The sequence below is a fragment of the Pinus tabuliformis genome, chromosome 9 (genome assembly GCF_031772625.1).
Source record: "Pinus tabuliformis cultivar Carrire ecotype Pingquan chromosome 9, CPIR1, whole genome shotgun sequence".
NCBI lineage: Eukaryota > Viridiplantae > Streptophyta > Pinopsida > Pinales > Pinaceae > Pinus > Pinus tabuliformis.
This window is the reverse complement of record NC_142307.1, coordinates 1996976250-1997120428: the sequence shown is the minus strand read 5'-3', so window position 1 is coordinate 1997120428 and position 144179 is coordinate 1996976250.

The window sequence follows — 144179 nt, the reverse complement described above, 5'->3', positions numbered from 1 at the left end:
CAAAAGGAAGGAAGACCGCTTTATCGGGCAGTTAATCCCTGATCTATTGTTCTATCTGAAATCTTCAATGACCATCGGATTTCGTATATCTAGATCAACGGTCATTGAGGGTTGATGTGTTGACTTTTGGCATATGGTAAGCACGCCAATCCAAAAAGGTAAAAATCAATGTTTTGTGTGGCTTTTCAGTTTATTTCAATTAAAAGGGAAAACAATTGGTTATAGTTAAAAAGGGGATCCGCGGGGTGATTTTGGGGTTTTTGTGAATCCCACTACTGCGCTATGTCATTTGTGGTATCAGAGTAGAAGAAAGGGTTGTTTGTAGCGAAAATGCTGCCAAGGAGAGGCATTGGTCGAGGAAGACCTGACCCAAAGGAAATTCTACTAGAAGAGGTATGGGTTCTACGTACGTGAATGGAGTCAATTGAGACTACCGAAAGAAGAGCACCTGATGAAGGAGATGAAATTTCTTCAGAAGAATCTCCTGAGGAGGTAGTAGAAGAATACAATGAAACTGCCAAAGTCCTCAAGATGTTGGCGAAAGTATGGGGAAAAGCCAAGGTGGAAATCCCTATGTATGAAGGGAGTCTGAATACAGAAGAGCTAATAGATTGGATCAGATCCTTAGACCAGTACTTTGATTATGAAGAGGTTAATGAGGGGAAGAGAGTGAAGTTTGCAGTCATTAGATTGAAGGGTCATGTAGCCATTTGGTGGGATGAGTTACAGACATCAAGAACGAGGAAAGGGAAGTCCAAGATCAAGCTATGGGACACAATGGTAAGTAAAATGAAAGCCAATTTTTTGCCTAAAGACTATCATTTGAATCTTTTTAAGAAATTGCAAAATTTAAGGCAAAAAGGAATGTCTATTAAAGAATATACAAAAGAATTTTATAGATTGAATATTAGAGCAGGGCATGTAGAGGATGATATGGAAAAGGTAGCTAGATGTATCAATAGCTTAAGGTATGACATACAAGATGAGATTAGATTGTTAAGTTTGAAAACTGTTGAAGATGCCTATCAAGCAAGTTTGAAGGCAGAAGAGAAGATATTGAGGAAACAGAATTAGAGGAATAGAGGGAAAAGATCAGCAAGAGGTAGGGGAACTACCAAACCAAGGGGACAATAGCATCAGCATGAAGCAGGAAGCTCAAGTAGCAGACTACCACAAGGGGGGAATCTAACAGAGGAAGATTTGTTCCCAGAGGAAGAGTGCGAGGAAGAGACATTCAATGTTATACATGTGGAGAATGGGGACATATGTCATGGGAGTGTCCTCATAATAAACCAGCAAGTTAGAGGAATGCGAATGTGGCTGAGGCGAAGCCAAAACCACCTCAACTTGTGGAAAAGGAAGAACCCCCTGAAGAAGGTGAATCACTATTATTGAGCAGGACTTTGTTTAGGGCAGAGCTGGAGATTGGAGAACCAGCACAGAGGAAGAATTTCTTTAGAACTACCTGTAAATCCAAAGGTAAGTGTTTCAAAGTAATAATTGACAGTGGAAGCACTGGCAATCTTGTTTCTACAGAGATGGTGGACAAGCTCAGACTGGCAAAGACCATGCACCCTAATCCTTACAAGGTACCATGGTTATAGAAGGGACATCAGATTATTATGACTGAACAATGCAAGGTGTAGATACAAATTGGTATGTATAAAGATGTGATATTATGTGATGTAATGCCTATGGATGTATGCCATGTATTGTTGGGAAGACCATGGCAATTTGATCGAAAAGCTATTCATGATGGAAGGCGAAACACCTATACTCTGGAAAAGGATGGAACTAAACCCACATTGCTGCCATTGAAGGATGATGCTAACAAAGGAACACTTGGAAGTAGTATTAGGCTAATAAGTGGAAAGGAGCTGCTACAGGAAGTAGTGAAAAATGAGGAGTTGCATTTTGCTATTGTGGGAAGACCAAAGGTAATTTTGACTTCCACAAACTTAGATGATTTTCTTGAAGAAGTTAAAATGTTGTTAGATTATTTTGCTAATTTTATTATGGATGAGTTTCCGAATGCATTGCCACCGATCAGGAGTATTAGTCATCATATTGACCTAATACCAGGAGCAAGTTTTCCAAATAAAGCAGCATATAGGTTAACTCTTCAAAGGAATGTAGAAGTTGGAAGACAAGTGCATGAGCTGATGGATAAGGGGCTAATCAGAGAAATTCTTAGTCCATGTGTTGTACCAACAATACTCAGTCCAAAGAAAGGAGGAGAATGGTGCATGTGCACAGATTCGAGAGCCATCAATAAGATCACAATCAGGTATAAATTTCCTTTGCCATGCATGGATGATTTAATGGACTGTTTGAGTGGATCAAAATACTTTACTAAAATAGATTTGAAGAGTGGATATCATCAAATAAGAATTCAAGAAGGCAATGAGTGGAAGACTACGTTTAAAACAAATAGTGGGTTGTATGAGTGGTTAGTGATTCCTTTTGGACTCATTAATGCACCTAGTACATTAATGAGATTAATGAATGAAGTCTTGAAGGAGTATGCAGGCAAGTTTGTTATTGTTTATCTTGATGATATTCTAGTTTTTAGTAAAAGTAAGGAAGAAAATTTAGAGCATCTTAAGTTGGTTCTAAGAACTATGCAGAAAGAGAAACTACTAATAAATCTGAAGAAGTGTAGTTTCATGAAGGAAGAACTGGTTTACTTGGGATTTGTAGTTTCTAAAGAAGGCTTGAAGATGGATCTAGAGAAATTCCAAGCAATTTGGAACTAGCCTACGCTTAGAAATATATTTGATGTAAGAAGCTTCCATGATCTTGCAAGTTTTTACAGAAAGTTTATCAAAGGTTTTAGTCAGATTTGTGCACCAATCCTTGAGACAATCAAGGAGATCAATTAGCCATTCAAGTGGACAGAGGCAACAAAGAGGAATTTCAATTGGTTGAAGAAGAAGATCACAGAGGAACCAATTTTGGCTTTACCTGATTTTGAGAAATTCTTTCAAGTAGAAACAGATGCTAGTGGAGTTGCAGTTGGAGCAGTTCTGAGTCAGGAGCAAATACCAATAGCATCCTTCAGTGAGAAATTGAATGATGCAAAAAAAGAAGTATTCTTCTTGTGATAAAGAGTTTTATGCTATTGTGCATGCCTTAAAGAAAGGGAGACATTATTTTCTTCCAAAAGAATTCATATTGTATTCAGACAATCATGCCTTACAATTCATCAATAACCAATCGAAGTTGAATTAGAAACATGCCAAGTGGGTAGACTTTCTACAAAGCTTTACTTTTGTAATAAAGCACAAGAGTGGTAAGTGAAATAAAGTAGCAGATGCATTGAGAAGGATAAGTTTTATTGTACAAGAATTCAAAGTGGGTGTTTCAAGACTTGAGGAAATGATTGAAATGTACAAGGATTATGCAGATTTTAAAGATATCTACACAATAGTTCAGAATCCAATGAGTCATAACAGAAGTCACTAGTTGGACTATCTCATTAAAGGAGGCCTATTGTTTAAAAGCAACAAATTATGTATTCCCAAATGTTCCATGAGGGAAAATATAATAAAGGAGAAACATAGTGGAGGATTATTTGGTCACTTTGGACAAGATAAAACCTTTGCTCAGGTGAATTCTTTTTATTATTGGCCAAAAATATAGAATGATGTTAAGAAATTTGTTGAGAAATGCAAGATATGCTAGCATGCAAAAGGAAGGAGTCAGAATATAGGATTGTATCAGCCATTGCCAGTACTAGATCGACCATGAGATGCAGTTAGCATGGATTTTGATCTAGGATTACCAGAAACCCAGAGAGGGAATGATTCTATTTATGTTGTAGTAGATAGATTTTCCAAAATGGCCAATCTCATTGCATGTAGGAAAACTAGTGATGCAACACACATAGCTAATTTATTCTTTTCAGAAATTGTAAGATTGCATGGATTTCCTGTAATTATTGTGTCTGATCAAGATACCATGTTTGTAGGGCATTTTTGGAGAACTCTTTGGAAGAAACTCGGAGCTAACCTCAGTTTTAGTTCAGCATACCATCCTCAAATAGATGGACAGACCGAAATAGTAAACAAGAGCTTGGGGAATATATTGAGGAGTTTAGTGTATCAAAATCCTAAGCAATGGGATTTAGCATTAGCTCAAGCTGATTTTGCTTATAATGATACTCCAAACCGAAGTACTGGAATGAGTCCATTTCAGATTGTTTTTGGAATGAACCCAAGAGGTGTGTATGAGCTTAGAGATTTGGGAAAGCAGGAGACCAAAAGTGCAAAAGCTGAAGAGTTTACAGAACAGATGCAAAGACTACAAGAAGAAGTCAAAGGCAGATTGTAGGAAAGCAGCAACAAATACAAACAGAGGGTAGATCTGAAAAGAAGAGAGAAGGAATTCCAAGTGGGAGATTTAGTGATGGTGCATTTAAGAAAAGAAATATTTCCTACTAAAACTTACAATAAACTGAAAATGAAAAAGATAGGACCATGTAAAATTGTAAGAAAATTTTTAGCCAATGCATATGAAATTGAGTTGCCAGAAGGGATTGGAATATCCCCCATCTTTAATGTTGTAGATTTGTATCCATACAAAGAGGCAAAGATAGAGCTACAGGAGGAAACTACAGGAGATGAAGTTCAAACTATGAAATGGTAAGAACAGATGCCAAAGATAGCTAAGAAGGAAGTGGAAGCTGTTTTGGAGAAAAGAGTATCCAAAAGAACTAGAGGACAGACTTATTTACAATATATAGTCAAATGAAAAGGACAACTAGTGGAGGATGCTAGCTGGTTGAAAACAACAAAATTACAGAAGTATGGAGTAAGTCCTAAAAGTTTGAAGGACGGTTCTTCTCTTCCTCAGGAGTCTGATGCAAGAGCATCTAGACTTAGCTAGCAATGTGAAAGATTTTTCACATGTTGTGGCTAAACAAATTGAAATTCATTGACCTGATGAGTCAAAAGGCAGTTTTACTGAGAGGGTTTGATCCCTCAAGAAACTAGTTGTATTTCATTATAGTAATAAGTTATAAATTGTTTTATTTTAGGCTAAAAGATGAGTTGTTAGCATAGGTGTGAGATAGAGCTAGGGATTAGAAGATTTACTGTTAGATTTATTAAAAATAGGGACTGATTTGTTAGACATAGTTAGAGAGATATTCGATCGATAAAAGGAAGGAAAAATGTAATGAAACAGGAGAGGATGAAGGAGTGGATTTAGTAGAGCAAGAGCAAGATAGTGTGTGGATTTTATTTTTGAGGCATAGGTCTTTATTTGTGTAATCTGGCCCAAGGTCGAGACTCTGTAACTCCTTTATTTTGAATGAATTGATGCTGTGTGCATAATTATATATATGCAGCCATGGAGGTGCTCGAATGCTTGTTTCCTCTATAATCGAATGTTATTGATGCTTGCTTTGTTTTCTACACTTTACAATAGATAATACTAAGTTAAAAGAGTAATTGGCGAGTCTTTTTATATTGTTTGGTTCCACAAGAGAAAAACCAAAAATACACTAAGGATCAGCACAAAACACATTCGGATTAGAATCCAGACTTCAAAAATTTATAGACGGAGACTTTTAAGATTATCGGGTCCGTAGGCCCAAATTGCATCACTTAAGTGGGAGGAACCGGCTTGTTGAATCACCGATTTCTGACATTGCGATAATATCAGATCCGAAATATTATACAAAAGGGTTGATAGTCTATCGGGTCCGTGAAGTGCTATCGCATCGGTGCTTTGAAGTGGAGGAAGTTTAGATAGTGGCACTGTGATTAGCGATTGGCCAAATAGATCATGGTCGTTAGATCATGATCTATTGTGATCATTGTATTGCTGAAGCAGTTTGACTACAGTGGACAGTATTTTGGGTGCATCAAAGTTGGTAAGTTGTTTGGAAGGCCTGGCCCCGATTCCATTGAAAGGTTGACACGTAGCAAGTGCGGAAGGAAGGAAGACTGCTTTATCGGGCGGTTAACCCTCGATCTATTCTTCTATTTGAAATCTCCAACAACCGTTGGATCTTACAGATCTATATCAATGGTTGTTATCAAGAAATCTAGTGTCTATGCAGAGCTGCTAGTCCCACTAAGATGGGTAGCTATCTTAGAAACAAACAGATTAAAGTTACTTTCGTTTTCCTTTATGAGAAGTAGATAGGAGAGGATCAAAGAATACCAACCTCGATATTTTGCTTGGTTCTTTTCTTGTTCCTTCTCCTCATCGACAGGTCTTTTCCGCTTCTCCCTTGACCACTCCGCTTCAAAGAGTACCTGTAAAGTCAAAGCATAATAATACCTTCAAAGTGCAGAGATCTACAATCATAAGAAATATAGGACCAGATATATATTGACCACACAAAGGCATATACTATCAGCCATACTAGAATGTGGAGGAAAACTTGAATAGCTTTATTGATGTAAAGATTAGAAGAGAGGATTACAACCCATTGATCTGACCCAGCATCATCCTCCCAGCATGAAAGCCCTTCTTCACCTCATGAAAAGCTTAGATCACCCAACACTATGATGTTCCACCAGGAAACCAACACTTCCTTACAAGATACAAAATTCCAGCCTTTGGATCTCTGGGATGAGGGATCCATATATAGATGATTGTAGGGAGGTGAGTCAGCTTCTGGGATTTTGATTAGTGTCTTCTCTTTGATAGTTCTTGATTCCACTTGGAGATTGATGATCTATTACTCATCCCTGGGCGAATTCAGAGAGGCAAGTGTCACAGGAGAAGTTTCTAGAAGATTCCATGATCATCCACCTCGCAATTTATCTCATTAGGTAGGTGAGATGCATCACACCCTTAGCACTGAGCAACCTATATGGTCCAGTTTTGACCAGTTCTGAGCAGTTTTCTATGGAGAACTTCTGGGAGATGATGTAATCAGCTGACCTTGTTCCTTTAGGGCATGAAACAACACTTTTAGGGACTCAGAAGCCCTTGGTTTATGGACATATATGATTGTGGTTGCAGTGCCCAAAAATGTCTATAATAGTTGCCCCCTAAAGCATGAGGTCGATAATCTTTTGCTGCCGGGTGAAATGCTTTATGATGAGGATCCGAGGTTTTTCGAACTAGAAGGTGACTTGTAATAAGATACAATACAATACATTATCTTCATAAAAGTTTCATGATCTAGCTGAGGCGAGCATTCCCATTCTCAGCTTTATAAACTCATTTTCATGTACATAGGACAGACAACCGTTTGTGTGGCAGATTGATGATTCTGATAGAGCCATCATCCTTTGATTCGGATGATCATCTATGCAGCAATGATGTACATTCGATGTCTTTATTTTCCTAAATATATCATAGCCTAGATGGATGAAACTAGATCCGGGGTTTTCAAACTCGTCCAATCTTCGCCTGAAGTACAAGTCGATCCATGTGAAAAATGCTCCGGAGTCGAACATGGAAAGACATCACCTGATTACCATCCAATGATGTAAGCTATTAACAGGGCAAGAGGAATCACCGATAATGATGATGACCCTCAAGGTACGACAGTACAATTCGCGTGGTGTGAAAAAGGAACTTGGCGTCGAACACCACACAAAATCTCTCGGTCGAAGGCCATTGATGTAAACCTGTCGCCGAAAGTGAGAAACTTGCCATTGAGGCATGCAAGCTTCAAAGTACTGAAAGGGTTGTTCCTAGGCCGACTTCTTGGATAATGAGCTGATGTCGACAAGAAGTGAGCCGTCATAGGAGGGCCTTAATGAATCCCACATCTATGACACGGAACGAAGGAAATGACTTTTGGAGGTGAAAACGATCTGATGATACAGGGTTCATGGTGGCAGTCATGAAAGAATGAAGCATAAAGGTATTGTAGTGCATGAGACACAAGATGGGTTGGCAACTTCTCTGATCGACTTCTCTTGAACATATCGGCGACACTGAAATGGATTGGTAGCGTTAACCCCAAAGATGGATGGTACGGTGGACCAATGGTAATATTACCTATGAATGGAATAACCCAACCTGACTCAATCATGGTGATGGAGTGAAAGTGTCATGTTCAAGAGCGACTCGCTACCAATAAAGTTTCTTCAAGTTTTCTTCCCAATTTTTCCCCAGTCATTGCTGACCAGTACCTCTTTATTTTTATCAAGCTTGAGGAGGATAACATATGCTTATTCTATAATTTTCCCTTCAGGAAAACCCATCGCTATGTTTTAACGAGCCTAGCGACAGTGAAACTCGTTCTTGTCTGCATGGACAAGTTTGTCGCTATTGGTTTTAACGAGTTTAATGACAAAGACAACTCGGTCCTTTTCCAATTTTAGAGAGTCTGAAAAGGGACGGAAAGGAAACTCCAGTGATCCTTTTTCTTCATGTAATCCCTTAAGTCCGAAAAAGTATAAAATAATACGAAAGGGATGAATTTTCGATAGTTTTAACGAGCTGAACAAGACAAGCGCTCGATATTTTTGTGTAATAATCCCTCAGGTCCAAAAAGATTAAAATCTAGAGGAGGGATAGCACTCTCGGTAGCTTTAACGAGCTAGAGAGGCCAACTGCTCGGCAATATTTTCATATTTTACGAGTCAGATGAAAAGAGCTTAAAGGAGACTCGCTTCTTGAGGAACGAGTGATATTTCTAGGTAGCAGCTGATTCCAGGTAAGGTTTAGAATTTTCCAATCATGGCAGTGTCACAAGGATGGCTAACAGAATCACTCTTCGCAGTTGTTCCTCAAAAGGGGTAAACAATCAAATGGAGGCATATGATCAGCTAAAACAGAGTGGAGGTGATGATGAGAACACGACCAAGGCTCAAAAGCTGATGATAATGCATTCACAATGATTATTTACCGAAGATTGGTTCATTTTTTAATGAGATTAAACTCTGGTGGAACATTTGCCCATTGCTAGGTTTAATTTTTAACGAGCTTGACCTTCACATAAAAACTGCTTGTGGTGGGTTTATTTTTTAACGAGCTTGAACCCTGCGGTAACACTACTCGTGGTGGGTTTATTTTTTAACAAGCTTGAACCCTATGGTAACACTGCTCATGATAAGTTTGCATGCCCCCAGCATAATAACGCAAATCGAGATGCATGCCCCCCAAGCTTCATTGCATTCAACACGGTGGTTGGAATGAAGGTTTACCTTCGAGATATTTGAAAGAATCAACTTGGATTTTACAGGATCGTAATCAAAGATTCAATTTGGAAAGGGATATGTTTCATCTTTTAATGAGGTTGACATAGTAAAAGAACTATCCTCATGACTCCTTGTTTCATTTTTTAACGAGGTCGACACAAGATAAGAACCGTCGTCGGAATCCACCGTATTTACAGTATTTTATAGAAAATCAAAAACTAAAGGATGATTAAGGTCATTGGAATAATCTTCGTTGTAATCCGGAAGATGTGAACAATGGTGGTAATCTTCCCATGGTGCCTTTCCTATCATCATTGATTGAATGATTCCTTCATCTGTAGAGTGTACATGCGACCAAGGATCTGAAGAGGTGCCATATTCCTTAGACCTATTTATCCAAACACTCGATGAGTGTTGATTTGATTTTGCTCCCCAGGCCAATAAAATTGATTTCTACAATATTTCTGTTAGGGTGATGATCCATGTTGACAAAATGTTTAGGGATCTTTTGAATCTAGAAGATATCATGTTGCATGTTCCCACCGTGGCCACTTCCACCAGATTGTTTGGAGGCAGTAGGGCAAAAGTACCCATCAATGTAGGGTCTTTTAGTAGGCCTAATCTGATATTTTGAAGCGAATGAGAGCTTCCATGGATCATTGGAATGCTTCCCGTAACTTGTGAACTGTTGGGGAGAAATATTTGTTGGTCAACGATTGTAATTCCTCCTTGGAAGGGAAATGCAATCTTTCTGAAGTATGTCGACACAACAACAACCATAGCATATATCTAGGGCCTTCCCAGTAGGATGTTGTAATTGAGGTTTCCATCGATCACTTCAACATCAATTTCTACTATTTTACCCCCCAGTTCGACTTGCAAGTTACTTAAAATCCCGTATGGGGTGTATTTTCGTCCATCAAATGCTTTGAGTGTCGTCGACAATCGTGATGAGGGTGGAGATCCTAAATTTTTCCAGCAACTCATCGACATAATACATGTAGATGCCCGCTCATCAATAATTGTTCGATGAACAGTTTTGTTGAGGGTTTTCAATTGAATAAGGAAAGATAGTTGCGCTGGTAACTGAGGGTCATATCTTTTGTGATTAAAGGACACAAGATTAGAATCCGTTGGGTCAATCCAACCTATCGCTGATAATAAAGCTTGCTTTTGGGAGGGGCAATTTTGCAGTACCTCAAGTGTCGAGATAGCGGACGGCAATTGGGCCAAGTCCTCTACTATATTATAATGTTGTGTTGCTGTGACACTAGGATTAAATGTCAATTTGTGTACTACTCCCTTTGGCGGCTTTATCGTTAGCTCAGGACTGATGGGTGGCACAACTTCAGTCGAAGTTGTTGTCGAACTACTAGGTTGTTCATTAGCCTTGTTATTTGACAGCTCTAGATTCTCGTAATCTTTATTCCTTGTCGATATCAAAGCATCATTTTGCTACTTTGAGATAGACAACATAAGCACCTGGGATCGGGAAGCATTGTCACTAGCAACCAGATTGGTTCTCGGGTCTGGAAACAGATCAGTCAATACTGCTGAGGTTTTTGAACTCTTAAAGAGTTTCTTAACTTCAGGGTTATGTGGACAATCTCTTGTCCAATGATCCTCGTCACATATCTGACACCTCGAAGGGGGTTTCCTTTGCCCAAAAGGGTTTGGAGAAGATTTTTTAGGAGATGACTCCTCCTGTTTCTTATTTTCACTTTCTTTTTCTTCTTGCCCCCTGGTTGCTTCAATTCTTTGCCTTTGTCAGTCGACATGGAATTTACCTCTGAGGCGAGAAGTTCTTCATTTTCATTTTGACATGAAACTGTATGGGCCTTCTTTGATGTAGCCTTTATGGTTTTTGTGCTAGTCATACCTATCATGCCATTGCCGGCATGAGAGTCTTTGTTTGATTTAGGAGGGGGAGGAATGAAAAATTATGGTCTAGGAGCATCAGTTATTTTATCGTAGAGAGTGCCAGATTGAGTATAGATCAAGTCTAGATATTGTGCACAAGCAATAAATTGCTCTTTAGTGATGACTCCTCCCTTTGCGACATCTTCTGTAATAGAAGGTAAAAATGACTTAACAAACCATTCAACTAACAACTGATGAGGAACATATGTTTTTACCATTCTACAACGACATCACCACTCATGAATATGATCAGATATGTAAGTGGCAATCGTTTGTTTGAAATTCGTAAGAAGTTTTGTTCTTGTTTTGTACCTTATAGGTAACTGAAAATGGGTTAAAAAGGTTGTGGCTAAGGCACTGAAGTTATCAAACGAAGCTCTAGGCAATTCAATATACCACTTTGCTGCCGGACCAATTAACGTTCGCTGAGAAAGGCAGAGCCTGGTCGAATCGTCGTTGAGAGTGTTGGATGAACACCACAGATGAAAGGTCATCACATGATTCGACGGGTCTTCACCTAGATTTCCATTAAATTTAGGAATATTTGACGGAAGTTTATGCAGAATCGCCAGCCACCAAGGGGTGTAAGCAATTGGATTGTTCGTTAGTCGATTTAGATCTGGTAACTCTAAAGTCACCACGAAAGGCAACTGTTGATTCAGGTTCGGCGAAGCATACCTAGGATAAGATGGGATCGCTTGAGCAATTGGTCTTTGCATACCAACATAATGAATTTGATGCTGGTAACTTTGGTAAGGTTGATGGGCATGACCATTATGATATGATTGATGTTGATCGCTTTGAATATACGGCTACCCATTACTTGTAAGGACTTTTTGCTCAGATCCTTGGCAAGCTTGTTGGAATTGCAGTTGTTGGTATTGTACCAACCATGCTTGTGAAGCAATGAGTTGTTGTCCAGTACTGATTGTTTGACCAAGATGAGGGGTAGTGGTCCCCATTTGAACCTGGGTCATTCCACTAGTCGGTGATTGCGGTTGCGTCGCCGTGACAAGGGGTTGTTGTATTACGACCTGAGAAACCTGAGGTTGGCGTACAACAGGCAACGCTTGTACTTGCGACACTGTCACTATAGCCGGTGTAGTGGCGATATTTGACACAGGTAGACTTTGTTGCATTGAGTATACAACTCTTGGTTGTTGAGGCAGTATCGGCACCCAACCGCTAGATGTAATTCCAGTATAACCTAAATTCTGTTGTGAACTCTCGTATGCTTTTTCTCTTGGAGGAGACAATGAAAGGGTATATTGCCCCCCATACAATGGTAATCCAGTGCTCAAAGGAATTATTTGCCTTTGAGGACCGGACTGCCCAAATTGACACTGCGAAGGATCAATTTACTGAGACTCAACATAAGAGTTTCCAGATATTATTCTGGACGAACAAATGGGAACAAACCATACTATCGAAACAGCCCCTGGATGGATTCCATCCAACGATTGAGAGCTAGTTGGGACAGACAGTATGCCGACGAACATTGTTGGAGTAATAGCAGGAAGTTCTACTACTACTGTGTTAGATGACACAGTCTTAGATGTTGACAGTTGTTCAGACATATCTAGTCTATCCAAAAGATTTCCTAGCGATTCTACAGGAAATTCTGATGACGGGAGACTAATTTTTGATGAAGAAGGATATAGGGTGATCCCAACTCCAAAATGTGATGGAGTACTAGATGGAGGATCCTCCACAATCTCTTCTATAGCAATCAATCCAGGTGGAAGAGGTAGACCATTAGGTCCGTAAAATATTTCTGGTGTCGAAGAAGGTATAGATTTTGCAGCGACAGATGTTTGGGGAATAACACCTTCCGAATTAGTTTTACTATCCTCTTGTGGCTGAACAACTTCTTCTGTAGAGGCAGGGATACCAGAAATGTTTGGAGTAACCGGAGTCTCTGAGGGTGTCGAAACACTTGTTCCAACCAAACCAGGGGACTTTGATCCGGTTAAACGAGTTTGCATTGTCCGGAATAGTTTTGTTTTCGGAGACAAAGATGGTTGACTCGTAAGTCTCTACGAACGACAGGGTTTCGATTGACTTTCCTCCACGATTGTGGATTACTTGATCAACTAAAAATAAAGGGGAAAATGATTCTCAATTAAATGAATTTTAGACGCTTTGACGCAACTTGCTTTTTCAATTTTTAAGAGTTGTGAAAAAACAAAATATGACTCTAGTCGCCTTCGATTTTTAATGAGCCTGAAGTGACAAGTGCTCAGATGGACCTTTTCCTTTAAGGAGTCTGAAAAGGAATGAAAGAGACTACTCTGGAAATATAGATAGAGGGATTACCAAACCAATCGCAAAACTGCAGAATAATTTTTATGGTACGTTAGTCAATCTTCCAGAATGTTATGTTCAGCGCATTGCGATCGATAGGGCGGTAGACACGGCTTCCTAAGGATAAAGGATATAACCTATTGTGGTCTCCCAATATATACTTGACGGTACGTGGGAGCACAAGTCCATACTGGCACTTGTTGTCTCAAAGAGGAGGAATCACCAAACCAACAATGAAAGTGATAGTTACCAGGCTTTACGACGCCAGAATATGTCTCTAGCCTAGACTTCTAAATGTTGTGCGTTAGGTTCCAAAGCGTTTTTATGTTCATTGAATTTATTTTACAGTTGATCTTTCTTAAGAAATTTGCCTTTCAGTTTCACCGCATGATTAGATATATAATTCCTAAAATGAAATCTAAGATGATAAACAATCATTTAATCTTCTTTTTGCAATGAAAATCCTAGCTACTAAAGAAAGAGAGATGATATTCTTTCAACATAGAGCAGAGAGCACACACTAGATGCACTGTCCTAAATCAAACCAACAAGCAGTCTAAATGCAAATGCACATGCATGTATTTGTTTTCAGCCTTCTTCATGTGTGAATGACATAAAGAATGTTGAGTACAAATCTGAATTATCTTTTCAAAGCAACAGTACTAACAAATTTCTCTTCAAAAACGAAAGGAAGATAATGATGACACTTTGCGACTTTGAATTGAAAACTGCTTTCGACACTTGAAAAACTACTAATTCAAATCAAATACAAGAGTAACTGTATAATCAACCATCAAGAATGATAGGATTATTTTCTTTGAACTAAAACAACACTTGCGACACTTCCAAATCAAAAGATGATAGTTTGATTACGCTACTTTTTGTAAAAGAGAACTGTAAATGGCACACAATACAGAAAGACATTCACAATTATTTGTACTATGGAGGTGGAATCATGCAAAGGAAGGGACTTTCCACAGTGGTATACTGATCATAGACAGCAAAACTCTTGAATAAAGCTGAAGAGAGTGAATAAAGAAACCAAAATCTGGAAGCAGAAGAGGTCTTATCTGAACAGTGCACCTGCAACACAGGGAAAGTGTGATGCAGTGCATCTACTGCACATGGGAGGTGCAATTCATCCAAATTCCCAAGAGGAGAAAGTGTGATGGTCTAGGGATGAGACTTCAACTTGGTTCTTGGTCACAGTTTGCAGCTTAGTTTAGGGATTTAGGCCGAGCAAATGATAGTCAGTAAATAGAAATCACAGGGGCTGATCTAATGAGGTTACTAGAGCCACCACCAGGGCAATTAGGATGTTTGCAAATCGAATGTTCAGTTTATAAAAAAAAACCCGAAGATAGACTGAAGTAGCATTGATCTACTTTGCACTTGCATAGAAAATGCAGTTCGCAGGCTAGCTGGCTTGACTTCAGGCTCTGTCTGTAAGTTTATAAAACAAACAAATATAGACAAGTAAACAATCTATTCGCTCCCCAGTGGAGTCGCCATTTTGTTATCGGGAAATCTAGTGTCTATGTAGAGCTGCTAGTCCCACTAAGACAGGTAGCTATCTTAGAAACAAATAGATTAAAGTTACTTTCGTTTTCCTTTATGAGAAGTATATAGGAGAGGATCAAAGAATACCAACCTCGATCTTTCGCTCGGTTCTTTTCTTATTTCTTCTCCTCACTGATAGGTCTTTACCGCTTCTCCCTTGACCACTCCACTTCAAAGAGTACCTATAAATTCAAAGCAACATAATACCTTCAAAGTGCAAATATCTATAATCATAAACAATATAGGACAAAATATATATTGACCACACAAATGCATATACTATCAGACATACAAGAATGTGGAGGAAAACTTGAATAGCTTTATTGATGTAAAGATTAGAAGAGAAGATTACAACCCATTGATCTAACCCAGTGTCATCCTCCCAGCATGAAAGCCCTTCTTCACCTCATGAAAAGCTGAGATCACCCAACACTATGATGTTCCACCAAGAAACCAACAACACTTCCTTACAAGATACAAAATTCCAGCCTCTGGATATCTAGGATGAGGGATCCATATATAAATGATTGCAAGGAGGTGAGTTAGCTTCTGGATTTTGATTAGTGTCTTCTCTCTGATAGTTCTTGATTCCACTTGGAGATTGATTATCTCTTACTCATCCCTAGGCAAATTCAGAGAGGCAAGTGTCACAGGAGAAGTTTATGGAAGATTCCATGATCATCCACCTCGCAAACTATCTCTGCCATTTGTCCATTCTTGCCCATTGCACCCTACAGAAGGGCTTTCCAGTATGCATCACAAATTTTACACTAGGCAGGTGAGATGCATCGCACCCTTAGCACTGAGCAACCTGTATGGTCCAGTTTTGACCAGTTCTGAGCAGTTTTCTATGGAGAACTTCTGGGAGATGATGTAATCAGATGACCTTGTTCCTTTAGGGCATGAAACAACACTTTTAGGGACTCAGAAGCCCTTGGTTTATGGACATATATGATTGGGGTTGCAGTGCCCAAAAATGTCTATAGCAATGGTCACCGAGGGTTGATGTGTTGACTTTTGGTGTATGGTAAGCGCAACGATACAAAAAGGTAAAAATCAAGGTTTTGTGTGTTTTTTCAATGTATTTTGATTAAAAGGAAAAACATTTGGTTATAGTTAAAAAGGGGATCTGCAGGGTGATTTTGAGGTTTTTGTGAATCCCCCTTCCGCGCTACATCATCCTCCCACATTTACCCATTTCTACAATCTCGCAAATGTACAGATGAGATGACTATCACTATGATATGACCCAACCTCTAAGATCTAGTTATGGAAATGGGGCTGACACACCAAAAACTTATAGACATCCATCAAGGACTACAAACCACTCAAGAGCCTGCAAACCATCCCAGATGGCCATTCCTTGAGCTTGAGGTCTTTTCAGAGGGGAAACTCCCCAACAACACGCACACCACAACATCAATGTGGTTATGACGTACCAACCACATGCAAAACACAACTTTATTTTTGTTGTGAGGTCCCAAGTTCAAGCATAGGCCTGCCTCCATACGGTTATGATCGAAATTCCTGAGTTCAGTGACCGCGGTCTCGATATCTGAGCCACTTTTCTAGGCTGGCATCTATACCACTGCCCAAAACTACCTATATATTTCCATAGTCATGAATGAGATGCCAATGATGCTAGCCATTCCAAACTTGAACAAGATCTTAACCTATACATTCTTGGTAGACAACATGCATTTCGTCAAAACTATGGTAAACATATAAGTTACAGTTCATAAATGCATATCTGATAATAAAATTTTGAACTTCATTTTTAGAATCACAAAGAATGTCTAATGCCCTCTCAAGTAGCCGCAACAACACTTGTTAGGCCATGTATTCATCAACCAATCAATATACTATCAATTCATGAACAAGGGCCATAGCTAGAGCACATCATAAAACCATGCTTATGACCAGCATATAACCATAATAGAAACCATGAAAAATTGACCATAAGATCACGTAAAAACCAATACATATGCTCATAATCAGAATGAGGAAAATAAATTGTATTAGCATATGCAAAATCCAACCAAGTAAGGGACTTCCATGTACCACCCAACTATAGATTAGGCTGAACTAAATATTTCTTTTAGCCAATCACCCCTATGCCATATTCCAAGTATGAATGTGGTATCTTATGGGATAAAACAAGACATAAGTGTTACACAGTAATTTGTCACTGTCTCCCTGTCAGTCTCCCTACTGTGTCATGAATTCAAAATAACCATGCTCATGCTCTCTGAACTGGCCAAATGACCCACTTTGCCAAAGTTTATTTCATCAGCACGACTGTTATTAAAATAACCGCGCTGACTGGCGGTTGATAGTGCAACTGATGCGTTGCCAGCGCGAAAGCACATGGGTTTTCCGCACTGGTCGAATTTCATAAGCCAGCGCATCCTATGTTTGTATTAAGTCGTGCTGACACAGCCTGCTCCATTATTACGATGCGATGTCAGCGCTCCAGTCCAGTTATGCACCCGTGCTGATCCTGTTTGGGCAAGTTTGTTCTAACAGCCAGCCTTCCAGATGACTCCAGACCTGGTTGTTGGCCTTGTGAATGTCGCCCTACCTTCTATGGCATGTTTGTTCGTCATTTGAGCCACCATCCTTGGAGATAAGCTCATCCTCCCACCATTCATGGAGACTCCTTCTCCTATTTAAACCTCTACCATTGCCATGAGCAGCTAGTTTTGGATAGTGTGGAATTCATAGTGCTTAGAGTGCTGCTACTAGTAGGTAGTTGGTGTGACAAGTGTGGATTTGCTAGAGAGCTTAAGGAAGGTTGTGAGTATTGCTTGTGTGAGAGAGAGTTTTTGTCTTGGGAGAATCTACCTCCAAGGGTGAATGCTTAAGAGATTTGCTGGCTGGACCCTCTAGAGAAGGACTCAGCGTCAGAACTTTGGTTGTACCTTTCTCTGTTATTGATTAATAATAGATGACTACTGTTATGGTTCCATTCTCATTTGTCTTTGTAATGGTTAATGTGAATTACATCCTTTCTGACTGATGTATAATTTCATTTATTAGATTTCACGTTTGTGTTTGTGTTTCTCTTCGTGTGTGCAGGTATCTATCTACGGGGATCGTGGAAGATCGTGACCGGCCAAAGCGAAGGAGCGAGAACGACATCTCTTCATCAAACAATAGCGTTGGAATCCAAGTAGGTGTTCATTGCCTATCTTTCATCTGCGATTAGGAACTTGCATAGTAGCATTGACTGATTGTTGCTAGACCCATTCTGGGCCAGTAGGGATCGCCTCTATCCGTAGAGGGGATTTACCTCTAAAACAATAAGCAAACAAAGAATCTATAGCTTAAACAACATCCACCCTCAAGCTACTATGATCTTACATAAACTGGTCCCAAGATCATAAAATCAAACCAAGCTTGGATGCCTCAAAATTCCTCCACAATACCTTGAGGGATTTTCTTGTCTCCACATACCTATCGAAGGCTTCCTAGAGAAGACTATCTCCACCCCCAACTCTTGGAAGTTTCCTGAGACCACCTCACCTAGTTCCAAAACCTTCTAGAAATCCAAAGCTCAACCAAGAATGAATCCCATCACACCATGATTATCTAGGAAATTGCCTGGCAAGGATGAAATCACTGTCAACGAGGAAAAACCCATGCCAGTGACAAAAAATGAACCAAATAAATAAATGCATGTACCGTTCATTCATATCCTAGCAAGGAAATCACACATGCAACTTGTTACATGCAATATCTTCCTGCTAAAACTCTTGATCCAATGTTATGAAACCAGCTCAAGAAAAAGATAGAAAAGATAGATCAACGCCTTAAAATTCAGCCTCTTCGAGGGGGAAACCTCCTTTACATTACATAAATGAACAATTCTTGGATGATTCAAATGAAAAAACCTCCTTTCTATATATAGGAGTCTAAGGAGTCACAATATAACCCATCCGACCTAACAATAATAATATAAAGCCACAAAAATAACAATAGAGGGATTCTATGGGGCACAATAATAAGAATATGGGGATAATAGGGGCACAACAATATTAATAAGGAGTACAACTACAATAGTAATGGGGTAATCACTAGTATTATAGGGACCCAACATGCCCCTCTCCTTCAAAAAAGTGTTGTCCTCAACGCTTGAGAAGTTATGGATGCTTCTGTATAAAATTCTCATCCTCCCATGTGGAATCTTTAGTGGATAAGTTCTTCCACTTGATAAGATACTCTGAAATTGATCAATTTCGTAGCTATCGAGTTCTTGTTTCTGTGACTGCTTCCGGTTCCAATATAATTTTTCCTTCCTCGTCAAGTTCTGGCAATATTGTTTGAACTGGGAGCTTGTCACCTATAACCTTCTTTAAACATGAAACATGGAAAACTAGGTGCAATCGAGAAGCTGCAGGAAGCTCCAATTTGTATGCCATAGTACCAATCTTTTGCAACACCTTGTATGGACCATAATACTTTGGTGATAATTTATTATCCTTCTTAGCTTGCTTGAGGGACATTTGCTTATATGGTTGTAGCCGTAGGAATACCCAATCACCTACATCAAAACTTCTTTCACTACGATGTTGATCTATTTGTTGTTTCATTCTATTCTGTGCCAACACGAGGTTATCCTTTAAGAGTTGGAGGACTTGTTGTTGATGTTCAATGTGATTTTCCACTGCTTGAACCTTGGAATTTTCTCTTAAATATGATGTGATGGATGGTGGATGATACCCATAAAGTGCCATAAATGGGGTCATTTTTGTTGTTGTATGGAAGGAAGTGTTATACCACCATTCAGCCAGAGGAAACCATTTGACCCATTGTGTCTGTTTATCAAATACAAAGCAACAAAGATATCCTTCCAAACATTTTTTTACTATCTCAGTTTGCCCATCAGATTGAGGATGATAAGATGAGCTATGAGCTAACTGAGTACCAAGACAAGAAAATAATTCTGTCCAAAAATTTCCAGTGAAAATGGGATCTCTGTCACTTACAATAATCTTTGGGTTTCCATGTAGATTTTGAACTGTTTCCATAAATGCAGTAGAAACTGTACTGGATTTAAATGGATGTGATAATGCACAAAAGTGTGCATACTTGGTAAGTCTGTCAACTACCACCATGATGACACTCTTTCCCTCAGACTTGGGTAAACCTGTGATAAAATCCATTGAAACATCCTCCCAACGTTGGCTTGGAATGGATAAAGGTTGTAATAGACCTGGTGTCTTAATTGTTTCAACTTTATTTTGTTGGCAAACCAAACATTCCGCCACAAATTTTTGAATATCTGATTTAAGGCCATCCCAAAAAAATTCCTTCTTAACCCTGTGGTAAGTTTTTAAAAATCCTGAGTGCCCTCCTAAGGGAGAAGTGTGCAATTCCATGAGAATCTTTTGTTTTAGCCGGGAATTCTTACAGAGGTATAAGCGATCTTTGTACCATAACGAATCATTTTTCCAGCTAAATGTATTAGACATACTGGAATCTTGTTGTAACTTTTGAATAAGTGCCCACACTTCTTCGTCATTCTTACATTCCTCCCTTGCTTCGTTTATCCAATCTGGTTGGATAATAGAAATGGCGCACAACAATGCTTCCACATCCTCATCCTTTCTTGAGAGTGCATCTACCACCACATTTTGCTTCCCTTTTTTGTAGATGATTTCAAAGTCATAACCCAACATCTTTGTGACCCACTTTTGTTGCTCTTCAGAGGATAATCTTTGTTCTAAAAATTATTTAAGGCTATCATGATCCGTTTTTACCTTGAAGTGTCTTCCCGCTAGGTAGGGTCGCCATTTCTTAAGTGCATGGAGTATTGCGAACATTTCCTTCTCATAAATAGGTTTGTGTAAAAACTTTCCCTTGATTGGACGACTTTCAAAAGCAATGGGTCTTTCATCTTGCATTAAAACAACACCAATTCCATTTCCTGAAGCATCACGTTCCACAATAAATGTTTTTGTGAAGTCCAGTGTAGCTAAGACCAGTGCTTGGCACATTGCCTCTTTAAGATGTTCGAATGCCTTTGTTGCTTCTGGAGTCCATGAAAATGCATCTTTCTTCAATAATGTTGTTAGAGGTGCTGCTATTCTCCCATAATTCTTAACAAACTTGCGATAATACCCTGTCAACCCGAGAAATCCTCCCAGATGCTTTATGGATGTGGGAATTTTCCATTCCTTAATGGCTTTAATTTTGCTAGGGTCTACCTTAACTCCTTCATGAGATACAATATGACCCAGATATTCCACCTCGTGTACTCCAATGAAACATTTGGATCTTTTTGCATATAATTGTTTCTCCTCCAATAGTTGTAGCACCCTGTCAACATGTTCAACATGATCCTTCCAAGACTTGTTGTAGATTAGTATATCATCAAAAAATACTAACACAAATTTTCTAAGGAATGGTTTGAAAATTGAATTCATCAAACCTTGAAATGTTGAAGGTGCATTGGTAAGGCCAAAAGGCATGACCAAAAATTCATAATGACCCTCATGACTTCTAAATGCTGTTTTTGGAATGTCTTCAATCTTCATTTTGATTTGATGATATCCTGAGCGAAGATCCAACTTGGTGAAGTAAATTGATCCATGCAATTCATCAATGACAGGAATGGGAAACTTATCTTTAATAATGAGCTTATTGAGCTCCCTATAATCTGGACACATGCACCATGATCCATCCTTCTTGTGCACCAGTACGAATGGAGCAGAGAAAGAACTTTGACTTGGTTCAATTATACCGGCCTCTAGCATTTCTGCAACCATACGTTCAATTTCACTCTTTTGGGCATAAGGATATCTGTACGGCCTGATGTTTGGAGGAACACTTCCTGGAATCAGATGAATAGCATGATCATGATCACGAATAGGTGGGAGACCTTTGGGAGTCTCAAATACCTTGGAATGATTGTCCAAGACTTTTTGGAGATCTGGAGAAATAGATGATTCCACTGTGGACACATCTAGTGAACATAATTCTGCAATTACACCTCTTTGTTCCTTTTTTAGAAGCTTTGTCATACCGTTAGAGCTTATTATCTTTCCCGGTTTCCCTGCAATACCCCTTAATTCAACTTCCTTTCCTTCCACAGAAAATTTCATGAAAAGTTCTTGAAAATTAAAAGCTATTGTACCCAAGGATTGTAGCCATTGGACTCCTAGTACAACATCAGCACCTCCCATTGGAATGGAAAGCATTGGGCTAGTCAATACATATTCTCCCATGGATAGCTTGATATTATGGCACTTTCCTGAGCAATTTATTGTTCCTCCGTTTGCAACCATCACTTGACACTCTGGTGTTGGATATAAGAAGCAATTCAATTCTATTGCTACCTTACAATGAATAAAATTGTGGGTACTTCCTGAATCAATCAACACTATTATCTATTTCTTCTTGATTTGTCCTTCTATCTTGATGGTTTGAGGAGTGGTAATTCCTGCCAATGCATCACAAGATATGGTCGGATTCATTTCTTCTTTATCTAGACTTTGTTCCTGGAGTATATCCTCTTCTTTTGACCTTTCTTGCTCCTTTTCTTCTTCCTCTTCACAATCTATGTAGAATAATTTCTTCTGAGCACACTTATGACCTTTAGTGTACTTGCTATCACAACTGTAACAAAGCCCTTTTTCTCTTTTTTCTTCCAATTTTTGTGGTTTCAACCTTATAGGTTGTGGAAGACTAGCGGAAAAAACACTTCCGTCTTTATAGTTGTGAGTGGTATGCTTCCTGGTTGCCATAATTTTGCTTTCCATTTTTCTTGCTAACCTGAATGCCTTCTCTAATGAATCAGGTTCCCAAAGGCAAACATAATGTTGGATATTATCCTTTAAATACCCTATGAACACATCAATCCTATGCTCCTCTAGAATATCTTTTACCCTTATGTTCAATTTTTGGAACTCCTCAATGTGCTCCATTATTGAACCCTTTTGTTTGAGACTTATCAATTGGCTAAAAAAAGTGTTGCTTTTTGTATCCCCATAATGTGCTATCAATTCTTCTGTAAAAATTGCCCAAGTGATAAATTGTTTACGAGAGCAAAGCCATTGATACCATACAAACTGATTTGGTCCCAAATATAAAGTTGCAATACGTACCTTTTGTGTGTTTTGCACATTATTGAGATCGAAAAATTGTTCCATCTGTAATATCCATATTGCGGGATCCTTGCCATCAAACTTCTTCATATCGATTTTTGGAATATGGTGGGTCTTTGATCCAACATTAGAGTCTATGGAATCATGATTAACATTTCTTTTTTTCTCATCATGAGTTTCCTTTACTACCCTTTCTTGTAGCAACTTATTCATATTTATCTTCAATTCTTCCATGTCTGTCTTCAAATCTATCTTCAAATCATCCATCTTAGCTTCCACGTCATTCATCTTAGCTTCTACACATTTCTTTAAACAATCCATCTTAGCTGCTACGCCTTTCTTTAAACCATCCATCTTAGATTCTGTTCCTTTTTGTGCAAGGGACAGTTGTTGCACTTGGTCTTGTAATTTTGATATATCATGTTGCATTTCTTCCTCTTCTTCATGAGTCATGCTAGAGCTTTCAGGTTCCTTACGAGGTGTTTACATTTTCTTTCCTCGAGGAATCAATTACCAATAATAATTCTCTACTATGCCCTTTGAATTCCTTCAAAATAAATTTTCAAACCAAGCTTAAGCAAAAATTTAAGAAAATCTACACACCTTTTTTCACTTTGTAGGAGTTTGATATTTCCTCTGATGTACCTCTGTACTTTCCAATCATCTAGATCTGAATTTGTGACCTGCAGTAGGCCTCTATGTCCTCTTTCCAATGCCACAAGTCTGACCCAAATTGGATTCTCCAAGAAAGAGTTATGTGAAATCTCTCACAGTGACTTGATTATAGACTAGTTCAGTAGAGCAAACTTGTACGACGTGCCACGAGTCACTGTTTCGACCTTTGGATCTGAAAAATGCATACAAGAAACTACAGTCTGTCCTCTTTTCTTACCTTCTGATGAAATTTCAATCCGATCCCTAGAGAGAAAGTTATGACGCTTTTCCCCAGGTCACCTGTTTGGAATGTAATTCAAGAGTCTGCAAAAAGACCAACTTCCTCAGATCATATCTCCGCCAATATAGTGCGAACAGCTCTAAAATTCGGATCTGAGGTTCAGCGTGATTTCTTCTCAAATGGGTTTTTTTTTCAACTTCTCAAACATCACAGAAAAAACTGTATAGTGAAAATTCCACGATGACCTGTTTGGAGCAGTGAAACCTTAGAATCCAAAGCTCTGATACCAAATGTTATGAAACCAACTCAAGAAAAAGATAGAAAAGATAGATCAACGCCTTAGAATTCAGCCTCTTAGAGGGGGCAACCTCCTTTACATTACATAAATGAACAATTCTTGGATGATTCAAATGACAAAACCTCCTTTCTATATATAGGAGTCTAAGGAGTCACAATATAACCCAGCCGACCTAACAATAATAATTTAAAGCCACAAAAATAACAATAGAGGGATTCTATGGGGCACAGGGATAATAGGGGCACAACATTATTAATAAGGGGTACAACTACAATAGTAATGGGGTAATCACTAGTATTATAGGGACCCAACATCCAACCTTTCTCCTTGATTTCCTTCACTTTCCTTTGCTTGTCCTTTTTCCTTCCTTTGCTTGTTTGGTTTCCTTTCTCCAAATCCAAGTGAATTCTAAAGTGTTCCAATAATTATCTAAGTGTGAAAGAGGGTATGAAAGAGAGACAATGAAAGGAGAGAGCCAAAACTGAAATAGCAAAAAGCTGTGAGCTATTTCCCTGATGCCTTTTGATCATTGATGTCTCGTTTTCCTTCATTTTCCTCTGATTTTCCTTGCATGCATATTTGTGTCTCTTCATCATCTTTTTATCCTATTTTCCTTATTTCTAATAATTAAATGCGAATTATTGTCTCTTTTCCTTTTCCAATTTCCATAGCCGTTATTCAAGCACAAGTGATGCCCACTAAAGTGTTTTCCTAACATTCAACTTGGAATACATATCCCATGACCTTGGTTTTGTTTTTCCGTTATTATCCTCTATTACATGAAACATTAACCTCGGGTTGTTATAAACCCTTTCCCCTTGGGAAAACACCATCCTCGATGTTCTTTGACACCTATGACCAACAAACCACTGAAAACAAAACATACTACCTATGGACCTTTATAACATAGCTCGGTGTAGTATTTACAATGACATCCTACTCAAAAGAAAAACAAAAATACCACTTATTAGAGCTTTATAAGACAACTCATTACAATATTTACAATTATATATATACCAAAAGCTCATTTTCTTAAAACAACAAATAATGAAGGATACAAACATCACATTTTATCAGCCATCTTCGATGTAACTTCTTCATGCCAAAAGTGCTTCCACTGCACTTTAACTTGCTCTAGTGCTTTGTTCCAGAGCATGGGTTGTCTCCACTGTAGGATGCATTGAGGTTCTAGCTACAACTCTCCCACTCGTTCCACCTATAATACAGACTAATGAAACACATGATCAACATCTTACACATATCTTTTAAGTAATGAAACATGAAAAACATCATGGACTTTCACTATTAGTGGTAGTGCAATTCTGTAGGCCACTAGTCCAATCCTCTCAAGGATCTTAAAAGTCTGATAGTATTGAGGTGCCAACTTGGCACATGACCCAATCCTTAAGTATATCCTCTTGGGCTTGATGTGAAAGTACACATGCTCCCCAACCTGAAACTCCTTGAATGCTCTATGATGATCCTCATATATATTCTTTTTGTCCCATGCTACCTTTAAATTTCTCTTAATAACTTGCATCTCATGTTCCATCTCAGCCAACATGTCCAGTCCAATCAACACCATGTTCACTGTATCACTCCAACTGATGGGAGTATTAAATCTCCACCCATAAAGAGCCTAAAATAGACTCATCTTTAAGGATTCCTAAGTATTATATGAAAAATCCACCACTGGAAGATACTCCTCCCACTTCTTATGTTAATGCATGACATACATCCTCAACATGTCCTCCAGAATACTGATAACCCTCTATGTTTTCCCATCTTTCTATAGATGATAAGTTGTACTAAAGGATAACTTTTTCCCCAAACTTGCAAACAACTCCATCTGAAACTTAGAAGTGAACTTGGAATTTCTATTTGATATGATCTTCTTGGGAACACATGTAACCTCACTATCTTCCTAATGAAGATCTGAGCTACCTCACTAGATGAATTCATAGAGTTCACCTCAATGAAGCTACCTTGATTAACCTATCAACCACAACCATGATGAAATCATGCTGTCTAGATTTCCTCAGCAAACCTGTAATGAAGTTCATGGAAGTGACCTCCCATTTCCATTCTAGAATTGCAATAGGCTACAAAAATTCAGTCGGATGCTTACACTCTTCTTTCATGTGCTAATAGTCCAAACATTTCGCAAAACTCGTGCACTTATTTCTTCAGTCAATGATAGAAATTCTTGATTGCTATTAAAGTATATTGATATCCTGGGTGACTTAAATATGGCTTGACATGAATCTCCCTCAAGTTAAGCTTATTGAGATCACTGTTATCCAACACATAAATGTTATTCTTGAATCTAACCAAACCATCTGCTCTGATGTGATACCCTTCATCCCTATCACCTTCACCCTGCTGTTGCAACCTCTGCTTTAGCTCTTGGTACCTATCATCATGTTTTCCTCCTTGCAAGATTCACTCCTCCAATTTTTTCCTAATAAGAGCACACAAATGAAATGTGATTTACTTGCACTCTCCTACTAAGAGCATATGCAACCCTATTATCTTTTCCTTAATGTGCCTAATCTCAAAGTCAAACTCATTGATGGTAGCCAACCATCTAGCTTGCCTTGCATTCAAATTGGGTTGGTCAAGCAGATACCTCAGTCCACTATGATCACTCATTTGAATAAACCTCCTTCCCAGAAGATAATGCCTCCACATCTTCAAGGCATGAATGGTAGCTTCCAACTCAAGATCACAAGTCACATAGTGTTGCTCATTCTCATTCAAATTCCTAGACTCATAGCATATGATCTATTCTTCTTGCATCAATATTCTACCAAGTCCTTTCTTACAAGCATCTGTACAAACTACAAACTCCTTACTAGGATCTGCAATCTTCAAAACCAAAGCATTTGTAAGAAATTGCTTCAACTGCTCAAAACTAGTTGCACACTCCTCAATCCATTCAAAATTCTTTCCTTTTATCTGCAAAGATGTAATAGGATTGGAAATCCTTGAGAAGTTCTTGATGAACCTCCTATAATAGCCCGCTAGTCCCATGAATGATCTGACCTCATCCACATTCCTAGGAGTTGGCCACTCCATGATAGCTTTAATATTTTCCAGGTCCACTGTTATACCTTCCTTGGAATGAACATGCCCTGAGTAATGAACTTTACTCTGAAAGACACTACACTTGCTAAGCTTGACATACAATTGAAACTATCTCAACAAAATCAATAATGCTTCTAGGTGCTCTGCACATTCTTCCTCATTCTTAGAATATATCAATATATCATCAATGAAAACTATCACAAAATTTTCTACATAAGGATGCAACACACTATTCATCAAGCACATAAAGGTTGTTGGAGTGTTATTAAGACTAAAAGGAACCACTACAAACTCACAATGCCCATACCTAGTACGAAATGAAGTCTTGTAAATATCTTCTTCTTTTATGTGCACCTCATGATATCATGATCTCAGATCAATCTTTGAGAACATTGTTGATCCCTTCAGCTGATCAAAAAAATCATCAATCCGTGGTAATGGATACATGTTCTTGATGATCAACTTCTTTAACTACCTGTAATCAATGCTAAACCTGAGAGCACCATCCTTCTTCTTTACGAACAACACTGATGCACCCCAAAGTGATACACTTGGCCTGATGTATCCATTTTCAAGCATTTCCTTTAGCTTCAACTTCAATTCCAACAAATCCAGAGTGCTCATCTTGTAAGGTACCTTTGATGTTGGTGTTTCTCCTCGTACCAACTCAATAGAGAATTCGACTTCTCTATGAGGAGGTAACTTTCAAATATTTGCAGGAAACACATCCTAAAACTGTTGCAAAACATGATACCTCTTGAGGACTTCATCATCTTCAACATCCTTTCCTTTGTCAGTATAAATATGCATTACAAACAGTGCACACCCCTTCCTTCAACTGCACTTAGCTTGCATGGATTTAACCATTCTTACTGATGTAGGCTTCTTCTTTCCCTGCAAGATTCTCTTTTCCCCATCATCATCTAGGCACTCATTAGCCTTATCATAATAATCTACCTTGGTCCTGTGAATAAAAAACCAATCCGTGCACGACATTATATAATATGATCCCAATGGAGTCACATTTAGATGTGTTGATGTAGGCATACCATTAAGCTCAAATGCACAAGCTCTAACCCAATGATGAACTCTTTTATTGGTCCCTTTAGCCAACTACATCATCCAAGACTCTGCATGCACTTATTTATTCAAGCCACACTTCTCCACTAGGTTAGACCTAACCTAGCTATAATTGGATCCTAGATCAATCAAAATGGAAACAACTCGATCACAAGCCTTACCTTCTATCTCAATAATGGATGCTTGATGATCTGCCTACCTATTATCAAGTGCTACAGAGATCCAAGGAATGCTCTAACGAACATCCCCAAATGTTCACACCTCCTGAGAACTATAAATATGTGGCCTTCCACCCTAGTACAATAGACAATCCTTCTTACGATGATCCTTGCCATAAATCCAACACTACTACCTTTCTCTCCCACTACATTTATTTTGTTGCTCTCTACGCTGAGGTCCATGTCCCTTCTTAGTTGTATTAAAATTCTTGTAAGGTGCTAGATTTTCTTTCTCACCTACATCCTGAGGTCTTCCTCACTACTGAGGCCATTTTCCTTTAGCCTTTTCATTACCTTTCTAATCATTCTTAGGCTCAAACTTGGCTTCGACTGCTCATAACAATGCTTCAATTTCCTAATGAATTCCTCCAATGATCTAGGCTCATGATACTCAATTTGATCCTTGAATGTTAATGGTAGTCCACCAATGAATCTTTGTACCTTTCTCTTCTCATTCCTTGAGGTCAGGGTCATACCTTAATAGCTCCATAAACTTGATCATGTACTCTTCATCTATCATGGAACCCATATTCCACTCATAGAACTCCTTGACGTTTCCATCATAATATCTCTCAAACAAGTACTTATTCCTGAAGAGTCTTTTAAACTCATGCCAAGTCAACTCTTCTATCTTGATGCCTCTAACACACTTCACATCTTCCCACTAGATGTCTACTTTTTCTTTGAGACTAAAGATCGCTATCTTAACTTTCATATTCTTTCCATAATCATACAATCCAAATAACTTCTTGAACCCAAGTAGCCATCCTTCTGCATCATTTGATTTCTTCATATCTGCATCAAATGTAGGAGGCTTGACTTTATTAAACTCCTATGGAAAATAACTCTTCTCACTACTCCTATGAGGATGATGGTGGTGATGATGATGATGTTTCCCTAAACTAGAATTGGAATAGAACCCATAAGCACTACCTTTCCCGTTAGGTGTATCCAACCATTTGTCACCTTTGACTATATCATCTCCACCCAACTTTTATATTTATTGAGACCTGCTACCATATGCCCTATTAGTCCTCCCCTTCTATCCATGACTAATCCTTGGCTTTCCCTATCTCTCCAAATCTGATAGGTTATGAAGGATCACTGCATTAACCTAAACTTTCTTTTCTTCAGTTCTGGTAAGCCTTCCTGTGTCTCAATCAACCTATTAGTATGTTCCTTTCAACTTTTTATTTCTTCCTTCAAGCTTCTTGAGGTACTTACTATATTAGGGGAATGATCATCTCCTTGTTGCTCAGCTGATCTATAAGTAGAGTCACATGAACTGTAATCCACCACTTTTCACATCATCTCTAATATTATTCCTGCATACATACCATTTTACAAAAAACTGAATAGAAAACATTATCAAACCATACCTTAATGAAGTTCAGGGGAGGCTATCTCGTCTGCACAATTCACTCTAGATTAGCACGACACACGCACACACACACATAACATCAACATATCAACATCTCAACATCTCAACATCATACATAAGAGCATAAAACTACATTAATAACCACATGCATGATAATTGTAACCTTCTCAAATTCATGCATATTAGGCACATATACAATCGGCATGCAAGCATAACTATATACATTTACCCCAAGTTTGAGTGTTGTAACCTCACTGTGATACCACCCTCTAACCTGCTCCTCGTACATTTACCCATTTCAACAAGTTCGCTAGGGTAAACATGAGACAAGTGTCACTATGATATGATTTGACCTCCAAGATCTAGTTATGGAAGTCGGGATGACACACGTACAACTTGCAAACATGCCTCAGGGACTACAGACCACTCAGGAGTTTGCAAACCACCCCAAATAGTCATTCCTTGAGATGGAGGTGTTTTCATTGGGAAAACTACCCCTTTGCATGTGAAATATAGCACTAGTGTGGTTATGAGGTCCCAACCTCATTCATACGCCTACCTTGTTGAAAATAGCAACACGAAATGATAAAAATAGAATCCAGGATATTCCAATTTAAATTTGTCCTTGAATTAAAATTGTGAATTAAAGTCAAATTTAGTCTCATCGGCTGCTTGTAAATAATTAATTAATTCATTATGGATTAATTAATTGGATAAATTCAAGTTAGAAGTCTTTCTGAAGTCATACAAGAGTTATCCCTTAAATTAAGGAGATAAGCCTTGAATTAAGGAGATAAGTGTTGGTCACTTTAATTGCTTATTGAATTAAACAACAAAGTGCGACATTAATTGTCAACCCAGGGAAGTCTTGTTATTTCAAAGGCAACTGTGTACTGTATGTACTTTGATTTTAAAAGTAACAGAAGTTATAGTATAAGCAAATCACGTCTTAAGTCAACAAACTGAAGGTCCACTTTGTATTACAACAATTATACTCTGTTGCAAATGGTTATCAGAAAAGTGCTTAATTCAAATAGAGAAATCAAGGAAATTAATTTGCAAAAGGAAATAGTGACTACGCTGTAATAGATGGTCAAGACCCTATTCCCTAGAGCGGGAATCTCCAGCACCTGCCTCTGATTAATTCAGCCTTGCCAATTCACTCTGTAACAAATCACCGGTGAAACACTCATATAACAATAATCAGAAACAGAGTTTCAGAAAAGGTATTATAAATAATGTTCAGCAAGCAGTATTGTTTAACAAGACAAAAAGGCACACTTAACACACTACGGAAATGTAATGGGTGAATCTTGTGATGAAGGTGGGCCCTGTCCTTCTCACAAGATTCCCCAGGAAACAAGAACTAGAAGAAGATTCTCAGAACAAAACTTTATTCATCCGTCAATTTATCATATTACAGAAAAGAGTTCCAGTCCTGTTCCTTTTCAATTAAGCCTCTCTCTACCATCCCCTCTCCTCTCTAATGTAGATGTCTCCTCTTTATAGAGGAGACATCTATTACAAAAGATTTTCATTGTTCTAACTTATTAGACAAAAATAGGGAAGTCGATTCCCTGTCAATAAGATGCGGTTACAGTAATGTTGTCTTTAGATATAAGCGTTACATCCCGTGTAATAGCTTCCTTGGTGATCAATCCCGATTCTTTGTTGTTGTTGTATTTAGAATGCAGATCTCAATTGTTTCAGCATCGTGATCCGCATGCTGTTCCCACTGTTTCAACAACTACAAAAATAGTCTTCCAGTTGTTTCAGCATCACAAACTACACATCATCCTTTAACTGTTTAGCACTTAATAATTCAAAGATTAACTATGAAGATGTCATGATTTATATGCTAAATAATTAAACATAGTGATGAGAATAATTGTTTCGTACCTTAGAGATAATTGGGTCAAACTCTTAAAAAAGGCTTTTAAATATAAGTTTGAAAGGGGTAGTATCGTAGGAAAATATATGGTCAAAAAGGGACAATATGAGGTCCTAACATCCCCCCCAACTGAAGCAGTTGCATGTCCCCATGCAACATCTACTCTAAATCTGAATCGGAATACTGGGATGTACAGTGAAAATTACTTATACAGTAAGTATAAAAGGTGCTATCAATCGGAAGTCTGAAACCCTGGACACTCTGTAATCTCTGCCATGCTGCAAGCTCCTCCTTTTTGGATACCTTAAAGTCGGCCTTATATTGCTGTATTGGCAACCAAATAAGGGGAAAGTGAAAGTGATAACCTAACCATTTGTTACCACACTGTTGAACACATTTAACATAATTAGGCACACGTGAAATTGCTGCATGAAGGTTGAGAGGGTTGAAAGGATGATATTCCCTCCTCTCCTTAGGGCAGTGTTCCCAGAACAAATTGTTTACCTACATGGCAAGAGATCCTTTCTTCTTCATGTAATTCTGACATTCTTCTAAGACTGTTCCCTGTAATTCCTTGATATACTCAGCCATTCTTGGTTCTTTTATAATCCTATGATGTTCAACAATGAAAATAGCAGCGTTCTGTGGTTCAGCTCGAATCCAGAGAAGGCGATTTTCTTCATTATGTTTTGCTGAAAGAAAAGTGTTTTTCCATCTGAGATGATTAGCCATAAAAGAAACCAAGGGTCTAATCTGAATATCACCATCTACAGGGATCGAATTAAACTTTCTATCTTCAGGCATGGCCTCATTATGAAGATAAAGTTCACATAACAAGTTTTGTTCACTGATTGAGGCTACTGCAAAGGTTTCCATAAACTGTTGTTGTGTGGTGACTTCATGTGGTCGTCCATTTCTGACTGCTTTTATCTGAAGGAATGCTAGGCGTTCTGCTCGGAACACGGAATAATTGAAAGATGGTTTCCTCGTGGCCGGAAGTTTTTGAACTAATTCAAAGATAAGGGATAGTCTGGTTTTTAACTTTTTGTTTTCCTTCTGCTGCGCATGGAACTGTTCCAAGACTTCCCAATTCCTATATGCATGGTCCTGCCATGATGATTTTTGCGCCTGAAATTCCCGTTCTTGCGATAAGGCATACTCTTCCTTCCATATGGCACTGAGTTCTTGAATGCTTAAAGTTTGAGTAAACACAGTCTCGACACGAAGAGGCTCAATCTGCGTAAATACTATCTTTGCAGACTTTAGTGCAGGATTCTCAACTTTGATAACTGGGGTAGGCCGGTGTACTTGCGGTTTTTCTTCTTTTTCAGAGATCTTTGAAGGCCCTGCTGGTTCTTGTGTGACAACAGGGCATTCCTTTTTGACTACAACAGGAGTGATTGGAGGAGTAGGTCTAGACAATGGAACTTCCACTACCTTATAACCAGCTCGAGAATAAATATCACCACATTGGCTGCACATATATTCCTCATATCGGTCCTTATCCACACTTCTCTCAGCTGCAGATGCTACCTAGGCCAAAGTATACAAATTAAGTTCTTTTTCATAAGCTTCCCTTGCTATTATTAACTCCTGCTTATAGGCCTCAATCTCGGGTTTCAGAAACTCATTCTCCTGTTGCAGGGAAGCTATCATGACTGGGTCTTCTGTAACAATTGTAGTCTCCGTGGTTAGTTCAGGTGGAAGGGAGGAAGGTTGTTTGGTAGCCGCTTCATCATTAATTTCTCCAACAGGTGGTTCTTGTGTGACAACTCTTGGGCCTTCGGTTGGTATTTCCTTCTGAACATGAAAATTTTTCATACTGAGCAACTGAGTGACTAGCTCTTCTGTAGCAACAGTATCCTGGGTATCAATTCTTTGCTCATTGGCAGGTGGTTCTTGTGTAACACCTGCTTGAGTAGTAGCTGGTTCTTGTGTATCAGCTATTGAGTCAGTAACAGCTATGTCTTGTTCAGTTTCTTGTTCCTGGTCATCAGCAAGTGGTTCTTGTGTGACACTTGCTGAGACAGTGCCTGATTCAGCTGTATGTTGATTACCCATTTCCTGTTTGTCAGCAGGTGGTTCTTGTGTGGCACCTGCTGAGACAGTGGCTGCTAAGTCCTGATGTGTTTTCAGATCATGGTCGTTAGCAAGTGGTTCTTGTGTGACACTTGCTAGTCTGGTAGCTGGTTCTTGTGTAACAGCTATATGCCATACATCGTCCTGGGTATCTACTTTTGATAAGTTAGCAGCTGGTTCTTGTGGAGCAGCTGCGTCTTCTAAGATGAATTATGTCACAAAATCTTGAGCGTTTTGCATTTCGGTACCCGAGGGTGAGGAAGGTAGGGATTCGGGCGGGGTATTGGGTTTTAGAATGATGGGTGGGGTATCTAGGATAGGGATCTCTATTGCTGCTGCAAGAGACGTCCTCCTTCATCTTCGAGGTAAGGAGGCAGAGAAGACAAAGGTTTTTCTTTTATGGATTTCCTTTTCTGGGGTAGGGGGAACACTCGAAATACTAGCTTGTTTTACTGAGACCCTTGTTCATCTTTTTATTGAAGAAGTAGCCGTTTCTTGAGCTTTTCTTTTCCTTCTCAGCCTAGCCAAAGGAATGTCATCGTCTAAATCACCACTGGGAATATGGATAGTGGGAATGGATGATTTAGGTGAATTATGGGACGGGGTTGATACACTCACTGGGTCAATTGGTCTGGCTGTTGTAGATGGCTGAGGAATTTCATCCTGTACTTGAGAAGTCTCAACTGCTGCTTGAGAAGTTTCAGCGATTTCTTTCGGAATTGTAGCAGCTTCCTGGGGTGGGTTATTAAGGGGGATAGGGTTCTGCAGGGCAAAGCATCTAAGGATTAAGAGTTGAACCAGTCGATGGTGAGTGATGGAGAGGAGTAGGTACCTTGCATCCTTAGAATAATGCGACATATTCTTTAGACACCCAATCAGATAATATGACATATTCAATAAACGACCATGTCTTAAGTGATTCAATAATACAAAGTCATGTTGGTACACTACCTGGTAACGTCCTTCGCAGGTAAAATAATGCTTGACAAACTCCGCAACCTTTGGCCATGGAGGTGGTAAGGAACGTAGTGCAACTCCTCTGCCTTTAGGTTCGACATGCTCCCTAGGTAGAAGAAAATCTTGCTGAGCATTCAGAATTAAGTGTTTTTGGCTGAACTAGTGGATACCATTGGCAGGTAATCCTGAAACCTGTGCTATATCCTCCTCTGTTATGAGAATTCACATACCCCGAACAATAGAATGGTCTTCTTTTAAATTAAGTGCGAATTCCAGGACTTGCTGAGAGTCAAATTCCTGGAGCCTTCGGAAGTAATCCACCCAACCCACTTGCAGAAAAATTTGATATACTTATGGGTAAAGTTCCCGTAAGGTCGTTGAACTAGGTTCATTCCAGACAGCGTTCCCTCCCATAGTTGCTGGTTCAGTAAGATGCACAATACAGAGCCAATTACTGCAGCAGAGACAGAGTAAGATATTGCAAAATGGGGCGTGACTGAATAAAACCGAGATGAGATGATGAGACTCAATCGTGTTAGAAAAACAACGGTGATTGACATTTCAGGTAATTATTGTGAAACTTTGATATTCCCCCCCAACTACGGCTAAAAGGTGTACTCGGCAATCATATCGTGATCTTCTCCTTAACTATTGTTTAATATTTACACATAAACACGCATACCTCACGTTTTACCTTTGATTGTCGTGTTGAAAGTCTATTTTTGTCATTTAGTGGATCACCAATGATTATTAGAACACGTTATAAGATGTGAGGGTATAAAAGGCTTTCTTTATACATAGGAGGTGACGGCGAAGGAGCTTTAATTATCAGGATAAATGGCTGATTCTCTGAGAATGGATAATATTAATTATTTTGAAGGGAAATTGATGGTTCAATTATGGGAAAGATGGGAAAAATTGACACTTTTTCTGAAAAATGAGAAAAAGTCGGTGTTTCCATAATGGAGAAGAATGAGGAAAAATTGATGTTTTAGTGACGGGAGAAGTGTGGGAAGATTGGTGTTTCAACCACGGGAAAAAGATGGGGGAAAGTTGGTGTTTCAGCAACGGCCAAAACTGGTATTTAAGCAACTGCTGAAACTGGTGTTTCAGCAACGGAGAAAAGAAGGAAATGTTGCTGATGGATAATGAATTGAGATGAAATGGCCATGCTTCCCAAACTAAAACCTGATCTTGCTTGTAATGCAATTACTCCTTCAACCAGCCTCTGGATTAAGACCTGAAAAATAAATTGTAATATGGCAACCCTTGACAGGGATTATTAGTAATCTAATCTAATACTAATACAAAAATAAATGCAGAAATTAGGTGCAATGAGGGGCGAGAGACTCCCCTAAGAAAATGTAGTGTGATTCTACCATGCAAGTGGCTTTAAAATCCTCCTTAGAAATTGGTTGCTGGTACAGACGAAGTCGATACCCATTTACTAGTAATGGAGTTCTAGAACCATCAATTGTTAAGAGCTTTACTGTTCCATTGGGAAAAACAGTGTCTATTTCATAAGGTCCGAGCCACCTTGTTCATAACTTTCCTTGAAAATTTTCAAACCTGGAATCATATAGTAAAGCCCAATTACCTTTTAGGAACTGCTTGTGTTTAATAGCTTTGTCATGCCACCTGGTTCTTTGCTGCTGAGTCATAGTTGTTTGATGGATGGCATCCAACCTTTTTTCATCCAATTCTTGCAGCTGCTGCAACCTAGCTGTCTGTGCATCTGTTAAATCAAGGTTAACAGCTAAAGCAGTTCTTAAAGTTTTAATTTCAAATTCCACTGCGAAAACAACATTTTTACTGTAAACCAATTCATAGGGTGAAAAACCTGTAGTGTTTCTCCAAGTAGTTCTATAAGCCCATAATGCCTCAGGCAGTCTTTGAGACCAATATTTCCTATTCTCTTTCACAGTTTTTGTTAAAATAGCTTTTATGAATTTACTTGTGCTTTCCACCTGACCATTAGCTTGGGGGTGGTAAGGTGTAGTCATTTTATGGTTGATATGATATTTTTAAAGCATATCTTTGAAACTATGTGAATTGGAAGGAGGTCCTCCATCCGTAACTAATTCTCTAGGCACCCCAAATCTAACGAAGATTTCTTCAAATAAAAAGGTTAAAACAGAGTCTTCATTAGCTTTGATTAGTGCCTTAGCTTCCACCCATTTAGTCATGTAGTCTGTACAAACCAATATATAAACTCTTTGGTTGGATGGGGGGTTCATGGGCCCTACAAAATCTAGAGCCAATCTTTCAAAGGGTTCAAGTATTACCTGAGGGTTCAGCGGCATTTCATCCCTATGGTTGGGTTGGCCCATTCTCTGACAGTTGTCACAAGCCCTGACATATTTCTTTGCATCCTTGAAAAGTGAGGGCCAATAATATCCCATCCTGAGAATTTTATGTGCTATTCTCTTATCAGCGAAATGCCCACCACAAGGGCCATCATGACAAGCCTTCAATATGTCATAAGCTTCATCTTCTCTAATGCATCTTCGGATCTCCTGGTCAAGTCCTGTATGAAAAAGACACCCATTTATCCAGCTGTACCTATCACTTTGTTAAATGATCCTTCTTTTCTCCCTATGTGATAGGTGTGATGGTAACTTCCTTGCAACCAAGTAATTAGCAATGTCTGCATACCATGGTGAGTGAGTAGATACTGCAAACAAATATTCATCAGGAAAGGAATCGTCTACTGGAGTATTATCATTAGTTTTTATCCGAGAAAGGAAATCAGCAACCACATTCTCTTTACCTGGTCGATCCAAAATTGTAATATCAAATTCTTGTAGTAATAATAACCACCTGGTAACTCGAGCATTTGTAACAGATTTATTCATTAAATACTTAATAGCTGAGTGGTCAGTGTGAGAAAAAGTAGGATAACCAGTAATATAATGCCGAAATTTATTTATAGCATAAATGACTGCTAAGAATTCTTTCTCGGTAACTATGTAATTAAGTTCAGCAGGTGTCATATTCTTACTGATGAAGTAGATAGCATAAGGAAGATTGTTTTCTTCTTGACCGAAGACAGCTCCAATTGCAGTGTCCGAAGCATCAGAGGGTATGTGAAAGGGAAGTGCCCAATCAGGTCCCCTCAGAATAGGAGTTGTTGACAACTGATGCTTAAGTTCATCAAATGCTTTCTGACAGGCATCAGTCCACTTAAATTCAACATTTTTCATAAGTAACACAAACAAAGGGGAAGCTATTTTAGAGACATTTTTAATAAATCTTCTATAATATCCAGCATGTCCTAAAAAGCTTCTTACATCAGTTTGTGTTTTAGGAATAGGAAGGGTCTGAATTACCTGTATTTTGGATGGATCCACCTGAATCCCAAGAAATGAAATGAAGTGTCCTAATACAATTCCTTCGTTCATCATCATATGACATTTTTCAGTACTCAAGGAAAGGTTAGCTTGTATACATCGTTTGAGTACTTTCTCAAGGTTTTGCAGCGCAACTTCAAAAGTCACACCATAGGGAGTGAAATCATCCATAAATATTTCCAAAGAATCATTAAACATATCAGAAAAAATTCCTATAACTGCTCTTTGAAATGTTGCTGGAGCATTACATAGTCCAAATGGGAGAACTCTATAGGCAAAGGTTCCCCAAGGACTAGTAAAGGTGGTCTTGTCCTGATCTTGGGGTGCAATTATGATTTGGTTATATCCACTAAAACCATCTAAAAATGAAAACAATTTCTTCCCTGACAAACTATCCAACACCTGATCAATAAAGGGCAAGGGGAAATGATCTTTTTTGGTGGTTTTGTTTAATGCTCTATAATCCACACACACTCTCCATTTCCCGTTTTTCTTAGGTACTATCACCAATGGTGAAACCCATTCACTGTCAGATATAGGATATATAAATCCGGTGTCAAGCAATTTTTGAAGCTCTTCCTTAACAATTTCCCTTAGGTTGGGATTCATTCATCGCTGAGGTTAACAGACTGGTCAGGCTCCTTCCTTAATATAAATACGATGAGTACATAATTCAGGAGAGATCCCCTTCATGTCCGTGTAATCCCAGGCGAATGCTTCTTTGTTTTCACGAAGCAATCTCATTAGTTGTTGTGTTTCAGCATCTGATAAATTGGGTTTTATGTTTAATGTTTTGCCAGGTTCAATTTCTATTGTTATACTTTTAGAGGAGATAGCAGTTGATGTCTAAGGTAAATCTTCAGATTTAAGCTTTTGCTGTATTTCAGGATCCAGAATTGCAGTTAACTGATTATGTGCTTCAGAAGTAACTGAGGAAGGTTCAGAAATGAAAATACTAATTAATTCATCTTCTGCAGTATCTTTAAGAGTTAAGGCCTGTCCAATGGTCAAGATGGGCTGGCTATCATTATCCTCATAGTCTAACCATACAAAATCGTCATTATTAATCATAGGTGTAGCATGAGGGTACACCGTAAGCTGCTTAGTTTCACAGCCATTAGAAATTGTCATTGAGCCTGATCGACAGCTGATAAAAGCATCTACCGTAGCCAGCTAGGGTCTCCCCAAAATCAGAGGATTCCCCCCCCACTTTGCTTTAGTCTGTAAGACCACAAAGTGAGCTGGATAATTCCAGGATTCAACTGAAATAATCAGATCTTCAATAACCCCCTCTGGTTTGATTATGTAACGATCAACTAATTCTAGGATTGTTGGCGTTTCTCTAATTACATTTTTCAATTGTAACAGTTGTGCAATTTCAAGGGTCATGATATTTATAGCAACACCTAGGTCTACCAGAACTCGTGAAACAATAGTTTTTCCGACCTTTACTTTGACCGTAGGGTGACCAGGGTCACCATATTTGATAGGATGGGCTTTTCCTGTCATTAAAGCAGCTAGATCCCCCATCACATGAACTGTAAGGGGATCTTTAGCCTTCCTTCCAGGTTTCTTAATGCAATTTTCTCTAACATTTTTGGCATAGATTGGTACGTCTCTGAGTGCTTGTAAGAGTGGGATTTTAACATACAGATTCTTTAATTTCCCTAAAAGGTTAAAAGCAGGTGGCTCAGTTTTATAGACATTTTTGTGCCTAACAGCATGAAGCATGAAATGTCAATAATTTGAGGGATCCAAAGTCCCTAAACATGTTGTTCCTACCCCTAGAGGAACAAGGTCAGCAAACCACAGCACTAAATATCAGTTCTCCACCTGAAAACACTCAAAAACAAGCTAATTCTGGATCATGTCAACTGCTCCACTGAGCATCTGCGCTGAATGTCAACTGCTCCACTCTGTACCTGTGCTGAATGTCAACTCTAATGAAGGCTACCTGCGCTGGGCGAGATTGGCCAAGTGGCACAGTCATTCTGCAAGGTGTCAAATGCCCAGGAAGCTTCCAAAATGACACTTGGATCAGGGAATTCGCCTTGTGATGAGTAAGAGGATCTAGATCTCCAAGTGGAAGCAAGAACCTCCAAGTGGACTCAAGAACTGAAGAATAACTGAAGTGGGAGAGGACACTAGTCAGCTTCATGCCAGCCTCAAGCTGACTCATCCTTTCTCCAAAACTCCTATATATAGAGCTCTCTCATGAGGTCTAGGGAGGCTGGAATCTTGTGAATGTAAGGAAGTGCTGTTGGTTTGAGTATAGAACTATTGGGTGATTGCTTTGAAGGAGGTGAAGAGGAGATTTCTTTCTGCTGGGAGGTGTTGCTGGATTGGGCCTCTTATGGTTGTAACACTCTTAGAACTTTACTTCTTCCATTAATAAAGCATTTGAGGTTCTTCTATATGCATGTGTCTATGTGGCGTATTGATGCTTGTATATTTGATTTATTCTAATCCTTGAATCAATTATGGATGTATGCTTCTTGTAGTTTCCCTTCTTGCGCTTTTGCAGGATCTTTGTGTAGCTGGGCCAGTGAAAGAGCAAGGAGCCGGGAGCAAGCAGCAAAGAGGGAAGATTGGATCAACCATTAGCGGAAGATAACGGTTAGTGGATCCCTTTCTCCTCTCTCTTACATCTCATAAAGAAGTAATCTTGAATAGCTTTGCATTCGGTTGTTGCTGAGGTACTAACACCCTTAGAGTGGGATAGGGTCATTCCGTATTGGATACTTTTCATCTGGATTATCATCTGGTATTTCTTATGTTGAAACTCAAAAAATTGATCCAATGTGTCTTCAAAGGCCAATTTACCCTTTAAGTACTGGATTTCCACCATATGGAGGGCAGTATGCTCTTTCATTGTTCCCTCCCAGAGAACAACCATATGGGAGTTTACAACAAAGTTCAGGTCAAACTGGAATTACATCCAGCGGTTGGGTACCAATACTGCCTCAACAACCAGGGGTTGTATATTCAATGCAACCAGTACACCCTGTGTCGAATATTCCCACCATACCTGCTATAGTGAATGTGTCGCAAGTACAAGCTCCACCTGTTGTATGTCAACCCCAAGTTTCTCAGGTTGCAATACAACAACCTCTTGTCTCAACGACTCAATCACAATCTCAGGGTAGTGCCTCCTTATCTGGGGCGGCTCAGGCTCAAACACGTACTGTGACTCCTCATCCCGGTCAATCATCCAGTATTGGTCAACAACAAATGGTCCAACAACCAGAGCTGGTTCAATCTCAACAACCGCCATTCCAGCAATCATATCAAGGACCTGAGCAACAAGTCTTTGTAAGTAATGGGCAACCATACTATAATGGTTATGCCCATCAACCTTGTCAAAGTTGCCAGCATTATGCTGGTTTGCAAAGACCCATTGCTCAGGTGATCCCATCTTATCCTGGGTATGCTTCACCTAACCTGAATCAACAGTTGCCCTTTGTAGCAACTCTAGAATTACCAAATCTAAACTGGCTGATGAATGATCCAATTGCTTATGCTCCTTGGTGGCCAGCGATTCCGCATAAACTTCCGTCAGATATTCCTAAATTTAATGGAAATCCGGGTGAAGATCCGTCGAATCATGTGATGGCATTCCATCTATGGTGTTCATCGAACACCCTGAATGATGATTCGATAAGACTTCGCCTCTTTCAGAGGACGTTAACGGGTCCAGCGGCAAAATGGTACATTGAATTGTCTAGAGCTTCGTTCGACAACTTCAATACCTTAGCCACAACCTTTTTAACCCATTTTCAATTACCGATAAGGTATGAAACGGGAACAGAACTCCTTACCAACTTCAAACAGACAACTGCCACCCACATATCTGATCACATACATGAGTGGCGTCGTCGTCGTAGGATGGTGAAAACATATGTTCCCGATCAGCTGTTAGCTGAATGGTTTATAAAGTCGTTACTTCCTGCTATAACGGAAGATGTGGCCAAGGGGGGAGTCGTAACAGAGGAGCAAGTTATCGCTCGTGCACAGTATTTGGACTTAGTTTATACTCAGTCCGGCACGCTCTACGACAAAATACCCGACGCTCCTAGACCGGAATTTTCAATTCCTCCTCCTCCTAAATCAAACAATGACTCTCACGCCAGCGATGGCGTGATTGGCAAGCACAAAATTTATAGTCAAAATGCAAATGAAGAACTTCTTGCCTCAGAAGTAAATGCCATGTCGACCGACAAGGGCAAACAACTGAAGCAACCATGGGGCAAGAAGAAAAAGAAAGGGAGAAAAAGGAAACCCCCAGCAGGTTGTCATATATGCGATGAGGATCATTGGACGAAAGATTGTCCACATATAGCTGAAGTTAAGAAACTCTTTAAGAGTTCAAAAACCCCAACAGTATTGACTGATCCGTTTCCTAATCCAGGTCAAAATCTGGTTGCTAATCAAAATGCTTCCCGATCCCAAGTGCTTATGTTGTCTACCTCAAAGCAGCAAACTAATGCTTTGACGAGGAATAAGGATTACAGGAATCCAAAACTGTCGAACAACAAGGCTAATGAACAACCTAGTAGTTCGACAACAACTTTGACCGAAGTTGTGCCACCCATCGTCCCTGAGCCAATAATAAAGTCGCAAAAGGGAGCAGTACACAAATCGACATCTAATCCTTGTGCGAAAATAGCACAGATAGAGGACCTGGCCCAATCGCCGTCCATTATGTCGACACTTGAGGTACCGCAAAATTGCTTCTCCCAAGAACAAGCTTTATTATCAGCAATAGGTGGAATTTACCCAATGGATTCCAATCTTGTCGCCTTTGATCATAAAGGATATGACCCTCAGTTACCAGCTCAACTAGCTTTCCTTATTCAAGTGAAAGCCCTCAACAAAATTTTTCATCGAACAATTATTGATGAGGGGGCATCTACATGTCTTATGTCGATGAGTTGCTGGAAAGATTTAAGCTCACCACCCCTGTCGAAATCGTCAACGACGTTAAAAGCATTTGATGGACGATCATACACTCCATACGGGATTTTAAGTAACTTGCAAGTTGAACTGGGGGGCAAAACAGTAGGAATTGATGTTGAAGTAATTGATGGAAACCTCGATTACAACATCCTACTCGGAAGACCATGGATCTATGCCATGGCCGCAGTTGTGTCGACCTACTTCAGGAAGATTGCATTTCCCTTCCAAGGAGGAATTACAATCGTCGACCAACAAACTTTTCTCCACAACAGTTCACAAGTTACAGGAAGCATTCCAATGATCCATGGAAGGAATCATTCGCTCCAAAATATCGGAGTAGGTCTCCTAAAAGACCCTGCCTTAATGGGTACTTTTTCCCTACCGCCCCCAAGTAATCTGGCGGAAGTGGCCACAGTGGAATATGAAACCTTCTATGTCTGATGGATTTGGACTCCGAGGACAGTTCTAATCTTGTGTCAACCTCATTAAAAAATGAAACAAATCCCCGAGGAAAACCTTCATTCCAACCACTGAGTTGAATGCAATGAAGCTTGGGGAGCGTGCACCTCGATTTGCATTATTATGCTGGGGGCATGCAAACTTATCTTCGAGCAGTTTTAGCACATAGTTCATGCTCGTTAAAAAATAAACGCAAGATACGAGCAGTTTTAACGCGGAATTCATGCTCGTTAAAAAATAAACATAAGCTGTGAGCAAGCTTCCCCCAGAGTTCAAGCTCATCCAGAAAAAATGAACCGGTAAATAACCATTTGAGTATGTAACCTGATCAACCATAAAAGCCTTGGTCGTGTTTGTGCACTGTCACCTCCACTTTTCATTTGGCCGATCGTTTAACTCCATATGATTGTTTACCCATTTTGAGGAACAGCTGCGAAGAGTGATTTCACCTAGCCATCCTTGTGACACTGCCGTGATTGGAAAATTCCAACCTGTACCTGGAGTCTGCTGCTATCCCTGTTTATCACTCGTTCCTCAAAAGACGAGTCTTCTTTGAGCTCTTTTCATCTGACTCGTAAAATATGAAAAGTTTGCCGAGTTTTGGCCTTCCAGCTCGTTAAACGACCGGAAGAGCTATCCCTCCTCTAGATTTTAATCTTTTTGGACCTGAGGGATTATTGCACAAAAAGATCGAGCGCTTGTTTTGTTCGGCTCGTTAAAAGTACCGAAAACTCATCCCTTCTGTATTGTTTTATACTTTTTCGGACTTAAGGGATTAGATGACGAAAAAGGAATTTTGGAGTTAACTTTCTGTACCTTTTCAGACTCTCTAAAAATGAAAAGGATCGAGTTTTCCTTGTCGTTAGACTCGTTGAAATGATTAAATAGCAACAAACTTGTCTTTAGACGAGAACGAGTTTCCCTATCGCTAGGCTCGTTAAAACATAGCGATGGGCTTGCCCGAAGGGCAGGTTATAGAACAAGCATATGTTATCCTCTTCAAGCTTGACAAAAATAAAGAGGTACTGGTCAGAAATGACTGGGGAAAAATTGGGAGAACCTCAAAGCTTTAATGGTAGCAAGTCGCTCTTGAACATGACACTTTTCCTCCGTATCACATCGGGTTGGGTTGTTTCATTCACTGGTCTCATCACCATGGTCTTCGCCAAACCATCCACATTTGGGGTAATGCTACCGATCCATCGCATCAGTGTCGTTATATGTTCAAGAGATGTTGTTCAGAAAGAGTCAACCGTGTCCCATCCACTGCCATACATTATCCTTCATCCACCCATGATCGCCACCCTGAATCATATCTCACAGATTGTTTTCACCTCCACTAAAATCATTAGCTCCGTTCCGTGTCACTGATGTGGGATTCATTAAGGCCCTCCTTTGACGGATCACTTCTTGTCGACTTCAGCTCATTATCCAAGAAGTTGATCTAGGAACAAACCCCCCAGTACTTTGAAGCTTGCATGCCTCAATGACAAGTTTCTCACTTCCGGCGACAGGTATACATTAATGACCTTCGACCAGAAGATTTTGCGTGGTGTTCGACGCCAAGTCCTTTATTCACACCACGTGAATTGTACTGCAGTACCTTGAGGGTCATTGTCATTATTGGTGATTCCTCTCGCGCTTGTGAACGGTTTACATTATTGACCGGTAATCAAGCGATGTCTTTCCATGTTCGACTTCAGCGCAATTCTCACATGGATCAACTTGTACTTAGAGTGAAGATCGAACGAGTTTTGAAGACCCCGGATCTAGTTTCATCCATCCGGGCTGCGATATATATTCAGGAAATATAAAGACATTTGATATGTACATCATTGCAGCAGATGATCATCCTACTCAAAGGATGATAATTTCAGCAGAGAATTATCAGTCTACCATCAGACGATCGTCTGTTCTATGTACCAAAATGAATTTATAAAGCTCAGCATGGGAATGCCCGCCTCAGCTAGATCATGAAAGCAGAATGAAAAATAATGTATTGTATTGTATTTTATTACAGGGCACCTCTCAGCGATTGAATGAACTTCGGATCCTCCTGATAAAGCATTTCACCCGATAAATGACCTCATACTTTAGGGGGCAACTGTTATAGACATTTTTGTGCCTAACAGCATGAAGCATGAAATGTCAATAATTTGAGGGATCCAAAGTCCCTAAACATGTTGTTCCTACCCCTAGAGGAACAAGGTCAGCAAACCACAGCACTAAATATCAGTTCTCCACCTGAAAACACTCAAAAACAAGCTAATTCTGGATCATGTCAACTGCTCCACTGAGCATCTGCACTAAATGTCAACTGCTCCACTTTGTACCTGCGCTGAATGTCAACTCTAATGAAGGCTACTTGCACTGGGCGAGATTGGCCAAGTGGCACAGTCATTTTGCAAGGTGTCAAATGCCCAGGAAGCTTCCAAAATGACACTTGGATCAGGGAATTCGCCTTGTGATGAGTAAGAGGATCTAGATCTCCAAGTGGAAGCAAGAACCTCCAAGTGGACTCAAGAACTGAAGAATAACTGAAGTGGGAGAGGACACTAGTCAGCTTCATGCCAGCCTCAAGCTGACTCATCCTTTCTCCAAAACTCCTATATATAGAGCTCTCTCATGAGGTCTAGGGAGGCTGGAATCTTGTGAATGTAAGGAAGTGCTGTTGGTTTCAGTATAGAACTATTGGGTGATTGCTTTGAAGGAGGTGAAGAGGAGATTTCTTTCTGCTGGGAGGTGTTGCTGGATTGGGCCTCTTATGGTTGTAGCACTCTCAGAACTTTACTTCTTCCATTAATAAAGCATTTGAGGTTCTTCTATATGCATGTGTCTATGTGGCGTATTGATGCTTGTATATTTGATTTATTCTAATCCTTGAATCAATTATGGATGTATGATTCTTGTAGTTTCCCTTCTTGCGCTTTTGCAGGATCTTTGTGTAGCTGGGCCGGTGAAAGAGCAAGGAGCTGGGAGCAAGCAGCAAAGAGGGAAGATTTGATCAACCATTAACAGAAGATAACGGTTAGTGGATCCCTTTCTCCTCTCTCTTACATCTCATAAAGAAGTAATCTTGAATAGCTTTGCATTCGGTTGTTGCTGAGGTACTATCACCCTTAGAGTGGGATAGGGTCATTCCGTATTGGATACTTTTCCCAACAACACTCAGGTGTCTTAGTGATAGCCAAGCGCTCAGGGAATGGTGGTTCTGCTATATCAGTAGTTCCATTAGAGGATGGATTGACTGTCTCAGCAGTTTTATTAGATGATTTATTTTGTTCTGCTTCTTCTTTCTCAGAGTCGGAAGAGGTAATATCATCTATAATTGGCTCGACTACTCTCCCGGATCGTAAATGAATATCATTGCATTGCATAGGAGATGTAGGCAGGTTTTGCACGTTAATAACTTGCACAGCTTTATTGCTATTTGGGTTAGGGTTTGGTTGTACAGGCAGCTGAGGCTTCATGGTCTGATTATTTGATAGGGTACCTGCCGAGAGAGAAAGTTGTTACTGGAGTTGAGGAAATTGATTTGGAAATGGAGTCTATTGAGCTCTCCAGTTTGGCTTCCATTGGTTAAAATAGGATTGTTGTAGAAGCCAGGGATTCCACATTGTAGGGTCTACAAAGGGAGGGTTTGTTTGCTGCATGGGTGTGAAATTAAAGGGTGGGTATTGCATTTGGTTAAAGGGAGGGTAATTTGCTTGATTAAACGAAGGATAATTATTCCAACGATTAAATGGCATACTAGAATTCGTACCTTGTCCTCGTGGTTGCCATTGCCTCCTTTGTGTCAACAGATAAACTGCTTCAACTTCTTCCTCCATTGGTTGTAGCGCTGCTTTTATCCTTGGTAAAGACGGGCATTGTTGAGTTTCATGGTCCTTTTCACAAATGGTACAGATCGGCACCTTGTCCAGTGGGCATTCCCTCAACGGATGTTTTTCCCTGCATTTAGGGCAGAAGATGGCCAAGGCAGCTTCTGCCTCTATCTGCTTCTTTTTAATCTGCAAGGTACCAATCTGTGAAGTAAAAGAACTTAACATTTCAGTTTTAAATTATTCAAGTAAATTACCTATTTCAGCTCTTGTTGCTCCACTACTAGCTGATTTCTGGACCCTTGAATAAGTACTATCCCTGCTCTTTGATTTATTTGCAGCTCCTCTTGAACACCTCTTGCAGAGGTTAACAATTTCGTCAAACGATTCTTTGGATATATCTCCTTTACCAAGCATATTTAGGATATCTAAACAATCATCTCTTACTCCTTTCAACAATATTGTTTTGAGAATATCCTTACTTACATCGGGGTGTTCAGATCTCTACAGATTATACTGGAGTCTTTCCACGAAGTCTTCCAGATTTTCATCCTCCTTCTGAACCATCTTGAATAATTCCTCCCTTTTTTCCCTTGTCCTGCAATAACGTTGGTATTTGGCTAGAAATTTCTCCTTCATCTGGTCCCATGTCGTAATCACATGAGCTCCCAAGCTCATAAACCATCTTAGTGCATTCCCTTTTAATGTAGCTGGAAACAACTTCAATTTTTGAGCAACATTAACATAGTCATAGCTTCTACACAATATATCAAATTTAAAAAGAAACTCATCAGGATCTTCTAAGGATAAACCATGGAAATTGGGTAATGCTGAAAGTGGGATATTCTTCATAGGAGTTGCTCCTTTGGGGAGTTCCCCAATAGGGAATTCCAGGGTGGAGAGAGAATTCTCTCCCCTTCCTTCTCCTCTGCAACCTCCACCAAAAAGTCCTTCATTTTTATCCTCCATTGGTTGTTTCCCTGACGCGCTTGCCCGATCTTCGGTGTTTTCTGTTGGACTTTCAATGTCCTGCACTGGTTCCTCCACTTTAGTCTCCTCTATTGGCTCCTCAATATTTTCTACTGGTCCTTCGACTTCTTCCACCGGTTCCTCAGTATATTCTGATGGTTCTATAACCCTCTCTGGTCCCACTACTTCCTCTGTTTGATAGTCTGTTTGGAAAGAGTGTTGGGTCTGTGGCCTTCGAGAGCTTAACCTCTGGGATGTCTCAGCTTTTGAAATAATATCGTCAATGAAAGTTTTTCTTCCTCCTGTTTTGCCCTTGCCGCCTGTAGGATTAGTTTTCTTACGTCCTCTCATGCATGATGCATACCTACAGAAAAATCACCAGTACTTCTAAAATCTATAATTTCCTTCCCCGGCAATGGCGCCAAAATGTTGGTCACTTTAATTGCTTATTGAATTAAACAACAAAGTGCGACATTAATTGTCAACCCAGGGAAGTCTTGTTATTTCAAAGGCAACTGCGTACTGTATGTACTTTGATTTTAAAAGTAACAGAAGTTATAGTATAAGTAAATCACGTTTTAAGTCAACAAACTGAAGCTCCACTTCGTATTACAGCAATTATACTCTGTTGCAGATGGTTATCAGAAAAGTGCTTAATTCAAATAAAGAAATGAAGGAAATTAATCTGCAAAAGGAAACAATGACTATGCTGTAACAGATGGTCAGGACCATATTCCCCAGAGTGGGAATCTCCAACACCTGCCTCTGATTAATTCAGCCTTGCCAATTCACTCTGTAACAAATCACCGGTGAAACACTCATATAACAATAATCAGAAACAGAGTTTCAGCAAAGGTATTATAAATAATGTTCAGCAAGCAGTATTGTTTAACAAGACAAAAAGGCACACTTAACACACTACGGAAATGTAATGGGTGAATCTTGTGATGAAGGTGGGCCCTGTCCTTCTCACAAGATTCCCCAGGAAACAAGAACTAGAAGAAGATGCTCAGAACAAAACTTTATTCATCCGTCAATTTATCATATTACAGAAAAGAGTTCCAGTCCTGTTCCTTTTCAATTAAGCCTCTCTCTACCATCCCCTCTCCTCTCTAATGTAGATGTCTCCTCTTTATAGAGGAGACATCTATTACAAAATATTTTCATTGTTCTAACTTATTACACAAAAATAGGGAAGTCAATTCCCTATTAATAAGATGCGGTTACAGTAATGCTGTCTTTAGATATAAGCGTTACATCCCGTGTAACAACTTCCTTGGTGATCAATCCCGATTCTTTTCTGTTGTTGTATTTAGAATGTGGATCTCAACTGTTTCAGCATCGTGATCCGCATGATGTTCCTGCTATTTCAGCAACTACAAAAATAGTCTTCCAGCTGTTTCAGCATCACAAACTGCACATCATCCTTTAACTGTTTAGCACTTAATAATTCAAAGATTAACTATGAAGATGTCGTGACTTATATACTAAATAATTAAACATAGTGATGAGAAGAATCGTTTCGTGCCTTAGAGATAATTGGGTCAAACTCTTAACAAAGGCTTTTAAATATAAGTTTGAAAAGGGTAGTATCGTAGCAAAATATATGGTCAAAAAGGGAAAATATGAGGTCCTAACAATAAGATTGAGTTATATTTGAGTTGTAATTAGTTAACTCAGTTTACTGAGTTAAGTCTAGCTAAATTAGTTCCAAATTATTTGAGGAACTAATTGTGAGTTATCAGTCAGTTGATGCATGCATGCACTCAACCAATGTACTCGAGATAACTGGAGATTCCCTCATCGGTAACTCATGCATGTTTATTCTGATAAAGACCCAATTGAGAGTAAAGACAAAGACAATGTACTATCAGTTGCATGTGTTTTCCCATAAAGAAAACGCATGCATGAAGAAGCAAAAATTCCTTGAAGGATTGTGTAGTTCTGATAGTCTGTTAGAGCAGTGTTCTTCTTGGTGACGTGAGAATCATCCACTAGGAGCAACACAAGGAAATAGGAGCTTGGAGGGCAAAGGAGTAGGCTTGTGAGAAGCCAAGATTGCTTGTGAGCATCTGTGAGGATTGTACTGAGAGTTGGCTAGCTGTGAGAGCTAAGGATTTGTATAATTCTTATGTATTTCGACCTTGTATGAGAATACAAATAATGGGGTTTTTAGCTGAGGCTTTGCCCGAAGTATTTTCATGTGTATTGTGCATTGATTCTTCTTCTTCTAGTGATATGTGTTCAGCTTGATCTTGCTCTATCCTTAAGCTTCCGCAAATTGATAGTAGAAATAGGTTATAGTATTTTTCTTTGGTTATATTACATTATCGGGTTAATCTACAGTCAGATTTCTACATAGTCTTAGAGCGAGATTTGTAGAGAATTTGCAAAATTTCTACATGGTATCAGAGCCAAGTTTATCGGAGTTGTGAACAGTATACGGAGAAGATAATTCAAAGTTTGAAGTTCAGGGTTGCAGGTGCAAATCGAATTCTTATCATACTTCAAGCTTGGCCAATGGCATTCTATGGCTTGAGACTCGATTATGCCTTGGAAGGTAGCTCGAATTACATAGCATGGAAAGATCGCATGGAGGATGTATTAGAAGACAATGGCTTCAAGGAATTCATTGATCAAGAAATCCAAAAGCCACCTTCAACTAATGTACAAGAGTTGGCTGAGTAGAAGAAGTGTGTGGTGAAGGTGAGATGAATCATCCTTGAGGGAGATCAAGACCATATTGTCTCGAGCCTCCATGGGAAGGATACTCCATTTTCAATGTGGAAGACATTGAAGGACCTCTACCAGAGTAGTAGTGACCAGAGGAAATTGGCGCTCAAGGATAATCTTCGAAGAATCAAGATGGAGAAGGGCGATACTATTTCCACATATCTGAACAAGCTCACCACCTATAGAGATGAGCTTAGCAGTGTGGGAATAACTACTGCCGACAATGATATGGTGAGCCTCGCTCTCCTTGGCCTTCCAAAGAGCTAGAATAGCTACCAGGACTCTATGAATGGAATGGAGAAACTGCTAGATTGGGAACAACTGTGGTCAGATTTGATGCAGGAGGAGATTAGGAGGAGCACTCATGATGGTTCTTCATCCAAGGATGATGATGAAGAAAATATGGCCTTAGCAAGTAAGGCAAGGAAAGGGAAGGGGAAAGCTTCCCATTCCAAATTGGATTCTTCTCATGGAGGGAAGAAAGGTGACAAGTCTAAAGTTATATGATTTAATTTTCACGAGATGGGACATTATGCGACTAATTTCCCATCGAATAAGTCCAATAAGGATCCTCGGAAGGATTGGAAGGTGAGGCATTAGCCTCTTAGTTCGAAATGGAATTTACCCTCATCGCATGCATGGTGTCATCAATGATGGGTTGTGTTTGGTATCTTGACAGTGGAGCCTCATTCCACATGACTAGTGATAAAAGTTTATTCAGTACCTTGGAGGAGAAAGACCTCAAGATGTACATAGAGATGGGTGACGACGAAAGGTATAGTGTTTCAGGAGTAGGCACAGTTTCTTTTTAGAGGGAGAATGGAGCTCCTATCACCCTGACAGATGTGAAGTATGTGCCTGGATTGAAGAAGAACTTGGTATATGTTATAGCTCCAAATCTCACTCTTGATGTTTGTGATGCTACACTCATGGCCTAGGGCAACCCCTCCTTCCATACCTGGTCCAAATTCTTTAAAAATAGTGTTTTACTCCCTATATGCGACATTGCCCTGACCTAAATGTGTGTGTATGCGGGTTTGTGTATACCCAATCCGCGTATATGTCTTAAAACACTTTAAAAAATTAAATCTCCTTAATTTCAAGCGGAGATCATGGGTTTTACCTGTTGATTACCTATTAGTGCTTGTGGCCCAACTATTCCCAATGAATTCCCAACTAAAAAACTACTTTGGGAGTCGTATAAAAATGCTTCAATGGGAAGGCCTAAGGAAGGAGAGAAGAGAGAGAAAAATAACTATGTTGAGATTATCCCTGATCAAGTCTGAAGATCCTTGTGCTTCTAGCACTTCCCCCATTACAGGAAACCCTTGTTTCCTTGAGTTATGATGTCTTTCCATTTTTTGAGATATCCTTGAGTGAGTTGTGGAAGGAGCTTGTTGAAGGCTTGAGATTGGACGAATCTAGAGGACGGTTCCGCTTGGAGCCTGCCAAAGGAAGACTCAGGTGAAATCATTCCTTTATGTACTTTAGTTATCTATAATAAAAGAAACACTTGTCTTGTTCCTGTTATGACTCTTCTTCATGTTTATGATATTGATGTTATGATTTACAAATGAATGATTATTTCAATTGCATAACTAACTTTCAATGTGCTATGAAGTTTATTTCTCTATGATGTTTAGTCCATATATTGTTGTGCTTTCTTGAATTGATTGTTTTGCAGGTTGAAGGATCGAAAGGAACTCCAAGAGGGTTTGGACGCTGGTTGGATCTTCCCAAATGAAGGACCCCCAGGTGCACCTCTCTTTGCGTAGTTTGTTTATATTAGCATCATGGCTGTGTGGAATGCTTGTTTTTCTTCATAGATAACCCCCGCTTTGCTAGGGTATTGACCCAAGACCCTAGGGGACTTTGTCCCTCAACAGTATTGGTCGTGATGTTGGAGGACATAGGCTATGATGTTGTCTTCAGTAAGGGAAATGTTTTCCTTAGACACATCACCACAAGACAGGTGAAACAGATCAGTTCACAAGTTAAGAACCTGTATGCTCTTAAGGTTCAAGATGCATGCAAAGCCTTGAGGAGCAAGGCAAATGTTAAAGACTTGGTGGTTTATAGGGAGAGTAAATTACCTCTCAACATGCAGTCCTAGAAAAAGTCTCAGACAATTTTGGAGGAGCCACAATTGGAGAAGCAGAGAGGAGACCGAGGGAAGAGATCCACTCATGCAGATACCTCCATTAGGGGGGAATTTTGATCCAAGTGAGAAAAGGGATCACATATATCCATACCTCCAGGTGTGGGGAGGGGCGATGTGAAGTGATAGTCTCAAGAAGGCTGAAATTGGGTAGGGTCCATTGAGAGGTTTTATCTCATGGATCGTACCTTGCTACGGGAGCCCAAAGTACATAGTAGCGGGAGGAATCAGTGGGATTGATGCAGTTAGAGATCAAAGTGACAGAGGCTAGAGCAGTCAGATACGAAAGAGCATAGAGAAGGATTGAGAATAGTGTAGAAAGGTAGAGTCAGTAGAAGTGCAAAGTTTTCAGTTGACAGAGGAGATAGCAGTCAGAGACTTTGATGACAGACGCATCGAACTGATTCAGGTTGGATGTTTTTTTTGTTTCTGGAGTTGCTGGAGCAACAACACTAGAGAGAAGTTTTGCATGCATACCATTCCAAAGGTTCACAAATGGGATCGAGTTGAATTTCTTTCTTTTTGAGAGGGAGTGTTGAAATTAGCAACAAGAAATAATAAAAATAGAATCCAGAATATTCCAATTTTAATTTGTCCTTGAATTAAAATTGAATTTAGTCTCACCAATTGCTTGTAAATAATTAATTAATTCATTATGGATTAATTAGTTGGAGAAATTCAAGTTAGAAGTCTTTCTGAAGTCATGTAAGAGTTATCTCTTAAATTAAGGAGATAAGCCTTGAATTAAGGAGATAAGATTGAGTTATATTTGAGTTCTAATTAGTTAACTCAGTTTACTAAGTTAAGTCAAGTTAAATTAGTTCCAAAATATTTGAGTAACTAATTGTGAGTTATCAATCAGTTGATGCATGCATGCACTCGACCAGTGTACTCCAGATAACTGAAGATTCCCTCATCAGTAACTCATGCATGTCTATTCTATGAAAGACCCAGTTGAGAGTAAAGACAAGGACAATGTACTATCAATTGCATGTGTTTTCCTATAAAGAAAACTCATGCATGTAGAAGGAAAATTTCCTTGGAGGATTGTGTAGTTCTGATAGTGTGTTAGAGCAGTGTTCCACTTGGTGAGGTGAGAATCATCCATTAGGAACAACGCAAGGAGATAGGAGCTTGGAGGGCAAAGGAGAAGGCTTGTGAGAAGCCAGGATTGTTGGTGAACATCTGTGAGGATTGTACTGAGAGCTGGATAGCTATGAGAGCTAAGGCTTTGTATAATTCTTATGTATTTCCACCTTGTATGATAATACAGATAGTGGGGTTTTTAGCCGAGGCTTTCCCTGTAGTATTTTCATGTGTATTATGCATTGATTCTTCTTCTTCTGGTTATATGTGTTCAGCTCGATCTTGCTCTATCTTTAAGCTTCCGCAAATTGATAGTAGGAGTAGGTTATAGTATTTTACTTTGGTTATATTGCATTATCGGGTTAATCTACAGTCATATTTTCTACATGGTCTTAGAGCGATATTTGTAGAGAATTTTCAGAATTTCTACATTCCTTTGTGTAATTATGACCGAAATTGTTGATTTCAGTGCCAGTGATCTCGATATTTGAGAGACCTGTTCAGGATAGCCTCCATACCACTACCTAGAGCTCCCTGTAGCTTTCCTAAATCATGAATAATATGCTAATGATGCTAACCATTAAAAAGTTGAACAATATCTTGACCTAGACATGCCTAGTACACAACATAGATTTTTCCAAACATATGGTAAACATATAAGTTACAGGTCATGAATGCCTATTTGATCATAAACTTTTGAATTTCATCTGAGAATCACCAAGAAGGTCTAATTCCCTCTCAAGTAGCTGAAACAACACTTTTTAGCCCATGCACTTATCAACCATTCAATATACTATCAAATCATGAACAATGGCCATATCTAGATCACATCATAGAACCATGCTTATTACTAGCATATAACCAGAATAGAAACCATGAAAAATCAGCCATGAGATCACTTAATAACCAAGAAATGTGATCATAATCACAATGAATAAAATAACTCAAAATAACATATGAAAAATCCAACCAAGTCAGGGACTTCCACATACCACTCGACCATAGATTAGGTTGAACCAAATCTTTCTTTCAGCCAATCACCATTGTGCCATATTCCAAGCATGAATATTGAATATCATGGGGTAAGGCAAGACATAACCAAACATGGAATCCAAAGGTTAAACTTCCTCCACCCTCAAGCGATTGTGATCTCACGTAAACTAGTCCCAAGATCATAAAACCAAACCAAGTTTGGAGTCCTGATAATTCCTTGACCATACCTTGAGGAATTTTCTTGTCTCCACCCACTTGTCATGGTCTTCCCTGAGAATACCCTCTCCACTGCCAACCCTTGATATTTTCTTGAGACCACCTCACCCAGTTCTAAAACCTTTTGGCAATCCAAATCGAACCAAGAATGAATCCCATCACACCATGACTATGTAGGAAATGGAAAGGAAAGGATGAAACCACTGTTAACCAGGAAAAACCCATGCCAATGACAACAAATGAACAAAATAAATAAATGCATGTACCATGCATTCACATCCTAGCAAGGAAATCACACATGCAAAATGTTACTTGCAAGATATTCCTATTGAAACAGTTGATCCAACCTTTCTCCTTGCATTCCTTCATTTTCCTTTTCTTGTCATTCTTCCTTCATTGTCCTTCCTTTCTCCAAATCCAAGTGAATGATAAAGTGCTTTAAGAATTCTCTAAGTGTGCAAGAGTGTATGAGAGAGAGAGAATGGAAGGATAAATGCAAAATTGTATTGACAAAAAGTTGTGAATTGTTTCTCTGATGCCTTTTTATCATTAATGTCTCATTTTTCTTCATTTTCCTCTAATTTCCATTGAATGCACATTTGTGTCTCTTCATATTACTTTTCTCCTATTTTCCTTATTTCTTGTAACTAAATGCTAATTATTGCTGCTTTGCCTTTTCAAATGCCTTTTCCAATTTCCATAGCCATTATTAAAGCAAAAGTGATTCCCACTAAAGTTTTTTCCCAACATTTAGCTTGGAATACATGTCTCATGACCTTGGTCTTGTTTTGCCTTTATTATCCTCTATTACATTAAACTTTAACTTGAGAGTGTTACAAAATAAGATGAATAACATTGATCCAGATCAATGATGAGCATTAAGAAAACCAGAGGAAATAATAACCTTTTACCACCAAAGATAACACCACGACCAACCTCAACTAAGAAACTAGCAAACTCTCCCACATGAGCGCAACACACTCCATCGAAATACCAAGAGCAGCAGGGTGAGGATGGCACCTCACTGCCACTGCGTATAACAATTTACCTCTGCCACCCTGAACTGACCCCCATGCATTTATAATATGGGGATGTGAGTTTATTACCCCAAGCCTACCAACAGACTTCATGAAACACCATTACGAGGAATGGATAGGTGTAATCCTAACATGCCATTTCAAAAACCATCTTTTCATGGATCACGGCCCCATTGATGACATAATTAAATAAAATTGCAAGTGAATAGAAAATAACATTTTATCTAAAGGAAGAAATTTTACTGATCCTATACTATAATCTCATTGAAGTACGAATGTGAAGTCAAAACAACCTCAATTGGAAGCATCATTCACTATTTCAAGTTAAGTGTGACATTCTCACTCCCTACAATGATGATGCATTATGTCTTATGTGGAGTCTATATTACATATTTTCCTCTCCCATTCCTCCAGAGTGGGATTTACATGGCCTTGGCTATGGTTTTAATATTAGGAAGATGATTAGCTAGGAATGGTGGTTGTTTGATATGTTATAGTACAATGTGGAGAAAGATAACATAGAGTGCAATTTTAGTTAATTTGGCTTGGTTGTCTATCACAGGTGAAGATATGGATTTTGAGGAGTCGTGGCCTACACATATCTCCCTTCATCAATATAAACTAACACTATAAGATATTCATTTTGAGCTAGACATCCTCACAGATAGAACACTGGAGAGCCCTCCTCTAAGGTGCAAGATATTTTCATGACTATTATATTCCACCTAAAGTGAAGGGTCAACTCCCTAGTGTATAGGATTAACATGATTGAAATTCTAAGTGCCCTCCCTCATAGTCAACTTAGGAACCTAACAACATTCCCCCAAGTGACGATGGAAGAATCGTTTCTTAACCCTCCCTCAATAGTTACAACTCTTCTCTCTCCAAAACTTAGGTTCTATTTTGGTAATTATGTGTAACAATACATAATTTGATAGTGTTATGTGATGTTTAGTCAATATACATTTTGTATTGAAGGCTACACCATTTATTCATACTCTCATAAGAGTCAGACATTTTTTCTAATCATTGTAATAATTTTCATCTCTATCTATTTAAAAGGTGTATAGGGGCACAATTAATATATTCATAAATTTAGAAAAAAAAAAATCTATAAAGCTCTACTATAGATTTTTACTAATACAAATATTTTCTAATATTAAAAAAAAACCAAATAATCTCTACATGTAATTTTATTTAATTAGAATTTTATATCAATTTAAATATTATATATTATATATTTTTTAAATTATGTATCATTGTCTTTTTTATATTTAGCTATAAAATATTTAATAAATCTAACACAATCAAATTGCATAAACTTAAAAAATAATAAATAATACTTTTAATATTCAAACAATAAAATTAAATAGTTTTAAGCCCCAAGGGATAGCTCTGTTGGTTAAGTTCCCATTGCTAAGTACCTTTCCAATTAGGAGGTCATGGGGTCAAATATCCTTGAAGCCCTTGGGGTTAGGCCTAAAATATTAGACCGGTGGGTAGATCCCTTCTGGTGGATTTGCCCAGATTATTTTCCATGGATGTAGGAGCCACTTAGTGACCCTGAAACACAGCTGAAAAATAAAATCAAATACTTTTCAATATTGTTCATAAAACCAATTGGCCTCTACCTAACTCTATTTAGTTAGGGTAATGGTCCACGTATTTAACTCTATTTAGGTAATTCCCTACCAAGAAACTTGCACTTCTTTAGTTTCTTCTTCTTCTTCTTCTTCTTCTCTCTCTCTCTCTCTCTCTCTCTCTCTCTCTCTCTCTCTCTCTCTTAAATCGTGACGAGAATATTGTATTAATTCAAAATCTATGCCGAGATCACAACTTGTATAGTAGGTGAATATAATGAATATCCTTCGAAGTCATCTATACTTGCAACCTCATGATGGTCTTTATTCTCAATATATATTAGCCATCCTACTATCCCAAATGACATAAGGTCGTTGGAGGTGTATATTCTCCAAAATACCTATAGATAGAAACACAATTATAATGCATAAGAGACCCATTGTTAAAGAATAACTATGAAGGATGGGATATCAATTTTCATTAGGACTCCTATGTCTAAGTTTACACCTTTATTAGTGAGAACATTTACAACAAAATTGCTTATTCTCAACACATGAAAGAAGATACTAGTAGAGAAGGTTAATTCCATATTCTTGATTCGATTAATAATGCTTCACAATTTGCAGTCGTTAGGAAAAAATCCATGAACATGATGATGGATAATATGCTATGAATCTCCCAACACCACAAAATATTTGATGTTTTCTTCTTTGGCCAGAACGAGCCCTTGCAGTAATCCATATGATTCTTTCACATTATTCACAAAATTGAGTAACCCCGAACTGTACTCAATCTCAATTTTTCCATTGAGGATGACAATAACCCCTCTCGCTCTTTCCACCTCTAGATTATGCTTTGAAGCACCATTAAAAATAAGTGAAAAGGATTTATAATATTCCTCCATTCCTTCATTTAATCTTAATATAGCCTCAACTTCCACCATTTTGTATGTCTTGAGTGAGTTTTCTCGCTCCTTGGCAAGCTAGGAAGGAGGTTCAAAAGCCATTCTTTTTCTTGGGAACCCACATTTCCCATATCATTAGGGAGGGATTTTTTTTAGAATATCCAACCCATAAAATTTGAGCTCTTAAGGCTATAGAGTGATGGTGATACCAGTTGTCACTAAAAATGATGTCATTCTAAACTATTTAAACGTTCCAATAAACAAATTTTTGAAATACCAACCAGAGTTGTTTAAAAGAGTTTTTTCCTTTTAATTTTCCAAGGTAGAGACCATCCCTAGAATAGAAGAGGAAGGTGGGCTGGCTAGGTGATCAAATTCTAGAGATGGGAGGAGTAAGGGAAAACTCCTAGACTTCATGAAGAAAGCAACAAATGAGAAGAGAAATTAGTTCTTCCTATTTCAAGAATAAAGGAAATTGTGAGTGAGTCATTCCTCTTTTTCCAAAGATTCTCTATTGTTAGGATTTTATAATGTGGTAACAACCAACAAAAGGAGTTGAGTTTCAGTGGACAGTTGGGATTCCAAACTCCTGACCAAACACAAGACTTTAGAAGAAGTCATGCTTGAAATAATAAAATAGAGTAGCCTTCTTGAGACATAAATTTTGAGTTCCTCCAAACCTAGTAATCAATAGAGGCCTCATTAATAAGAGCACAACTAACGAAAAATGACATCAACGGGCTAAATAGAGCCATGGTGTGGAATGTAGTATGGGTCCTAGAAAATCCACAAATCATAGCTATCCAATTTTGAAATATACGATAGCGTGAATTTTATTTCAGATATCAGCTAATCTCCCAATGGGATTAGCTCTTCATGACTTTCCAAATCCTTCTTATTAAGGATTTGTTTTGACCATATATCTATTCACTTCCTATTCCTCAAATATTTGGAAATATGTTCTTTAATCAGGTCCATAGATGAATAAAATAACTTACAGATAGACGAGCCCGCTTTTGTAGCTAGGGGAGCTTCGAGGTTGAATTTTTCACCATAAAAATTCTTTCCACCGTGAAGAAAGATTTAAAAGGTATCTCTACACAAATTTAGCACCTAATACAATATCTGTAAAGGGAGGGATCCTAGATCCCTAGGCCATCATGATACTTTGGAGATTTTACCATAGCCCGATGAGATGAAACTTTATATGGCTCTACTTACCACACTCCCATAAAAAAATCCTCATAATATTAGCTAGTTTGCAAAGATTCTTAGTTGGCGCTAAGAGAACTGTGAATTGGTAAAGTATAAAAGCTGATAAAACCTCTTTAATAAGAACTTAACACCCAACTAAGTTCAACTAAATTTCTCCCCACTACTAAAGTTGGGACATGAATTTCATTAATAATTCCCGGCCAGATTTGGGAAGAACGAGATTTTAAACAATTAAGAATCCGCAAATATCTAAAATATTTCCAAGAAGTTATAAGAAGAAACCCAAAAAGGTGACCCCACTGTTTCTGAATAAAGGGGCTAATGTTCCAAGAATATATATTTGATTTTTTTTAATTAATAAGATCTCCAAATGCTACTAGATGCTGACCTATAACCGTTTTGAAGTTTTTTGCAATAATTAATGAGGCTTCTCCAAATAAAAAGGTATCATCCGCAAATTAAAAATAATGTATACTCTTGATGTGTGAGATATATCTTCTACTTGAAAGACTTCTCTTTAATTTACCTATCAAATTATAATGATATAAATATGTTCCATAAGTTAAAATGTTTACTATATTTTTTTTTATGATTTTTTTCCCTAATATAAATAAATATAGAAGCTATAAAATTTTAAAATTATCTATATATATATATATTTTACTTTTAAAATTATATATATAATTTTTTTTTTTTTTTTTATTTCAGTGTTATTATTATTAAATATTTTTATAATCCTTCAAAAAAATATTTCTTTTTATATAGATTTTTCTTGTAAATATTTTTATATAAAAATAATTATATAGCTGAACTAATTATAAGTTTATTTAATTAATAATGATATTTATTTTTATTTTTTAAATAGATTTTATTAAATTTTATATTAATAATAATGATAATGATGATGATAAACATTTACTAGGATTTAAAATGGCATTAGACCTATAAAGTAAGAGTTTAATTGAAATTCTCTAGAATTTTATTTTTATGCTTGAAAAGCATTAAAGAAACATTATTGTTAAGTTAACAAGTAAAGAAGGTTGGTAATGTGATGAAATATCAATTTAATGTGAGTATAAGTTGTACAATTTAAGAAAAAAATACTTTTCATCTTCAACCCTTCTAGTGTCACAAGGAGACTAAGTCTTAGGGCCTTTTAACCCATGGTGTTTAGGAATTGACCAACCCCTAGTTTTAGTGTGGATCTCATGAGTATTTGTTCTTATTTTAACAATTCTATTTTTTACACTAGTAGGAAAAGAGTTACTTTTTATTTTCTAAATTTAAGTTGATCACATATTTATTAGATGGATACATGTGTCTATTTTGGAATAGAACTTCTAGAATTTTCATTTAATTATCAATAATTATTAAGTGGATATTAGGGATTTAACCTCCACATAATAATCTACAATATTTAAGGTCGTAGCCATGTCTATTTTGGAATAGAGGTTCCCAAATTTTATTTAATTATTAGGTGGATGATAGAGATTTAACCTCCATAAAATATTCTAGAATATTCATAATAGTAGTCACATATCAAAGGTTGAGATTTATCTCAAAAGTAGTTATGCTCATTTTACTCTTTTAATTAAATTAATTAATTAAAACAAGTGTCATATGAAATGAATTATGGTAATTATGTACTAATATAATATTATATTAATACATAGAATAGTATTAATATAATAAGCATAAATATATAAATATACAATGATATGGTTGTTGTCATTTATATAGTTATTAATAATTTAAAATAGTTAGCCTTTAAGAAGATATACCTAATAATTATTAATGTGGTGGGTGGTGGATATACCTATCAACATATATCAACCACATTGGTAAATGTGGTTGTGCTAGTCATAGTAGTAGTCACATATCAAAGGTTGAGATTTATCTCAAAAGTAGTTATGCTAAGTTATCCTTTTAATTAAATTGATACATTAAAATACATGTTATATGAAATGAATTATGGTATTTTGGAAATGTTATATTGATAAGTCATTGTATCGCAATAGTATAACAAAATACTTCCAAGGATATGTTCAAAATCTTTCCACATAGGTTAAGATGCCTTCAGAGTTCAAATTTTTTCCACCTAGGCTAACATGTCTTCAGAGAGTAAAACCACATGGAGGAGGGTTGTTTTGGGTAAGACCATCTTTCAACATGTTCAATATTTTTCCATATAGGGTAACACGTCTTTAGATAATATGTTAGCACTTCATAGTTCATTTGATAATGTGATCTTAAACAATTATTAAGGTATTACAGACTCATGTGCATGGATTTGCCTATGTTACTTTATGCAATGGATTGATAAGATTGCAAAATACATAGACAATGAAACAATTAAAGAAACATAATAGACACACATAACACAACAAAATAATCAAGGAGTTCACCCAACACTCTTGGACTACATCTCCTGGTCCAGCCTTCAGTGGTGACCTTTTTATTATGTCTTTGAAAACATAGTTTTACAACAGTGAGCTCAATTTGAGCCTCACATAACAGATACAAAACAACAACGCCTTACTTGGATCCCCCAAGTCTTTCTGAGTACACAGACTCTCCTCATTGACTCTTTGTCTCTGTTTTCTCTCTGTCTCAGCATTGCTTGCCTCTGTCTTCTATTATTCTGTGGCTTTAAAGCCAATCAGCGCTATCTGTTCATTTCCCCTTCTCAAACTCTTTAGCTCTTGGCCTCTGTCCCATCAAATCCCCCTTTGAGCGTTAGCAATCTTGCTAAATGCCTTCAGGGATGGTGGCCACCTGTTCTGTAATGGAAGGGACCATCGGGCCTTTGAAATCCCTGAAAATAGCGTTCTCTGTTCACACCGAGAAATACACTAAAAAAACAGGAAAATTCACCAAACTGTCATTTATCAGACTTCAAATCTCCATAAATATGATCTATACTCCTATTGGGTCCACCTGTAGATCGCCATCGAATCTCCACCATTGATTTGAGAGATCTAGATCCAACCGCTAAGGTTCATTTCAGGCGGCTCATGCGTATGGGGGTTAACCGCCTGAAAAGGGTGGTTTTCTCTCTCTGGGGCCTGGCCACATGGCAACGAGTGTATGGGCTTGGGCGAAGCCCACCCAAAACTACTTACAGCCTACGGCCCGCCTGAAATCCTACTTGTTTTGTGATTTCCCTTTGTATTTAAATACATTAAAACATTGAAAATCCTGCAAAATGGCTCATATCGGACTTGAAATAATATACAACTACCTTAATAAACTCTTTTAGGTCTATTTTCATCGCATTGGAGCATTTCCTTTGTATTTCATTCATTTTAGTGGAAATTTGAAATACACAGGAAAAAGTTGTTTTTTGGATCTCAAAATATATCAAATCTCATTCATAATTTTATCAAGTCTAGCTATCACAGTCACAGTTGTTATCGGCTCCGCTCCTATACATAGCTTCGATGCGATATTGCGATATCGCAATTGCATATCGTTGATCCTTTAAGCTCTTTGTAAGTGCTCCTCTGTAATCGCCCATTGCGATATCGCGAGTTAATCTGGATCGTTGATCTGCGTGCATAGATCAAATGCTCTCGTTTAATCGTGCTGATCGCTATCGCATTTCCCATAGAGCCACCTCCGAGAGACCCGCCCGCCATCGCCGATTGTGATATGCCGTTCAGATTTGGACCATTGATCGCCCAGATCCGATGGCTACGATGCACTGTTCCTTTGACCTGCAATATCTCTGTTTTGGGTCATTTCTACGTGTTTTTCACTCCCAATAGTGTTATCCGCTATTTCTAAGAGTCCTACTTTTGTGACAATTTTTATCTTTAGAAGACTTAGAGGGTTTTCTAGGATCCATTTGGATCATGCCTTCCCACTAAAAAGGCTTTTGGACCACCAAAAGTTGGTTTTTAAGCATCAATCAAGCGAGGATATAGTTTCCTCACCTGTCCAATCTCTATCCATCTTGCATTGCTTGGTTTTGAACCTTTGATTCTGATTCTATGGTACTCAACATCCCCTTTGCGTGTAGTTCTCACCTTCCTGTCCAGAACTATATCTTGCTACAACTCATTGAGATATTCAGGCAACAGATCATCAATAGAAGGCAACTGGCTTTACTCTTCGGGATCTTCAATCAATGAAGGTTAAAATAGTATCAAGTTCTATGCATTAACTATTGAATAGATGTGCATGTAAGCTGGAAAATCAAGGCGAAAAGCATTCTCACCAATTTTCTCAAGTATCTTGAAAGGCCCATACCTTATTGGCTTCATCTTCCTACCTTCACCTTGCATTCTGTCTTTGCTGATGTACATTCAGACATGATCACCAACCTGGAAGCTATGCTTAATTCGATGCTTATCATGCCTTGCCTTGTACTTGGCCTGGCTCTTTTCCAGTTGTTCCTGCACTGCCTAGTGAATTTCTTAGATCTGTTTAATGAACTTGGTTGCTTTGTCCACATCACTGTGTCCATCAACTGCTATGTCTTTACTAAAGACAAAATCCAAGGGAGACCTTGGTGTAAAACCAAAACAAGTCTCAAAAGAAGATCTATGTGTAGAAGAGTGCTTAGCATGGTTGTAAGGATGTTGCACATAACACAAATGTTCATCCCAAAGCTTGGGTTGCTTGCTAAAATAGCCTCTGAGCAACTAGATCACTATCCTATTGACCACCTCTGTTTGGCCATCTGTTTGTGGATGAAATGTTGTGCTCTTTTTCAATCTGGTGTCCATCAACTCCCATAGACTAGAACAAAACTTCCCAACAAATCGGGAATCTCAATTAGATACAATAGAAGTGGGTAACCCAAAATGAACCCATACATGTTGAAAGAACAACTTTGTTGTTTGTTCAGCTGTAATCTGATTGTTACAAGGTATCAAAATACACATTTTGCTGAACCTGTCCACAATAACATATAAATAATCATGACCTTTTCTAGACTTGGCAATCCCCCAACAAAGTCCACGGAAACACTTTCCCATGGATGAGAAGGAACTGGAAGTGGAGCGCACAAGCCTAGTTTTCTATTGCTAGGCTTGCTTTTAGCACACATGGTACACCCTTTAATATATCTAGAAACTGTTTCATGCATTCTTGGCCAATAACAGAATCTTTACAGCTGTGCAACTGTTTTACTTACCCCAAAATGACCTGCTATTAGAGATGTGCTTCTCGGATTATGTTAACTCTTTCATTTTGAGGAATGCATAAATTTCCCAAATGATACAAGAGTTGGTCCTTAACATGATAATCCAATTCTTCTACTTGTCTTCCATGACTTAAAGTTGCAAATACATCTTTAAAATCTACATTTTGAGCATATTGTTCAATGTAGCTTTCATGCAATACTGAGTTATGCTCAAGTATCGTAGATGCATTTAAGATTGGTCTAGATAACATATCTACAACCTTATTGTGTATGCCTTTCTTATATCTGATGACAAGATGAAACTGTTGTAGAAAACCCATCCACCTATATTGTCTTGATTGCTGCAATTTAGTTTGTGAGTGTAAATTTTGAAGTGGTTGATGATCAGTATGTATAACTATTTCTTTGCCCATTAGGTAATGTTTCCACTTTTTCACACTCTGTACTAATGCATACAATTCTTTATCATATGTGGGATAATTAACTACTGCATAATTAAATGTCTTAGAATGATAACATATGGGTTTACCATGTTGCATCAACACTGCTCCCATGGTATAGTCACTGGCATTTGTTTCAATCTCAAATGGTCTTTGAAGATTTGGCAATGCTTGTACTGGTGTTGTACTAATATTGTCTTTCAAGGTGTCGAAGGCTTTATACTGTTTGCCTTCCGACTGAAACACCTTGCTCAATCCTGTTAAAGCATATAAGGGAGCTACAATCTAGGAAAAGTTAGCAATAAACTTTCTCCAATATTGTGCTGCTCCTAGGAAGCTCCTAACTTCTGTAGCAGATTTGGGTTTAGGCCAGTTCATAATGACTTCAACCTTATAGAGATCTATCTTCAATTCACCACCCCCTACAATATGACACAAATAATTCAAATATTTTTGCCAAATTCACATTTTGATAACTTAACATAGAGATTTTCTCTTTTCAAAACATCTAGAGTCTGCTTTACATGCTTTAAATGTTCTTCCCATGTTTTACTGAAAGCAAGAATGTCATCTAAATATACAATTACAAAATCATCAATAAAAGGCCTGAGTACATCATTCATAACTCTCATGAAAGTGGCAGGAGCATTAGTTAAGCCAAAAGGCATAACCAACCATTCATACAGCCCTTGTTTCATTTTGAAAGCAGTCTTCCATGCATCTTGTTCCGCTACTCTAACCTAATGATAGCTACTATGCAAGTCCAACTTGGAAAAGTAAACGGCTTCTTTCAGCTGATCTAATAGATCATCTATGTGACAAAGAAGATAATGATTCTTGATCGTTATTTTATTTAGTGCTCTGTAATCAATGCACATCCTCCACGAACCATCTTTCTTTCTCACCAACACAATTGGAGATCCACATGGTGATGTGCTTGGCCTTATGAACCCTTTATTGAGCAGCTCTTGTACCTACTTCTTGATCTCTTCATTCTCTAAAGTGGATAACCTGTACATTCCGATGTTAGGCAATGGAGCATATTGCTGCAAATGAATATCATGTACTATTTCCCTTTTGGGTGGCAGACCTTTAGGTTCTTGAAATAGGATATCATATTCTAAAACAATTTTTTCTAAATCCACTTTCTGTTTAGCATCATAGCCTCGAAATGCATTGGTTTTATCAGGGGTATTTTCCTTTACAACCATTAGTAAAAATTTCTTGCATGAATTTACAATTCTTTTCATCTACCCTAAGTTTATGAGAGTGTAGTTATTTCTGAGCTAATGAACTCTTACAATATATTCTGTTCCATCTTTTCTTAGTTGATACTTATTTTCAGTTCTATAGAAAATGGCCTTTCTATCATACAAGTAAGGACTTCCTAAAACAATACCACATATATCCAAGGGAGCTATATCTAACTCAACCTCATCTACAAAAGTTGACCCAATAGAAAGCCTAAGTTTACATTGTCTAGTCACTTGTAGCTTTGCTTTATCACAAACCTAACCTAATGGATATGGCTTCTTGTGAGTTGTTGTTCGTAAGCCCAACTTCTTTACAATTGTTTCGGAAATCAAGTTTACTTATGAACCACTATCAAATAAAGTATCAATCTTTTGATGCTTGGAAATAACTCTAGTATAAAAAAACTCATGTCTTTTCCTCTCATTATCTTCATTATCAATAGATTGTGTAGAATTACTAGTAGATGCTTCATAATTTTTACCTTTTATACCTGTGGCTATGACTGTTGTTTCATCACCTGATTTTGACCCCAAATCTTTCTAAATAGCAGCAACAATCTTCTTCTTCTTACCACCGATCTTCTTAGGTTTCAACTCCATATGCAAAGACCAGCAGTGTTCATCATCGTGCCCATCCTTCTTGCAGTGAGTGCATGAAGGTTTGTCTTCCTAGACAGTGTTTGTCTTCCTCTCCTTCCATTTCTGCTCCTTCTTTTCCTTGTTCTTTCTTACAGATGGCTTTCATCATCCCCTAATCTCTGGGTTCAAATTCTTTCCTCTAGCCTCTAGATGTGTAACCTAAATGGATACCTCATCTATGCTAGTGGGGTTTAACATGAGAATGGTGTGCCTCAAATAGTTTTGCAGACCACCTATATACTTCATTAAAGTTTTAGGTGAGTCTAGAGAAATGCCTAGAATTAAAGCTCTTTTTCTAAATTCCTGGGTATAGCTTTGTACACTTTGGCCCTTTAATTGGCGAAGAGTTTTCCAACTCATCATTGCTTGCTGCATATAAGCTAGTGGATAGATTTTTTTTTTAATGGCAGAAACATATTCATTCCAGGTAGAAAGAATTTTACCATGCTTCTTCAAATCATCTTGTGTCTTGCCTTCCCACCACACTAGGACAGTTCCTCCAAGGCGAAGGCTAGCCAAATGAATATTTCTCCTTTCTGAATTGACGTTCTGCACCATGCAGTATACATCAATCTATCTAATCCAATTATCTATTTTTTCTGCATTTAATTCACCATCATAAATTGGTAAATCAAATTTCACATCTAATTTAATCACAACAGTTTCTTCTTTTTCTTTTCAAGGCTAGTTTTATGTGAAGAAGATGATGAGGATGGTGATGATGGAGTAGATGGTGGAGAGGGCCTCTCTTCTTTCCCTTTGCCTTCTGGATGGCCATCTAGAAGAGGTTCCTCTGCTCCTTTTTCTATTTGAGATGCTGAAGTGCTTTCAGCTCGACATTTCTTAAATTCTCAATACATCTCTTCCACCAGGGCTCTCATGGTCATGAACCTATCCATGAATTGAGAGTCTGATTCTGATGAGGTTTGTTCTACCATCCTCCTTCTAGGATATATTCTTCCAATTTCTGGATTAGCATCAACAAGTCCTCCTTCTCCTAGTTTGATATTTGACCTATTTAACATTCAACAAACTAGCACAACCTTGTCTAACCTTAGCAAACCTAAAGCTCTGATACCACTTGATCTGATAATGTGATCTTAGACAATTATTAAGGTATTACAGACTCATGTGCATGGATTTGCCTATGTTACTTTGTGCAATGGATCGATAAGATTGAGAAATACATAGACAATGAAGCAGTTAAATAAACATAATAGACACACATAGCACAAAAAAATAATCAAGGAGTTCACCCAACACTCTTGGGCTACGTCTCTTGGCCCAGCCTTCAATATTGACCTCTCTATTATGTCTTTGAAAACAGATTTTTACAATAGTGAGTTCAATTTGAGCCTCACACAACAGATACAAAACAACAAGGCTTTACTTGGATCCCCCAAGGCTTTACTTTGCTCTCTGTCTCAGCACTGCTTGCCTCTATCTTCTGTTAGTCTATGGCTTTAAAGCCAATCAACGATGTCTATTCATTTCCCCTTCTCGGGCTCTCTGGCTCCCGACCTATGTCTGCTCAAATACCCTTCTAAGCATTAGAAATCATCGCTAAACGCCTTTAGGGATGGTGGCCACCTCTTCTGTAATGGAAGGGACCATCAGACCTTTAAAATCCCCGAAAATAGCATTCTTTATTTACACAGAGAAATACACTAAAAAAACAAGAAAATTCACCAAACTGTCGTTTATTGGACTTCAAATCTCCTTAAATCTTCTCTATACTCCTATCGGGTCCACCTATTTATCGCCATCGTATCTCCACCATTGATCTAAGAGATCTGGATCCAACGACTGAGGTTCATTTCGGGCAGCTCATGAGTACAAGGGTTAACCACCTAAAAAGAGTGGTTTTCTCTCTCCAGGGCTTCGCCATGTGGCAACCAGTGTATGGGCTTGGGGAGAGCCTGGCCAAAACCACTTACCACCTACAGCCCACCCGAAAGCCTGCTTGTTTCATGATTTCCCTTTGTATTTTAAAATACATTAAAACATTGAAAATCCCGTAAAATGGCTCATATCGGACTTGAAATAATATACAACTACCTTAATAAATGATTTTGGGTGCGGTTTCATCGCATTGGTGAATTTCCTTTGTATTTCATTCATTTTAGTGGAAATCCAAAATACACAGGAAAATGTTGTTTTCTGGATCTCAAAATATGTCAAATCTCATTCATAAATTTATCGGGTCTGGCTATCACAGTCACAGTTGTTATCGGCCCTGCTCCTTTGCATAGCTTCGATGCGATATTGCGATATCACAATCGCAAATCACTGATCCTTTGGGCCATTTGTAAGCGCTCCTTTGTAATCGCCAATTGCAATATCGCGAGTTAATATGGACCATTGATCTGCGCACATAGATCAAAGGCTCTCCTTTAATTGCATTGATCACTATTGCATTTTGCATAGAGCCGCTTCCAATAGACTCCGCCTGCCATCGTTGATGGCGATATGCCAATCAGATTTGGACCATTTATTGGCCAGATCTGACGGCTCTGATGCATTGTTTTGATCTTGACCATCTAGAGGGCAATGAAATCCTTGTTCAAGACTTCCCATATCTAGATTTGCAGCCCTCGAATGCCATTGAATGTCAGGTTGCAGATGAAGACATGGAAGCTAGAATATATGATCAAATGATGCAAGATGATTCTGTGCCATTATGTTTTGAATCATTCCAGTTTTTGAAGAGAAATTTTCATAGTATATCTTCAAATGAGCAGTCTATCGAAAATCATGCAATCTCATTGGAACCAATAGAAAATGGGTTGCATTAGTCTTTTCAAGTTTTCCACGATCCAATAGCTGATGTGTTGGATGACGTCTACAATTGAAGTCCTTCTCCAATAGCTAACTATGATCTTGGAAAAAGTATTGAAACAAACTCGATCCGGCAACCAGTTTCTTTGTCATTTTTAGCTGGAGTCTCATCACAAAGCTCAGATGAAAGTTTTCATTCATGGTATGAGGAGAAGAAAAGTAATCCATTGGATGAGCTAAGTCCCAGTGCACATGAATTTCAAGATCCTTATGCAGTATTTTTGGAGTCAGATAGAGAATCCATACTATTCAATCTAGGAAAATTTGGATCTATTTACAAGTTTTCATGGGAGTTTCCTTTCAGTAGTTCTCTCTTGTTGCTCATAAGCAAGCACTTGCAGAGAATTCAAACAGTAGCCAGAATGCTTACTTGGTTGCATTGTTTGTTTCATTTCACTTGATCAGGTGATGAATGGAACAATTAGTGTAGGTTTTATTGAATAAACTCCATTTTGAGCATTTTTTCCAGTTTGTCGGTTGTGTTTTAGTATTGATTCAGTTTTTAGTTGAGTAAAAGTTAGTTTGTGTCTTTGAGTCACCAGTATTCAGTCATGTATTTTAGATTGTGTTTTTCTGACTCCATGCCCAATGGATAAGGCTACTAGGTCTAAGGTGTTCTTGGCACCTCCAAGGAGCTACCATCCCCATTGGAGCCAATGTTAGTGTCAGTCTTTTCATACTTCCATCAGGGATCAAAATTTTCTCTTTTGTATTTTCATAGTAGGAGTCCCATACTGTAAATTTTGCATCATCCCATTAGGTCATGATATATGGATCCATTGATGGTTGTTTTCTCTTCAGCTCTTCCCTCATAAACTATACTTGTTGATCCTCCTTCATATTGTCTTCAGTCATGGTTCATAAATGATCTGCAGTCCATTTCATTAGGTTTTAGGGTTTCACCAAGGTCAAAAGTCTAATGCTGGAATGCAAATAACGGTCAACAAAGATATAAGGATGATAAATAAGTCAAACATGATGGCTCGTAGGTTACAACTACTATTTCAATTATCTTTTTAACCTAATGTAATTTTCACCTCAAAAACATGGCTTTGAGGTGAAAAGAGAGTATTTTGAATTTATTTGTATTTCTTATGTAATTTTAACTTTCTATATGTAATAATGGATCCCAGCTACACCTAAGAACCTCTCCTTGCTCCATGACAAAGAAACACTACAAAATAAATCGAGTCAGATTGAGCATTTATCCACCTGCAAAGACACAACAAGAAAAGGCATTAAAAACAGGGTTTTGAAGAAAGATAAGAAACATTAGAATGTGGGTTTTTCAAAGTGAAAAATCAAAATGTACTCCTATTTAAGCTCTCATACTTCATTTTAAAAAATCACTATGTTATTTAGCAAGCAAGGAGTCAAAAAGTAAGAATAAGAGGTGAATTTGAGTGAGCTTCTGGGTGAAACAGGTCGATGCTGTGTGTTGAACACTTGGCACTACACGTAGAGCCTGGTGCTGCGCGTCTAGAAGAATTCTCCAGTGTAATTTTACATGGGCATTGCGCTGGGGCCAGTGCTACACGTCTAGGAAAAGGCATTGCGCATGGCGAAGAAAGGCTCCAAAAGCCTCAAAACCTCAAAAAATCTTCAAATTGATTTCTCTTTCCCCCTTTACAAGTATGTTACCCTCCTCTTCTTCATTTTTTGTTTGCATATGAAAGTCATAAGTGCCATTCTTCATGATTAAAATCAAACCCTAGTTTTAATCTATTCATCCTAAAAAACCATAAACCCCTTTGTTTCTTCCCATCACTTATCATTAGAACTCAAAACCCCTCTCTACATCACTACATATCCCCTCATTATATCCTCTCATCCTAAAACCCACCTCCCTCACTCTCATAATTCACATCTTACCCTTCATTGTCTAATCTACACTAATACATCCCTTCACTCATAAAAGACTCCCACTCATTCCATTTATCCCTTTCTAGGAGTGTGCAACCAAAAACCTTGCAAAAATGGACAGGAGGAAGACTATGATGATGAAGAGGAAAGAAACTTTGAGCTGGCAGAGTATGATGAGCTTGAGTAGCATGACACTCAAACCATTGATTTAGAGGTTGGGGATGAAGAAACAATCAAAGACATCATCGTTTGGGAAAGGAGGGCCAAGTACAGGCTCTGATGGATAACTTAGAGAGGGCCAAGTATGTCATCACATACTTAGAGCAAGACAACAAACAATTGAGTGACAAACAAGTCCTCATGGAGCTAGAAGTGCTCAAGGCAAAACGACGAAGTGGCAAAGAAACACAAGTCACTTTGACCCCTATTGAGCAGGATATAGAAGAGGATAGAGAAACTTGGCTTGAAAGAGTCAACCTACACCTTGAGAAGCTGCTATAGAAGTCCAATAGAGATAATCATATGCTCAGATACATGGCCTATCATTACAGGACTCGCAATTAGATTTACAACATAAGAATCAAGAAGATGAAAGCTAGGTTAAGTCGGGCCTTGAAAGGCAAGAAAGAGGAGGATAGACTTAGAATGTTGGCTAAAGCATCCTTAGCTCATCGAAGCACATGATGGTGAGGCTTCACACAACATTTGGGGAAATTTTGAGCAAATTTTAACATTTGCAATTTTTGGAAATTTGACACACAGAAAAATGACCTAGTGGTGCTATGATTTTCCTAGGGGCACCCAATGGACAAATGGCTTGCATTTTTAGATTCAGGGCAGTAAGGACATTCACCCTAGCAAGTTTCAAAAGTTTTGAAGCAGAATTGGGCCACCAGAAGGTAACAAAACATCCTAAAAATGACCTTTCTGCCACTTTTTGGACACACAGAGGCAGTCTTGGGAGAATCACGCTTTGAGGGGTCAAAGGAGCTCCAAATGCAGAAATTCTAGGTGTTCATGAAAGTAGATTTGAGGACCTTTCCAATGAGCTATTGTGGGCTCAATTTTTATGCTGGGAAAGCCTTCAAAAGTAACCTGAAATTGCAGCTACGCGTTGAGCTAGTGATGCTGCGCGTAGAGCAAATTTTACTCAGGATGCCTATTTTTCTAGTTTTTTACTATGATCATGGATTCTCTTTCATGGTGGATGATTTAATATTGTAAATGATGTCATGGCTTGTAAATATGATCGTTAAAATGTTTTAGAGGGTAGACTCATTGCTTTAGGAGTTAGTTTGAAGTCAAATGAATCAGTTTTTCACTTTTAGAGGTAAGTTGTTGATGATGCCTAGATTCCTATTCCTTGTTTATTATCATTTAGATCAGCTCCTCATCTTAGGGATTCGACCCCTAAAGATGGCAGGAGGTTGAATTCTTGTCTATATCTTCTTCTTCTTTCTATTTGTGAGAGATTGGACTCAGTTGGATGCTCAGAGCTTGATTGTACACCTTTGTAAGCAGTTTGGCAGAAGATTAATAAGAATTGTAGCTATTTTTATGGGATCCATGTGGTATGGAGTTTTAGCACAGTTTCTTCTTTTGTGATCATATGTTTGCATGTTTTTTATGTTTCATTAATCATTCCATTACTCGTTAAGTGAATGTTTTCAAGTTGATAGGAAGAATCCATCACAACACTGCTCTACTTTGGGTAAATATTCACATTTATATGTTTTCTACAGTTTAGGAAGAACTCATGGTAATCACATGCTCTTCCTAGCATCTTACCAGTCTGAAAACACCCTCATCGATCAAACCCTAGAGTGCTAAGACCTATGCCTACCTTTCCCCATTGAACACCCTGCAATTTTGACCTAATTCCCTAGCCCTAAACTATCTAGCTCCTCCTGATCCAGCAAAACACTTTCACAACCCAATCAAAACATTGTGCTACTATACCTAGCCTAAAAACCTTTTCCTGATCCAGTCATCTTGGCTGAGATCCTTACAGAGAGAGCCCTCTCCTGGCCAAGTAGGGCTAGCTACTTGGCTAAGCATGGTTTGTGGTTACCTTAGCTTGTCTCCTTTTAGCCTGAGGTTCAATCCAGGTGATAATAGGCCCCACTTCTTTTCATATCTCTGATGCAATATTGCGATATCGCAATTGCATATCGCTGATCCTTCGTGCCGTTTGTAAGCGCTCCTCTGTAATTGCCGATTGTGATATCGCGAGTTAATCTGGACTATTGATCTGTGCACATAGATCAACGACTCTCGTTTAATTATGCTGATCACTATCGCATTTCCCACAGAGCCACCTCTAATAGAATCCACCTACCATTGCCGATTGCGATATGCCAATCGGATCTAGATCATTGATCAGCCAAATCCGACGGCTCTGATGCATTGATCCTTTGACCTCTGATAGCTATGTTTTGGGTCATTTCTTTGTGTTTTTCACTCCCTATAGTGTTATCCGCTATTTATAAGAGTCCTTCTTTTTTGATAGTTATGATCTTTAGAAGACTTAGAGGGTTTTCTAGGATCCATTTGGATCAGTAGTTTTCCTAGGCTGGAAAGGAAACTACAACGGTAACCATAAATCACTTTTAAAGCTGAGATGTAGCCCTTCCAACTTCAAAGAGGGGTCTCTCTGTATGATTTTACTTTTACTGTTTAGATCTTAGGCTAGGTATGAAAGGTCAAGATAGGTTTTTTAAAGTTTGGGATGTAGAATGAGAGAGAAGTTCATTAGGAATGGAGGCATAAAAAATCTTCAGTAATCAATCACAAATAAACATAGTTGAAATAGGGCATGGTAGGAAAACTCCTAGATCTCGTGAATTATGTGTGGTATAAATAAGATGAATATGAAGTAAGATTCTATTAAATATAAAACATACTTAAATGAATTTTATATTTAATCTTAGAAGGAAAACATTAAGATTGTTTAACAAGCCATAGAAAAGTACTGTGAGTAAATTGAACTCTTAATCTTCTTTCAACAACCAGGAAAGAACATCCATATAAAAAATTAGAAAGAAAAACACATTATTAGAGAGGAAAACATCACCATTTATTTGACACAAGAATCCTGAAACAATACTGCCTTTGTATTTCTGAATTGATTACTTCAAAATAAAGTTCACTGCTTACAATCAAAGAAAAATATTCTCTTTTACATAATCCAACCCTTTCTAAATGTTTTACAAAATACTTATAGAGTGTGTCTTGAATTCAATTTGGACTTCAAAATAAAATTATTTACAAATCTATGAGAAGATGTAGATATTTTAAAAATAGAACAAAATAAGAACAATGTTAGACTAATTCGGATGTTTTGTTCACACTTTGCGGAGTGTTGTTGTTGATTGTAGCTACATTTATTCTTCTTCTATTTGACCACTCTGAATCTGTAGTATTTATGTTTGATTTCACTCAACAAGCTCCAAACGTTTATCCCATCGTTCTTCACTAGGAATAGAGAAATCCACCATGCTTCAAAATATTTCATCTACTTATGTGTATGTTTGAAAAGTTGGCTTATTGAGAAACATATGGTGGAATTCATGCTGAATGTAGAGGTCATGTTGTAAGCCTTTTAGGAAAGCTTCTCTAGCTATTGTCCCTCTAACTTTGGTGAATTTAGAATTATCTACAGCTATGTTGCATAACTGATCTTGATAGTTCTCTAATGGAATCAATTTTCCATTAGAGGCTTCAAAGCTGGAAGCTCTCTCTCCTACAATAAATTAAATCTTTTGTTAATTTTTTTCACTTGTAGTTCTAACTATTTCCATTTGTTTTCTAATTATATCATGACGTTCTTCTTTGTCATAACTCTATTTACTTCCATGATCGTGCTTGTTCGGTCTTGATTCTGGATTTCTTCAAGCCCATCCTTAGTCTTGGAGTTCAACATATTGATAATTCTATCTGCTTCTACCAACCTGTGTTCAATTCTAGCTTTTGTTTGTTCAATTGTTGCTTTAACATTTTGTATTAGTTCCTCCTGTTAAAAAATAATCTGAAATGATGGCCACAATTATGTAATATTAGCATTAATGTTGTGTCATGTACTTTGTTTGGCCTCTACCAACATCTGAGTTGTTAAAGACTGATTCTTAAGCTTTGCAATATGTTGATTCAACTTGAAATTCTTCTATACTTCTGCTAAATATGCATTGTTAGACATGATTTTATTCTCCTGCATTTTTCTCAATGCTGCTATTAATCTCTCATTTTCTTGGTTAATGATATATGTCCCAAATCTTTGACTAAATTTACAAAAGAATCTATAGTGGATGTTTCTACCCCTTTCGTTGAAGTTGTTGTTGTTGTTTTGTATTCTAGTATATGTGTAGCTGCTAACATTTCTCTTTCTTTCAAAAGTACCTCTATGAATGTCTCCATCTTCTGAATTTGAACATTCTGTTCAACTATCAATTTGAACAAATTTTCCTTCTCTGTCTCCACCTGAGTGATTTGTTTGGTCTGTGGATGCTCTGTAGTTGGGAGCTTGAGATGATTTCTTAAAACTTGAATATCTGCATTTTTATTTTTGATCATCTCCTTAGTTGCTTTGATGTCACTAGGATCATATAATATTTTAATTACCAAATCCTCAAGAGCTTTGGTTATGGTGTCTTTCGCTAAAGATGAAATTCATTGTCTATTTAGCTATGAATGCATGCTATTTAAAGAGGCTTGCAGTTTGGAGGCTACCATAGATGAACTTGTTAAAGAAGAGTATATCATTTCACCAGCCTATTTATGCAAATCAATCTGGTCAATTGCATGAATCTTCTTGGTATCGAAAGAAAATACTAAGCCATTGTAGTCTTCTGCACCTTTAGAGACTTGAAGTGTAGGTTCCAAGAATGTTAAGTGGAACTTTCCCTTCTTTGTATCAAGTGCAGACAACAACTTGAGCTGAGTAGTAGAAGTATGCTTCCAAAATTCTATATATGTACTAGCCTTCAATGCTTCATTTTTCTTCTTAATTTCCCTGTACCTAGCAAAAATATTCTGCTATGTTGCAATATGAGATGTAGAAGGAATGGGTGACTTTGTTGTCTCATCAATATATGGGAATGAAGTGGTGGGAATACCTATTAAAACAATTGTAGCTTGCTCCTCTGAGTCCTTTTCTTCTAAAGATTATTGTTGAAAATTTCTTATCTGAGTATCACCTTTAGTATCAGTCTCAGTATTTGCCTTTGGATCTTTATTTCTCCTCTTGAAAACATGAAAGTCTGCAGTTTGAGACCCTGAATCTATAGGAGACATACTTTCCCTTGATATTTTGACTTCTTTGTCCTTTGGAATAGGAGTTTGTAAAGATGTTTGACTCACAATTTTCTCTTTTGCCTCTTGTATTGTATTCTCTGTCCATTCCTCCTGATTTGCATACTACTCTATTTCTAGTCTACTTGTATGTGCATATGGTGTGGTCTTTTGCTCAACTCTTAGTTTTGAAATTATCCCTAATGGATCATAATACCATGTAAAACTCAGCTCGAAATTAATCTTATTTAGTAATTCATCTACTTCCTTTGCTTCTGCTCTTGCATTGACAATGTAAGGACCAATATGTGCCTTGAGTTTAAACTGCTTTCTACTTTCTTGACACAAAAATGCAGGTCATCAATGTTTAATATTTGCCTGATATACTCCAAGGAAAAAATTATGACTGGTACAAAAACTGGAAATTTGTAAGGAGGGAGTTCACATCCATAAATTCAAATTTTTGTATAATTATGTTAAAGATATTAGTCTCCAATCTTAGCCTAATACGTAAGATGCAAAACTCTTTAATTTCTGGTGAAATCCTTGGTATAATATCGCTGTGAAGAAGACACAAGGATTGAAAAAATTGATCTACAAAATTGCTAAATGAATATTCTTCTGAATTCTTTCTCACCAAGGAAGTCTTGTGAATAACTGATAGTGGTTTCCCCTACTCATCCATCCTCTGCAACTGAAATTTAAAGCTTTCTGCTTAATGGAACAACACCAAATATACGGGGACTGACTGGTGTTTGAATGCACATCTAGCTTTAAACTTTAGAAATTGATCATGAATAATACGTGATACGTATTGACTGTAATTGAAAATAACTGATGGCTTATGACCAACTGAGAATACTAACAAAAATCCTAACACTACTTCATCTACCCATTGATCTGTGTGATAACCTAATAGGAAAGTAACCATAGAAATAACATGCCTTCACATTTCAGGGAAAATGGAAGCATAAAATGGGGAGTTATATTTGGGAAATTCATAATTCTTAGGTAGAAAATACTCAAAGATATGGGCTCGTTGAGAAAAGGTAAGCTTCAGTTATATTTCCATGAGTGATTCAGAGGAAAGAGGATGTAAGGGAGCTTGGCAATTAACCTGATGAGCTCGCCAAATGGCTTCTGGTGCAATTGATAATATAATTTCATTATTCTAAGCTATTACAACTTGCTCGCTAGGGAGATACCTAAGATGACACCATGTAATGAATTCATGGAAAACATGAGTCTGGGGAGAAGTAAAATGAGGGAAGAATGACTCCCAAATACTCAATTCATCACTATTGCCTAAATATTTTTGACTTGCCAAGTTATGCATTTCATACAAGTCAAACTCACATTGAGTTTCTGCTATTTTGTATTGTGTGTCAACCAAAAGGAATTAATCTAAATTATGACCAAGAGGAAAAACAGGACTCTTGACAACAATTTTTCCCTTTCCTCTATGAGAAGACATCTTTAACTGTAATAGAGGCTCGGGAAAACAATATTACCAGGCTGCAATTGACCAGTTACAGGAGAGGAATGCTACTATAGAGAGCAATGGTGGACTTGGAAACCTTTGGTCTTAACTTGCGTGGATCAAAAAATTGGCGAAAGGAAATAGTGCAGGGTGATACAAGATTTTTAAAGCGAGAAATGGGGGTGATTAACGAAAATATTACCGTTTTGGAGTGTGGTATTAATGAAATTATACATTGGTGGGAGAATTTAATGGCTAACATCTATATGACTATTGGCGAGAGAATTTAGTAAACAACAATAGGCTGACATAGATGGTGGGTGATGTCGATTGTTGGTAGTGTGCCACGTGGCATGTCGTGGATGGAGCGGGAGCATGTGGGTGCGAGATGTAGTGGGCGATGGTTTTCGGGAGGGTGTAGAGGTGGTAAGTTGTAAAAGGGGGGAGGCACCTAAAATTGTTTCGTCGCTACAACATTGCTTTCGGCAGTTTTTAATAAACCATTTTTTGCACCACCACCCCCCCCCCCCCCAATAAGTCCCAAAAGCTCCGCGGGGGGGGGGGGGGCACGAACATCGTCCCCCACCATTGATCTGGGTAGGGATGATCTCAGCCTTCCAAAGGTGTGAACGCTTTATTCGAAAGGAAAAAACCCGTCACATCAACTCTTATTTCAAACTTTAAACATAGTTTATTATCAAATTAATCAATCTTAAACATAATAAAAAAAATTAAGGCGACATTTAAATTAACGTGCACCTTTGGGGATTTTATTTTTGTTCATTTTTTATATTTTTTCTTTTATCCCCCCTTTAGTTTTCTATATTTTTCTTTCTTTTTGTACTTTCATAATTTCTTTTTTCTTTCTTCTTTCTTCTTTTTCTATTTTTCTTATTTTTTCTTTTCATTTCTTTTCAAGAGCTAATACAACTTAAAGTGAAAAAAAAATTACATCCCATTGGGATAAATAGCTAGACAATCATACCTTGATCACTATATTTATATGACAACGTATTGACCAATGATATTGTAACAAAACCTGTTTAGCTTTAATTTTTTAAGGTAAAGTGGGAATGTCACTTCATCATTAAAAATATTGTTATATGTTTCAACTCATATATTAATTCATTTTATAAATAATAATAATAATAATAATAATAAAGAAGTTATAACTTAGTTATTTTTTAAGATATTTCAAAATTTGGACAATGCGAGATATATCATGAGGTAAGTGTTTTGATGCCCCTTGGGGTTTACCAACCATTTAATTTATATGAATGCACTATTTATGTCCTTTATGTCCTTTTAATTGAATTTATTAACTAAAACAAGATGTTATATGAACATGAGTTATAGTTTATTGGGCATGTGGTATTAGTAAGGCATGGTATTGGTCCATGGTATTTTAATAAAGTCTATTTACAATTTAAGATTTTTCATGGTAATTTGGAGGTGAATCTCCATGGTTAAAAACATTGTTACATATTTTTTAAAATGCTTAGTCTAGCTAATAGATTAAATTACCATTTTCAACGTTTTATTTTTTGCTTAATTTTAGTTTTTTAAAAGCACTAGTTTAAGTTTTTTAATCTACAAAAATCGGATGCTTCACGGGTTTCAAGAGTGTTGAATAATCTATTTATGTATTAAAAAATGTATTTTAAATAACAAAATCTCACAATTTTGGTTGAAATTCTACCGCCAAATTTTGATGAAAAATGTCGTTTTGTCTATAAATTAGAGTGCCCCTTCTTAAAATGTATATATGTTTACCTCATATATTAATTCTTTTTATAGTTATAATTAATAATGATAAAATTATAATTTAAACTAAAATTATAATTTAGTTAAATTTTGTGATTTTTTAAAATTTCACGTGTTTTCATGCCTATCAACTTTTAGCAACCATTTAAGTATCATTATTTTGCAAAAGGATCTTCTCCTTTATCCCCAATGGTTTAGCCAATAGTGGGCATCCTTATGTTAGCCCGCCTTGATTAGAAGATGGTGCTTTTCAAATAGTTAGAACAAACATAAGGTTAGTTCTTGTCTTTCATGTTGTTTAATCTCTTCTCATACATAAGATGCCTAGTCATAACTGTGCATTCAATGGGAAAAATATTCCATTAAAATGATTTCTTTAATGAGGAGAATAAGATAAGATACATTTTTTTTAAACTTGAAATTGTAAAGTGTAAATTACTTTTGGATCTATTCTATCTTTGTCTAAATTTCTTTGTGAAAATATTACATCCCCAAATCTTATTGTTTTATTTATCATAATATTTTATTCTTTTTTAACAATTATTCAGATAATATGGTTAAGACATTTATAAAAAAAAAAAAATTGAAAATATTTATTTCTAATATATATTTTCTCAATTTTATTTTATTTTATAAGATACTGTAAATTAAATATTTATTTAAAATAAATAATAAAATATTAAAAAAAAAAAACAAGAAAATATATTTTATTATAAAACATAAAAAATATATATATTTATTATAACATTTACAAATTTATTTTATATATATTATATTTAGCAAAACAAATATAGGTACATTAAAATAAGTCCAAATCTCATGTGATTTCATGTAAGATGATGCATGACAAGTGAAGAAAATGCAATTAATGCTTTGAGATGAACTAACCATACAAAAAGGTATGATCATATATTTAATATTTACCAATGTTTTTTTTTGTTGCTTCTCTTGATTTTGTTTCGACCGAAAATTTTAGTTTTAGGGTTACGATTAGATTCTTTGAGTTTTATTTTTAAATTTTAATTTTTAACTAATATTAAGTTTTTAATTAGTCAATTATAAATATTATAAATAAAAATATATATATCAATAATTATTTTATAGAATTAATTATTTAAATAAATATATTATATATTTAAAAATTAATCTAATCTATTTCTCAATCTATATATAAATATAAATATATATAAATTTCTAAAGGTTAAAATTATATTTATATATATATGTATATGTATATGTATATGTATATGTATATGTATATGGAGCTTGGAGAATCCAAACCCAACATCACTTGAGGAAGACATACCAACCCCAACTTGCTACGAACAAACACAACTATGGAAATTGATGTAAGGTTTATGTCTTTTAGAACTCTTATATAATATTTATAGAATACAAAAGAGCTCTCATTGTTCTCACTAGGCACTTCCCTAGATAGCATTGTATATTTGATTAGTGATAAAATTTATGAATACTACATCCCTTATTACTGATGGGTCCAACCCTTACAACTTTCGGATTAATGATAAATACGTTGATTAGATTTTTTTATTAAACGGTGGTTGGTTGACTTTAATGCGGTGGTACTGATGGTTTATGGAGACAAGGACATGTGTCCAGGTCTCGGGCTTTGTTCCTTCCTGCTCCTTATATGCCCCGAAACCCTGACTGTACATTTCATTTGCATTGTTCGTTTTTATCTGCCGCTATGCTACTGGTGAGGTCTTTGGTTCTACTATACGAGGGTTTGCTCTGTCATTTGTTTGAGATTTCACTTTTACTGTGCCTGGTTTGCAATGTGGTGTGGGTTTTCACTTGTGGATGATGTCTCAGCCTGTTCTGTGCTCGGCTTCGAGACCTGGGTGTGAAACCCTTGGTATCAGTCTTTGTGGTCAAGTTTTTCTTAGCTATACTTGTATTCTCAGTTGTATCTTTTGTTTATTTGTCTCCCCTCCATGCGCTGGTTTGGTAGGTTGATTATTTGTTTGGTTTTGTCTCAGGTTGTGGCTATGGAGTCGCTTGGCTTTTGGATTCCACTCGGCAGTCACCCGGAGGTAAGCCCTCTTTCTATACTAGTCACTTTTACTTTGTTTTTATCAGGCACTGACAGCCTCTGCTCCTTGTAGCAGAGAGTAACTTTGTGGTTGTGACCTCGACTCTGTGGCTTTTCTATCAACTTACATAGGCTCGGCTCTTCCCTGGTAAGTTATCACAACTCGACCCTCTGTTCTGGTTACAGTCTATTAACGTAGTTGTAGTTTTCTTGTGCTTCGTTGTTGATGGCCTGGTTGTTGGCCAACGCAGGTGAGCGACGGTTTGATCATGGTCCTCACACCGAGTCTCCTACACCTGAACCAAGTAGGGCCACTCCTTGGTGTCTTTCTGTTGTTTGACTGAGGGTTCACTGTTCATAGGGTTTTATGAGTCTTCATTGTAGTTTGGCTTAGCTTTGCGGTCTCTTGTCACCGTGCCTGTGGCTCCATTTCGACTCTGTTGTTTGTGGTCACATATGTATTTAAACAGTCCTGCAATGACCTCGCAGGGGTTTGTATTTCGGTTGATTCTATTCGATTTATTGGTTGTTTGAACTATGCACTGTAGTGCTCGGCTTTTGACAAATATATATATGTATTTATGTTGTAAATCCGATTGTTTAAATTTTGAAAATGAAAATGGGAATGTCGTCATTTCTGTACTTGAAAACTTGTCTCTGTGGATAATGGCTTGCTCGTCCCTTCGTATATTTGTTCTGTTTGCACTATAGCTTGTCCGGGAGCTCTCCTCGCTTTGGTGCTTACTATTCACCTGTGTGTAATTTCTTTTCTTACGGAAAAGGAAATACTTTAACAGTATTCTGTAGGAATAATTCTAGAGTTGTAACATGAATGGATTCTGATGTTTGTCTTCAGAAAATATTTATGTGCTTTCTCGTCATTCAATTCTATGATGGCAAAAGAAGATTACATTAGTTGTTTTCTCCTTTCGTTTTGTAGAGAACACTGGACAGTTAGCAAACTGCCAGTAGTTACATTATATGGTTACATAAAATGGTTTCTGAATAACTGTCTTTTCTTTCTTTGTAAATTAAAAAAAAAAACAAATTTTAAATAAAACTAAAAAAAGTAAAAAGAAATATGTAAGAAAACATTAACATTGGCTGAGATAGCCACTCCTAGAAAATGAAAACTAATGCAACTCAAACTGTTTGAAAGAGAGAAACTTCCAACCATGTCCTCCCTGAGCTGGATGCTCCTGCATCAGGCTCCCGAGGAGGTGAAAAGTCATGGCTCTGGTCCATGAGCTCCTCGATAGAATACCTTGCACATTGTATCTGTCCTGCATCAAGCCACAAACTATCCTCAATAAGGTTGTTCTTCCACTTGACGAGGTACTTAGGTACTCCTTCCTCCGAGTCCACCTAGCCACTTGTGTGTTGAGGATTCCTTCTATTTCAAGTGGCTGAGCTGAAGGAATTTGTCTCATCCATGAACTACTCCTTTCTTTGGTGTCCCTCTTTGGCTATGCCAAATTGTCCTCTTCCAGACTAGCAGTGTATGGGAATAAATCTGCTACATTAAAAATGAGTGATATTCCTATACCTGGAGGCAATTGCAGTTAATAGGAATTTGTAGAAAACTTACGTGGAATTTTACAAGGTCCAATTTTTTTGAATTCCATCTTATTGTATTCGCCCTTAGGAAATATTTCCTTGCGCAGATGCGCTAGAACCTGATCCCATACACTAAATTGTACCTCACGTCATTTCAGATCTGCTTTCTGTTTGTACCTCTAACTTTTGTCCTGTAATTTCATCTTCACCTGCTCATGTAGGTCATTAATTACTCTTGCAAAGCCTTCCTCGTCAACACTTCTTTTCTCCAACTGTCCCAAATCCTGCAGCTCATGAACTCGTCAAGGATGCGTTCCATACAAGATCTGAAAAGGACTACTTCTTGTGCTTCGATTCGGTGAATCATTATAAGAGAATTCTGCTTGAGCAAGTACATGATCCCACATTCGTGAATTTTCTCCAACTAGACTCTGCAGCAGGTTTCCTAAACTTCTGTTCACCACCTCCGTTTGCCCATCAGTCTATGGGTGATAAGCGGAGCTGAAATTTAACTTTGTGTCCAGCTTTTTCCACAAGGTGCACCATAAATGCCCTGTGAATTTCATGTCCCTGTAAAAAATTATGGACTTAGGTAAGCCATGTAGTCTGATGACTTCGGTGAAAAACAAGTGTGTTACATGGGTAGCGTCGCTAGTTTTTCTGCAAGGGATAAAGTGTGCCATCTTTGAGAATCGGTCCACCACCACCATGATGGAATCAAAACCTCACTATGTCTTGGGTAGACCCAGGACAAGTCTAGACTGACTAAATCCCACGGTCTGTTTGGAATGGGCAAGGGTGTGTACAACTCCATGTTCTGACTGTGCCCTTTCTCCAATTGACATATCTTACACTTGGTCATATACCGTTGTATGTCTCTTCGTATCTTCATCCAGTAATTGAAATGACTGAGCTGATCCAAGGTCTTATCAATGCCAAAATGTGCAGCTAGACATCCACTATGTTTTTCCCAGATGATGTTCTCCCTCATCGAACATTCTGGGACACACAACTGTCCTCCCTTGAATAACAGCTCCTCCTGCAAGTTATAGTCCAGCCACGGACTATTTTTCCTCAAAAATGGATTCTAGCAGGCTTCATAAGCCTCCTTGAAATCTGCATATGCCTGATACAAGTCTTTTAGGTGTTCAAATCCCAATACTTGTATCATGTAGAGTAGAACTCTTCTACTTAGTGCATCTGCTACATTGTTCGCTTGACCACTGATATTCTTCAATACGAACGTAAAGCTCTGTAAGTACTCCACCCATTTTGAATGTTTGTGATTTAGCTTATGTTGCTGCATAACATACTGTAATGCAGAATTATCAGAAAACAAGACAAACTCATTACCCAACAGATAATGTCTCCAATGCTTTAAAGCTTGGACAATGGCATAAAACTCCTTGTCATCCGATGTATCCTTTTGCCTGCTTTCATTTAATTTTTCGCTGAAATAGGCTACTGGTTTTTTTCCTGACTGAGTACAGCTTCAATGGCTGTACCACTGGCATCACAATGAACTCGAAAAAGTTTGTTAAAGTTAGGTAGCCTCAAAATTGGCCTCTCAGTGATCTTCTTCAATATCTGGAAGCTCTTCTCAGTAGCTTCAATCCACTCAAAAGGTTGACTTGCCTTCTTGATTGTATCCAACATAGGTGCGTAGATTCCACTAAGATCTTTTATAATCTTGCGATAGAAACTTGCCAACCCATGAAAACTTCAAACTTTGAACAGAATCTTAGGGGATGGCCAACTAAGTACAGCTGCAACTTTTTCTGGGTCCATTTTCAGCTCATTTTCTGCAATCACGAAACCCAAATAGACTAACTCCTTCTAAAAGAAGGTACATTTTTTCAGATTGATCAGCAACTTTTTTGCTGCAACTTCTCTAGAACATATCGAACATGTCGAAAATGTTCCTCCTTGATCTTGCTGAAAATCAGTATATCGTCAAGATACACAATCACAAATTTCCGAATGGACTCCTTCAACATCTCATTCATTAGGCGCATGAAAGTAATAGGGGTGTTACTCAACCCAAATGGCATCACCAACCATTCATACAACGCTTCATTAGTTTTGAAAGTTGTTTTCCATTCATCCCTTCTCATATTCTAATTTGGTTGTATGCACTCTTCCGATATATTTTCGAAAAATATGCCGCCCCGCTCAAATAGTCCATCATGTCATCCATTCGTGGCAATGGGAACCTATACTTGATCGTAATTTTGTTTATTTCTCGTGAATTTGTGCACATCCACCACTCGCCTCCTTTCTTGGGAGCTATAACTATTGGAACTGCACACAAGCTTAAGCTTTCTCAAATCAGTTCCTTATCCAACAACTCATGTACCTATTTCCTAATCTCCTCATTGTCTTTGGGGCTCATCCAGTAAGTAGCTTTATTCGCTAAACTCACTCCATGGATGAAATCTATGTGATGACTGATACTCCGCTTTGGTGGCAACTTATCTAGTAGATCATCCACCACAATGTCACTAAATTCCTGCAATGTTTCCTGGATTTCTTTAGGTAAATCAGAAATTTCAGTGTGCAACAACACTGTTCTTGGCCTCCTTATAACAATATACTTCACCTCATCATCTTCAATCTGTTTCATAAATTCCTTTCCACCCACCAGTAGTACTTTTGTTCCACTAGTCTTTGATGTTTCTTCCTCCTTGATGGGTACTAGCATATGCTTAATCCCATCCTTAACAAACTTGTAATAGTTGGTTTTCCCATCATGAACAACTTTTTGGTCATACTGTCACAGTCTACCTAGCAGAATATGACACACGTCCGTGGGCATGATGTCACAAATCACTTTGTCCCTATACTTGCCAATATGGAATTCCACCTCACACTGCTCATCAACTAGCAGTTGGTGACCCTTCTGTAACCACGACACCTTGTAGGGAGTTGGGTTCTTCAATCGTTTTAAACCCAATTTCTCCACCATCTCTGTTGCAACCAGATTATCAGTGCCTCCACTATCTATAATCAGTTTGCATCATTTTCCATATGACTTGCACACAGTCCGGAATAGCACCTTTCATTGGGTTTGTTCAACTGTTTCTTTTGCCAGTTTTAGTAGTACCTTGTTCAAGACTAAGGCCTCTCCTGCCTTCAGTACATTCTCTACCTCTTGAGGCAGTGCCTCTGCTTCCTCTGTCTGACCAACATACGCTCCTCTTTGACCAGCCTGTACTCCTTCAAGACACTCAAAGGATCTTTGCCCCCACTTGTAGTACTGGTAGGCAACTCCTCTGCCTCTTCCATTTCCCCTTCCTCTCTGGTATGGCCTTCCCCCTCTAGTTCTACCTTCCTTTTCTACTGTCCCTGAGGTCTTTGAACTGTTGCCCTCTTCACTGTTGTTGGTAGTTCTTCCTCTGCCAAAGGATTGTCCTTCCCCTTTGCTAGTTCCTCATCCTCTCCTGGCATTCTGCTTTCTTGTGATCTTTTCTTCTACCTTTAAGGAACTCTAGTATGCTTCCTCTATGGTTTTCAGAGAAAGAATACTTATCTCATCCAATATCTCTAGCCTTAGGCCATTCACAAACCTTGCTGTCTTTTCTGGTGTATCCTCAGTATAACCAGCTCTCAAATTCACCCGATAGAATTATTTAGTATATTCTTTCACCTTCATTCCTCTCTACTTCAAATTCTGTACCTATCGATGCAGAGCAATTTGATAATCTTTGGGAAAAAACCTGCCCTTCATCTTAGCAACCATTCTGGTCCACTTTTTAGTTGGTAACTTATTCAATCTTCTCCTCTCTACTTGGACATTGTCCCACCATAAAGTTACGTGTCCTTTCATCTTGGTAGCAGCGAATTTAACTCTCCTATCATCGCTAACCTCCCCACATTCAAAATATTTGTCCAGCTCACTAATCCAATCCAACAACACTTCTGTGCAGAAACTGCCATCATAATTCAGATTTTCAAGCTTTGCCCTACTGCTAGCCAACAAGACTGACCTTAACAATTTGATTTCAGGTCCTTCTTCATCTGATCCATCTGTTGTAACTACAACTTCTTTTTCACTGTCATCCCCTACTTTCGAATCCCTTCTCCTTCCTACTTCTATTGCTGCCAAGTGGGCATTCAAGATCCTAATCTCTTCCCTCAATCCCTCATCTACTACTCTTTGAATAGCTCTGCCACGACCTCTTCTTATAGCTTCCATTTTATAAGAAAATTAGTTAACTATTCCTCCTCTGATACCAAAATTTGATGGGTCTAGCCCTTACAACTTTCAGATTAATGATAAATGCATTGATTGGATTTTTTTATTAAATGTTGGTTGCTTGAATTTAATGCGGTGGTACTGTTGGTTTATGGAGACGAGGACATGTTTCCAGATCTCTGGCTTTGTTCCTTCCCGCTCCTTCTATGCCCCGAAACCCTAACTGTTCATTTCATTTGCATTGTTCATTTTGTTGTGCTGCTATGCTGGTGGTGAGGTCTCTGGTTCTGCTATACGAGGGTTTTCTCTATCACTTGTTTGAGATTTCACTTTTACTATGCCTAGTTTGCAATGTGGTGTGGGTTTTCACCTATGGACGATGTCTTGGCCTGTTTTGTGCTCGGCTTCAAGACCTGGATGTGAAACCCTCGATATCGGTCTCTACGGTCAACGTTTTCTCAGTTATACTTGTATTCTCAGTTGTAGATTTTGTTTATTTGTCTCCCCTCCATGCGCTGGTTTCACAAGTTGATTATTTATTTCGTTTTGTCTCAGGTTGTGGTTATGGAGTCGCTCAACTTTCGGGTTCCACTTGGAAGTCACCTAAAGGTAAGCCCTCTTTCTATGCTAGTCACTTTTACTTTGTTTTTATCAGGCACTGACAGCCTCTGCTCCTCATGGTAGTGAGCAACTTTGTGGTTGTGACCTCGACTACGTGGCTTCTCTGTCGGCTTAAACAAGCTCAACTCTTCCCTAGTAAGTTCTCACAACTTGACCCTCTGTTCTAGTTACAGTTTATTAATGTAGCTATAGTTTTCTTGTGCGTCGTTGCTGATGGCCTAGTTGTTGGCCAACGTAGGTAAGTGATAGTCTACTCATGGTCCTCATGCCAAGTCTCCTACACCTGAATCAGGTAGGGTTTCTCCTTGGTGTCTTTCTGTTCTTTGACTAAGGGTTCACTGTTCATAGGGTTTTATGAGTCGTAGCTATAGTTTAGCTTGGCTCTGTGGTCTCTTGTCACTGTGCTTGTGGCTCCATTTCGACTCTACTGTTTGTGGTCACATATGTATTTAAACGGTCGTGCAATGACCTCACGGGGGTTTGTAGTTTGGTCGACTCTGTTCGATTTATTGGTTGTTTGAACTATGCACTGTAGTGCTCGGATTTGATAAATATCTATATATATATATATATATATATATATATATATATATATATATATATATATATATATATATATATATATATATATATATATATATATATATATATATATATATATATATATATATATATATATATATATATATATATATATATATATATATATATATATATATATATATATATATATATATATATGGGAACAAGCGATGGAGGCGATTCTGGTGGTTAGGGTTTCAGAGAAGGGTTTTTGCGCCGCCGCGGCCCTGAAAGACCTGACTGGTTATGGATTGGCTAGACGTATGGCCGATGGAGACCCTGCACTCGTTGTCCCTCTTCGGTCCCGGGTCGGATCTGCTGAGGTAAAAAAAATTTATGGGTTGAATAATATGCAATCGGTATGTTTTCCCTCTTTCAGGATGCAAGTAGGATGCGTCAGGGCGGCACCAGAAAACGTCTGCTCGGAGCTGCTCATTCCAAATCAACAGGATCTTACCATGCACCTTAATGATACGCCCTCCTTAGCGAATGCTATACAGTGGAATGGCAAATCTGTTCACGATCATGGAAAAGAGAGGCGCCCGGCAGCTCTCACGCTCCAGTTCGAGGCGCTGTGGTTTCGATACCCCGACTTAGGGCAGCCTTCGATGGGTAGAGCCGAAGACCAAGTGGGGGATGTGCGATATGGGGAGTTTCTGGTGCTCCTGGCAGCACAGATATGGGCGCATATACTCCCAACGCAGCGTCCCAACAAAGGGTGCGCAGAACATATCATGCAAAAGAGCAACAGGACAAAAAGGAGCCCCGATCCGGTATATAGCACATCAGATCGGGCAAATACTTGGAGATCCGGGGTGGAACTTCCGTTTCTGGTCAAATTTTTTGCAGATCCAGAAAAGTTCAAGGAAAAACAATCAAAACCTGGGGCAGATCTGGAGGCCGGCTTACAGCCAGAGCAGGTAAAAATTTATTGTTTTCAGAATCTGATTAAACACCCTCAGGAACCAGATCTGGATTTTCGCCACCAGTCAAAGCAGGTAACTAATAACTGTTTTCAGATCCTGATAAAACCCCCTCAGGGGATTTCTCGATTAACATGGGTTCATGCAGGAGATACCCCCATGCAGCTAAAACAACAAATTTGGGCAGAAATGGGGTACCCAGTTCAGGCCCAGCATCTGGTCAGTGGAAGGCGATCCCTTCAGGACCATAGATCTCTGGAAAGTTATGAGATTGGGCCAGGATCAATCATTATTTTAAATCTCAGATTGAGAGGAGGGGCTCTGCCTCAGGGACAGTCAAGATCCTCAGGGGGAGGATCTACATCAAAACCTACAGGATCCTACCGCGACGCAGCAAAAGGGAAAGAACCTCAAAATGGGAAAGAACACTCAGCTGCTACACCTCCAGGGCAGTATATCGTGGATGAAGTACCAGAGAGCCCCTCCATACCTCTGGATATCCCAGAGGTACAGGGCATTTTCTCAGATCTACAAAAAAAAGCAGTCATCTGCAGATTTAACGGCTTATGGCCTAAAACGGATGCTTTGTACCAATGGATCCACACGGTCTGGACAACAAAATGCCAGATCCATCTATGTTCGAAGGGTTTCTTCATAGTAATCTTTCGCGTTGAAGAAGAAAAGGAAAAAGCACTCACTGAAGGACCATGGTTCTGGGGCAATGCGGGATTATTTGTTACCCCTTGGTTCCCGGAGTTTGATCCAAATACCATGGTGGTATCAAGGATGCCGGTATGGGTAAGAATGCACAACCTACCACTACATTTTTGGCACTTCAAGTCTTTATCAGCTATAGGAAACACCCTTGGGAAGATGTTAAAGATTGATACTGAGAGACATTTAAAAGGAATCTTTACCTTTGCTAGAATATGTGTCGAGGTAGATCTCAGCCAAGGTCTACCGGAAAGCATCATTTTGAACTTCAACAATACTCAATGGAAACAACCTTTGGACTATGAGAATACAGCTTTCAGGTGCAGGGGATGTCAACAAACAGGCCATCTGTTTAATGCATGCAAAAGCCTTAACAGGAGCAAGCCACAACAAAGGAAGCACAAAGGATGGCAGAACATAGATACTGTCATAAAGAAGAGAACCGCGGGAAAGAAAGATACCCCAGTATCAGAAGACGAAGAAACAGAAGCAGAGGAGGATGATACTACCATAGAGGAAGCTGAAATAGAGAACCAGAAGGAAAATACAGCAGTCAACAAGGAATCACAGCCACTCTCAAATCAGGCAGAGACCCAGCAAAATCAGGCAGAGATGACAAGCGTGGAACAAATCATGGGAGGCATTAAACGACAACATCACTCAGACACTTCAGATTCAGATAAAGAAACAGGACACCCGAATGTAACAACACAGTTAGTTATTGCTTCAACTGAGGCCACTGTGGGAGAGTGGCGCAAGGTTGAAAAGAAAAAGGGGAGAAAAACCTGAAAGTGAAAATCAGGCTTTTTCCCTTTTTTCTCTCTTCTCTCTTCTTTTTTCTTTGGGCACGTTAGTTTCCTAACGTTGCGGGCCATATGGCATCTCTCTGCTTGCTCTATTGCATAAGCCGGTGTAACTTTTCATTAATTCTTTAATAAAAGTTACCGTTTTTTCCTTGGAAAAAAAAAAAAAAATATATATATATATATATATATATATATATATATATATATATATATATATATATATATATATATTTATGCTGTAAATTTGATTGTTTAAAATTTTCAAATGAAAATGGGAATGTGGTCATTTCTGTACCTAAAAACTTGTCTTTGTGGATAATGGCTTGCTTGTCCCTTCGTATATTTTTTCTGTTTGCACTATATCTTGTCTGGGAGCTCTCCTCGCTTTGGTACTTACTATTCACCTGTGTGTAATTGATTTGCTTATGGGAAAGGAAATAATTTAACAGTATTATGTAGGAATAATTCTAGAGCTGTAACATGAAAGGATTCAGATGTTTGTCCTTAGAAAATATTTTTGTCCTTTCTCATCATTCAATTCTATGATGGAAAAAGAAGATTACATTAGTTGTTTTCGCCTTTCGTTTTGTAAAGAACACTGGATAGTTAGTAAACTGCCAGTAGTTACATTATATGGTTACATAAAATGGTTTTTGAATAACTGTCTTTTCTTGCTTTGTAAGTTAAAAAAAGAAATTTTAAATAAAACTAAAAAAAGTAAAAAGAAATGCGTAAGCAAACATTAACATTGGTTGAGACATCCACTCCTAGAAAATGAAGACTAATGCAACTCAAACGGTTTGAAAGAGACAAACTTCCAGCCATGTCCTACCTGAGCTGGATGCTCCTGCATCAATAACCCTTTACAATACTTATAAAATACAATAGGGTGCTCTTGGTTGTTATTATCCACTTCCCTAGACACCATTGTACCTTCCATTACAAATGCCCATGGTCAATTAGCTCACATAACTGATTATTTGGCTAAATGGTATGAGTATTACAAGATAGGGTCAGAAAAAACTAAGTTAGAGACTCAAACATTTCAAAACAATAAGCAATTTTGTTATTTATTGACCCTAGAATTAGATTACAACCATTAGCCAAAAAGAGATGCATTTGAATGGACTAGTGCACCTACCAACCACTTTTAGATAATTGGATGGATAGGCGGTTTATGGTATTTGAAAATCCTCCTTGCAATAATACAAAATTTCCTTTATATTTGCATAGAACATCATCAATAGATTTTATTTAAGATAACAATGTCAACTAACTTGAGATTGGCAAATTATTGGGGTTGGGTCACGCTTTTGTGTAGAATAGAGAAAATTCTAAGCATGACCCATTATTGTTTATTATTATCTTAAGAATAGGCCTAAACCCGCTATCTAGCATCCTACCATCATAAAAACCATTGGAAAAATGTGGAAATCTATTCCACCTTGACTTGTTACCTAGTATAGCACAACAATTTTATATGATTATCCCACTAGGGTTGACCAACAAGTGATTTCAGGGAGGGATTGGTCCTTCAATGTTTTCTTCAAAGTCCAACTAGGAGAGAGAATATGGAAATACTAAGCATTCTTATGAACTTGTCATATTCTCAAACTATAGGAAAACTTATTATAGGCTAATGGAGGTAATTACAAATGATGGTTTTTGATCTAAAATGGATTCGAACCAATGAGTTGGTGTACAAATTAGTACCTAAATAATTAATGAGGTAGCCTGTGAAGGTTAGCAAGAATGTAAAATAATGAAAATGTAAATATTAAATGAGACAAAATGAAATTAGAAGGAAAAAATGTGAAATTAAAATATCAAAGTTTATAAAAAAATGAATAGAAGAGAAGGTCAAGGAACGGGAGGTGAAAGGCCATGGTTTCTTTCCGTCCCTTGAACCTATATCTATCTATTCCTTCCTTCAATGTTATTTCACAATTTACTAGGAGAATTGATTCCACCCCATGAATAATCTAGAAAAGAATAAAACCAATAATAGTTTTAATTAACATTCAACGTGCCTAGAGGATAATATATGTGCTAGTTGGACTTATTCTCATTAATTTATCACTACAAGATGGTTTCCAAGGACTTATTGACAACCTCTTCTTGTCCATTTTCTAGGGGATAATATGGATATGAATGTCCTTGTGAAAACCCTAATCTGGAAGGTAATTCTGAAATCACCTTGTTTTGGCAGTGACTACCATGGTCATTGACAATATCCCTTGACATGTTGAAATTTGAAATAAAATGATTAAATATGAAAATAATTTTTGTATCACCATATTTGGACAAAGTTGTCATGGATTTGACTGATTTAGTGAAATAGTTGAAAACCATGATAACTTACTTATCCCATCTAGTCGATGTTGGATGGTATGTAGTAAAGTCCAAACCCATATTCCTGAGTAGACTAATAGTGAGGACACGAAATAGAAACATGGGATGTGAATGCATATGTCTTGTAAATATCTAGCAAGGGTGGCACTTCTTAATCCCTTCAGTAGAATCCTTCAATATTGAGGGCTAAAAGTAGCCATCATGAAAAGTGTTTTAGGTTGTTTCCAACGCAGGAAGTTGACCACCAAACACTCCACTATGACATCCATTTAAAACCTTATCTGTAAAATCATGATTTAAACAACAATCTAGTATCAAATATACCCCAAAATGATAAATTGTATCATTGATAGTAAGGTGAATCTTCGCTAATTGTCGAATTCTACATTGATTGTCTCATAAGAATGATAAAGGTAACCTAAAAATTTAGAGATATATGATGATATCTCCATATGAAGGATAATTATAAGATTTGAAAAAAAAATGTTCATAAGGAAATGGATCTTTATCATAGTTTGTATCATTTTCCCAGGGTAACTTTAATATCAATTCTGAGAGCACTAAAGAAGCTTTTTATTTTTCTACATAAACTTGAGATCTAAGTATTGCAGAATTATGATCCATTTTTTAAACTTCTTCATGAAAACTAAGCTACTAAGGACATACTAGAATAGATTGACATAAAAAATTATCATGATTTTCTTTGGTAGAATATAATGTCAAATACATTGGACACCATGTATTGCATCTAGTGCCAATTGTTTTCTCTCTGTAATTTCCGTAGGCTGAGGAGATAAAATTAGAGGTAACCACAGAACCACTTGTAAGCTAGAATCTAGCCCTTCTAGCGTTAGAGAGGGCTCTCTCTGTCTAGAATGTTCAATTGCTTAGATTTTACACTTGGTATGGTGCTCAGTGGGGTATAAATTTTCAAATATTTGCTGGTAGGAAAGGAGAAAAATCCGTTGGGCATGGAGTCATGTCTAACTAATTATGTTTCCAGTGATGAAATGAAGAGAAAGAGGAGCTTCTACAAGGGCAAGGTAGGTAGTATCTTTGAAGTTTTTTAGTTTAAATTATTTGTAGGAGGGTGAGTGGAAGACAAATGGAAAGTTATAAATAGAGCATCAAACACCAAGATGAATTCTCACTATCATTTTAGCAGAAAAGATAGATGTCTAGCAAACTGAAACAGAGCATTATTTAGAGTGAATTCTGAGTCAATATATTTGTTTAAATAAACAAGAGGATACATTTTAAATCATCATAACTTAAAAATAAATAAATCACATATCCAAAGAAAACTAACACAAGAATCCCTGTAAATTCCACCTCTATCTCCATTCACTATAAAATATATCAAAATGAGTGTAGTACACAATGTCCCTTCTCTTGAACCTGACAAACCCTTTTGTTGTTTACAATCACATCATAAATATGTTAATACAAGTTTGTTCCCACCTCTAGGTACCAAAGTCCTCATTGGGATTTATGTTTCTAACTTATGCAATGAAAATAAAACGGATTTCTTAAAACTAGGGACTGCTTGACTAGATCTTTTCTAAGCATTTTTAAATTAAATTATCAACCCAAATTAAGATTTTTATTCATTAAATTATTCATTACAATTACTAACACCATAAAAAAAAATTACAAAATATTTTAACTTGGGTAATTCAGTTAAAAATATATATGTCTTGAAGCCCAACACTGACACTGTGCAACCTCCTAATTCTCCGGAAAAACAAAAACACAATAAGGAAACATGACGGTCCATGGTTGAGATACCTCCGGTCAATCCCTGAGCTACATGATGAATTAAACATGTGTGAACAAGCCTATACATTGACAATTACACCCTTATAATATTTCTTTCATCGCACAAAGCCTCCAACTTCAACAATTTCATCCATAGCCAAAAAGTGCAACGCCAATTGAAAAAGCACATCGCCATCTGTTTTCATGGTTTGAGTTACAAAGAGGTCTCTGGAAAATCTTCTCATGTTTTTGATGATGATAACACTACAATAATCATGCCACATACCCCTTTCAATCTCCATTTCAACAAAAATGCAAAACATTCATCTCCACACTAAAAACCACCACCCCTAATGCTAGCTAGGGTGCACAAATGCTATGAAATTTGATTCTTCTAAAATGAATTAAGAACTAGGACTAACTGTGTTTGCAGGAGGGATTTTATGCAAAAAATTATCACCTTTAGCCTCGACCCCATAAACAAGCATAGTCGAGGCAATAATCAAAAGTCCAAATTGTGTTATTTCACCGTTTCCAGCATTCAAACTTTGACTGCTTCAGCCAATAGGTCCAACTTGCCTCTATATTTCTCTAACATCTCTTTTAACTACTGATTAATGTCTCTTAATTATTTCCTCAAATAAATATTTTGTCTGCATATGTTTTTCATTTTCCTATGTAGTGGAAGGGACCTATTCAACATATATTTTTCATTGTCCATTGTTGGCTGATAAATGTCCAAAATATCACTCATCTGTTTCCTAGCCATTTCATCCTACTTCTTGAGCTTAGCAATCTCACTGTGAGCCTTATTTAATTGCATTATCAGCCTATTAAAGGTGTGCTTCCCCTCATTTATCTTTGTCCTGTTCTCTTCTTGCAATGCCTTCTCTTCTTGGATTTGTAGCTTTTTAGATGAGGATCTGATAAATCAAGCTGCACAAACTTTTTTCTTTTTAACATAATATTTCACTACCTTTTATTTTCCCTTGAATTTGGTCATAGCTTGTGTAGATTTAGGCATTGGTACATCTTCACTAGGTTTAGCTATCTTTTCTAGAACAACCTTCTTTAATTCCCTATTTTCATTTTACAAATGTGCAATAACCATATGGGCCTTCTTTAATTGTTCTTGCAATTGTGCAATCTCTTTGAATTTATCATCAACGACCTCATCTTATGGTATGGTTTCCATGGCTTCAAATGTATGCTTCAAGGGAAGAAGTTTTGCAACAGACCTAGTGAGGGGTTTTTTAGGGACATCCACCACTTATGGATAGAAAATGTAGCTTCTTACCTTTTTTCTTTTCTGTTGACTGCACTATAGTTGAGGGCCTATTCACTGAACTTCCAGTTGGTGATTGAATGTATTTTTCCACTGTTGAGGGTGTTTATTTCTTGCTTAAATAATTGGTTGGTAAGTCAACTACCAGATTTGAAGAGTCTAAAAATGACTTCCATGATTGATTTCTTCTATTTAGCTCCTCCAACACCAACAACTTAGTTAAGGAAAAGTGGAAAAGTCTAGGTTCCGCTTGGATTTGTTTTCCTTGCACTTTGCCTGCCATCTTATTGAGACTCTTGAATAGATAGAAGAGAAAATTCATGGGGCTCTTCCTTGTAAAAAGCATTAAAAGTATGAAATGGTATTGATAAATCCTTCCAAACCTACCCTCACATGTAAAATACCTATGAATATCTTGTAGAAGCTTGTTATGATATTCAAATAAATACTCTTTAGGAACAATGAACCCATACTCCTTATCTCTATACTCAGGCTTTAGAAAATCTTTATAATGGGAAATATCAAGAGGCATGCCCTTGAACCATTTCTCTCCCTGAAGAGGAATCTTTATTGTAGCTGATATTGTGACATATGAAACTGGAAATTTGAGCTCTCCAACGTTAGCCTCCAACCCATTTATGGCAAACTCCTTTGTGAGGTGTACATTATACCCTTGAATTTTTTCACAAAATTTGATACATCCCACTTGCTCAAAGGAAACTCTGATAGTTGGGTTTGAATTAATGAATGTGAGGTCTTGGAGTTCAACTATGAAAATGGAACCTCCCTTTTATTTCCTTCCCTCTGGAGTTTACATGATTTTTTGCATTAGAGGGATACTCTAGGGTTTTTAAATTGTAATCTCAATGAAAATTTAATTGGTGCAACAAGTGTGATAGAAATAATTAAAAAGGGTCTCCAAATGAAGCTTTGATGACAAATGAACACATAAAACCCTATAAAATAGACCAATTAACACAAACCACCTCTTGAAAACCCCAATATAACTACTGCATGCTTGGTCCTAGTGGCAGAAAATTTGAATAGACACATGCAGTGCCAGAAATAAAATGCACGAGAAAACAAACTCAATCACCTCTAAGGCACACAAATATTATGGTAAGGAGCTTCAATTCAATTCAATGACATGGTAGAATTTGTATATGGAGGCTGCAAACTAGAATTTAACTATTTGGAAAGGGTAAACACAAAAACATAGAACATAGGGAAAGCACAACGAATGGTAGAAAATGTAGCAATGAAGAAAACATAATGATGATGAAATTTAGTATTTTTCAGGTTTCCAAGTTTTTCTTTTACCTCATGTAGGAAATTTGGTAATCATACAAATCCAAGGTATTGAATAAAACTGGAGTTTTCACTTGGAGAGGTGATTTTACCACCAAGTTGAAATAAAATGCAACACAATTTGCAACTGTAGCGCTCACCTACCTCCTTTGTGCAATGAACATAAACGACCAAACAATGAGCTTCTGATGGAAAAATCAAGGGATGTGAGATCTTATGTGAAGATAACCATCTAATTAACCTCCCAAGATGGTTGAGAGTGGACTTGATGGGTGATAATTACAATTTTAACTTGAATAACCAAAAGTGAAACATCATCCTCTTGACTATTTTACTATTGTTGATGTCATGACTAATCATGATTTGAGATTTTAACTGACTCAAGACACCTACAAATCTATGCCCATGATGACAAGGCATGGAAGCATGATCTTGCTCATGATTTCTTGATGTAACTTGAACCTAGACCTACTTAACTTGACCCCTAGGGATATAGAAGACCATTTTTGTGACTCTTGACACACTTTGACACATTTATAATGAATAATAAAAACATTATTCCAACCTAAGACCTAAAGCTTGATCTTCCACAAGATCCTAGCCACACCTTTATACTTTTGACATAATTTGAAAGAAAAATTTTATTTCTGTCTACTATGACTATAGGATTCTAAGAACAACTTTTATGTATGAAAATAATTTAGTTTTGGGCCCATGAAGCCACAACTAAGGTAATATGTGACATTCTCCTTGAGTTTTTAATCTTTCTAAATTATAACCATAACAATGAAGTATTATCTTTTTGCTATACATAAAAGGAAATATCCTCTATAGTCCTAGGGGTAATGCAATGAAGCAGAGGTTAACATTTTTTTTAAATAATTCAAAAATAATAGATCATACTTGTCCCATATGAATGGGACACCATTTTTCAACAAATGCATAAAACTATTTGATATCCTAGTGTTATTTGCAATGAAACATCACAAGAAGTTAGATTTTCCTTGTAGGCTCTAAAGTTGATGAAAATGATATGGTGAAGGAAATACATTATTTCCTCCACCTTGAGTGGATGGACCATGGTCCCCCTATTCAAAAGAATGAAACCTAAAATACAACTAAAAGTCACACGAAATATACATTTGTTTGTCCACTCAACTAGAGTTTGTGCAAGCGACATAGCTTAAAAATTTAAGGGAGGTGAATAGGAATATCAACTCTCTTATGAGGGAAAGAAATGCGATCATCAAGATAGACCCTCGCAACGTATTTAATGCCATGAAAGGCATAAGAATTTTCCCATTTGTAAGTGGCTCTAACATTTTTGAGGCCAAAAGGGATTTTATGGTTTGAAAATGTGCCCCATGGGAATATAGAAATTACCTTATGTTGTTCCTTTCTATTGATTTCTATTTGATTATACCATGAAAATCCATGCATCTCCTAATGGTTCCTTACTTTTTATTGATATGAATAGTGTTTAAAGCTCATTTGGTTAGAGGAAATATATTGATAAACCCCACCCTAAGTATTTTTTGCACCTTTGCCTTTATTTTCATGAGCTTTCAAAGGTTATCTGGTCGAAGCTTCTATCAAACAGGATTCACATTTTTTCAAGATTTAATCTCATATTGCATGATGCTAGGGTCAATTCCTAGCATCTACTCATAATACCAAGTGAATACATCATGAAATTCTTTAAAGAGTTTGGTGTAAATATGAACTTCTTTAGTATGCCAATGTACTCTTATAAAAATGTTCTACACAACATTGAGGATTTTGGAGATGTTTGTCCACATAGTCTTAGAGATATTTTCCATGTTCCTTTGAGCATATTATATGGAAGGAAATTCCAAAGGGTTAATAGTTCAAACATTTTTCTTGTAACACGATTGAAAAACAACTCATGATTTTTTACCATATGCAATTGTAGGAGGAAATAAGAATGATGATGTAGGTTTCCCCATGGTATTTCAAGACCAACCATTGCTTCAATGAATGCTTCATCATATGGAAAAATAATGTGAAGGAAATCCCTTGAAGGGTCAAATGAACAACCCATAGGGGAAATGTACTGAGATCCAAGTCATCCATAGGTGAAGGAGTTGGATCAAATATTATAGTACTATCAATGATGGACTAATAAGAATTTTCTGCTATAAACAAAGGAACAAAAGACACTCCATATTAATCTTCTTTTATCATTATGGAAGGCAAAGGTAAGACCCATGGATTGATGAAATAAGAGGAAGAAAAATAATAATCTTGAGAGACTAGAATGAACTCCATAAAAATGGTTTTTTATATGTAATAGGCAATGAAAAATTAAAATTTTCCATAAGTGATTGGCACATTCCAAACATTAGATTCTTAGAGTTCTTCTCGGATTGGTCCATTAAAGGGATAATGGAATCTCGTGAAGTGTTTTTGTCAATATGCAAATAAGCCATCTAATCTATCATAACATTCTTCCCTTCATCGGGGGAAAACACGACATGGAAGAGTTTGTAAACTACCACTTGCATTACATTTATCTCACTACATCGGAAAAACATATTTTAGTCAGGTTTTTCATCAACTACTTTTTCTTACGCTTTTAAATTTGTCTCTCTTAACGTTACATGGAAGTCTATAATAACCCCATGGGGTTAGTGAGAATGGGAATTCAATGTATTTATTACTATTGGTGATGGTATCAACTTAGGAGACCCAATTTATTTCCAACATGCCATAAGAATGATGCATGTTGAAGCATCCTCACAACCAACCATTCAAAAATGGATATCTCCCAGGAAGCTACTTGAATTTGAAAAGAAACAAAGAAAGGAAGGTAAGGTTTCACATCAACATTGTGAAAAATAATTATTTGAGTGTGATTAAGGTAAACAACTCTGATAGTATTGATTAATTCCCTCTGTTGTTTCAAACAAATTTGGAGCACCTCCAAAGCTGACATAGCATAAGAGGCCTAGGCCCAAGTCTTCCACAATGGAGTAACTTTGAATTACTCAAGAAATTGTATTTTCCATTGAAAATTTTAAGGAGCCTTTGGCATACAAGATATATAATTCATCATATGTTTCTTAATACGAAAATGAGAGAAGTTTGTTTTCCTGTGAAAGAATTAAGGTTTCCATTATTGTTGAAAGTACCACACTAGATTTTCTCTAGTTTTCCCCTTATTGAGGACCATAGCTAGAAGAAACACTAGTAACAAGTTGGTGACCTTATGGAAAGGGTTTTTAAGCACAACCTACTCACTAGAAGAAGAATGTTGTGCTAAAAATCACTAAGCATATTCAATTTTATGGCAAAGATGGGTAAGATGGTATCATTTATGAGGCTTGTAAGGAAGCTTAACTTTATTATTTTGATCCTTCTTTCCTCCAGTAATATTTTTTTTTGCCTTAGTTACATTGTCCTTCTCTTCAATTTCTTTACTTACTACCATTATTCTTATTCCTTGATTTGGATTATTGGTTTCATTTAGGATTGAAAGGCTGGATTGTATTCACCATGAATGTTTGTAAAGGGGAAAGGAATATTTTCTAAGCTTTGCTAATAAATAATGGATGTAAATGAATCCAATGCAATTAATTTGTGAGTAAACTCATAGAAGTGGGATCAACAAAACTAACCACACCATTAGCATGAGGTGACGGATTTTTCTTAATTGGATTGGTGTTAGGTCTTGGCATGATAAAAAATATATCATAAGGGGATCCTAATTATGAAAGGAATCAAAGTTCCTTACACAACTATCATGTTCAAATGTCTTTCTAGCTTATGATTTGTAAACAAGTGACCATGCTTAGATATGGAATAGTTGTCACAATATTCTATTACTCGCTTCCAACCCTAAGGGGAGGAAAAATTCCTAGGATCACACATCAATTAGTAGAGCAAGTGGTCAGTGACATGGTAGGTGTTTACTTCATGGAAGCTGACATAGTCTTTGTTCCAATTATAATATTCCAAAATCCTTGTTCATTATGATGTCAAGAGGGACTAGTCGCGGGACTTGATTTATCTCATTCCACAACTTCGTTTTGCCACCTCTTTTGTGCACCTTTTTTTTCATTTTTTTCCCTTTATCTTTTAAATTCAAATTTTGTTACAAGATTTATTTACTCATCATTGACCCATCAAACATGAAGCATTTTATTTATCATCAAAGTTGGGATAATCACAGTTCCTTTTATTTGGATATCTCATTCAATATTTAGGATTTGAGTGAGGGATAAAGAAGGTGGTTAAGATCAATCTTGGAATTTTTCCATGTACTCTCATTTATCCCTACTGTTAGGGTCCTATATTATAGGGATCTTAGTCATTTTAGTCTTTCTAGGAACTTGAGGTCAATTTGTAAGTGTCATTCTTGATTTCATGATTATTATGGTTTAACAGGTATTCATGTGTAATACCTTGTTGGTAATGTATTTTTATGTCTTGTGAATAATTTATTATTAGTTCATGCTTTAATACATGTCTTCATGTTTGGAGGATAGAGAATGAGAAGGAAGATGGAGGGCTCACATTTCTTCACCAACGGCAGAGGCATGGCAAGATCTTCCAAGGGCATGGCGAGATCTACCAGGCTACGGAGGAAGAACCCATCGGGGTCGAAGCTAGGCTCCCCATGTCTAGGACTTTCATCTGGTTCTGATTCAGGCTCATGCCCATGTGCTCGATCAAGGGCCCTTAGCTCATTTTATGCTCCCTGTAGACTCAAGCTCAGGAGGTGTAGCCATATGCTTCTTAGGGAAATCCCAATGCCAAGGGACATGACATCACTGATGCGTAATCCAGGAGTGAGAGATCTAAGGGTGAGGGCAGCTGGAATACCCTCTTACGCATAAGTGGCTTCTCTGCTTGGTGGCCGAGGAAGATATGGCAGATTCAGACAGGGGTTTCACCTTCCAGACAATAGAAACAAAGGCTGCCATGTAGAATACACCAGAAAAATACTGATCCAAAACAACCATCATTCAAAAACGGACAGATCCATTCATGGGTAAGGATTGATTATTCTTGAGCCAGCTCAGAATTTTATCCATGGATGGAGACACAGCCCATCATATCTAAACTACCAGAAGACAGATCAGCCCTCGATCTGGTGAGATCTGGAAGGATTTACCCAAATCAACAAGGCCCAATATTGTTCCACTAGTGCTAAAATAAATGGAGACACAGGGTTGCAAGAAAAATCTGGTAGCTTACTTCTTAATCTTTTGCTTCAAGCATCTGGGCTTTTAACAACTGATCCCCATCCCATATTAAGAGAAAATCTCTAGATGAGGATGGTCTTGGATTATATACAGCTTATACTGGTCATGTGGGAATACTATGAGCCTGCAAACAAATCGGACCAGATTCACAACAAGTTTTGGTGCTTGGACATGAACAATAGGAAGAGGTGATCATCCCATCACTAGATCTTGAAGCCCTGATAGTAGAGATACTAGAAGTTAAACAAATTACCCTTTTTATTTGAACTATGGAAGGAAACACAATATGCATAAAAATAGGGAGCTGGGAGGAGATCAAAACCATCAAACAGAGGATACAAGAAAGGTTGGGCATTCCATCTTGCAAACAACTCTTGATTCATGCAGGAAAAGTACTGCAGGAGGAACACAAGATAAAAGAATATGACATAAGAAGAGACTCAACTATCTACCTCAACACAAGACTCCGTGGTGGCTACTCTGGAACAAGCTCCAAAGGACCAGTTTCTTTCAAAGATGCAGTAAAGGGGAAAATGGGGTCTCAAATACAATCAGAATAGCAAGCCACAACTCCTGGTGCCTACATCGTTGAGCAGACAACTCATAACCCAGCTCTATTGATCGCTATAACTGAGGTAAATGAAATACATGATGATTATTTATCAAAAGAAGTGATATGAAGATTTAATGGGTTTAGGCCTAAACCGGAAGCCCTAAGTCAATGGATTTACTCCATATGGACATAAAACTGTGATATACACCTGTGCTCTAAAGGTTTTTTCATTGTCAAATTCTACACATTCAATGACAAGGAATATGGATTGAATGAGGGACCATGGTTCTGGGGTAATGCTGGACTTTTCTTGACATCATGGTTTCCGAAATTTGATCCAAATACCATGGCAGTCTCCAAAATGCCTATGTGGGTTAAACTATATAACCTACCACTACATTTTTGGCACTTAAAAGTATTAGTAGGTAGTGGCAATGCTCTGGGGAATTTTTAAAAGTAAACAGTGAGCGTCTTACCAAGGACATCTACACCTTCGCCAAAATTTGCATGGAGGTTGATCTCAGTCAAGTGTTACCAGAACGTATCCTCTTATTCCACAATGAAAAGAAATGGTCCTAGCCTCTTAATTATGAAAACACTGCCTTCAGATGCCGCATTTGTCATCAAACTGGTCATCTACAAAGTGCTTATCCACAAAACAAAAAAGACAAGAAAAGAAGACAACCTCCAAAGCCCAAAGGATGGCAGTTTTCAGCCACTCCAGTAGAGGATATAGAAGAGGAAGAAAATGTAGAAATTACCACAAATAACACATTCCAAGAAGAAGAACACCCAGAAGCCAAACAACCAGGAAATATCCTAGCTTTCAATGAACAAAGCACTCAATTTAAATCACAAAATGATGAGAACCAAAAATACTCTGCATTAGTTCCAAGGACAACTGACTCACAAAAGAAAAGTGAGCAACTCATTCGAAGGAAAGAAATCGGTCGAGTAAGCGAATACACTCAACGGAAAGCTCAAATTTTGACAAAGAAACCCCAACTACTACCATAGATGCATAAATGCCCATTATAACTTCCACTCCCAATAGTGGAGGTTGGCAAAAAGTGGAAAAAAATAAAGATAGGAAAGCATAGATAGTTTATAAATGATGTTTCTTTTAGATCCTATGTATCAGGACAAGTTTATATAGCATATGAAAATTTAGCATCTACAACATGTAATTTTGCTCAATATGAATAAAATTACGATTTTTCCATTGGAAAAAATGTCTTCATGTTTGGATTAACAACAAAATATCTCAGAATTCACTACTTGTTGTGCTCTATTTTATGTTAGATGAACAGTTTATGCTTTCTTATTATGAAACTTATAATTTATCTTGTAATATGATGCTTTAGTGTCATCCTCACAGCTCTTCATTCACCATACCTACAACAAATCAGGTTAAAATACCAACAAATTGCCTATTTTTCCCTGTCTAAATCACCTCATTATCCTTTATTCACTTGAAACCATTAGTAGAGGGTGACCCCATACTAAATGGATGTGTCTGTTACATAAAATTGACTCGACGTTTGAGCCAAGGTTGACCTGGCCAAATAGTAGTGGTTTTGGGTACATGGTATAATGTACCCCTGGTATTATGGTCCGTGGTATTGCATATAATGGAGCCTATAAAAGGCTAGGAATACTTCATTGTAATGTAGGCCTGGAGGTGAGCGGTGGAGACTCACTTGGTTGGATTGGCTAGGGTTTTAGCCAATGCTAATGAGATCTCATTGGGTTGGGGTTTTCCCCAGGTTTGAGGTTTTCTTGGATAAATATTATGTGTATAATATTTATGTGTATTGTTGCTGGTTATTTTATTATTCCTCTCTGTAAATCTCAGTAATAATTTATCTCACTGTGGTAAATTTCTAACAATTGTTATTAGAGCTAAGTTGGCTTCAGAAGGACATTTTTTGTTGCCAATGGTTTGTATTGTCCTGGTAGATAGAGAGATAATTGAGTTTTGCTTGCAGATCTGGATCAAAAGCCATAGATTGTGAAGCAAAGTTGCACATTATTGGGTCATGAGAAATTCAGTGGATGAGGAGGATATGTGCACGTGGATTAATTAATTGATGAACCATGTACTTGAAAAGAATGCCTAGTTAAATGGTGGTTACAACAGCTAGTGACCCATGTAATTTAGTAGATGGGTTCTTTTTATATGAACATTTATGTCATATGTACAAAGATAACAACAAGGGTAAACAAAAAAAATTTACTATAATGGAGTGAAATTTTTAATTTGCATGTAAGTGGGCATACTGTTGTAAGAACCGGTAAGGCATGTGTAGCCCTCAGGAATTACCGGTAAAGTATGGGTTAGACCTAGGTAATAAGGGGATGTCGTGTTAACAAATCCCAGGTAAAACCTTTGAAGGGGGTAAGGGCTAAAGTGAGCGGGATTGTCTAACTTAGCAGGTTTTGGCTGGATTTACTCAAGGAACCCCAAGTCAAGTTTAAAGGGGGAATTTTTAGGTAAAATTGACTCGAGGTTTGAGTCAAGGATGACCTGGTTAAATAGTAGTGGTTTTGGGCACATGGTATAGTGTACCCATCGTATTATGGTCCATGGTATTGCATGCAATGGAGCCTATAAAAGGCTAGGAATACTTCATTGTAATGTAGGCCTGGAGGTGAGTGGTGAAACCTCACTTGGCTGGATTGGTCAGGTTTTGGCCAATACTAATGAGATCTCATTGGGTTGGGTTGTTCCCCAGATTTGGGGTTTTCCTGGATAAATATTATGTGTATAATATTTATGTGTATTGTTGTTGGTTATTTTATTATTTGTCTCCGTAAATATTCGTAAATCTCAATAATTATTTATCTCTCTATGGTAAATTTCTAACAGTGTATTCTCCCACCTTCCTACAAAACATTAAAATCAACCTGCTCTTTTGATCCTCATAACTAGCATAAGATCAGAAATTATTCAGTCATCTAATTAACAAAGAAAACCTTAGTGAGAGAGCCCTCTCCAAGGTTAGAAGGGCTAGATTCTAGCCTAAAAGTGGTATGTGGTTACCTTTATAATCCTTTTTCAGCCTAAAGAAAATTTACAAAGTGCTAACACTTGCTAACATTTTTCATTTTAACATTAATGAATATGATTTTTACTTTATTTCTTCCATATCAACCTCTCAAGGAATATTTTCCAGTGTCTTACTCAAGGATAAGGGAAATAGGAAACTGATCCCAGTGATAGATGACAATCAACTTAAATAAGATATTTGAATACAAGGGGGAGACAAAAAAATGTTAAGTATATATTTCCATGGAGAAGTAATTCTAATGAAAGCCTCTTATTTGTGCCCCTCGTAAACAATGGATAGGAAGGTCTCAAGGAAGGTTACACTAGACCAACGTTAACTGATAAACACCAACGTGAATCATGGGAACAAGAATACAACCAAAATCAACCCATCATTCAATTCATCCTATGGCTCATACTAGAATTCCCTTAAACATTAAATTAAATTACTTGAATACAAAAAAGGTTAATGCACCTCATATTTCATGAGCCACCTTTATTGTATGAGTAAGAGAGATGAAATAAAGCACTAACTAGAGAATGTATGGGAGGAATATGATATTATGTATCTATGGATCATCATAGTGATATTGGATCTCAAGCTAAAACAATAGGAGAAAAGTTTTCTTCTAAGAGTTACCCACTTCGTTTGGTAGTGGCGACTATGCTGAAAATTGAAGGGGATTTGGGTTATATCAATGAATGATCCAAGGCAAGGTGGATAACGTCTTTGGAATTGTGGGATAAGCGTTGTGGTTTGGGCTTGTTAGCACCCTATAATTAAGTCTAGGCTGAAAAGAGGATCACATGGGTAACCACAAAACACTTGCGGAATTGGAACCTAGCCTTTCCAACTCTAGAGAGGGATCTCTCTATAATATTTTTAGTCAATTAGATAACTAAGTATTTCAGATTCTAGGCTAGTTCTTAAGGACAAAGAGAAATGAATTTGTTTTAAAGTTTTGATGGTGGGTGTGAGTCGAAATCCATTGGTCATGGAGTCACCAAGGGTAGAGATTAATGAATCATGCAAAGACTTGGTTGATTGAGTTAACTTTTAGAGAAAAGGTAGAAAATATTCCTTATGTTTATTAAAGAAAGAAAATAAATGCTTCAAACTTAGGGCATCTAACCAGGATGAATCCTAAGCATATATTAAGCAAACAATAGAAGAATTAATACATCAACATAGCATCAAATTCTTGATGAATTCTGATACATATACATTGATTGTGTTGCATATAAAAGAATGAAATATTGAGATCGAACTAATATGAAAAATGAAACATACACTGGGAGAATGAACATACATAAAGAAAACAATCACATGAATCTCTGAAAACCAAGATCAAGTACTTCTGATTTGCATAAGATTAATTATTATAAAAAATGATTTACAATTTTCAGACCATGAAATGTCTCTTACACACTGACCCAAACCCATTTTTCATCTTTATCCCTCATTAAATACAAAGGGGAATTCAAAATTACCACTTAAGGTGGTTGAATTCACTGAATAGGAATAAAACAAGATGATACAATGTACTTGTAGAAAAGTAGAAACCTACCATACTGAAACTATCATAATTTCAAAAACATCATTGTTTTAAAGCTTACAAAAATTTAGAAACAACATGTCTAGAATTATCAATCTAATTAACTTATCTATGTTTATCCACACCTATCTGATGACCAACATACTTTTAGAATGTCTCGAAATACCAATATGGAAAAATAGGCTTGATTTATATAGTTGTGCAACAGGGTGAAATAGGTCTCCAAGCTTGACATAGTTTCATACCATTAAGGACAAAATGGAGCTAATGGTTATGCTTGAAATGGTGTTGTGCTGGTGTAGAACCACTGAGATATCCCCTTTAACCTCTTCCAATCTCCCAACTGACTTCTCACCATTTACGTAATAGAATTCAAATTTTAAATTTGTTTGACATTTCCCCGTTCCAGAAACATTTTAGTACCCAACCACTTATCAAAATCACCTTATAACACCCATCATGGATAAAACGTTACCAAAATTCAAGTTTACAAATCGATTTAAAAAAAAATCAGAATTTTGTTAGCAAGAAATTGTGGAAAATGGGTCTCCAAGTGATACTTGTAACTTCCAAACTGTGATACCTGTGCACCAAAAGAATGATTTTTTTTGTTTGGCCCATGTTAGACACAAACGTCTTTCGGTTTTCAAAATTTCGCTTCGATCTGTTAGAAAATTGCACCAAAACACAATGACTAAAATAGGAGGGATATATATATATATATATATATATATATTGAAAATTTACGCTCCAAGAGCATTGAATATCTCCAAAACCATAACGACTGTGAAAAAACTGAAGGGATTTTTTTTCTTTAGCTCGTGCTTGGAATTTTGTGTTCTTTTGCTTCAAATTGATTGAGGAGCATACTTATCACCTACAAACACCTTATAACACCTTGTCCATGCTTTCAGAACTACAAAACTCCCACACTTCACCAAAATGAGGGACGTTTACAACTTCAAATTAGGGCTAAAAGACCGTTTTTGACATGAATATTTACAATGAGTTTAACTCATATGACTCTTTATATGTACAAACCTTTAGACTATGACACATAGTGAGTCATAGGCTAAAATTGACAAAGAGACCTCCAAAATGAAATAGTAAGATAGGGAAACACTTTGATGCCTAGACTATAGGACCCTATCATTGACTCCAATGGGGATGGAAGCCTCCTAGTGAGGTGTCAAGAATACTGTAAACTAGTAGCCTAACCATTTGGAAATGGAGTCAAAAATAAAAAGACTCAACTGACTGATTGATTGCAAAGCTAAAAACTTTAAAGGAAATGAGAAATTTTACAACACATCACCAAAGTCTTAGGGCCTTCTCCTTGGGCTTCAAATGTTGATGATAGTTTTCGAAACCCACTGAAGATATATATACACTCATGTGAAATGATCCTTCCAATGTAGCCAATCAAGAAAATGGCTACTTGAATAAATTATGCTCACACTTTCCTTGAGCACACAGAAAAGCTAAGGGAATGACAACTCAAACTATAACTAAGACTGATATTTTTGGTGTAGGAATGCTGCAGAATCTAACTTCATTGATGACTATGACTGGTTTTCAAGATGATCTTGAAAATAATGGAAGGTTACATGTTCTTCATGATCAACAAAAAGAATGGAGTTGTCTTCAAAACTAGTGGCTAATTGTTATTCTTCGTTAGACTCCTCATTTTCTGAATCTTGGGTGAATTTTCGTATATACCATCTACAAGAAAAAACTTTGAATTTTCTTGAGGGAGTGCAAATGGAGCAACTCCATCATGTATAACGTTAGTTTCAAGACTTAACCTTTCATTTTCCTTAGCAAAAATATGATCTTGATCTTCAAAATATCATGTATTTGTTGTTTCAAGAGGCAGATTTTCCTGAATAAAATCTTCATTTGCAAAATTCTCTAGAACAACCCCATATTTTTCACTACTTTCCTTTTTAATCTCATTGTATTAGGATGCATTCTCATGCTATTGAGAATAAGAATTTTCAAAATTATGTATAATCTTCTTTTCTTCAACCATTTACCCAGAAGATGAATAAGCCGATTGATTCTCTATTTCCTTTTCTTGATCATTTAAAATATGTTGAATATGTTCATCAAGCTCATGGGGAAAAACCTGTTGTATTACTTCATCAATCTCAAGAGAATGAACATGAATATCTACCTCAAATTCCTAATCAGTTTCATCTTTAGCTAAGGAATCAATTATTGCTTGTTGGAAATCCACCTGAATATCATGGCAACTATCCTCTACTTTTTCCTTCTGATGTTGAAAATGATTCTCATGAAAGGCCTTTATAATCTCATCATCCACAAACTCATCATCTCGATAAAAAAATTCCAAATGATGAATGAAATTCTCAAAATGATCACAACATTTTTGAACTAGTAGTAGAGATGGGTAAGATCCTTTATAATTTTCAAAAAGTATTGTATGAAAATGATTTAAAGAACAATAACTAGCAACTGGTAATTGCTCATACCTTGACCTCTCCTTTCCTTCTAGAGTATCCATGAACATCTTCATGAGACAACCTTTAGGAAATTGAAACCTCAGCTTGCGTACATGTATGTGAAAATTAACCAGATGCAAAGAAAAATCATCTCCTTTTGAATCCCTGAATTTTGGAAAATAAGTTTGCCATTCTACATGAGTCATGTGATTTGGAAAACCTGGAATGTGATCTTGATTTAAAGGAGCATACGTTGCAGCTGAATTCATTTTCATCCAATAGAATTGCTAGTAAAACTCTGATTTATGAATTCTACTGCCAGTGGAATCTTTGGATCAAGTTAAAAACTAATTGGAGTCACTAGGTGGATGGTTTATCCTTCATATGTATGACTTTTTTCCACCATCAACAACCAGATCTGAAAAATTTGATAATCTTTCCCAGAGAAGATGAAACCTTTCATTACTTGGCAACAATGACACTATGTTAGTACCCTCTAACTAACCTCTAGGTTGAAAAAAGGATCATAGGGGTAACCACAAACCACTTGCAGAATTGTAACCTAGCATTTTTTACTGTAGAGAGCGTTCACTCTATAATATTTTCAGTCAATTAGATTACCAAGTGTTTCAGATTTTAGGCTACTTCTTCAGGACAAAGAGAAATGAATTTGTTTTAAAGGTTTGATGGTGGGTGTGAGTCAAAAACCATTGGGCATGGAGTCACCAAGGGTAGAGATTAATGAATCATGCAAACACTTGGTTGATTGAGTTAAATTTCAGAGACAAGGTAGAAAATATTCCTTATGCTGATAGAAAATATTCCTTATGCTGATTGAAGAAAATACATAAATGCTTCAAACTTAGGGCATCTAATGAGGATGAATCCTAATTAAATATTAAGCAAATAATAAAATAATTAATCAAATACATAAAAAGAGCATAAAATTTCAAATGATATCTGATACATATACATTGATTATGCTGCATATAAAGGAATGAAATATTAACATCAAACTGATATGAAAAATGAAACATCCACTAGGAGAAGAAGCATACATAAAGAAAACAGTCACATGAATATCTGAAAACCAAGATCAAGTACTTCTAATTGGCATAAGCTTTATTAATCTCAAAAAATATTTTCAATTTGCAGACCATGAATTGTCTCTCACACAATTACCCCAACCCCTTTTTCATATTTGTACCCCATTAAATACAAAGGGGAATTTGAAATTACCACTTAAGGTGGTCGAATTCACTGAACAAGAATAAAACAAGCTCGATACAATGTACTTGTAGAAAAGCATAAGCCTACCATATTGAAACTATCATAATTTCAGAAACATCCTTGGTTTAAATCTTACAAAAATTTAGAAGCAACATGTCTAGACTTATCAATTTAATTAACTTATGTATGCTTATCCACACCTATCTCATGACCAACATACTTGTAGAAGGTCTTTAAATACCAAGATGCAAAAATAGGCCTGACTGATATAGTTGCACAGTAGGGTGAAATAGGCCTCCAAATTTGTCATAGTTGTAGACCATTCTGGACAAAAAATATCTAATGGGTATGCTTGAAATGGTGTTGTGCTAGTGTAGAACCCCTAAGATATCCCCTTTAACCTCTGTCATTCTCCCAACTAACTGCTCATCATTTGTGTAGCAGAATTCAAATTCTAAATTTGTTTGACATTTATCAGCTCCAAAAAAATAAATTAGTATCCAACCATCTATCACATTCACTTTATAACACTTAGCATGCATAAAAAATTACTAAAACTCAAATTTACAAATTGAATTTCAAAAACAACATTCAGAATTTTGTGAGCAAGAAATTGTGGAAAATGGGTCTCCAAGTGACACATGTAACTCCCAAACTGTGATACTTGTCCACAAAATGAGGGAAGTGGTTTTTAATTTGCCCATGTTAGACACAAACCTCTTTTAGTTTTGAAAAATTCACTTCCATCTGTTAGAAAAGTGTGCCAAAAGACAATGGCTGAAACATGAGGAAAATATAGAATTTTATTTTTTGAAAAATTGGCCTCCAAGTGTGTTGAATCTATACAAAACCATAACACTTGTCAAGAATATGAAGGATATTATTTTTACGTGGCCCATTATTGCAAAAAAACTCTTTTAGTTTTTCGAAATTCATTTCCATTTGGTCAGAAAACGTGTTTGAAAATGATGGCTAAAATAGTCAGTTTTGTAGCAAATTCGTAGCAGAGTGTAGCAGACCTTCATGGTTGATATGGTTGTAGATAGTTTTGTGTAAGTATGAGTGTGTATATGTGCTTGAGATGACCTAGTGATGATTTAGCACCCTCTGAGTGATTCCCTCTATGCTTGCAGACCTCCAAAATGGTTATTCTTAGTTTGCACAACAAACTCTAAACTTCATATTTGAAATTGATTTTTCCACTTCAAACTGATTGAGGAGCATACTTATTACCTACATACACCTTATAACACCTTTTCCATGCTTTCATAACTATAAAACACCCACACTTCACCAAAATTAGGGACCTTTACAACTTCAAATTAGGGCTAAAAGACCCTTTATGACATGAAGATTTACAATGAGTTTAACTCATATGACTCTATATACATACAAACCTTTAGAATATGACACATAGTGGCTCATAGGCTAAAATTGACAAACAGGCCTCCAAAATGAAATAGTAAGATAGGAAAACACTTTCATTCCTAGACTATATGACCCTAACAGGGCTAACGAATAAGGTTATGGACCAATGGAATGTGGGAGCTAGGGTGAACGTGGGGCCAAATATAGGGGTAAATGGTGCAAATTTTCCTAGGGGCAAGGATAGAGACATATTAAAGCTTGAGAGAAATATATAATGATAAAAAAATTATGTGTTTTTCCCCATATTTATAAAAGGCCAAGGATATGTTGGGAAAAACACTAGGATGGGTGAATCAATATTTTAAAACTCACTTAAACCTTTCAATTTCTTATTCAAATATTTATACGCTACTTTCATTAGGTAAACTAGCATATGTATGCAACTATGATGAAGGAAAATAATGTATATCCATTTAGCTAGCTTTTCATATATTTCATCATCTTCACTACTTTGACTAGTATGTTATTTCTTCATTAGCCTTTAATTGAACCATGAGCAGTAAGAACATAAGAAATCATCACACATAAGAAACACATCAACACATGAGGACACTAGGATTTTTAGGTGGAAACTGAATGTGGGAGAAAACACAGTTGTCACCATCTTTGTCTTCATCTTTTATTATAAAGGAAAACATCTTATAATATTCTACTGGTGCAGACTCATACCAGTACACAGGCACCCACCTGTAGAAGGCTACAACCTTCACTCATTCTCCAACACCCATTGGAAGGGAGATCCAACCCCCTGATCTCATTTACCGACGCCCACTAGAAGGGAGCTCCAACCCCCTGATCTGATTCACCAACTATCATTGGAAGGAAGCTTCGACTTCCATACTAAAGGCTCCAACCCTCAACAGTTCTTTGGACCATGTTTCATAATATTTCATGCTGGATCCACCTAATCCAAAACATCAAACTTGTAGGCAACTTTTCGTCATATTTTCATACTGGACACACTACCATCATTTAATCCCAATGCAAAATAACAATTCTGAAATCAATAATTGTATCAAATCACTCAGACACTGAAACACATGAATCATCAAAGCAATCACTGAATCTTAATCAATCAATAGTAACTAAACCAGGATAGATCATGGCAATGCATGGCTACTCAAAACACATAAGCCAATTGTTGTTACTACAAACCTTGATCATCCATATGTCAGAATATATACTTGATTGTTCTGAGTCATACCCACATATCTACATGCTTCTCTTTAAGAGGACCTGCATACATATCTCAAAATACTAAACAACTAAGTCGAAATTACTATCATAATGAATCAATCACTGAATCACATACTGAACCTGATGAGCACCAATATTGCAGCAAGACTGCTATAACTCCTAGGTTACCAACTTTACTTTATCAACCTGGGGTTCATACAAACTTGGAGGTGAAAATGTTGTATACAAAAGCATATGTGATGGGTCCACTCTTTGTCACTGCTGAGCTAGTGATAAACCACTATGGTTTATCACACTAGCCTTCTATTGATTCAGAAGAAGCTTGATTACTAATGAGGAAAGGGGAATTTTTCACTACTTGGGAGTATTGAAATAGTGTCTATTGCAGTAAGGAAAGACTGAAATCAAATTCTTTAAACAAAAAACTCATCTAACTAATTGCTAAGAGATTTTTCTTCAAAATAATTCTAAGTTAACATGTGTGTAATACTAACTATCCCAGGCATGAAATTTGAAATAACCAAACATTCTAGTGTTGTGCATATGAATGAACACAATAAATCTTTTTATTTGTGTCCTTTTTTTGTGAAATTGTGAATGCTAAACCCTCTTGGTGATGTGGGAGGTGGTCTAGAGATGGTGATGAAAGGTCAGATGGCTTGGGAGGAAAGTAGGGGTCTTCTCCTATCCTTAAAGAGTCTTTTCCCACAAATCAGCCTAAAAACATGCCACTACAAGTCATCCTATAGGATGTCCTAATTCTTCCTATAGGATGTCCTAATGCTCCTATAGGATCCCCTGTGTAGGGCTGAGGGAAGGTGAATGGTGGAAGAAATAAGGCAGGGGAGTGGCTAGGACTTTTTCAGAGCTCAAAACAGAGTTTGTGAGATGGTTGGATTTGCTCAACAAAACTGGAAAGTTGTTCTTATGGAATGATAAATTGGTTGAGGGAATTAGTGGCTTTTGGTGATCATGGATGGATGAGGTTAGGCTAGTGTTGCTGGTCATGAGATCTTCCTGCACTATTGAAACTCCTGCACTGCATTGATCACTGGGATTTATCCATCAACCGTGTCAACCAAGAAAGATTTTCAATCAACTTAAGAAAATAGAATTTCATTATCTAGTTGCCTAGTTCATGCATGGAAATACTTGAAAAATAATGTCAAACAATATGAGATCTAATACAAGGCTGAAGGTATCAGAAATGAAAATTGAATCCTATTCTTGAAAACTGAAAAGATGCTGGCCTAAGTAGTAGAAAACCCTAAATTCCATAAGGAATCGGAATTCTGTCTTTTTGGGGCTGCAGAGGGGTTATTTCCTCAAACCATTGTCCCTAAAGGGGGGAGTGAGGCGAAATACACCTGCTATTAGCCTTTTTGTTATTCCTTTATATTTCTAGGCTATTGCTAAAGTAATGCACAAATGGAAGCAAACTAATCAAATCCACAACTACTTGCAATGAAACAATGTTAAAACCAATTCAACCATTAATCTATGAAATCACATAAGCATACAAGTGCAAGAACATGAGCCTTTGCTACCAAGTTTGGGCCCCAACCCAAGAGCTTCAGCCCTCTCAGTCAACTCGGTGCTGGATCAAGGAAATGCTCATTCTCATTATCATATCAGAAAAATTACATAACAATGTTTTTCCACAAAACTTGAACTCGAAAATGCTTAGTTCTCTTACATCAAAATTCTGAATCCTAATGAGGCTCTAGGCCTCCTTATTTATACAACTAAAGTTTCCAATGAATTACTTAAATCTAGGGAGGCTTGGCTCCCAAACTCAAGATGAACTGGCTCTTAACTGTCACTGGCTCAACTGCCCATGACCTCCATTACTCGATTGTATGCAACTTTGAGCTAGTGTGATTTCATTGAGGAATATTCGAATGAGTGAGGATTAAATGGGGAGGATCTATCTCCTATAATCTCTCCTCTTTGTCTCATTGGAGTTTCTGCCCTTAATTAGCCAAAATTGCCATCATTTTCTCTCAAAAACCTACATTCAATGCACATTAGACCACTAAACATAACATCTTACCTTTACTCATCTCATTAAGAAAAATATAATTAAAATATTTAAGGAATTATGAGAAGAGTTGATTTTAATAAGCTTGGAGGTGTATTAAGGTCCATATAGTTACCCAATGATGAGGCTCATTAGAACCCATCACAGATCACTGAACTAGATATAGATCATCACAATGTAGCATTATCCCTAGTCAACATATCATTCCATAAACAAGTCAACCCAACCAACGCTATCAAACATAGATTATCATAAGAGAGACTTCATTGAAAGACAACAAAATAACATAACAAAACTGATCACACATCATTAACCACTCATATTGAAAAACCCTGGTAGATGTACGTGACTCTTATAAACCATATTTGCATATGTACATGATTATCATTCACTACACCTGCCTATAGATCTGTCCACCTTGCAAGATATATACGTGAATACCTAGTAGAAGACTTGCGTAAGTATGAAACTTATCAATGTTAAACCAAAATATGGATCTGTAATCACTGAGACATACCTTCACTGCAACACAACCTCTGTCAAAACCAAATCTCAGCATACAAACTATTACAGACACACAACATAATATCATCATCTCATGTCTATCAAGCCATAAACAAATTATTCAATATGTGGTAATTTTATATCTATTAGATTTGATGCATCTCCATTCTCCCTAGTGCACTCCTATTTTAGATCAAGTCATTCATAAATAATCCATTACATTGCACACCCTAACACTTGATCTCCATCTCCTTATATAGTATAATCCTTAGCCAATAACTTAGGCCAATCCCTTTGTAATGTCGATGGTATTCTTTGACGGGATGAAATATTTGTTGTCGCACTCAATACTTTGGGCCAATACCATGGTAAAGATCCTATGTATTAATAATACCATAGTGCGGAAACTATACACTACTTTTCTTCCCCATACCCGCGTATGTATGCAACTTATCTTCACAGGACCCACGTATACTTTCCTAAACTTCACCTTTATCATCTTTTTGTCTTTGAACGGATATTCCTTTTTCCATCTCACCTGTAGCATCTGCATAATGATCATGTTGACATCTTTATCAAGTAGGTTTCCATCAAGGATAACACAATAGTCATAATGTTAATAATATCCCCATTTGGACTTTATGTCAACCACTTTGGTGTTTGGTCACCACTACCTGTAGATATATGTAAACACATTTGTAGACATACCAAGCTTCTCTCCAAGAATTCTTCACCAAACACAAAGCTACTCTCCCCCTTTGACATTAAGGGAAAAGGGTTGACCAATGCCGAATGAAGACTTCTTTCTCCCTTTATAGAGAGGATCATTGCAAGTCTGATATGTTGAATATGAACACTGACCATACTCCCCCTGAGCATATGCTGAATCTTATGGAATATTTTTCATGATTCTATGACTTAACCAAGTATGACCTTTCCTATTACCAAGGACTCATGCTTACATCAATCACCCAACATAGTGGGGTTACATATTTGATTCAATATTACATTGAATGCCCAAAATGGGATTACATACATAATTTACTTGACCCCAATAGTCCAAACATGACTAATTATTACAATTATTACATCATGGGTGTTTACATGGCCTATACATCAAGAGACAAATATTAAATTTATGATCAAAACCAAATACAAGGACCTCAACCATGCGGTAACTAGACCATAATAGTCATCATAGGATCTTGCAACATATATAGCAGCAATATGAACATCAACATGCACATCCTAATCATTAGTATGTAAGATAAGACAATGTATCATCAATATCATCAACCTGTGACCAAGTATGCCATATTACCAAATTGTAGCAACAACTCAAGATTGTTTTGTAGAGATCTATTATCAACTCATACCTTGACCTCATTAAGGTCAACTTTCTCTTTCCCTTTGTAGGAGTAGCCTTAATCCACGTTCATCAAATACATATAGATCTTTTGTAGCACAACAACATATCTTTTCATGCATCAACAACATATGTGAGAACCAAGAATATCATCATAAATTAAGATAGGACAATGTAGCATCAATCTTCATCATCATCATCATGTGACTAAATATGCAATGTCTCCAAGCATCATCCAATAGTTGAAGTAGTAATATACCAATAACTATCCTCTTATCTTCATGTAACCTACCTTTTCCTCATATGCAACAATACCATTTTCTTGGATCATGATGACATCATATGCATCTATGCATCTATCAAAGATAAGGAGAACCTTCAACATCAATCAAGTGTATCAAGAAGAATCATCACATCATTGGCAACTAAAGTGATCAACAATATGTAAGAATTCATCACCATCAACCAATAATAGCATGAGATTATATAATCAAGCTCTATTAGTATCCCATCTTCTTGATCTCATATCATCGAGAACCACAATCCACCAGCAACATACAATGTGTAGTATGTCATGTACATGTATCATCACCATGTAACATATGTGAGAACCAAGAAAAACAATATAGGCATCATCCATAACTACACCATATGAAACTTATGCAGCATTTAATACATAATGACAACAACATCTAAGTAGTGAGTGAATTTCATCATCATCAACTAATGTCAATAAGAACCATGGCATGAATATCCGTTTCAAGTAGAGATAACTCCACTAAGTGTAACTTTATTGAAGGCTTTATCATCACTAATGACATAATAACAGCATCATATGTGTCTTTAGAAGCAACAACTACACATCATCAATGAGATATATACTTATCATGAACATTATCATGCAACAAGGAATTCTTAAGAAATCATAATGCCAACAATACATCATTAGAAGCATAGAAAATGCTCCCCTTGAACCAATGTTAGAATAAAAAATCCAAATGGTAACTAATTGAGGCATATCATAACTTCTCCATGAGTCTTTCCCGCAGTTTCTTCATCTCAGATAATCATACACGACTATTTAGAACAAAAGTCGCGTATATACCCGACTGCCCTTTATGAGATCCATGTACAAAAAATAAAATGTTGAACTTTCAAAGCCACAACCCCGCCTGAGATTGTACTCTATGTTCCCATTTCACTGTTACTACATCAACATGGGAATCATCAATAAGATATACATATGTATAGCTCCCCTTGAGATCATACATCATTGATCCGGAGGACTTGATAATCATCTTCTTATTTTCATGAGCTCATGTACCTCTCATCACTTCTATAGTCACTATGACAAATATCCTTTGAGAACAATGTACTGTAGTAGAGATCATCTTCTTTTACTCTAAGTGTTAATCCTCCTCACTTCTGTGAGAATTCATTTCTTTAAGCACATATAATTTTTCTGGATTTATGTATCCTCTTGCTATGACTTTTCTAGTTTCTTCATCCATAACCTTGCATTTGGTAGATGTAAACACAATCATATTTCCTTTATCCCCCATTTGATGTATGTTTAGAATATTATGCTTTAGCTCTTGAACTAATAAAGTGCTAGTTTCTCCTCTATGTTTATTAATTCTGGCTCTACCTTTTCCCAGAACATTCATTGGAGTATTATTTCCAAGAATAACCTTACCATATTGGTTTTTCGTGAGAGACTCCATCTCACTCTTATCTCCAGTCATGTGATGAGAGCATTTGTTGTCTATGTACCATTCATATTCTTCTTCAAATAGGAAGAGAGGAAGACCACACCTTATCTGTTCTTCTTCTTTCTGCTTATTATGATAAATGTTGGTGGATCCATATTTTTCAGGTCTTTTGACTACAATATTCTTATCTAATTGCTTTCCATGTTGTTTGAGGAAATCCATAGATTTGTTCCTGCATTATTTTTCTACATGCCCAAACTTGTTAGATGCATAACATCTTATATGAGCAGAGGAATCATAATATTTATGTTTCATATTCCTTCTATTTCAATCAATAACTTTGTGACCAAATATGTTGCAAGCAAAATAATATCCCTTAAAGAAACCGAAGTACCTAAATGTTGATGATCTTTCTATGAAGTAGCTATTTTCTTGAGATTGAAAATGTCTTCTTCTGCAATTAGTTGCAACATATCCATAATTATGACATATAAAACATTCAACATTATTGATCAGAGGAGAGAATCGATTAAAGTCTCTATTATTGGGAGAAAATGATTTATTTTGAGAATTCATCTTTTTTGAATGTTGATCTGGTTGACTTTTAATCTCTTTGACAGGAATTTCAGATTTCATAATATTATATTTCAAGATCCTTCTAGAATCCCATGAACTAAATTCTCCCTTTACAATTTCATGAAAACCAAGACCCGATTTAATGGTGGGAGACCTTTGACTACTAATAATGTTATCCAACATCTTAGTACTATCTTGAAATATCATGTGTTTATCTTTTTCTTCTAATGTATATTTTAAAATGTTTACCTCAACCTTCATTCCTTGGTATTTCTTTTTCCTTTCCAAGATACCACTTTCTCATTCCTTCTTCAACCTTTATTCCTTCTTTCATTGTATCCTTTACGTTGATAATTTCTTCCTTCAACCCATTCTCCTGTTCTTCAAATGCTTGAAGTAGTTCTTCATTTTTCTTGTTTGAATTTTCAAGATCTACTTTTATAGAGACATTCTCTGCTTCAAGGCCTTCACAATATTGTTTATATTCTACTGCAACATTTATTGATTTAATATTATCCATGTTATCATATGAATGCAACTTATCTTTAAGATTAATAATTTTTTTCAAAGCAAGATCAATTTTTATTCTAAGATTAAGAACTTCCTCTATTTTGTCTTCTTTTGAATAGGTAACATATTCATCTTTTGATGCATCATTATTTTCTTTAGAAATAAGGTTACCTGTTGGTTCTTCTGATGAACAATCTTCCTTTGTTCTTCCTCCATGGATTGCCTATAGCTTATCCCTTACTTTTTTTGCAGTTTCATAATGCATAACCTTATTTAATGTTGAATCAGGTGTGTTGTTAATGATATCACTTAACGCCTTACTATTCTTTTGCACTTCTTTATCTTATGGAGGGATTTTGGTGAAGCCATTTCATACTAAATACCAATCATCATGGTTCATTAGATTATACTTCATATTTTCTTTCCATTATTGATAATTATCATTTCTTAGCATAGGTACGCCTTCATTGTCCATTGTTTTTGGCTTGCCTTGTTTTTATGCTTCTAGGGCCATCATTTTTGAATTTGTTTTCTCTTTAAAATGCTTACTTTCACTTTTACCCATAAGTGCAAGTTTAGTTGATTCACTGTCATCTTCACTATCATCATTATTACATAGACAAGGAAATAGACCACAATTAGAACAAAATATCATACCTGATAATTCTTTGTTATTGTGTTCTTCTTTCTTGATCAATAGAAAGCGGGGTGCTCCCAAAGCTACATACTTGTTGGCATACATATCTATCACTCCATCTGATATATCACTGTTACTATCACAATTCTTTAATTCCTTCCTTTGAACTATCTTCTTCTTTCCCATCATCCTTGACCCACTCCAAGTGATTAAGCGTCAACTAAAGTGACCTGGTATGATACCAATTGTTGGGAAAAATACTAATGGGGGTGGGGGGCAGGGTCAATCAGTGTTTTAAAACTCTCTTGAACCTTTCAATTTCTTATTCAGATTTATGTATGCTACTGTCATTAATTAAACTAACATATTTACATGACTATGATGAAGGAAAAAAACGTATATCCAGTTATCTGACTTTTCATATATTTCATCAGTTGTTCTACTTTAACCAGTATGTTATTACTTCATTAGCTTTTAATTGAATAGTAACCATGACCAATAAGCATAGATTAAATAATCACACATAGGAAACACATCAACACACGAGGACACTAGGAGTTTTAGGTGGAAACCCAATGTGGGAGAAAATCACCACTATCGTCGTGTTTTTCTTCATCTTTTATTATAAAGGAAAAAATTACAATCTTGTACTAGCACAGACTCATACTAGTATGCAGGCACCCATATGCAGAAGGATACAACCTTCAATCATTCTATAGAACCCACTGGAAGGGAGCTCCAACCCCCTAATCTCATTTACTGACACTATTATGCTCTTAACCTACGAGAAGATGCTAGAATACCAAATATGTGAAGAAATATAACCCAGAACATAGAACATATGAGAAATAACAAGATGTATTTTATTATTCAGAAAAGAAAGCAATGTTCACTTGCCTCTTCAAGGGGGAAATCTCCAATAGAGAAGGGATCGATTACAAAATAAGACACAACACTCCTCAATGGGGAGTCTCTATCCTTTATATAGGATTCATACATGCAATATCATGGGTCAGTACCATGGTTCTTATTAATACCATCTATCTAATACCATGGCCGATTTGCAACTAACTGTGGTCCCTTCTTTAAATGCGGGTCAACCACTTACAATTATTAATATGGACTTTATTGACTCTTTACCTAACTATAACTATGACTCGACCTTATTACATAAACAAGGGGCTTAGGGTTGGACCCTAACATGCCCTCCCCCATAAAAACAACCTTGTCCTAAGGGCTGAAGCTACGGAAACTGCTGAAGAACAGTGGCTGGTTCCCATGTCGCATCTTCTGGAAAGGTGTCTTTCCACTTGATGAGGACTTCCTTGGTCATGCATCCGCGTAGGTACTATTCTCGCGTGTCAAGAACCTGTTCAGGTTGGATCCAGATTGAACCTTCTTCATCCAATTCTGGTATACTAGTTTGAATTCTGCAATTGTTCCCAACCACTTTCTTGAGGCATGAGACATGGAAGACGGGATGGATTTTGGCAGTGGGTGGCAAGGCTAGCTTGTAGGCTACTTCTCCGATGCGTTGAAGTATTTGATATGGTCTGTAGAATTTTGGAGATAATTTCTGACAACCCTTGTCTTTGAGTGATGTTTGCTTATATGGTTGTAGCCTCAAGAATACTTGATCCCCTTCTTGAAATGTGCGCTCTGAATGATGTTGGTCTGCCTGTTGCTTCATGCGATTTTGAGCTTGATGGAGATTATCTTTGAGGTGGGCAAGCATGGTTGCATGATTCTATAGGAGTTGATCCACTCCCTGTACCGTAGAGAATCTCGAGATATAAGAAGTAGGTGAAGGGGCGACTTGACCATAAACTACTTCATATGGAGTCATCTTGGTGGTGGCATGATAGTTAGTATTATACCACCATTCGACTAGAGGTAACCACTGTACCCATAGATGTTGCTATTCTGAAGTGAAACACTTGAGGTAGGTCTCTAGACATTTTTTGACTACTTCAGTTTGACTACCAGTTTGTGGATGATAGGAAGTACTAAGTTGTAGTTCAGTGCCTTGTAGCTTGAAGATTTCCTGCCAAAAGTTACTCGTGAAGTTTGGGTCACGATCAGACATAATGGAAGTGGGCATGCCATGCAATTTGAAGATCTGGTACATGAAAGATTGAGCCACCAAAACGGGTGTAAAAGGGTGGGGTAGGGTGCAAAAATGAGCATACTTAGAAAGTATGTCCACAACCACCATGATGACTGACTTGTTGCCTAACTTCGAAAGAACAGTAATGAAATCCATAAAAACATCCATCCAGATTGAGGCAGGGATGGGTAATGGTTGTAAAGTGCCTGGGGATTTGACTGTTTCTCCTTTGTGGCACTGACACACATCACATTCAGCTACAAAAGTAAGAATGTCCTTTTACATGCCTGTCCAAAAGAATCAATGCCGAGTGCGAGCATAAGTCTTCTGAAAGCTTGAATGGCCTACAGTGGGAGATGAGTGCAACTCTGCCAAAATGAAACTTTTAAGGGTGGATGTTGGTGATATTACTACTTTGGCCTTGTAGCGAAGAATCTCATCCTGCCAAGAGTAGCCCGCTGTGGAATTTGGATCTGCTTGCAATTTATTAATGAGTTGGGAGAGCGAAGGATCTGAAAACAATTCCTTCAAGCCTCTTCAATCCACTCTGGAATGGGAAGAGAGATTGCTAGCAAGGTGCTTTCCTCCTGAAATTAGTGTGATAAAGCATCCACTGCGAAATTTTTGTGCCCTTTCTTGCGAATTATCTCATAATCGTATCCCAACATTTTTGCTAGCCATTTATTTTGTTGTGGTGAGGATAGATGTTGCTACAAAAAATATTTAAGGCTTTGATGGACTGTGTAGATTTGGAAACACCACCTTAATAAGTATGGTCGCTAGGTATCCACTGCATGTAATATGGCCATCATCTCCTTCTCATAGCTAGATTGTCCCAAATTTGTCCAACTTAGTTGTTTCCTAGTGAAGGCCAAGGGTTGACCTTTCTGCATTAAGACAGCCTCAATACCCATACCTAAAGCATCACATTCAATCACAAAAGATTTGGTGAAGTTGGGTTGTTCCAATATGGGAGTGGAACACATGGCATGTTTGAGAGCTATAAATGCATGTTGTGCTTCATCATCCCAGAGGAATAAATTTTTCTTGCGAAGGTGGGTGAGGGGTCTAGCAATGCGACCATAATTGCGAACAAATTTGCAATAGTAGCTGATGAAACCCAAAAATCTTCTCAAACTCTTTAAGGTCTTCGGTTGGGACCAATCCTGCATTGCCTGGATCTATTTGGGATCCACCCTGACACCTTCACGCCCCACAATGTGGCCCAAATACTCGACTTATTTCATGCCAAAAGAGCACTTGGACAATTTGACAAATAATTTATGCTTCTGGAGCAGTTGTAAGAGCAGGTCTACATGCTGAAGATGTTTTTCCCAGGTGAGGTTGTAGATGAGGATGTCATCAAAGAAAACAAGGACAAATTTTCTAAGATATGGTTTGAGCAGGTGATTCATGAGGCTCTGAAAAGTAGATGGGGTATTACAAAGACCAAATGGCATTACCAGGAATTCATAATGGCCTTCATGAGTTTGGAAAGCAGTCTTTGGAATGTCTACTTCTTTCATGCGAATTTGGTGATAGCCCGAGTGAAGGTCTATCTTAGTAAAGAATTGAGCCCCATTTAGCTCATCCAACAAATCATCAAGCACCAGGATGGGAAATTTATCTTTGACCATGAACTTGTTGAGGGCCTAGAAGTCTAGACACATACGCCATTCCCCATCTTTCTTGAGCACCATGACCACAGGTGAAGAATAAGGAGTAATGATAGGACGAATGAGACCGGATTCCATGAGTTCCTTGATGATTTTTTCAATTTCATTCTTTTGGGCAAAAAGGTATCTATATGGGTGCACATTTGGTGATTGTGCCCCTGGGACCAAAGTAATGCTATGATCATGTTCCCGTCTCGAGGGTGGAATCTCATGAGGTTTGTCAAAGACCTACAAATGGTTGTTTAAGACCTGTTGCATCTCAGGATGAATATGAAGAGAAGTGGGCTCGAAGGCCTGGATGGCATTAAATTGTGAAATAACTCCATGGCGGCCCTTTTTTAACAACTTTTCCATCCGATGCAAGCTGATGACAGAAGGAGCACCTTCCTAGAGTCCGTAGAGGGTATGCATGTGGTCATTCTACTTAAAGCTCATATATAACTCCTGGAAATCCATTGTGATTGGGCTAAATGTGTGGACCCATTTAGCCCCCAAGACAATGTCACACCCACCAATGTTGATGGCAAACATGTGGGTCTTTAGGCGGTAATCTCCCATCTAAAGTTTGACATTTTCACAGTGGTCGTCACATTTCATTGTCCCCCCATCAGCAATATGGACCTAGAAATTAGAGACTACTCTGACAAAACAGTGCACTACTTCTTCAACTCTTTGATGAATAATGTTATGCGTACTACCACTATCAATCAATACTACTATAGGGAGATGTTTAAGAAAGCCTGTGATTTTTAGATTTTGGGGAGAAGAAACGCCTACCAAAGCATGGAGTGAGATAACTAGTTCTTCTGGTGTAGCTAGGAGCTCATTGTCCTACTAGTTGTCCTCATCTTCCTCCTCTGGTCCCTCAAAGGGTGGGGCTTCCTCATCAATTTGAAAGGATTTGGGTTCCTTGCATTTATGCCCTGAGGAGTATTTGTCATCACAGTAGTAACACAATCCTTGCTTTCTTCTTTCTGCCATTTCTGCTGGTGACACCTTTTGAACCTTAAGTGTTTAGGTAGTGCTCGGAGCTTGGGTGGGGCATCCCTTGGCTATGAAATTTTGACGAGGTGACTGGGCCGCTAACGCGCGTTCCACTTCACAAGCCGTCGTGCAAGCTGTCAGCCATGTTTCTGGGTGGTGCATCCAGACGTGGGCTTGTATGGCATCTTTGAGACCACTGATAAAACATTCCAAGTAGAATTCATCTACCAAACCTCTTGTGCGGAATACTAATGCTTCAAAGGCTGTAATATAGTCTTGTACTATGCTTGTCTATCTGAGCTTAGTAAGATGACCAAAAAAATTAGATTCATGTTCAAAGCGATTAGAAAGGGCTTTTGAGAATATCTGTTGAGTAATTGGCCTTGCATAGAATTTTTTATGCCACTACCACCATTGCCATCTTTCTTGGTCCAAGTAAAGGCTTCCCACACTTAGCTTAGTCTCATCATATTTGATGTGATTCAATGTGAAATATTAGTCCATTTGTGATAGCCATATGGCTGGATGAGAGCCATCAAATTTGTACATGTCTAGCTTGGGTGGTCGAGGGTGGGAATGTTGGTGGTTTCCATGGAAGTGAAGAGAATGGCTAGATTCACCCTCACGGTCTTCATTAAAATCATATGCCTCCGCTTGTAACACTGAATTTCCCTTTGTGACTGTTTCATTTAATGATTGAAACTGCCTTGTTATCCCATCCAACTTTTTCTCAAGGGTGTCCATCTTCTCATTGGCCATAGCTTGAGCTCTGGTTTCTACCATGCACAGATCCGGTTCACTTGTCATCACTGTGAAAAAATTTGGGAACACCCAAAAATTTGAAGCTGACAAGTGAATGCTACCACCTTGCTTAACCCGTCATCTTGATTCTTATTGGCTAAGTCTCCTATAAGCATCCCGAGAGGGCCTTTTTTTACCCCGAAAGGAGTTCTACTCCTGGCATAGGAATACTACATTAGCTAATTCTCAAAAAATTTAATCTTGATCAATGCCCTGTGAGAATCACCCCAAGGTATAGAAGCCACAAGCCTCCCTGAAAAAATAGTCAGATCTTTCTGTGAAACCCTCAACTGCAGAGTGTGAGTAGGAATTTGGCAATGACCGAACCCCCATTGCTAGATCTGAATGGCGGATCTGATTGTTGCGGCTGCGAAAAAATCTGACATGCTAGATCTGATCTGATAAAGAAGATGATGGGAGATCTGTAGAGAGACAAGGGAACTATGGCCTCAAGGACTATCAGGTGCTATAGATCATAATATACATAAGGGTCCAACAGTAGTACTCGGCCCAATCTTTCAGGGCACTAACTAAGGAGGATCAACCATACCCTTAGCCATACTACCCACATACCCTATCGTACACACGAGTAATCTCCCTGAGTGTTGTTCCCAATGTACTGTAGAAGGAGGACGACTGACGATTTATCTACATAGAACTTTCAGGTGAGCCTAGGGGACTTTCAATATACCCAGAGGGTACGTGGAAGACAATCCATGCGCGGTTCTATATAATACACTACTGCTCGAAGGGGTACTATTATCGGGAAATCTAGTGTCTATGCAGAGCTGCTAGTCCCACTAACACTAGTAGCTATCTTAGAAACAAACAAACTAAAACTACTTTCGTTTTCCTTTATGAGAAGTAGATAAGAGGGGAACAAAGGAGACCAACCTCTGTCGTACGCTTGGTTCCTTGCTTGATTCTCCCTTCTGATAGATCTTTGCCACTCGCTTCCTCATCTACCCAGCTTCAAAGAGAACCTGTGGAATAAAAGTAGCATAACACTATCCAAGAACAGAGATCTACTACCAAAAACAATATAGGACCAGATATATATTGACCACACAAATGCATATATCATCAATCATACAAGAATGTGGAGGAAAACTTGAACAACTTTATTAATATCAAGAATAACAAAGAGGATTACAACTAATTGTTCTAACCCAGCGTCATCCTCTCAGCAAGAAAGCCCTTCTTCGCCTCATGAAAAGCTGAAATCACCCAACACTATGATATTAAACCAAGAAACCAGCATCACTTCCTTACAAGATACAAAATTCCAGCCTCTGGATCTTTGGGATGAGGGATCCATATATAGATGATTGCAGGGAGGTGAGTCAGGTTCTGAGATTTGACTAGTTTCCTCTCTCTGATAGTTCTCGATTCCACTTGGAGATTGATGATCTCTTACTCATCCTTGGGCGTATTCAGAGAGGCAAGTGTCATAGGAGAAGTTTCTGGAAGATTCCATGATCATCCACCTCGCAAATTGACTCTTCCATTTGTCCACTCTCGCCCATCGTACCCCATAAAAGGGCTTTTCAGTATGCATCGCACCTCCTGTGTGCATTTAGGTGGGATGCATCGCACTTTGACCATGGAGCATGTGAGATGGTCCAGCTTTGACCAGTTCTGAGTAGTTTTCTATGGAGAACTTCTTGGAGATGATGTAATCAGCTGACCTTGTTCCTTTAGGGTGTGAAACAACACTTTTAGGGACTTAGGAGCCCTTGGTTTATGGACATATATGACTGGGGTTGCAGTGCCCAAAAATGTTTACAACCGTTTCCCCCTAAAGCATGATGTCGTTAATCTTTTGATGTCGGGTGAAATGCTTTATCATGAGGATCCGAAGTTTTTTCGAGCTGGAAGGTGACCTGTAATAAGATACAATACAATAAATTATCTTCATAACATTTTCATGATCTGGCTGAGGCGGGTATTCCCATGCTCAACTTTATAAATTCATTTTCATGTACATAGGACAGACAATCGTCTGTGTGTAGACTGATGATTCTGGTAGAGCCATCATCCCTTAGATTGGATGATTATCTGTGCAGCAATGATGTACATTTGATGTCCTTATTTTCTTGAATATATATCACATCCTGGATGGATGAGACTAGATCCAGGGTCTTCAATCTCTTTCGATCTTTACTCAAAGTACAAGTCGATCCATGTGATAGATGTTCTGGAGTCGAACATGGAAAGACATCGCTTGATTACCAGCCAGTGATGTAAGTTGTTAACAAGCACGAGAGGAATCACTGATAATGATGATGACTCTCAAGGTACGACAATACAATTCACGTGGTGTGAAAAAGGGACTTGGTGTCGAACGCCACACAAAATCTTTCAGTCGAATGCCACTGATGTAAACCTGTCGCTGGAAGTGAGAAACTTGTCATTGAGGCATCCAAGCTTCAAAGTACTGAAAGGGTTGTTCCTAGATCGACTTCCTGGATAATGAGCTGATGTCGAAAAGAAGCGATCCGTTGTAGGGGGGCCTTAATGAATCCCACATCTACGACATGGAACAGAGCAAATGATTTTAATGGAGGTGAAAATGATCTGATGATATAAGGTTCAGGGTGGCGGTCATGAAAGAATGGAGCGTGAATATATTGTAGTGGATGAGACACAGGTGAACTCTCTGAGTGACTTCTCTTGAACATATCGGTGACACTGACATGATGGATTGGTAGTGTTAACCCCAAATGTGGATGGTGTGATGGACCAATGGTGATATGACTAGTGAACGAAACAACCCAACCCGACTCGGATGCGGAGCGAAAGTTTCATGTTTAAGAGCGACTTGCTACTAATAGAGTTTCTTCAAATTTTCTTCCCAATTTTTCCCCAGTCATTGCTGACCAGTACCTCTTTATTTTTGTCAAGCTTGAGGAGGATAACATATTCTTGTTCTATAATTTTCCCTTTGGGAAAACCCATCACTATGTTTTAACGAGCTTAGCGATAGTGAAACTCGTTCTTGTCTGTATGGACAAGTTTGTCGCTATTCGGTTTTAACGAGTTTAACGACAACGATAACTCAGTCCTTTTCAATTTTAGAGAGTCTGAAAGGGACGTAAAGAAAACTCCAATAATCCTTTTTCGTCTTATAATCCCTTAAGTCCGAAAAAGTATAAAATAATACAAAAGGGATGAATTTTTGGTAATTTTAACGAGCTAAACAAAACAAGCACTCGATCTTTTTGTGTAATAATCCCTAAGGTCCAAAAAGATTAAAATCTAGAGGAGGGATAGCACTTCCGGTCAGTTTAACGAGCTGGAGAGGCTAATTGCTCGGTAATCTTTTCATATTTTACGAGTCAGATGAAAATAGCTTAAAGGTGACTCGTTTTTCGAGGAACGAGTGATAAATTCGGGTAGCAGCTAATTCCAGGTAAGGTTTGGAATTTTCCAATCACGGCAGTGTCACAAGGATGGCTAACAGGATCACTCTTCGCAACTGTTCCTCAAAAAAGGTAAACAATCAAATGGAGGTGAATGATCGGCCAAAACAGAGTGGAGGTGATGATGAGAACACGACCAAGGCTCAAAGGCCGATGATAATGCATTCATGATGGTTATTTACTGGAAATTGGTTCATTTTTTAATGAATGAGCTTAAACTCTAGGGGAAACATTTGCTCATTACTTGTGTTTAATTTTTAACGAGCTTGAACTCCACATAAAAACTGCTTGATCTAGTCGTATAATAAGGATGTCTCATCTAATATGCCATTTTTGTGGAGCTTGCACCTTACAAAGCTTTTCCCCGCATCCTTTCTTTATGTAAGTTAGGAAATGACCAATCCTACGAGTTTAAAGGGTTAGAGGACCTACAAATTTAAAAAATAAATGGTCGCTCTTCGCTTGCATGCCAAAAGGTTTGCATGCCCCCAGGTATAGTGAAAAATTTCCAAGTTACCAAAGATTGTTCCATCCGCATTGCAGACAAAACACTTCCTCGGTGATGTCTACCGAAATAAACAAAGGTGAGTGGCACAACTTTCTCCACTCACATAACTTTGAAAAAGGAATCTTATTGCAGTCTAATCTCATAAACTAGTCATATATCCTTTGCAGAAACCTACCCTATGCCCAAGGTTTTCCTGCCGAAACAGACCAAGGTGCATGCCCCCTAGGTTTCAGTCATGTCCTCCCGAATCACTCACGCTCATCAGGTGGACAGAGTGGGGATTGATGAGACATTCCTTGCATGAAAAGACCATTCAGGGATGGTATCTGACTATTTGCTATGTGTGAGCCGGGGAATGAAAGCTGGTCTACGAGCTTGACCACTCTTCCTTCATGCAAAAAACACATTACTGTAAAGAGTGAGGAGACAATGGTTCCCATGCAATAAATATAGTCGCGTTCAAGGAGTAGATTATAATCTATGGGTCCTTGGACTACCATTATGTTCATGTGAACAATTTTCCTTCTCAATGTTATTAGCACATTGGGAAGGATCCCTAACGTTCGACTGGTTCCTTTGTCAAAGCCTATTAGATTTCTCAGCTTAGGCAAAAGCGATGGCGAACCAAGTGCTTTCCAAGCAGTTGAGGAAAGGATACTCACAGAATCCCCTTCATCTATGATGGTACCGGCCATGACCATTTTGTATATTTGTGCAATGATTCGAAATGGTACACTAGCCGGTAAACGGGGTCTGCCTAGTAGATTCCAATCGAAGGAAACAACTAGGTTGCTTGGAGGTGGGACCGAATAGATGGTCGGATATGACTCTGACGAACTTCCTTCCTGTGGTAAAGGAATGGGTAGACTACCCCCATGTTCATCGGAGTCTGTGTTTACGAAGAGAATTTGAACGGTGTCGTTCTTGTTCTCTCCGGTGACTGTATCATCTAAAGATGGACCTTCTGAAGGCAAGACCGGGTCAACTGCCGCCTCGACCTTTTGACTTTCATCTGGTGTGAATTCAGATGGTTTATCTTCAATGATAGATGCTTTGACCGACCACAATGGCGTGTCGGTCGAATTTTCAACTAGTGATGGACATGGCAAGAGTTTCTTATATCTAGGAGGAAGCCGTAACGGTGAAACCGGACGGTCGTCCAAAACTCTTTTAGCCTCGTCTAGGAAGGGACAACGGTGGACAGCATGATCGCCTTCACACAGTTTACAAGGGGATTTACTTTTCCTTTTCTGTCCCGACACTTCGCTTTCACTAGTTGATGGTGTACTTTCAACATGATCATCAGAGGTTGTTGACACCAGATTGTTCAAACGAGGAGACCAGTCTAAGGATAATTTTAGGGGCGAATGTTCGCCCTTTGGCGAAATTAAGGGGTTTTAAATTTTTAGTAGGCGAATATTTTGTATCATAGTACATTTTTACAAAGCACCTCAAATAGCCCACCTTATTTTAAGGGAGAGGGTAAAAAAGGTAAATTTAGCCCTTGAAATTAGGACTTACAACCTTCCATTCGCCCATTTTCAAGAATAGGTTTTATTTAAGTGAATCCATTCGCCCATTTTCAAGAATAGGTTTTATTTAAGTGAATCCTATGGGCCAAATACCATATTTATAAAAGAGGTATGGTACATTAATAAAAATATAAATAAATGAGAGATATGGTAAATAAATATTTTTTTTTTTATATTTACTCCATAAGTCACCTTATATACATGTAAGGGTGTAAACAAATAAAAATATAAGTAAGGTTGAGGTATGGTAAATAAATAAAAATATAAATAAACTAGACGTATAGTAAATAAATAAAACCTCTTTTTATATTTAGTCCATAACCCTCGTTCTATTTATGAAGGCTCAAGAAAGAGGTTTTATTTAAGTGAATCCTATGGGCCAAATACCATATTTGTAAAAGAGGTATGGTAAACAAATAAAACATTTTTTTTATTTACTCCATAAGTCACCTTATATTTACGAACACTCAAAAAATGGGTTATATTTAGGTGAAACCTATGGCCAAAATACTATGGGACAAATACCATGGACTAGATTGTTATTAATACCATGCAAAAAACCATTATTAACCCTAATATTAGAATTAACAAAAATAAAAATGGCACATGGTATTGACCCATGGTATTCACCAAAATGGCACATGGTATTGACCCATGGTATTCACCTGGAATGTAGCCTATTTAAATGGGGGAATTAAACCAGCATGTAGCATATGCTAAGATTCACTAGGACTTTACAAAGTTTTATTATTTAGTGAAAGACTCGCCAAGATCTTACAAGATTTTATAATTGAGTAAAATATTCGCCATGCCTGGTGAGAGATTCGCCAAAAAATTATATATACATATTATATTATTGATAAAATCGCCTTCCATTTTTCCTATATACCATGGAGATTCGCCCATTTATTATATTTATAAATTTAGGGGGGGTTCTTAAAATTTTCCCTGGACCAGTCCCTTAAGATCCGAGGGATATAAGGACAATCTCAATGATAGTGATCTCCTTTGCAAATGACACATGGAGATTTAGGCTTTGATAGTGCAGTGTGTGGATTTTCACTAGATGATGCCTGGTTGCCCATTTTCGCCTTTGGCTCCTTCTTTTTCTTCTTCTCTTTCTTCTCCTTCCCCTTCTTCTCCTTCTTAGTTACTTGATTTTTGGCTTTACCAGCTCCATCAAGCGAAGAGGAAGGAAGAGATGGAGAATCAGATGAAGTAGAAGGTTGGGGGGTAACTCTAGTATCATCTAGTTGCTGACTTGATTGCTCAGGAATCACGGTGTTCTAAATGACAGAGGTCGAGAAGGGCCATACGGGCAGGCCGATTGTCAATCCTGGAAGCAACAGTGTGGCCATATGGGGTGCACCAACATCTCCCCAAGAGGAGAAAGGACTAGGATTTCCTCCAAGGGGAAATCCTTGGTTGGTGGACTCCATTTTTCTCAACCTAAGACTAACATACGAAAGGTGACGTTTGTTCCGATTAAAATAAATTTTAGACGCTTTGACACAACTTGTTTTTTCAATTTTTAAGAGTCGAGAAAAAACAAAAGATGACTCTAGTCGCCTTCGATTTTTAATGAGCTTGAAGTGACAAGTGCTCAGATGGACCTTTTCCTTTAAGGAGTTTGAAAAGGAATGAAAGAGACTACTCTATAAGTCTAGATAGAGGGATTACCAAAACAATCACAAAATTGCAGAATACTTTTTACGGTATGGCAGTCAATCTTCCCGAATGTTGTGTTCAGTTCATTGCGATTGATAGGGCCGCAAACACAGCTTCCTATGGATAAAGGATATAGCCTAATGTGGTCTCCCAATATATGCTCGACGGTACGTGGGAGCACAAGTCCGTACTGGTACTTCTCGTCTCAAAGTGGAGGAATCACCCAACCAGCAATGAAAACAACAGTTACCAGGTTTTACGACGCCAGAATACGTCTCTAGCCTAGACTTCTAAATGTTGTGTGTTAGGTTACAAAGCATTTTTAGATTCATTAAATTTATTTTACAGTTGATCTTGTTTAAGAAATTTGCCTTTCAGGTTCACCATGTGATGTAGATATACAATTCCTAAAATGCAATCTAAGATGATAAACAATCGTTTAATCTTCTTTTTGCAATGAAAATCCTAGCTACTAAAGAAAGAGAGATGATATTCTTTCAACATAGAGCAGAGAGCACACACTATATGCACTGTCCTAAATCAAACCAACAAACAGTCTAAATGAAAATGCACATGCATGTATTTTTTTTCAACCTTCTTAATGTGTGAATGATAAAAAGAAAGTTAAGTGCAAATATGAATTATTTTTCAAAGCGACATTACTAACAAGCTTCTTTTCAAGAAAAAATGAAGACAATGACGACACTTTGCGATTTGGAATTGAAAACATGCTTTCGACACTTGAAAAACTACTAATTCAAATCAAATACAAGAGTAACAGTGTAATCGACTATCAAGAACAATCAGATTCTCTTCTATGACTGAAAACGACACTTGCGACACTTCCAAATCAAGAAACGACAGTTCAATTACGCTACTTATTTGTAAAAGAGAACTCAAAATGGTTCACAATACATAAAAACATTTACAGTTCTTTGCACAATGGAGGTGGAATAATGGCAAGGAAGGGGGTTTCCACAGAGGTATACTGACTACCGATAGCAAAACTCCTGAGTAGAGCTGAAAAGAGTGAAGAAAAACCAAAGTCTGGAGGAAAAATTAGCCTTCTCTGACCATCGCACCTGTTACACAAGGATTTCAGTATGAATCCCACCTAATGCACATGGGAAGTGCGACGCATACTGATGTCCTTGAAGAGAGGGTGCGATGGTACAGTGTGAGACTTTTGATCCAGTTCTTGATCACAGTTTGCAGCACAGTTCAGGGATTTAGGCCGAGCAAGTGATAATCAGTAAATAAATCACAGGGGTGGATCTAAGGAGGTTACTAGGGCCACCACAAGGGAAATTAGGATGTTTGCAAATCGATTGTTCAATTTATAAACAAAACCCGGAGATAGACTAAAGCAACATTGATCTACTTTGCACTTGCATAGCAAATGCAGTTCGAAGGCTAGCTGGCATGACTTCAGGCTCCGTTTGTAAGTTTATAAAACAAACAAGTATAGAAAAGCAAACAAGCTATTCGCTCCCCAGCGGGGTCGCCATTTTTTTATCGGGAAATCTAGTGTCTATGCAGAGCTGCTAGTCCCACTAAGACTAGTAGCTATCTTAGAAACAAACAAAATAAAACTACTTTTGTTTTCCTTTATGAGAAGTAGATAAGAGGGGAACAAGGGAGACCAACCTCTGTCTTGTGCTTGGTTCCTTGCTTGATTCCTCTCCCTTCTGATAGATCTTTGTCGCTTGCTTCCTCATCTACCCAGCTTCAAAGAGCACCTGTGGAATCAAAGCATCATAACACTATCCAAGAACAGAGATCTACTATCACAAACAATATAGGACCAGATATATATTGACCACACAAATGCATATATCATCAAGCATACAAGAATGTGGAGGAAAACTTGAATAGCTTTATTAATATCAAGAATAGCAAAGAGGATTACAACCAATTGTTCTGACCCAGCATCATCCGCTCAGCAAGAAATCCCTTCTTCACCTCATGAAAATCTTAGATCGCCCAACACTATGATATTACACCAAGAAACCAGCAACACTTCCTTACAAGATACAAAATTCCAGCCTCTGGATCTCTGGGATGAGGGATCCATATATAGATGATTGTAGGGAGGTGAGTCAACTTCTGAGATTTGACTAGTGTCCTCTTTCTGATAGTTCTTGATTCCACTTGGAGATTGATGATCTCTTACTCATCCTTGGGTGAATTCAAAGAGGCAAGTGTCATAGGAGAAGCTTCTGGAAGATTCCATGATCATCCACCTCGCAAATTGACTCTGCCATTTGTCCACTCTCACCCATCGCACCCCATAGAAGGGCTTTTCATTATGCATCGCACCTCCCGTGTGCATTTAGGTGGGATGCATCGCACTTTGACCATGGAGCAGGTGAGATGGTCTAGCTTTGACCAGTTCTGAGTAGTTTTCTATGGAGAACTTTTGGGAGATGATGTAATCAGCTGACCTTTTTCCTTTAGGGTGTGAAACAACACTTTTAGGGACTTAAGAGCCCTTGGTTTATGGACATATATGATTGGGGTTGCAGTGCCCAAAAATGTCTATAACAGGTACCCATAGGGGTTACAAGGGAGTCCAACAAGCATGACCACCTCTTGTATTTCCTGCGTTCATGCCTCCCAAACTCTGTAGGTTTATGCGCTCAACGACAGATCCTGTGGTTTAAAGATGCTGGAACACGTCTCTAGCCAAAAAATATTCTGCTAGAAATGGAGCTCCCACTGGCCCTCGAAAGTGCTATGATACCACTTGTTATGCTCTTGACCTGCGAGAAGATGCCAAAATACCAAATATGCGAAGAAATACAACCTAGAACATAGAACAGATGAAAAATAAAAGCATGTATTTTATTATTCAGAAAATAAAGCAATGTTCAATTGCCTCTTCAACGGGGCAACCTCCAATAGAGAAGGGCTCGATAACAAAATAAGACACGATGATCCTCAATGGGGAGTCTCTATCCTTTATATAGGATTCATACATGCAATACCATGGGTCAGTACCATGGTTCTTATTAATACCATCTATCTAATAACATGGCCCATTTGCAACTAAATGTGGTCCCTTCTTTAAATGAGGGTCAATCACTTATAATTATTAATATGGGCTTTATTGACTCTTTACCTAACTATAACTATGACTCGACCCTATCACATAAATAAGGGGGTGAGGGTTGGACCCTAACAGACACCCACCGGAAGGCAACTTCAACCCCCTAATCTAATTCACCAGCTACCACTAGAAGGAAGCTTTGACTTCCTCACTAAAGGTTCCAACCCTCAACACTTATGTGGACCACATTTCATAATATTTCATACTAGATCCACCTAATCCAAAACATCAAACGTGTAGGCCACTTTTCATTATATTTTCATACTCGACCCACTACCATCATTTATGCCGAAGGCCAAATAACAATTCTGAAATAAATCACTCTATCAAATCACTCAATCACTCATCCAATTGAATCATCAAAGAAATCACTTAATCTTAATCAATAAAAATAAAATAAACCGGGATAGATCATATTAATGCACAACTAATCAAAACACAAAAATCATTTTCTGCTACTACAAACCCTTATCAACCATATGGCAGAATATATATGTGACTCATTTGAGTCATACATGCATATGTACAAGCTTCTCCTTAAGAGGACCTGCGTACAGATCTCAAAATACTAAACAACTAAGTCTAAATCACTTTCATACTAAATCAATCACTAAATCACATAGTGAACCCATCACAGTTCACTGAACCAAATACAGATCATCACACTGTCACATTATCCCTATTCAATATATCATTCCATAAACAAGTCAACCCAACGAGTAATATCAGACATAGATTATCATAAGAGGGACTTCATCGACATGCAACAACAAACATAACATAACTTATCAGACATCATAAACAACTCATATTAAAAAACCTTAGCAGATGTACACAACTCTTATAAATCATATATGCATATGTACGCAGTTATCATTCACCACACCTACGTACAAAATCTATCCATACTACAAAATATATATGGGACTACCCAGTAGAATATCTATGTATATACGCGAATTCTCAGTGTTAAACTCATGTACATATATGTAATCACTGAGACATTCCTTCACTGCAACACAACATCTGTCAAACCCAAATCTTGGCATGAAAACTATTACACACACATCATAATATCATCATCACATACCCATCAAACCTTAAAATAATTATTCAATATGTGGTCATTTTAGATCTATTATATCTTATCCATCTCCATTCCCCATCGTTCACTCCTATTTCATATCAAGTTATTCATAAATAGTCCATTACATTTCAGACCCCTAACACTTGATCTCCATCTCCTTACCTAGTATAAGCCTTAGCCAATACCCTAGACCAATCCCTTAGTAATGTTGATGGTATTCTTAGACAGGATCAAATATCCGTTGTTATGCTCAATACTATGGGCCAATACCATGATAAAGACCCCTTGTATTTATAATACCATATTGTGGAAACTATACATGACTTTTCCTCCCAATACCTACTTATGTACATGGATTATCTTCACACGACCAGTGTATACTTTCCTAAACTTCACCTTTATCATATTTTTGTCTCTGAATTGGTATTATTTTGTCAGAATCACCTATAGCATGTGCATAACAATCATGTTGACCTATTTATCAAGTAGTCTTCCATCAAGGATAACACGTTAGTCATAATGCCAATAGGATACCCTTTAGAGATAATATGTAATGATTTGATGTGTTGTCCATGGATCTAGATACTTATGCATAGAGGAATATAACAGTTGTGTATAGATATGGACCTAAGCATAAAAGGAGGTAGGGTCTAAGTAGAGGAAATGGAAAAAGAGGGAATAATGATTTAATAAGATAGAGGGAAAGGGGGAAAGGGGGAATGTGGTTGGGCATGAGGAGATGAGGTGAGAGGGTGAAATGAGGATGAGGTTAGAAGAGGATAAGGTGGGTATGAATGAAAGGATTGGGGAGAAAAGGGTGAGAATGAGGCAAGATGGAGAAGGAGGAGGATAGGAGTTTAAAAGAGGTGAAATCTAGATGAAGGACATGAGGGAGGAGACAAAGGGGAGAAGGTAAAAAAATTAATAAAGAGGAGGAAAGGGAGGTAAAGAGAGGAATGGGGTGTATGTTGGGCTAGGTTGGTAAGAATAGGCAGAGGGTTAATGGGTGGGGGATGGGGAGGGATATAAATGAAGGATAAATGAAGGATATGAGGGAAAAAACATTGAAGGGATAGGAGAGGAGGTTATAAGAGAGAAAATGTTGATGAGCATGAGAGATAAAGAGTGAGGGGAGAGAATAGAAGGATATAGGTGATACTAAGAGAAGTGGATATGAGGGGGTGTGGTTAGAGGGGAAAGGAGAGAGGAAGTGATCAAATGTTGAGGGTATATATAAGATATGGGGAGTGTTGTGACACTATGATTGTGGGGAAGGATGCAAGGGAAGATAGAGAGGACAGGAGGCAAGAATAGTGATCTAGGTGGACCTTCAGATACAACGGCATGGAAACTCAAAAATCAAAGTGATTGGAATAAATTCAACTCAAGACCAGAATATAGATCTCATCTTCGTGATTCCAACAGCGCAAACGGTACTTCAATCCGAATCCTGATGATGAAGTTATTGCAAAAAGAAGGGCTCTTCAATCCTTAAGAAAAAGAGGAATTTCCTTTAGAAATCGGTCTTAAAGCCTTAAAGGTAAATCACAATCAGAGGTTGCATGAGTGCAAACGTAAGAATTGGGGCCATGGAACCTTCGATCAATGATCTTCGATTAGATTGGATTGGCAGATCAGAGACATTGCAATCATCAGTTGTATATATACATATGCTTATATTGATGATAGGGCAGTTGATCGACGATACACCGATTGGCAGAACTGTTATCAGGGCATCATAACATTACATATGAGTGGGACCGACGCGATCAGCTGATGCTGACATCGGCGACCATCGATCGACGATCAGCCCTTCCCCGTGAAAAGGACCATGGACTAGCGATATGTCAATCTGTGACTTCAGCGCAAACCCAATATAGACTATAAACCCACTTTAATAATATTTGAAATCTGGTGAACGATTTTCAACGGATTTCTTAGTGTTTTCAGGATTTTGGAAGCTTCATTGTTTTAAACGATAAGAGGGCATTTCAGGGAATAGTTGCGCCTGCTGATACTTCCCTCTACCAACCTCTCTTATTAACCAGGCAAGCCCTGATTTAAAGGGGATCTTGTCCAAAAATCCATTGTAAAAGGGATCAATGGAAGAGCATGGGGGGAGGAAATTTTAATGGTTGTAGCATGTTGTTTCGCAAAGGCCAAGAGCATATGTTGAGCTGGTTTGAACAGTTACACAATTCAAGTTCCTTATACTGCTGCGGGAATATTTGGTGCTACACACCACTCCATCTCAGGCATTCATTTCATAGCCATCAGGCAGATTGGAGGTATAAGACTCCTCATGGATAGATTGATGAATGTAATTCTGTTTATTCATGCCATTTAATAAGAAATGCCTCCCCATTGTTGAGCTGGGCCGGGAGACGTACTCCAAATTGGACGAACTCTGTTATCAAGCCTTGGTGTTTTCTTTTGTGCCTTTTTATGTGTTTTCTTCTTCTTTTCAAATGTGCACATTTATGTGTTAAGTTGCAATTTTATATGCAATTCTTTTCTATACATCTATAAGTGAAAACATCCTAGATCAAGTGGTATTAGAGCGTGGCTTTTTAGATGTGAATTGCATGTTTGTATGCTAACAAGAGGCAGGTTTCAAAGAGGCGAAGGGATTCTAGAACCTTTCGATCCAAGGTACGGCGTCCACCTCGAAGAAGAAACATGGCTGAAGAGGAAGCTCGTATTGAAGAGGAGAGCAATTTCAGAAAGACTTTCTATTCCATGCCAGAAAATATCAGTCAGCTGGTTATAAGACTGGAAAAAGCTGAAGAGAGGAATCCAGAAGGACAAGGTTCAACGCATGGAAATGATGGAGAAGAACCCCCTCCTTCCCCTTCTAGTGGTGAAGGTTCTTCTTCCCCTCACCACCATAATCAGATAAATCCAAAGGATGCATCGAAGAAACCTTTTTTTAAATTAGATGTTAAATTTGATCTTCCTGTGTTTAATGGTGAAAGTAGCGAAAAAAAATCTTAACAATTGGATCAGGTAGATTGAGGTTTATTGTAGGATTCAACAAATCATAGAGGATGAGGCGAAAATCCAACTGGCTTCTCTACAGCTGGGTAGCACAGCTCTCGTTTTGTGGGAGAGTAGATTGCAGAGCAATAAAAATGTGGGTAAGCTATTTTCCTCATGGTCTGCTTTTACTTTTGCGTTAAAGCAATAGTTTTATCCCTTAGGATACAAACAGAAAGCTTTGATGAATTGGCAATATTTAAGGCAAGGAAAAGTGCAGGATGTTCAGAGTTTTACAGAAGAATTTAGGAAACAAGCATTGAATTTGGGTATTGCATTAGATACACCTGAAGTTGTAACTAAGTCTATTGGCTCACTACATAGTTATATTCGACATTCATTATTGTCGTTTAAACCAACCACCATTGACACAGCTAGTGTGAAAGCAATTCATATTGAAAACCAGGGCAAGAACAAAAGAGAGGACCAATCTAGAAAACCGCCGTTCAAACCTCCCAATGGCAAATCGAAAGCGAAATGGAAAGGTAAGGAGAAGAAACTAGCAACAACCAAAGAGGGAGAGTAGCCTTATTGCAATCATTGCAAGAAAGAAGGCCACGATGATGACCACTGTTGGAAGCAGCACCCAGAAAAATATCCAAAGAAGTATGGAGGAAAGGGGAAGCATAAAACACTAGCAGCAACACAGCAAGACCTTGGATCAGATTCAAGAGATGAAGCACTGGTTACAGCAGCAGGAAAAAAAGGTACCTTTACACCTCCTGTTGATTCTAAATCACAGGGAAGCACTAGTTCTGTAGATGAGTCCATTTCGAATGATAGAAAAAGGATTGAATTATTTCATATCAGAGTAGTAGTAAATAACACCAAAGTAGAAACTCTGTTTGATATGAGGTCCCAAGCAAATTTAATTGTAGAATCCTTGGTAAAGAAGCTTGGCTTAGAAACAAAACCGCACCCAAAGCCTTACCCACTGGGATGGATACATGATAAGGCTA